The sequence below is a fragment of the Heteronotia binoei genome, chromosome 12 (genome assembly GCF_032191835.1).
Source record: "Heteronotia binoei isolate CCM8104 ecotype False Entrance Well chromosome 12, APGP_CSIRO_Hbin_v1, whole genome shotgun sequence".
NCBI classification, from domain to species: Eukaryota; Metazoa; Chordata; class Lepidosauria; order Squamata; family Gekkonidae; genus Heteronotia; species Heteronotia binoei.
The window spans coordinates 43,691,291-43,797,465 of NC_083234.1; the positions used below are offsets into that span (position 1 = coordinate 43,691,291).

The following is a 106,175-nucleotide window of genomic DNA, read 5'->3' on the forward strand; positions in this document are numbered from 1 at the left end:
CATATTGTGTTGGCTGTCAAACCTAATTCTCCAGTCTCCTATTAGTGATCCCTAATGTAAGAGCCCCATGGCACAGAGTGGTAAAGCTGCAGTACTGCAGTCGGATTCCTCTGCTCACGGCCTGAGTTTGATCCCAGTGGAAGCTGGTTCAGGTAGCCGGCTCCAGGTTGATTCAGCCTTCCATCCTTCCGAGGTTGGTAAAATGAGTACCCAGCTTGCTGGGGGGAAAGTGTAGATATCTGGGGAAGGCAATGGCAAACCATCCCGTAAAAAGTCTGCGGTGAAAAAGTTGTGAAAGCAACATCACCCCAGAGTCGAAAACGACTGGTGCGTGCACAGGGGACTACCTTTTTAATGTATGCATTTCAGGAAATAATTTGTTATGGAAGGTAATGTAACAATAGTAACAATCAGCTTTTTTTGAGCAGGAACACGCAGGAATGCAGTTTCGGCTGGCTTGGTGTCAGGGGGTGTGGCCTAATATGCAAATGAGTTCCTGCTTGGCTTGGAATACTCTCGGTAATATTGATCTGTTCCTCCGGCTAACATCCTGCAAGGAAACTATTATCTTTAGGAAGTGATGGAAAGATGCAAGATTCTGTTTAAGGGCATGATATTCCCCTTTCTGATGTTATCTTTTTTTAAGCATAAATTGCTGGTGTTTAAGCAAGAACAGGCATCAAAACAACTTTTAGATCTCTTGATTCCAGTACCTTTGAATTCAAAGTGTTGTGTTCCTAGTCTTATAATAAATACCCAAATTATGAGAAATCTTACCAGTTTTGAAACCTTTCTTGATAATAAATCAGTCTATGTTAAAGGAGGCATCTCTTCTTTACCCAGGTATATTGGCTTGCTATTTATACATAGAAGTGCATCGTATACCTTAAGCTGATCAAGGTCTTGACATGTAGTCATTTATTTGAAGCTTGAAACCTGTAACATCATGCAAGGATTTTGCAAGATCATAGAATACTCTGGATAAACTTCTTGGCATGAGCCATACCTATTCTAACTAATATTGGAGAAAATATGGTAATTTGTGGGTCTTATTATCAGCATCAGTGGTGGTCTTGTTCCAAGATCCAGAGGTGTCAGGTATATATTATTGGTTACATTAAAAGTGAGTATAATGCAACTTACAGGTCCTGTCTAATGGTGGTGGGGAATCCCTCAATCTAGGTGAGTGTCAGAGATGACCCCAAGATGAAAAATTCTTTGAGCTGGTCATAGTGGGATTCTTCGAGCTCACCTAGAAGCTTTAGGAACTGAATTGTCATCCTGTCCCTTTATGGCTGCAACCAAAGATTGCTCAGCTATGGATAGATATGGATGACCTGAAGGTGGAGGAATGCTAGGAAGACTAATTTGAGCTCTGTAAAAACTTGGGATGATGCAATGTTCCCTCTAGCCCCCCCTCCCTTACTGAGCAGAGCAGTTCACATTCTGAGCAGAATATAATTACTGTAATCTTAAAATGAGCACTAGGCAGTGCAAGACCCTGCGTGGCTCCATGTTGATGCTGAGTGGGGCTTGCTGCAGTTAATAAGTGGCTGCTCATGCCCACAGCTTAGAGGGTACAGGGATGATGAGGAAAGTACAGTTGGTCACACACAAACCAGAGGAACCTTTAGTAGTTTAGGTAGATTAGGGAGATAAAGGTATACCCATTATTGATGGTATGGTTGATATACTCCGTCCTTCCATTACAATAATTTAAAAATTTTAGTTGTTGTAGATTTCTCAGACTGTATGGCTGTGGTCTTGGCATTATGAGACCTGGCATTTTGCCAGCAACTGTGACTGGCATCCTCAGAGGTATAACCCAGAAAATTAGAGTTCTCTCTGGGTCAAAGTGAGAAGAGGATGGTAGGCAGGTAATTTATATCTACTTGCGAAGGTGGGGTAGGGCTGAGTCATTATCTTGTAGGAGCTTCTCAGGCTGTGACAGGCTGTGACATTCTAATGTAGGAGCTTTCCTGAGGAGGTTCCTTTGTATGTGGATTGGCTATTGAAATTCTAATATTATCTGTAGTGCTGTTGTAAGATGTAGAGCATTTTGTGTTTTTCAGGACTGGAAGCCATGCCCTATTCATTTATAAACTCTCTTCCTTCCTGTTGAGATTGTGTTTATGTTTATGGATTTCAATGGCTTCCCTGTGTGATCTAACATGGTAATTGGATGTGTTGTTCTGCATTACAATGTTTTGGAATAAGATACTGTGTCCTGTTTGAGTCAGTCTATGTTCAGCCACTGCTGATTTTACAGGGTGGTCAAGTCTGCAGTGTCTTTCGAGTTCTTTTATTCTTGTCCGGAATGTTATATGGTCCAAATGTAAACCTGTCCACAACAGCAGGGTATGTGGGGCATACTCCTGCAGAAGCAAGGGGATCTGTTCTGTCTTTTGCTGATCGTAGCATCTGTTGTATTTTTCTGTTGGGTCTGAATATTGTTTGTAGGTTGTGTTTCTTCATAAGTTTTCCTTTGCTTAATAAATAGGTTTACTTTTGTACTGCCATTACTTTTTTTGTTGTTGAAAATCTAAAATGTAGAGGAAATTCTCTACTCTTAAAGGGGAACTATCCTTTCTCTCACTAACTACCAAATTCCAAATCAGAAAATTCTGGAAACAATTTGAACCTGTCCTCAGTAAATGGTTGGTACAATAAATCTGGGAACTCATAACAATGGATAAAATGTCTTGGCAAACAAAATCATTGCCATAAGTAATTTTGATGTTTTTTTGGTTAAGTGTGGCTCCTGTTTTCCACATATAATGATTTGTCTAAGAAAGTTTGTATGTATCCAGGAGGGCTCTGTTCTATCATTTATTAATGACGGAAATATTTTATTAGGTCAGTTTACAAACATTTTATTAGAATATTACACAGTGTTTAGAATCCTACACAGAAATCATGTAAATTAATTTCTCTTATATTATTATATCAGTGTAATACACATACATGCTTGGCATTAGTATACCCCAGTATGTTGTTCCTTTTTGATTTGTAGTTGTTCTTAAAAAAAATATCTGTAACAATCTAAAAATGGAAAGTACAGAGGGGCTGAAATTGGGAGCAGAGGACTACAGTGGGCAGGGGATTGCGTAATGCCTTCCCTTCTTGCTGTCTTACTTAAACTCAACTCCTCACATCTACTCTTCTCCCTTGGGGATGACATGAAATGGTGGTCTTGCATCTTAAAGTGATCTTAAAGTGGTTCGGTATCTTAAAGTGATCTGTATCTTAAAGTATCTTAAAGTATCTTAAAAATGATCTTAGATGAAAAACAACACACAGAGCAGGCAGCTATAAATAAAGAGGCCAGTTTTGAATATGAAGTTGTAATGCAGGGAAAGGGACGCTGATTCTAAATGAAATGTTTATTTGTGCACAGGCATCCTGACTGCTGCAGGGCAGGGAAGCCAGCTGTCCCATCAATGCCATTTTGCCTTATCAGATGAAAACACTGTGCAATTAAAAAGGTAGGCGGACACCTGCCTAAGGGCAATTGCAGCTTGTGGAATATGTGACTTTGGTTAAATAATGCCAAATAATTCAGTCAGGGCTTTCCTGTGGAAGCCCTGTTGTTGATGCCCCTGCCAGTGCAGCACAGTAACAAGTCAATGGGGCTTGCAGATCGTGGGTTGCCTAGCATTTTGACAGAACCCATGAAATAGTTTCTTTTCCTCTGTAATTGACATAGGGATCTGTATCAATAGGTCAGTGAGACAAGAAGAAAACAGGGAATTACTATTTAATAAATGTCAAAGCCCTCTTGGTGGTATGGGGGGGGGGAATGGCTGCTACAGGGGACTAAGGAAATTTGCGGCCATGTGAGAGGGACCAGGAAAATATGAAATTTCCCACCCACATGGTAGCTATCCAGGCTTTACTGAAATCTTCCCTAGTAGTTTGCTACAAAGCAGATTTGGGAAAGGTTGGAAAAAAACTAGGGAAAACCTGGGAAAAATACATATTGCACCATGTCGCTGTGGGAAATTAGAGGGGGAGAGAGCCAGTTTGATGTAGTAGTTAAGTGTGTGGACTCTTATCTGGGAGAACCGGGTTTGAATACCCCACTCCTCCACTTACAGCTACTGGAATAGCCTTTGGTTAACCATATCCATCACAGGAGTTGTCCTTGAAAGGGCAGCTGCAGTGAGAGCCCTCTCAGTCGCACCCACCTCACAGGGTGTCTGTTGTGGGGGGAGAAGCTATAGGAGATTGTAAACTGCTCTGAGTCTCAGAGAGAAGGGTGGGGTATAAATCTGCAGTCATCTTCTTCTTCTACTTTCCAGCAACATTGAACCTGGGACAAATAATCTTTGTGGAAAAGACCTCAGTGTGTATAAAGACAGAGGATCCTTCTAATATGTGGGTTCTAGGGCTTTACAGGTCAAAAACAATACCTAAACTACTTAGTTGGAAAAATAAAGGGTGGGGGAAATGCACAGAAGTATGGTAAAAGGCAGTCATATACAAAATCTGGTGAAATTTGTAGACTCCCCCCCGCTTTCCCTTGAATTGACCAGTGCTGATCTGAATTTCAGTTGTCCGATAGTGCTTCCATTCTTCCAGTCATAAAGTGCCACATTAGCTTGATATGTTTTGGTTCCTGAATGTTTATGACACTGCATCATGGGACAGGTAGTCTTACCGTTATAAAAAGAGATGTTTTTGCATATATGCATGATGAAAATGTTTTGGTGCTCAAAAGTTTGAATATGTTGAAAGTACAATTGGTTCTGGTTTGGCTAATGCATGTGCTCACACACACACACATTTTGAACATGAGACTGGCAGTGGCTTGATGTAAAAAGAGTTTGGAACATGCACCACAGATTGTTTGGTGCAGCACAAAGCAAAAAGTCACACCCAAGCTGACCAGAAAAGAATAAATCATTACAAGTGCAAAATGGGATTTATTAAACAGTTGAAAGCTCTGCATATCTTGACCTTACAAAAGATATATATATCAGAGGAAAACTTAGGTCAGGAAAAAAGTCTTTTTAAAGAACATAGCTGTATAGCCCTTGGTACAACTTCAAATGGCAAAGGGAGTCCTCTGCAACTTCCTTTCCAAGATTGCCCTGTTCCTTCTGCCAGTGGTCCAACCTGGTAAAAGATGGCATTAGTGGGGAATTGGTTCTGATGAAAGTCAACTCTTGTGACATTTTGAGAACCCTTCTCAAATTCTGAACATTTGAAACTGCCCTATATCAAGTTGGATCCCTGGTGGAACTAGCATACCTCTGTCTGCTCAGACCTGAAAAGAAGTATCATTAATTTGTTTAGAGCAGCTGGATGGTAAATCCAAAATCTGGGAGGGATGAGAAGGAACAGGGTGGGAAGTTGAAGACTGAATCCAATTTCGCACTAGACCTTTAAACCTGGTTTATCTCTGTCCCCAAGCTGACATTCTACACTAAAATCATAGAATCATAGAGTTGGTTTATCTGGTTCTGTTATTGTAGTGCAGAATGCCAGTTTGGGAACAGGGTAAACCAGGATTAAAGGTCTAGTGCGAAACTGGCCTGAGGTTTGTCTCTGCATAATGTGCAAAACAGCCATGAAATACAGCCTGTTTCTCAATATTAATACTAACCCCTCCCCCCCCCCCACACACACTAAACTTGTCCACTATTAACTTGTGATTCCCCTCCTGGGGAGGGGAAGGTATGACGGTGGGAGCAGGCAGACTTATAAGCGAAGGAGGCTGAGACATTAGAGTGCTCGACCACCTTCCAGCCTGCGTCCCATCCCGATGGTGACAGGTAGTGGGACCAGACGAATTTACCCGCCTCCGACACTGGTGTTATGCAACGCCAGGTCCATCAACAATAAGACCGTTGTCCTTCGGGACTATCTGCTGGAGCAGAACGCAGACCTGGCTTGCGTGACCGAGACCTGGGTGCGAGATGGGGAGACCGTGGCTCTCTCCCAGATGACCCCCCCAGGCTACTCGGTCTTCCACCAGTCCCGGACTAGCGGGCGGGGGGGAGGAGTGGCACTACTCATACGGGAGGCTTACTCCTTTAGGGCTCTCCCGGCCCCGAAGATCCCGGGCATTGAATGTGCCGGCCTGATGTGGGATGTTGGGCAGGGGTTGGCGATCTGGCTGGTGTACCGACCGCCTAATGCACCAGCCGCCGCCTTACCATCCCTGGTGGAGGCCGTGGCGGGCTGGGTGTTAGAACACCCAAGGCTATTGGTCTTGGGTGACTTCAATGTCCATGCCGACGACGCGGCCTCCAGCCAGGCGATGGACCTAGTGTCATCCATGGCGACACTAGGACTCTCCCAGGTTGTTACAACACCCACTCATCAGGCGGGGCACATGTTAGACCTGGTCTTCGCGGCGGGAATACAAGTGAACGATATTGCAATGGAAGCAGTGCCATGGTCGGATCACTTTGCCCTCAAGGCTCATATGGATATGTCACCCCAAACCCGTTTAGGCGGAGAGCGTATTTTGGCTCGCCCGCGGAGCCTGATGGACCCGGAACGGTTCCTGACGGCCCTGCGGGATACCTGGCCCACTGGCGACTCCCTGGATGATCTGGTAGAGTCCTGAAACGATGGACTCTCCAGGGCCATCGAGGAGATCGCACCTAGGCGTCCTCTGTGCCCCCGCCTTAAGCCGTCTCCCTGGTTTAACCAGGAACTGCGGCAACTGAAGCGGGATCTCAGACGACTAGAGAGGCAATGGCGGCGTACTCGAGACGAAGTGACCCGAACATCTTATGGAGAGAGTTTGAATACCTATGAGATGGCAATCAAATCCGCAAAGAAAACATACTTTGCGGCTAAGATTGCGTCCGCAACTTCGCGCCCGGCACAATTGTTTGATATAATTCGGGATCTCACTACGCTGCCCCAGGGCAGACCAAATTCTTTTGAATTGGAGATAGGCTGTGAGGCTTTTGCGAATTATTTTGCGGACAAGATCGCATCACTCCGCCTCGACCTCCCCATCAACTTAGAGACAGTTAACGCAACCGAGGCCCCGAGCATGTCTTCGGATTATACTCTGGATGGTTTCAGCCCCCTCAGCCTGGAGGAAGTTGACAGGATCCTCTTAGCTGCCCGCCCAACAACTTGTAAATTGGACCCATGCCCTTCCTGGCTTATTAAATCTTGCCAAGGGGATCTCAGATATCCTGTACGGGACATCATAAACAGATCCCTGACGGAAGGGCTTTTTCCAGCGCCGCTTAAAGAGGCTGTGGTCCGTCCCCTCCTAAAAAAACCATCTTTAGACCCGGCCCAATTGGCACATTATAGGCCGGTCTCAAATTTGCCCTTCCTGGGCAAACTTATTGAGAGGGCAGTGGCGAGGCAGCTACAGACGCTTCCATCCTTGACCCACTCCAGTCCGGCTTCCGCCCAGGTCATGGGACGGAGACGGTGTTGGTTGCCCTAGTAGATGACCTTCAACGGCATCTGGATCGGGGTGGCTCGGCAGTGCTGATGTTGTTGGACCTATCGGCGGCGTTCGATACGGTCGACCATCGGTTACTGACTTGCCGCCTCGACAACGTGGGGATTCAGGGGCTGGCCTTGCAGTGGCTTTCCTCTTTCCTTGAAGGTTGGGGACAAAGGGTCACGATTGGGGGGGAGCTATCCCGGAGGCACACACTTAATTATGGAGTGCCCCAGGGAGCGGTTCTCTCCCCGATATTATTTAACATCTATATGCGACCTCTTGCCCAGATTGCCCGAAGGTATGGGCTGGGGTGTCACCAGTATGCTGATGATACCCAGCTCTATCTACTCATGGACGGCCGACCGGTCTGCGCCCCAGAAAATCTAGATCGGGCATTGCAGGCCGTGGCTGAGTGGCTCAGACTGAGTGGACTGAGACTGAATCCTGCGAAGACAGAGGTCCTCTGTTTGGGCCGTCGTGGACCGGGGGGGGGGGAAATCCCCCTGCCGACTTTTGACGGTGCGCCGCTGACGGCGGCGGACAGGGTCAAGAGCCTGGGGGTGCTATTGGAGCCGTCCCTAAAGATGGAGGCTCAGATAGCAACCACTGCCAAGTCCGCGTTTTTTCATCTTAGACGGGCAAGGCAGTTGGCCCCCTTCCTGGACCGCGACGACCTAGCAACAGTGATCCATGCTACGGTCACCTCGAGATTGGATTACTGCAATGCCCTCTACATGGGGCTGCCCCTGTGCCGGACCTGGAAATTGCAGCTGGTGCAGAATGCCGTGGCCCGGCTGTTATTGGGCCTCCGAAGGTGGGGGCACATTCGGCCGGGTCTTCAGGCTCTGCACTGGCTTCCAATAACATACCGAGTCCGGTACAAGGTGCTGGTCATTACCTTTAAAGCCCTATATGGCCTGGGACCTGCCTACCTGAAGGACCGTCTCTCCCCACACGTTCCCCAGAGAGTACTGAGGTCTGGGACTCAAAACCTTCTCACCATCCCCGGGCCCAAGGAAGTCCGTCTCAAGACAACCAGAGACAGGGCCTTTTCTACAATGGCCCCCACATGGTGGAACCAGCTGCCGGAAGAGGTGAGGGCCCTGCGGGATCTTACTCAGTTCCGCAGGACCTGTAAGACAACCCTCTTCCGGTTAGCCTACGCCGACTAGATAAATGTAGCTTATCAGATTTTAGTGAAATATACTGGATAGTTTTAATGTCAAGATTTTAAGGTTTTTAGGTTTTTTTAAATGTTTTGACTTTTAAATGTATTAACTTTGTACCTTGTTTATTGTTTTGTCGTTTGCTGTGAGCCGCCCTGAGCCACTTTGTGGGAAGGGCGGGATATAAGTTAGAGAATAAATAAATAAATAAATAAATTTTGTGGGGGGGGGAGGGAGAGAGAATCCTCTGAAGCACATTCCCTACCTCAATTCCTAAAAGCAGAGAGAGATCTGATTTCATGTTAGATGAACAGTGGGGAAAAGGTTCACTTTCTGTCCTTGCAAAGGACTCACAGATCCCACTGAAGTAACTAAGAACATTAAAAAGCCCTGCTGGATCAGACCAATAGTATATCTAATCCAGTATCCTGTCTTACACAGTGGCCAGTCAGTTCCTCTGGATGGCCAACAACAGGGCATAGAGGCTGAGGTGATGTTGCATCAAGACATTTTCATGGCAGACTTCTTACGGGATGGTTTGCCATTGCCTTCCCCAGTCATCTACACTTTACCCCCAGCAAGCTGGGTACTCATTTTACCAACCTTGGAAGGATGGAAGGCTGAGTCAACCTTGAGCCAGCTACCTGAACCCAGTGTCCGCCAGGATTGAACTCAGGTTGTAAGTAGAGCTTGGACTGCAGTACTGCAGCTTTACCACTCTGCGCCATGGGGCTCCAATTAGTCAGAGAAAAATCAGCCCCTTTTAAAGATACTATACCCCCCTAGACTGTTACTTTCCCCCACCATAATCACTTCCATCTTATCTGGGTTCAGCTTCAGTTTGTTCCACCTTTGACACTTGATTTATTATTTAGGGAATGTATACACCCTTTTATGGACCTTCTCATATTATCCAGATGTAGACCTTGGACAGGGATGGCAACTTCTAGAGGCTTAGGTTTTTGAAAAAAGTTAGACAGCTGCATACTATCAATGTATCAGTAATTTTCAGGTCCAGATTATGATCGTATTAAGTAGCTGATATGAAACAACAACAAAAGGGAAAGACCAGAACCTTGACATTTATTTACTTAAGATTCAAATGGAATCCTACAATTTAAAACAATACACATTAGGAGAATATTATATATACAATCAACAATGCAAGAGAAGCAGATTGCAACATTCAGAACAACCCTGGCTGCTTCCACACAGGGATTTTCCTCTGCAGGAATCATAGAAAATGTATCAGTGACTGTTTAAATGGAAGCATGCACAATGTCATGCTCATTGACCTGGGGGCCTTCCAACGGTTTCCTTTTTTTGAGCTGAGAAGGGGAGGAAAAATGGAGGGTTGCTAGGCCACTGGGTGGGAGGGGGGCTATGCGTGATGTCCATTGTGTCTGTGCAAATGCACATGATCAAGGAAAATACGGGTGGCAGTGAGACAGCCTGCTCCCATTGCTGCTGACTGAGTTAGGGATGCATTGTTGAATCCTCATGTGGAAGCAACCCATGACTGTCCAGCAACAACATTTCTGGGGTTGACCAAATAAAACAATGGGGATTTTCCACAAATGTAAACAAAGCCTCATTGGAGTTGATGTTTCTTTCTAAAATTACATTTAATTGTATATAACAACCTTGTACTTTATATATTCCATGGCACTTTGCCCCTGCAGTTGACGCATTTTTGTCTTCCGAACTTTATATGTAGATATTCACCTCCTGAAGCATTTGACGAAATAGGCTCCAATTCACAAATATTTACGTTAGAATAAAAAAAAGAGGCCCGTCTTTAAGGTAGCGCAGACTCCTCTTTATTATCAGAGACGGCTAAACGAAAGACAGAAACTTGTATCACCTTAAAAGGCCAGCCCAGTGTAGCACAAATCCTCATGGGCTGTATCTGATGGTGCGGTCTTAAGCCTATGAAAGCGGATGTTGCAAGAAAATTTCCAAGCCGTCCAGGTTTCTCCAGCCTGAGTTTTGCAGACTAACTCGGCTGCCTCATTCGTATCATAATAGGATAAAACCTTGCCCCGTGGCCAGGATTTTAGGACTTTTTACCGTAAACTGAGCTTTGCGGGCCTGCCCCCGCGCCAGGCGCGCATATCTTCTGTGCAGTCTGCGGCCAGAGCACAGAACCGTGGGCCCACTCGGCGATCTCCCGAACCCGGAATCCGCTCGGCTCTACTATGCCAGTCCCTGGCGCCGGCGGGCGGGGAGGAGACGGCTCCTCCCCGGGGGTGTTCCCGGCACTAGGAGGCCGCGCCGCGCAGGCTCCATAATTGGAGCAACCGCTTGCCCCGAGCCCTGATCTGGGCGCAGGGAGAGGGATGGCTGGGGCCGCGAGTAGCACTTTTTTACTCCTGCTCTTCGGGGCGCTGAGCCTGCAGGCCGATCGGCCAGGTGAGTCCGAGATGGGGGAAGCCTCTTCTCTCCCCAGCGCATCTCTTCCCTTTGCATGGACGTCACCGGGCGTTGGATCTCCCCCTTTCCTTTATTGTTCCCCCACTTTCGCAAACGAACCGCCCCGCCCCCAACGTACCAGTCCTGGATCCAGAGAGACGCGCGCGGCATGATCGGAGCAGCCCGGGCATTGTGCCCGGGAGGAGTAGAGCTGTTGCTACCGAACTCCTCCGGAGAGAGGGGCGCTCGTTAGGTGGACGCCTCTTGAAAGCGACACCTTCCTTTCTTTCCGCTGAGGGGGGGGGGGGGCATCTCAGCCTGTGGACGTCACTGCCACTTGGGGGGGGGGGTCGGCAGATAAGGCTAAGAGTGAGTCATCCGTTTAATCGTAGAGAATAATGTGATCGGGGAGGTGGGGTGTCTGGCTTCGGACTTCCTGTGTAAGTGAGGCGCACACGGGAAAGCTCTGCTCTAAGTTGATCCTAAAGTATCTGAAGATCTAGTGGGAAAACGCGCACTCTGCCTTTTCTCCCCAACGCCTCTTATTAGAGTAGGGAGTTGCTAGCGTTTCTGGTCTTGAAGGCTTTGATGAGATGCTCTGAAAGGTCTTGACCTTTTTAGAACCTTTGCCTTGTTATATATACACCTACCAAGGCTTTGGGTGCCAGTTTAGGATGTTGTAGGTAGATACTAAAACGGTGATGAAGTATCTTTGCCTGAGTCTCTTTGCCAGGAATTGGTGTGAGGTGCTTGGTTGGGAATCTGCACCGCTTGGGGGCAAAGATGGGTTTCTTCTGTGCAGTGTGTGAATGAGGCTTTGGTAGTCAGGAAAAGCCAGCCTCTCTAGCTTGGAGCATACAAAAACAGGTGCATGGGCAATAAATATAACCCCCGCCCCCGCACATAATTGGAGTAGTGGTGAATAGGGAACAGTTTATGAAAGCCCCACAGATTGAATTTGCAAATCCATGCGAACTTCCTGGCTTCTGATCAGATTGGTCTCTTAATTCAGGGGTGTCTAACTCATTTGTTATGAGGGCCGGATCTGACATAAATGAGACCTTCTGGGCCGTGTCGGGCTGGGCCAGGTATGTACCTATTTAAGATTAGGCAGCAGAGATATAAGCTTTTTTAAAGGACACAAACATGACAAAAGTTTTTTTTTAAAATACTTAAAATAAAATATGCTTAAAACATTAGCACTTTTTGGTCCTAAAGGTGTTTTTTTTGTATCTCTCCCATGGGATCCAGGGAACTGGGCAAAGAAAGCTCTGGCTCTTTCTCTCCCTCCCCAGGGGACCAGGAGAGGGAGGAGCCTCAACCAATGGAGGAAACTGAGGTTTTGTTCTGTAGCTTCTGTGCAATTGAGCAAGCTTTGCAAAGCAAGTTGGGATGCAGAAGGAAGCAAGGGAGAGGGAGAAGGAAGCAGACAAGAGCCAGTTGCTTGGGGCCTGATAGGAGCCCTCCGGGGGCCTGATTTGGCCCTCAAGATGCATGTTTGACACCCCTGTCTTAATTAATTCTCAAGCTTATGTTTGGTACTCTTCTAGTTAGCCATGGCATAGGACTTTTTTGCAGGGCCACTGATAGGGGAAGTATTTTGGTGGGCCTGGTTACCCTGAAGCTGGAGTCATACAGCTGATATTCATATGATGCTTGCACTGGGCCATGGTGGTACAAGGGGGACCATAGTGGCTGTTAGTGCATCTGTTTCCTTGCATTAAATATCTAACAATGATCAGACTGCCTTATTGCTCCACAGACCAAACTCTGGTGGGTGGTCTAGGGATGGAGGAAGATATCAGAGTGCCTGTTGAAGAAGACAGTGTAATAATGGGGGGGAGGGGGGCTTCAACTACCCTCATATTGGTTGAGCAAATGTTTGATCAAAGTATGATACATTTCTACAGTTGATCAGTAAATGGTTGTACTCTGTTAGTTATGAAGCCAACTGAGGAGGTGACCCTGAGTTTGAGTCTGCTACCTGGAATCTGTTGTGGAAGGTAAAAGAGGTTGAACCATCATGGAACCATATTATCAAAGTCATCATACATGTGAGCAGTTAGTTGCCTGGAAAGGCCAACTCAGCCACAAGGAATTTGATAAGAAGGGTCAAATCTCTTCAATATGATTGGAGATTATTTGGTGTTGGTTAAAAGTGCCATCAAGTTACAGCTGATGTGGTGACCCTCTAGCATTTTCAAGGCAAGAGATGGTCAGAGGTGGTTTGCCGTTGCCTGCTTCTGCATCATGACCCTGGTATTGCTTGAAGGGCTCCCATTCACTTACTAGCCAGGGCTGACTGTACAGCTTCTGAGACATGACAAGATCCAGCTAGCCTGGGCTATCCACTATTCTGTGACAGAATACTGGAGGATGACTGAGATAACTCATTTTTTAAGGGATACAGGAGCACTTGGAAAATTGTATACTGGTTTCTTTCTTGAGTATATGAGTAGAAGTATTAGTAAGGACAAAATTGTTAAACACAGAAGAATGAATCTTGTTTAAGTCGAATCAGCATGACTTCTGTAAAGGGAAATTCTGTCTCACTACATTTTACAGTTCTTTGAGAGTGTCAACTAGAATGTAGACAAGGGTGACCTGAAAGACAATGTGTACTTGGTTTCACAAACAGCATTTGCCAGGGTGCCTCACCAAAGCCTTCTGAATAAGCTTAGCAATCCTGGGATAAGAGAGGACATGTCCTTTCATGGATTGGTAAGTAGTTAAGAAGAAACAGAGGGTGGGAATAAATGGGCACCTTTCACAGTGAAAGTGTCTAGTGGGGTCCCCTAGGCATTTGAACCACGGCTGTTCAAATGATGTATATATTTACTGGGGGTGATCAGTGGAGCTGCAAAGTAAGTGCATGACACCAAACACAAGTGGATAGTGAGGAACTTCTGAAGGACCTCTCCAAATAGGGTGAATTAGTGATAGAGGGGCAGGTGGAGCTCAGTATTTATGCAAAATGATGCATGTCTGGGCAGACACCCCCGCCCCCCAGTTAATATACGGTGATGAAGTCTGAGCTGGCAATGGCAAATCAAGGCAAAGGCCTTGGAGTTGTGATGGATACCTTACTACAAACGTGAACTCAGTGTGCTGCAGGAAGGAAATTCCATACTAGGAATCTTTGGGAAAGGCACTGAGAAGATAACTGTTGGTATAATAATGCCCTTATACAAATCACTGGTGTGGTTTATTTTTTTTATTTTATTTTTTCCAACATTCATCATTTATTGAGATTAGTATATATAACAGATCCATAGTAATAATAAGTATTTAACAATTAAACAAACAAAAATTACGTAGTTCATAATTATCCACTCATCCAACACCCTGTGACCCGTCACCCTTGTTGCCCATACTTATCTATCACTGCCTATTGTATGCCTAATACTTGATATAGCTCTCTGGACCACCTTGGCCCCCACAGCCTAGAGGGAACTATGTTCAAAATCACATCCCGGACCCTGTAAATTATTGACAGCCGCCAAAAATGGTGCCCAAATGTCCTCGAATTGTTGTTGTTGCATCATTCGTCGGTAGACCAGCCTTTCATCCACCGCCAATCGCAGCATGTCCTCTAACCATTGCGCCACGGTTCCTGAAAAATCCGTTCTTCACATCTGCATGATTATCCTCTTTGCCGTCATCAGTGCCCGAAATCCCCAATATCGCTGTGGGCGAGACAACACCCATGTTGACGGGAAGTGGTTTAAAAGAACTTGCATGGCTGTGAATCTGTGCTGACCTCCCAATACGCGGTTTATCCACCTGAGTATATCGCCCCAGAAATCAAGCAGCACCGGACATGCCCAGATCATGTGGCTTAGCCCCGCTTCACTTCCCTGGCATCGCCAACATGCTGGTGAAGTCAAGAGGTTAAATTTGTGTAGTCGAACAGGTGTCCAGTAAATACGGAAATGAATTTTTTTCTGAATTAATATCAAGCGTTGATCTTTAGAAACTTTTTGGATCGCCCTGTTGATTGTGAACCATTGGAATGGTAGAATATTAAGGTTCAGTTCATCTACCCATTTTACCCGTAATTCTTCAATTAGCTGTTGTTGTTGCGTCCCATATCGAAAGTGCGTGTACAGGGCTTGCACTGGGTTATCTTGTTGCCATGTCCGCCTTAATACAGCTAAAAGGGATGGTGGATCAGGGGCAGCCAAGGCATCCGGACCCAGCAACTGCGTCAGCGCCGTCTTTATTTGGTAATAATGTAGCCATTGGTTAGATTCAAGATTATACTTGTCTTGAAGCTCCTTAAATGTCCAGAATTCTTCTCTGTTTGGGTCTCGTAGATGATCAAGAGTTGTTATCCCTTTTTCGATCCAACCCTTCCAGACCACTTGGCACCCTCCAATCCTCAATTCTGGGTTTCCCCAAAGAGTCATTGATCCATGTAAGAAGGCGTTAAAGCCTTGCTTGGTACCTATTAGCTGCTATAATCGCCTGGTGGCCTGAACTGCTGGAAGCAATACTTCCCCTTGGTGGTGCTTCGAACCCAAAACCTCTAGCGTAGAAAGAGGGGCCACTGTTGAAGCCTCGAGGGCCACCCAGTCTGGAGATTCCTTTCCTACATCTTGCCTCCATTTACTAACACTTGCCAACATATAGGCCCTATGGTATGCACTTAAGTCTGGCATACCAAAGCCACCTTGATCAATTGGGAGCTGGAGCCTAGCCAAGGAAAGTCGCGGTCTTTTCCCTTCCCACAAGAAGTTTGTTATTAGAGTATTGACTCTTTTAAACCACTTCTGTGGAATATACTGATGGAGACCTCGGAGAACATAAAAGAAGCGGGGGAATGTAACCATCTTGAGGGCATTCACTTTACCCCACAATGACAATGTAATGGGTTTCCATCGGGTAAAGTCAGCTTGTGTTTTCTCCAGGAGCTTTCTAAAATTCATCCCCACTAAGTTTTGACTTCGATTGGGAATTTGTATTCCTAAGTATTGAATCGAATCCTCCTGAAATCTAAACCGCCTTCCCACTGCCTCAGGAGTCTTCTTACCGCCCACTTGGAGTACCTCTGTTTTCCCCCAATTCACTTTGTAGCCTGCAAGTTGGCCGAATTCTTCAGTAAGCTTAATAATTGCTGGAAAAGAGGACTCTGGCTCAGTCACCATCAAAAGGGCATCGTCTGCATATAACAGAATTTTAAATTCGCTGAGACCGTGCTTCATACCATATATGTTTGTCCTTTGGCGCACCGCCTGGGCGAGAGGCTCAATACAGATGTTAAACAGGAGTGGGGAAAGCGGACACCCCTGTCTTGTGCCGCATGCCAGATCGACTACTCCAGACTGCTCTCCATTGACTCTAATTCTCGAGGTCGCATCACTGGTGTGGTTTAATTTGGAGTATTGTATCCAGTTCTGGTTGCAGGATCTCAAAAAGGAAATGAAAAAAAAAATGCCAAAAAGGGCAACCAAAATGATCACAGGGTTAAAGTGCTTGTCCTGTGAGGCAAGGCTAAAGCATTTGGTTTACATTATTAAAGCATTTTAGTTAGGAAAAAAGATAACTGAGGAGGTGACATGTCTACAGAATTATGCATGGTTGTAGCGAATAGAGAAAAAGTTTTCTCCCTCTACTGTAGTACTGAAACTTGGGGTTATCCTGTAAAACTTATCAGCATTCAATTCAAAACAGATAGGAGGAAATACTAATTGAACAATGGGTAGTTGATCTGTGGAACTCACTACTACATGATGTGGTGATGGCCAGTAACTCAAATAGATTAAAGAGGGTGTATGGAAGACAAACTTATGGAAGATAGGTCTGTTGTCGATTATTAGCTGAGACAGCCAAATGGGACCTTTGAGATCATTCCACATTGGGTTCTTAGATGCTGAGAATCAGCTGCTAAGTGAGGGCTGTTGGCTGTGGGCCCTGATTGTGAGATTCCCTGTGACATCTGACTGGCTACTGTTGGCACTCAATGGTGGACTAGATGGGCCACTGTTCAGAAGCACCATGGCTGCTCTTATGTTCTTATGATAGCAGAGAAGGGTTTTCTCTCTCTTTTTGTACAACTGTGAGTTTGAGTTGTTAGGTGGCATGGCATGAAAGTGTTGGCAAATAAATACATGTTTGAACTCTTGGGATTACACATTTTGCTCATGCAATGCCTGTTTGTCATGAAAGACTTGGTTGTGAAAATCCTGATGTTTGGCACTCAAAAGGATTGAAGGCTAGCCAATCCTTGTCCACATACACTTGATTTGATAGGCTGATTTTGTGGGCAGCCTAGTAGATCTTGGAACGGCTGCATGAGTTTCTGGATTGGGGTTTGGAACAGAGACCCTAGATGGTGAAGGCTGAATATCATGAAGGATGTTGGAGTAGGGAACAGACAAATTGGATGTGCATGTTCCATTGAAAAGAATGGGAATTGAGCAAGAGTGTGGTGGATTGTGCGTTATATCCACTGACATTATTTATCAGTTGAGAGATATCTGGAAATGTTTATTTGCTGGCAATATTTATTTCTGAACAAAGTTTGAGTCCAGTGGCACCTTTAAGACCAGTAAAGTTTTATTCTGGGCAGAAGCTTTTGTGTGCATGCTGCTTCAGATCGGCATGGCTACCCACCTGAATAGAAATGTTTTCTATTCATTATCTCAATAAGCTACTTAATAAAATGTAAAAGCAATATTTGGCATTCTACAGATATTATAATGAGAACTTTGGGGTGAGTGAGTAGAAGTTCCTGTGGTTAACTTTTGAATATTCTGTGTAGCAGTTTGTTCCTCCCTCTGACTTGCAAATGCAAAAGAAATTGTGTTAATTAAATACATACAGATTTAATTAATTTGAATGATGTATACTGGTTATGGACTGTTTTTCTTGGAATGAATTTGCACGGACTGTGCAGTGTTAGCAACAGAGTATATACCATTATAGGCATATAGATTTGGCTGGTTTCTTTGAATTGGTTGTAAAATCTAGTGCATCCTTCCTAAGAAAATAGACAGCCTTCTGGTTTCTCCTCATTGTCACTTTCCCTATCCTCAGCATTCTTCTTCCCAAGTCTTCTTTCTCTTTAGGACAAAAATGTCCTTTCTGTTCCTTGGCTCCGGGTGAGGTTGTTCCCACAGCCAAACTCCCCAAACTCCCCTTCTGTGAGCTTCAGATCTTGGTGACAGACCGTTCTTAGAGACTGAGATGTTGCAGTAAAAGTGGAAATCAAGGTACAAATGAAAATGAACATTTACTACCAAAACAGAAAGTATGTATTCGGCAAAAAAAAAAAAAAAATTGCAAGTAAACGTGCTTGCACATTGGGAAAAAAATTGATCAGCAATAGTATTTGTCATTTATTTTATTTATTAAAATATTGATATCCTGCTTTTCTTCTTGGCTCCAGATGGTTTACCAATAATCAACAATTAAAGCAGACAAAATAAAATCCCAAATTAATCCTGTCCACCCCCAAAACGATAAGTGCCATTTATACCAAAGAAGAGGAATACTTTTCATTCTGATCAACTCAAGTTCACAGTGTAGTATACAAATTTTCAAACAAAGCATCCCATGCCCATCACAATCTGAGAAGTGAAGCTCGCTCTGTATTGCACTGTTTTCGTTAGTCCTATCAAAAACGTTGTACAATTTTTACTCCACAAATGACAGTACTTGATTTTATTCAATCAAATATTCAGTAATTGATTTTATTCAATCAAAACTTACTTGTGAGTGTGTGCATGAAGGAAAGAAGTTTGCATTCTGTAATGCCAGAGATGATGTAGGTATATCTGAACTCCCATAATGTAGCATTCTAGCCCTCATGTGACTTCGTTTGCGCTTTGCTGGAACATTGCCTTTTATTATGAGTTAAAATGAGAGCCAGGCTGGTATATTGGTTTCAGCTTATTGGCTAGCATAAGGAATGGTTTGGCCATTGAGCTAGTGAGCAAGATCCAGGCATCTTTGCCTTGCACAATTCAAGCACATACTATATACTTGAAGAACAAAGTCATGGCAAATGAGGATCAACAGCAAAACCAAAATCAGAGACTTGGATCCTACAGCCACCACTTCATTGGATCTTAAGCAGAGCTTACAGATCCCTTCTGTCAAGTCTTCCTCCAATGAAGAAAGAATACCTCCCTTAGAAGTCTCTGTTGGAGGAATTTTTTTCCCCATTTCAGAAAGACCTAGCAGAAAAAGATCATAGTTGGTAGGGAGCTATAGGAGCCAACCCAAGTTGCAATCAAGACTTGTTCAGCAGTCTTGATGGGCAAGGGCAATGACTATCATTCAGATGACATATGTGATACTGACAAGTTGTATGGGTATTTTTTTTTGTTTGGACATCCCTGATACATTATAAAGCAATTATACAATACTATTGCAGATAAGTATGTTAGAGTTAGAGCATTATGTGAGAGAACGGAAACTAATTCAAAGGTGCTTTTCTGCATGCTTGCTTTAGAACCTACCTATTATAGCACTAAATATTCCCTTGCACAACAAATGTTTGTGGAAAATTGCTAGTGGCTGTTTTGCTTCTGCTGGTTATTCTTTTGATCTATCCCTATTTGTTTGTTGAGATTGGGATGCTGAAAGTATGTTACAGAGAAATAATTGCATATTACTCACCATTATGATGTGATATATTTCCTTGTGCATTTGTGTAACAATAGCAACCAGGTATATAGACGATATTGCTTTATTGGTTATTACAGTGCTCTGCCTTGCAGGGTACCCTATGTTAAATGGGCAGGTGTCAGGATAAGAATTTATTTAAAAAAAAAAAAACAGAAGAAAGATCAAGGGTGAAAAACTCAAAATCCAGCAACAAAAATAGAGTAAGAAAAAAGAAGAAAAAGGTATATGTAAAGTAGAAAAAAGTATAACAGCGATGGCGGATCTACACAAAAGTTTCTATAAAAGATTTCCAAATATCTAAAAATACGTAAGTCCATGCACAATTGTCATCTATATACCATATGTTCAAATACTGATAGAGCTCTAGGGCCTTCAATCCACTGGATTTATGAGAGGAGTCAGGATAAGAATTTTGAAAGTTTGCCTTGAGAATAGTTGTTCTTCAGAAATTCTGACAATAAAGGTTTTGCTGTGAACAATCAATGCCTGGTTGCACAGTGATTGCTAAGCATCTTTAGCTGAACAACTTCCTCATTCCACTCTGCCCCCCCCCCCAACAGGATTTGTGGGACATTGTGGACCATGGGAAGGAAAAGGTGGGAAAATCATCTTTCATGAATGAACTTGTACCCTGGGCCCAACGCACTGTGTGTGTCTGAGACAGTCTGGAGCCATGTGGGAGCCAGTGACCTGCAAACAATTCCATATACCTGGGAAATGGTTTAAATTACTCAAGCACAAGATCCTGGTTGTGTGGATCTTTCCTCTGGCACACCTTTGCTAGCATGGTGCTGATTCCATGTGAGAGATCCCCATGACCAGGCCCTGTCATCTAAATGTTCTTCAAACCATGCAAAAACTGCTTGTTATTAATCACCTGCCTAATGGCCATAATAACACTTAAATGGCCCTAAGCTTGCACAGGTCTTTGGTAACAGGGTACAAAGCAGGAAATAGGAAAAGCTCCCATGCCAACACCTCTTAGATACTATGTCTGTGCTTGATTAATTGTACAGATTAAAATGTACAAGATATATATACACACCGAGGAAATTAACATCAAGAACAAAGGATTTGTGCCTTGACCTGGATAACCCAGACTAGTCCGAACTCATCTGATCTCTGAAGCTAAGCAGAGTTGACTCTGGCAAGTATGTGGATGGGAAACTGCTTTGAAATACCAGTAGTCAGGAGAACACGGGTGGGCTTTATTCAGCCATCTCTCTGAATATCCTCCAGCCCCCAGTAGGGGTCAGTCACCAGAAGTCTCCATGACATCCAGGTGCGTGTGTGTGCACATGCACATAAAATACATGGGGGGGGTCATATACCCAATGGAGAAGGCGGGGGGCAGGAAATCATCACTGTTACTGCCATATAAATCTGATCAACACATTTTACAGATGAAAACTGTAATGTAGATGTAAAAGACCTATTCTCCCACCTAGTATTCCTGCTAGAACCTACTCTCCTGCTCTGCATTCTAGAGTCCCTTTTCCATCTGTTGTGCATATTTGTACATTACCTCCTGAAGCAGGTATATTAAGCAATAGATTGTAACTGTTTCCTTTCAACCCCCCCCCCCCTAATATTTCAACTTTGCAACTGATACTCCAGTGTAATCTGCAATGTTTACTATATGGATGGATAATCTGGGAGGAGGGTGAGAGTGGAAAGGAGAGCAGTGAATCATTGGGAGGGGGGCGCGTTCATATACATATGCATTAGAATCATGATTCTGCCAACACACACCTGGGTCAGTGGTTTAACTTCCAGAGACCAAATATGTGTACACTGAACAACATTTTAAAATTATTGTAACAAAAAATGTAATAGAATACATACTACACAGCAGAGCTGTCAAACTCCCAGCCCACGGGCCACATCCTGCCTGCTCAGGGCTTCAATCAAGCTGATGGTAATCTTCTCCCCCTCATCCCTTCCTGGCCTCACCCTTTGGAGCTGTGATGTTTTCAGCGCCTTCTGCCTTGTCTTTGCTTGCTTCAGTTGGAAACAATTCTAGGCTTGCAAAGCTGCAAAGAAAACGTGGAATGGATTTTCCATTAAGGTCTCTGTACCCAGAGAACTGTTCTACCTGGGTCCAGGGACCTTAAAAGAAAATCCATTCCATGTTTTCCTTGCAACTTTTTGCTGCAATGTATTTCAGTGGAGTGGAGATGAAGCAGTTTCACTTTTGCATTGTTGAAGTTTCTTGAAAATAAAGGGTTGATGCTTTGAGCTAGCTTGTCTCTGCTGAATTGACCTGAGAACTGGCGCCTTTTGCGTACCAGGCCCGTAACTATGGGGAGGGACCTGTGGAGGCCCTGCCTTCGACTTCCAGCTGCCCCCTCAATTTCTAGGAGGCCCCGCTGGGTACAGCCTGCTTTCCCTCCTTTTTTGCCATGGCTGTTATCAGTGGCAGCAAGAGCTGGGAGAACCAAGGAGGGCACAGTGCACTGCAGCTGGAAAAGTAACAGATGGAGAGGAGGGAGAAGGAGGAGCAGGAGGAAGAATGGGGGAGGGAGATGGTTGGAGCTGCTGGCTGCAAAGTTCTCTAGGGTGGGGGAGAGGGAGGTGGAAGGAAACTCCCCTGCTTGCACGCAAGGTGCAGTCCCTTCTTGACTCCCAACATTTTAGGGCTGGCTGCCTCAACTTCACCACTTTCAGAGCCTCCAGCTTTTACCCCTACCCCAGAAAGGTTCTGAGAAGCGGCAAGTCCCACAGTGGATGAGAAAGGGTGCCTTGGCTCTCTGTAGCTCTGCTGTGTGATTGAGAGAGCCTGGCACAGCTAGAGCTCTCTTAATCAGACCTGGCCTGACAAGGCCTCATTTAAGCACTTCTGACCCTCGTAAGAAATGAGTTTGACAACCTTGAGAACAAATGGGGTGTGGTGGGAAGAAATTTCTCAAATTACAACAACATCAATGTCTACTGTGCCTTTATTGCAAGCAGTTTTCCTAATTATGGGGATTCAATTGCTGTGTTTGCTAACTTGTAAAATTTTAATTGTATATTTCGGTCTTTGAATTAGCTACTGAATGCCTGGTATAGATGCCTGGTATAGATGGTTCTGACATCCAGGAAGGATTTTTGCCTTTGATGCTGGTTGCTTCTCTCAGCAAAATGTGGGTGAAATGGACTATGTATATTTTGTTTGGTTTAGTTTACGGCAATAAAGCACAAGCATCTTTCAGCTTTGTTCCTGTGTTTTTCTGTAGATATGATCGCAGATTCAAGTTTTGTCAAGCTGAATTATTCACTTAAGTTTTCATATGGGTCTAGATCAGCATCATTCAATTAGATTGCTGGATGAAGAATAAGAGATGTAAAATTTCCAGATTTTGAAGCCATGAGGGAAAAAAGTCTCCCCTTCCCTCCAGTGGAAAAATTGAAATTTTGAGAAAAATCAAAATATTCGTAGTACTTGCCAATTAAGCATAACTTTATTTTACTGAATTAACAACATAAAAGTAATCATTTATGACTTAGTATAAAAACAGTACTATTTGGCATATATATGGAATTTAAATGTATAAATGTGTTAGTTTTCAGCAGGAAAGACTGTAGACATATCCAGTACTTGAGAGAGAGCTGACTGACTTCTTTTCTGCCTTCACACATGTATTATTTTTTTATACCTCTCAAGTTGCAAAAAGTTGAAATTAAAAAATAAAGTGTATTATTTGAATAGAAAAAAATCTCATACAGTCAGCAACAGGACTAATAGCATATCGGGATATCAAGTTTAACTTTAAAACTTTGAAAACACTGAATTCTAAAGAAAAACCGATCCTCATTACACATTACAGCAAAGTAATTGGTAGCTAGAGGCTGACAGAGGTTGTTGCCCAAAGTATTCTCATTTAAACACACATTCTTTTACAAATGCTGTGTATGTCTATGTTATATACAGGAATTATATATGTCTACAGTATATACAGGCCTTCATATCTGTGGGGAGAGACAACTCCGCTTTCGCTTCTGTTGGCCACCATGAATGCTGTGCCCTGATGCTGCTTGTGGTTGTTGATGCTAGTTGCCTCCCTCATGTGCCTCTCCCACATGTACAATATTAAATGAAAGAATAGTAAGCAAGGACTCAGTATCTAATGAGGAGCTCGAAGGCAAGGTTGTGCCCTGAGATGTTTCTATGAGAAGCCAAACATTCTCAGACCATACCAAGCTTAGGACTTGCTATTTTGATTTTCAAGTTTTCATGGTCCCCTCAAGCCCTCACTATTTCCTTGTCTGCATACTCCACAGGCTGGACAGCACTCTTTCAGCATTGTCAGGTTGCATATGTCTTGCAGAGACGTCTGTCCTCTTGCATCCTTCAGACCATATAAGAAGCTTGTCAGCTAAACTTTAAAAGCCAGTTAAGATAGAAGAAAAGATTTCTGTATGTGGCCTACCCCACAATATCAAATCTCAGTGGGTAGCTGACTCTGAAGGGCCATAACTCAAAACCCACATTCTAATCAATCTCACTCCTTGATTAGAACGAACTTTGCACTGAAGACAGCAAGAAATGCACTTCTTAGTTTGTAATTGGTAGCTAGAGGCTGACAGAACAAGAGCGGGAAAGGCCTGAAACTTTCAGAGCAGCTCATAGAAATGGCAAACAATCAGCATCACACAAAATGGGAACTTCTAGCATTCAGGTGAAACCCTTTATTATTGTCTGTGATGAACAAAGCGTGTTGTGTCTCTTGTTTATGCTGCAAGCCTTTGCAACTGAAAGCAGAGTGAAAACCAACTCAGTTTTATACGGAGAATAATTAAGATGACTTCATGTATCTCTGGGGTGCCACTCAATCAACTAGAGTTATCTAGGGCTGACCTATTGGTTTCCAATGGCCAATCAGCACGTTTTCTGGCTAGTGTTCTCAGTGAAGTGATCTGGAAGCTAGGTGAAAGCAAATGGGGAACTCTATGGGCTCATACCTTTCCAAATACAAGAAAGCCAATTCTGTCCTCTTCCTGAAGGTGTTGAGTCCCTGTCCCTGAAAAAATGGTTCTGTCTTCAAATTAGCTGGGTGGTTGTGATGAGGTCTCTGTCCTTTCAAAGGACTCCTGAAGTACCCTCATAGACCTCCAAGGAAACTTGGATCCCACTTTGAGAAATGTACTAAAGACAAATAGGGTGAAGAAGGGAGAATGGAACATATGAATCTGCCTTATACTGAGAGTCAGACTGTTAGACCATCCAGCTAAGTATTGACCTCACCGGATCATCTACTTACTCTTGCAGTGGCTTTACAGGATGCCAGGTAGAGAGGGATCTTTCCCAGTACTTGAGGTAATTTATGATGGGCCTGATATTTTCTGTATGAAAACCACGTGCAAGGCCACCATTCCAGCCTTGATCTTCATCCACTGATAAATAAATGCTGGGGTGTGGAGGGAGATAAGATGGTTCAGTTGGGTTCAGTGTGGAGTTGTTATGAAATTTCACACCAGTCTAAAAATTTTCCTGAGTTTGAATTTTCCTGAGTTTTCCTGAGTTTGAATTTAACAGTGCTCTTGAAGTTTGAACTTTTGTTTTTGCTCTTGAAAATCAGTGAATTCATTCTCAGTTGTTGACTGAGAAAACATGTGGCTTACCCACTTGAAGGAAACAGAGGACTCTGTGAAAGGCAAGTGTGTAGAGCTCCCTTTTCTAAGTACTTCACTTGCTTTGCCCTTACAAGAACTCTGTAAGTTAAGCCAGTATTATTATCATCATATTGCAGGGGACACTGAAGCTGAGACAGGGCTTGCTTGGAACCACAAGGTGAGTTCATGCTGAGCTGAGATTCAAATCATAAGAAGAAAATTAAGGCCATGGCAAATTTGGGTTTACCTCTGCATGGTGCAAAATGGCCCTGAAACACAGTCACTAGTGCTGAACATTCTGTTAAACATTTTATTTTTTAGGAGGGAAATCTTTTTGTATATGCTCTAAGGTTTCATTGATGCAAGTAGGGACATGCTTGTAAATATCTCAGTTGACATAACAAGGATCACTGTCTGATTCCTCCTGCTGAAGGCTCTTATTCGTCCATTTACTTGACAATGCTTTGCCCTCCGTTGATCTGAAAACCACAAAGGTGATTTTGGTAAAGCAATATTAGGACAGCAGTCCTACAACATTGTTATCACAATTCAAAATAAACATTGACAGCTGTGGTGTGCAAAATAGAAGTCTCTGCTTAGTGTGATGCCTTAATGCAGGAGTGTCAAACATAAGGCTCCGGGGTCCAAAATCGAACCACCCAGGTCTCTTACCTGGCCCATTAGCAACTGTATGGAAATGTAAGGTGCCATCCCCCCCACCCCACTTTATGGTATCTCTTGGGAAAATCCTAGTCTTGTGTATGATTAAATACATTTATTGGGGCTTTTGTGTGTTCCCCAGTAAATTAATTTCTTTCACTGCTAGGAATCAATTGCTTTTTTTGGGGGGGGGGTATTTTTATGTGCGTGGAAACTTCTGGTGACTGACCCTTACTGGGGACATCAGAGAGATGGTTGAATAAAGCCTGCCTCTGCCTTCCCAGTCCTGGTATTCCAAGGAGTTCTTCCATCTAAGTACTGTCCAGAGTTGACCCTGCTTAACTTCTGAGATCAGGTCAGGGTGGAATCAATTGCTTTTGTTTGTATTTTGTGTAAAAAATAATATTGTTAATTAGTTTTGCCTGTATCCTTTATAGAGTTTACGTCTCTGGTACCTGGCATTTCATTTTATGGCACATATGGTCTGGCCCAGTAAAGTAATATTTATGTCAGATATGCCCCTCATATCAAATGAGTTTGACACTTCTGTCTTAATGTTTATTTTATTTGAAAATATATCCCACAGTGTTTATAACCAGTGGCCCATAGGGATGTTATAAATGGCAGTTACAATTAAAATAATGGTGAAACACAGTAGTAAACAGGAGGTTAGAAGGAGATGAAAGCATTAATTAGTACACTCCCCATCTTTCCTTTCAAGTAGCAGTTGCAATATGCTCACTTTTAAAGAAAAATTGGGGTAAATAGTCGGTCACAAAATTATGCAAAATGTGTGGATCTTCCTTCAGTGTCAGGATCAGCTGTTGATCCCATCGCATCTATTTCCTGTGGGAAAATATAGACCATTTTGGTTACAACAGTGGTTTTCAACCAGTGGTATATGCACTACTAGAGGTATGGAGAAGCAATCTAGGTGGGACAAGGGAGGCCAAAACAGGCAACCTCCTGCCTTGACTTTGATTCCCTGCCTTAATAGGGCAGGGGAGGGGAATGGGGGGAACAGCATCCTGCAATGCTGTGGTGTCACTTCTGGTCTCATGACTGGAAGTGATGTCACCACATTGTGGAAGACTCTAGGATTCCCCCATAGAATTTTTGCTTATGGTTATGCAGCCAGAAGTGACATTGCAACATCATTGGCCACCGCTTGGGTGAATCTCCACTCCATTGCACTTTCCTAGGGGGGTTGTAGCTAAGGGCTGGCCCCCTTTGGTGGGATGCAAATCACTAATAATAATCACTAAGCATTTGCTCTTTCTCAGTCCCCATGTTCACCTGCAAGTGTGATGTGTCATCTCTTTCCAACCCTATCTGCCATAGATTATCCATCTGTGGCCTTTTGGCATGCTGCCTATAACAGAATTTCTGCAAATGTATAAATTCTTATTAGAAAAAGTGGTCTTCTTGTTCTGTCATGGTAGGACAGAGGTTCTTTGATAGAATGATTGGTGAGACATACGATATAAAAAGCTGACAACTGCAGTCTGCAATGTATGCACTGACAGTTGTGTCCATGAAGATATAAACTTGTTGAATATATTTGTATGTGCCTTAGGTAACTATGTTGAAGATAGGCAAATGAGCGATAAATCACTGCAGTTTGGCTCTGAAGGCTTTTGAGCTGCTTTGCTTGTGATGATCGCTATGCATGGTGCAAACCTACTTTGGTGCAACCTATTTAATATTAATTGATTAATGGATTGTATTTAAGGAGGATGTATTCTGAGTGCTCAAGAGTTCAGTAAACCCTAAGGCAACAATCCTTTATGGTAGACAAGCTGAGGCTAAGAGTGGATAAATTGATAGTGAGGAGGAATTAAAATAGGGAGATTTCTAGGCTCAGCGCTCAGCTCTCTTGGTTTCTGGGCCACAACTGCCCATGCTTTACCACACTCAGAGTCACAGACTTATTTTACCTATTGCAATCTGCTGCGTACTTTAAAATATTCTGAAATAGAAAATAATAATGTATAATTTAACAGGGGTGGCCAATGGTAGCTCTCCAGATGTTTTTTGCCTACAACTCCCATCAGCCCCAGCCATTGGCCATGCTGGTTGGGGCTGATGGGAGTTGTAGGCAAAAAGCATCTGGAGAGTTACCATTAGCCACCCCTGAAGTAGATATTAATGAATTAATTAATTTTTCATGGAATTGGGAAAAAGGAGAGGGGAGTGTTACCTAATAAGAACAATTATAAAATCAAAGATGTGCAGTTGCTATATGCTCTTAAGAGTTGCACCCCCCCAATTCACTGTTCTGGCTTTAGCTACAACCTGACATGACAGAATACATTGCATCAGAGGAAGTGAGCAAGTGAGTTTATGATGGAATACAATGCTGTTAGTCTTTAAGGTGCCACTAGACTCTTATTTTTGTTTCAGCAGACTAACATGTTTTTGGCAAAGTATCCCAACAACTGCGAACTAGTCTGAAATGATGGGTGCAGTCTCATTCCTATGCCAGTAGGAGAGATTTTGCTAGAATTGCCTGCCTAAAATCAGTGGGACTTAAACATGCTTCCCTTTGACTGGATCAAAAGTTGAATGGAATTGAAAAGTTGAATGGAATTGAAAAGTTGAATGGAAATTGTTCACCAAAACTCTATAGAATGGGGGGAAGGGTGCACACATAGTGTTGGCTGCTCAATGAATGGTGTATAAATAATAAGATTACAGTTCCTTTTAAATGCATGCCTGTTGTCAGAAGGTTAGCTGGGAATGTCCTGTTTCAACTTGTTTCTGGGCTGAATCTTTCAGAAGAAATCTGGAGTATTTAGGAGTAAAGCATGGTGGGGGTGGGAGTGGGAAATGTGGAAGATCTATTGCAGAATGTGAAAGTTCATGAGAAAAATCTAAGCTGAGCTTCCCCCAGATGCTTACTGTGCTTAGTTGAACAACATTATTTGTTAATTTAGATTTATAGCACCCCCTGTCCCTTGGGTCCTTGGTTTCTAATGTAGTATAGCGGTTTAAGTGAGGCAGGCAACCTATGATCAGATTTCCTGGTTTTATTTTTACTGAAAAACAGCCTTGGGAGATTAACAGTTTGCTTGGGGTGGTGGGGGTATGGAAGTTAGGAAGATAGGAAGTGTTTAATCCTTCTCCCTACCCTGATTTTTTGGAATCTAAATAACCTGCAGATGTTTTCCTGCTGGGGGAAAACAGGCTTTGAAGCAGCTGATGGAGAGAGGTTTGCTGAATCAAACCATCAACCCTGCCTTGCCTGCCCACCCCTCCCCCCGCCCCCAATCCTCTGATGTGTGGTTGTTTTGAAGAAAAATAAAAGCTATGGGAGATTTGATCACTGCTCACTGACACAGCACGTGGCTTGCCCTGTAGCTCTTTTAGTGAGGTGTACATTGCTTGGTGGTTTTGAAGGAGGGGAACGGGTTATTGGGTTTGTTTTTGTTTTTTGCATTTTGCATGTGTTTATAATTGGATTTGTAAGTTACCTTGGGTGCGGCCACACCTCACATTAAAAGCGGGTGTGTAGCACTCAAATTTGAACCGCTGAATATTGATTCAATGCAGGCTGTTCAGACAAGCATCCAAGAATGCGACTCATTCTGTTGTTGAGTGATCACACATCCAAAACTATCACGCTCTTTTCTTGGAGCATGCGTGATCAGATGTTGATTTCTGGGAGGGGGGGGTCCATTGAACATGCGCCCAACTGTTTGGAGGTGGGAAATCAAACAATGCTTCAGAGGCAGGGGGGGAAGGGGGAAAATTTCCGGAATTAACATTGCGGATTTAAACCAGGGAACTGCCAGGAATTAATTTCCTAGAAATTGGAAGTGACAATGATATCTGGAAGTCTTCCACATTGAAAAAAAAAAAGATTTTTTTCCTGTTCTGAAGAGTGGGATAACGTTCCCCCCCCCCCCCTCCGATCCTGTGTAGATTGGAGAAGCAGAAGCATCACCTCACATTCCTGGATGATCTGGCAATGCGCATGTCTGCTGGGGCTTTAAAAAAAAAAAAAAAAGTGGGAGGGGCAGTAAACATTCCAAGGGGCAGTATTGCACATGAGCTGTCCAAACAGGAAAAAGCCGATTTTGTGCCGCTGTTTTGAAAAAGGGCCAGACTTTCTGCACTGTCAAATTAATGCGGCACTGATCCGCAGCAAGTCGGAATGACCCTGGATGATGCTCGATTGTCAGATGCGGATGTCTGAACGAACACATTTAATCCTTCAGTGAGATGGAGCTGTGTCGCCACTAATGGTACGTCTGGCTGCACCTCTTGAGCCACAAAAGAAAATCAGGGTATAAGTATTTTATTACAGAAACTAAAACAAATCCCTGTTTTAGATTTTACCCCAGCCATGTCAGTACTGGCCTAAGGCAAGCCTCTCTACTCTCAGCTCCCCCTTCATAATATGGGGATTAATATTAGTGTCAGCCTATTTTACAGAATTGTTGGAAGGATTAAACAGGTAATCCTCCTTGAGACTTGGCAAGAAACTTGGATTAAAATAAATTGAATAGACAAATTAATACTATGTTTGAATGTTTTAAACACATTTCAAAGTGATTATTAATATTAATATTAATAATAATAATAATCTCAGCAATGGAAGCGCCAGTTTTACACACTCACACAGAGGTTTCAGTGAGAGTGATCTTACAAAGGACTTTTCTTACTAACAGGAAATGTCTAGTCAGTGGTGATGATAATAATGCAATTACACTGCTATTTATGTATATAGCATAAGCAAAGAATCCCCCTATTTCCTGCCCCAAGGAGTCTACAATCTATATTTGGACAGTGAAGGAGATAAAAAAAGGAAGCCTTGGGTGAAAGGGAAGCAACACATGTAATTTATGTGTGGATGCAGTTAAACTTGGCTAAGCTTAGTTTCAGTGCCTAATGAGCACAGAGGGGTTTGTAGAAAAGTGAGAGTCTTGTTTCCATAAAAATTAATAAATGTTTATTCCACAATAAACATTTTTAGGTTATTATCATTTCATTAGATCTTTAAGGCTGAGCCTCACTATGGACACATATCTGTGTACATGTATACACATGAGATTATGAAGGCAGAAAAAAACCCAGGGTCAAATAGCCTAAAATACAGGAAGTACAGAGGTACAATGCAATTATGTGAAAATCAGATGTAATTAAGTAAAGCACGCAGAACGTTTGCAATAGTAATGATGGAAGATCACTTAATTTTGTTAGTTTTGCTAGAGTGATGAACACCTACTGTTAAGGTATATAATGGCTGAGGTATTTCAGGTCCTTATTAAGTCCTTGGGTGAGGGTGTGAATCTTCTTGATGAATTCCATTTCAGCAGTTTAACACTGAAGACTCCCTTTGAAACTCTTTTGCTGGAAATTATGACTTAACTTGTACTGTTTTTGGTTTGCATTGTTTTATAATTTTGTAACCTTAGTCCTATTGCATTGGTTTTGGTTTTGATGTCTTATGCTTCTTGTGTTTCTTGTAAACTGCCTTAAGAACATAAGAAAAGCTATGTTGGATCAGACCATCTAGTCCAACACTCTGTCACACAGTGGCCAAAAAACCAGGTGCCATTAGGAGGTCCACTATCACTCATTATCATCCATTCATTATCAGTGGAGGCCCAGATAACAGCCACTGCCAAGTCAGCATTTTTCCATCTGAGGCGGGTGAGGCAGTTGGCCCCTTTCCTAGAGCGTCAGGACCTAGCAACGGTGATCCATGCGACGGTCACCTCAAGACTGGACTACTGTAACGCCCTCTACATGGGGCTGCCACTGTACCGGACCCGGAGGTTGCAGCTAGTGCAGAATGCGGCGGCCAGGCTGCTGCTTGGTCTCCCAAGATGGGAGCATATATGGCCGGGGCTACGCGGACTGCACTGGCTGCCGATTGTATACCGGATCTAGTACAAAGTGCTGGTTATTACCTTTAAAGCCCTATATGGCCAAGGACCGACCTACCTGAGGGACCGTCTCTCCCCATATGAGCCCCAGAGAGCACTGAGGTCAGTAGGAAAAAACAGATTGACTATCCCTGGGCCAAAAGAAGTTAAACTTCAAAATACCCGCACACGGGCCTTTTCCGTCGCGGCCCCATACCTTTGGAATCAGCTCCCAGAGGAGGTGCGGGCCCTGCGGAACCTAGATCAGTTCCGCAGGGCCTGCAAAACCACCCTCTTTAAACTGGCATTCATCAACGACTGAATTATAGGTGTATAATAAAGGAAACATCAAAATGGTCCGGTTTAGGGATCTACCATCAGTATACCATGTGACAGACATAGCGTCAAATAATAATGTCTACTGCCAGATTTAGTATTGTTAGATTTAGGAATGTTTTAATTAATTATTTTAATTATGTTTTAATGCTAATTTAATGTCTTATTATTGTATTGTTTACTTTTAGATGCTGTTAGCCGCCCTGAGCCTGCTTCGGCGGGGGAGGGCGGGATACAAATAAAATTTTACCTTACCTTACCTTACCTTACCACTAGTGGGGCCAGGACACGAGAAGTCCTCCCACTGTCATCCCTCCCCCAAGCACCAAGAATACAGAGCATCACTTGCCCCAGACAGAGAGTTCCATCTATATCCTGTGGCTAATAGCTACTGATGGACCTCTGCTCCATATGTTTATCCTATCCTCTCTTGAAGCCAGTCCCCTCTTTAGTTTCAGCAAGAAATGTGGGCTATAAATACTGGTTTCAGAATATTGCTATTTTTAACATTAAATTTCTATCAATTTATGCTTTTATATAGAGTATAAATAGGGATGGTGTGGTTTTGAGGGGAGATTTGAAAGGAGGGAAGAGAGGGTGCTCTGCTTAAGTGTTTGGGATGGGAATTTGGTAGAGTATTTTAAGGGACTGGGAGACTTGAGAATCTTCTTGCCTGCAGTCTTTATGAGTCAGTGTTGCTCATCTTTGCAACAGCATTCTTCTAACTTGTATGCCGCCATTTCCAAGAAATATGTAGTATCCAGTGCTGCTGCAGTGTGCTAATTTGAGGTCGTCTTAGAATAGATCTGCCCTGTCAATACACCAGACGCAGGACAGGAGAATGGGGAGATTACAAAGGAACTGAATCAATTCTTTGTGTTGGTTTTCACCATGGAAAATGTGGGTTTGTTATCTATACTGGAGCTGCTGTTTTGGGCAAAGGTTTTGGAAGAACTAAGTCAATCTAGAGTACTAAGGCTGATGGACAAATTAAGTCATTGAGTTCAGATCTAATGAAATTCTGCAACTTGTCGCTAAAATCAGTCTCCCTTCCAGAGGACTGAGAAGGTAGTGAATGTAACACCAGTTTTAAAAAGGAATCCAGAATCTGGGAAGTTACAGGCTGGTAAGACGTAAGAGTGGGGGAGACGGTTATTAAAGATAGAATTATTAATCATGTAAAGGAACAAACCCTGCTGAGGAGCAGTTAGCATGTTCTATAAAGGAAAGTCCTACTTTCATCAACCATTTGGAATTATTTGTCCAAGCTAACAAAGAAGGGAAATCCGCTAGATGTTGTACAACATGAGTATAGCAGCACTTTAGACCCAAAATTTAGCCCAGTATAAGTGTTTGTGAGTAGACAGAACTCATTTTATTAAATGCATGAAATGTTTATTTGTTTGGCCAGTATGTTTATATTAAAGGCTTCAAACAACAGAAAAGAAGGGAGCATGTGAACACTCTCTCTTAGGCAGGCTAATTTGACACATGTATTTGTTTAAGGGGGGGGTACAGTTATTACTTATTCATTATACTTAATCTGTACCATTACTTACTTTGTATCTAATAATTGGAAAATACATTGCAAGACACCTTTTTGAAAGATTTTCCTTTGAGACCAATTCCCAATAGCTTTGCCAGTGAGTATTCTGACTTTGGAAATTCTGGCAATTTTGGAGGAGGTAAATTTGTACGGCAAACTGTAAAATGGATGTGAATCTGACAGTTTTTTTTAGATAAAGTAAATAGGAAACATCTGATTAAGACTGCAGTCATGTGTCTACTTAGGCCCAAGTATATGCCACATATAGCTCTGCATAATTTTACCCTGATTTTTTAAATATGTAAAGTAGCCTACAGAACACTGCATTCACAAGGAGACAGAAAGGCGAGGGATGTGGTCTTGCCATTTTTCTGTTCAAAACTGCCTGTCTCTGTAGCTTTCCCCCATTTGAATGGGAAAGCATTGTGGGTGGTGGAGGGCAGGTGAGGAGAAAAATGCTGCTAGGAAATAAATTAAGAACCTTCTCCCACTTCTGCCCTGTCTTCCAAGATTTTTGCATCTAGTGATCAACTCACATCTGTTCTGGTCCTTATCCAACACAACTACAGAAGAATTTTTATTTGGAAGCAAGTCCTTTGGATTTCAGTGGAACAAAAATGGTTGGGCTCCAAATTACATGGAGTTTCATGTAACTTTTTTAAAAAAATTAAAAGCAGCCAACCATCGATTAGATGTGAAAATCTTCACAGAGTACTAAGAGCACTTCCATTTTCCTCAAAAATGGGTAGCACAGGGAGCAAGTGTCTAATTTTTACACTAAAGGGATGGACAAGAAGGGGAAGATGAATCCTCCTACAACTTACTTGACCACACTCTAGTCTCTAGTAGATTTGTCCCTGCTTAGCTCACTTCTGGTGTTGTAGCCTGGCTCAGAGAAAAAGAGCATGGGTTCATAGAGCAGAGAGAGGTTGGGAGAGGAAGGTCTCCCTCACCTGTGCACCACAGCTGATGTCAAAATTAGACTCCACCCACTTTGTTTATTTGCATACAAATAAATATGGCTGCCATGTCTAGTTTGATCTTCAGGTTTTGAAAAAATTGCAGTAAGAAGAAAGTAATAAGAATCACATAGATTTATTTTCGTTGTCCAGTAGAGCAGCTTTTAGGAGATTGTTTGCTAGTCAATTGACCTGTCATTTATCAACTATGTATTATTTTCTACTTGTTCAGTATTATCAAATATTTGAAGGGATGGAGAAAGGGAGAGCAGAGATTTCTGTGGTGGTCTCCCATCCAAGTACTATCCAGGGCTGGCCCTGCTTAGCTTTCCAGATCTGACAGAATCAGGCTGGCCTGAACTATCCAAGTCAGGGCAGTAGTCCAATAACACTTTAACAAACTAACAATGATTCCAGCATAAACTTTTGTGAGTCAGAGGTCCCTTTGGATGCATAGCAGAATAGTTAGAAATGAGTAGATGTTTTGTTTTCTTCCTCTGTTCTCCTGTGCCGCTGTCAGCTAGTATGAGATGGTGGGTGACCTGTTGAGTAATTTGGAAAGACCTGTAAGCTGCAAGAAAATGTGGAATGAGAGTGTTCAAGGGAATAAAGCGAAGTCCACCCACATCTGAGGCCATGCTGTGTTTAAACCTAGTGCTGGAAGGGGGAGCTTATGCATTCCATTACTGTGAGCCACAAAAATTGGTTTCATTCAAACCTTGTTTCAGTTCCTGTTATGGCAGCGAATACCACTGTCTGGGGAAAGTGGCTCATATGAAATTAGCTCTCACTGTGCCATTCTATTCAATTCTGCCTTTTGTGTTTAATTTTGGGAGTCACTGTCTGCATTTCAGGGTTTAGGACTTAGTAGAAATTCCCTGTATATTTTTGTCACTGACTACAGTGTTTTGCCTTCACTGGGTGCCTTTTGTGTTTATTACAACTAGATGCACAGATGTGAAATATTGTGTATGAATGGCATGCGGTTTGGTAACTGCGCTCAGGATTCACCACAGAGAAAAGCCAGATTTTGTGACTGGAATAAATTCTGCAAATTAAGACTGTTTTTATGATATATTTTCTCTCAGAAATCTCCTTGCTTAATGTGTTTTGTCTTTGCAAGCATAGAAACATGGAACTCAGACATCTGAAACTCCCTCCCCCCCTACTGGAACTCTTGTTTAACTTCCCTTAAGTGACTTTTAAGATTGCTATAGTCATATGTCGATGTTCAGTTCTGTAGTGAGAAGGATGAGAAACTTCTCAGAAAGAAAAAAAGTAGAGATTTGCAGAAGGTAAATTTCATACCAGACGCTAAATGGTACACTTGCTTGATACAGTTGTGAAAACTGGGCTCGCATATGATCCTGCCATATTAACTAATTCAAATGTTTATATCCTGCCATTTTTCATGGCTGAAAAAGCAGCTTAAAATTTAAGAGCAATAAAATAAAATGCCCAAATAACTTTCCTTCTCCTCTCCCTTGAGATACTAAGGCTGGATTCCCACGCAGATCCTGTTCATGGAACTGCTTATCATGTAAGCTGTTTTGAAGATCCCTCCCAGCCAATGCCCCCCCCCAAAAAAAAACAAAAAACAAAAAGAGAACAGAACACCTAGTTTTGCACATCTCAATTGTCTGGGCCCTTCTGAAATAGCTGACTGTGCCTTTTGGTGGAGGTGAGGATATATATCCACATCCAGGCCTATTGTTCATTGCATGTGACTACAACTGAATTGGGCCTTCATATAGTCTGGTTCCCACTGCAAACACATCAAGAAATGTGAACTGTTACATTGTTTTGAGGCACCGGTATAAAATACCTTAAATTTGATTTTTTTTAACATTTCCCTGTCTTTCTTCAGGTTTTCAGCAGCTATCGCATTTATCTTCCTATGACATTATTATCCCTGAGAGATTTACTAGAGAACGGCGAGAAGTATCTGGTTCTTCTTCGGCACAGGTATTTTGAACTGCAAAATCACCAGTGGCTGCATCTCCCAAATCATTTAAAGAATCAGGATAGCTTCTGATTGACGATAGATGTAACGCTGGTAGAACTGTGGGATTGGTTTGTAAACATTCTCAATGAGTTTACTATGTATGTTGACCTTTAGAAGAAAAAGTCCACAACTTTTACTCAGGTTTGTAGCACAACTGGACTGATTATCTAGTGCCAGTGATGTCACTGAGACACCTCTAGTTTGGCAGTTGTTTTTGAACTGTTCCCTTTTAACAATACAATAAAGTATAAACTGATAAATGTACATGGGGAGCTTTCATTTAAAGGAGGGGGAGGCAGCACATCTGAGGTTGGAAAGAGAAGCAAAACTGACAGCAGACCCAATATTTGACTTGGCGGAATGTGGACCTGCTGTGAAAATTGAGAAGTGGGCAAGAAATTGAGCTAACAGTATAAGTCTGGGGTCCCCAACCTTTTTGAGCCTGTGGGCACGTTTGAAATTCTGACAGCATGATTGGCGCAACAAAATGAGTGCCACAGAATGGCTTCCACAGGAGGTGGAGCCAGCCACAAAATGATTGCCACAGCTTAACTTCAGTAATGCTGTGGTGGGAGCTGCTGCCAAAGCAACATTTTTTTAAAAAAAAATCTGCACACCCAATCAAAAGCCTTGCTGAGCAAAACCCTTACCTGCCCCCAGGTGTGGAATTCTAGCAGAAGCTTCTTTGCATATTAGGCCAGCCACCCCTTATGTAGCCACATATTAGGCCATACACCCCTTATGTAGCCAATCCTTCAAGAGCTTACAAGGCTCTTTTTTGTAAGCTCTTGGAGGATTGGCTACATCAGAGGGGTGTGGCCTAATATGCAAAGGAGTTCCTGCTAGAATTCCACCCTGCTTGGCCCCATCCACATCCTGAAAACACTTGGTAGACACCAGAAGAGGTGTTGGCAGATGTGTTTACTATGAGTGCCACGGGCGCCATGTTGAGGACCCCCATAACAAGTGAAGAACATGCTGTGAAAAGTATGTATTTATTTACAGGTATGTCTTCTAGCAAAATCTGTAGGCTGCTAACTTTCAGAGTGTGGTGCCCAGTGGATTCAAAATGCTTTGGAAATCTTGGATTCAATAAAGCCACAGGCACTCAGAGAAGTCTTTTGCTATTGTGTCCATCAAGATATTTCTGCCAGCTTATTGCATCAAGATGTGTGTTTCAAAATGTTTCTGCTGCCTTGTTGCAGTGTGATGGCTAAGCTTGGAAGTTATGAGCTTACTAGGTGGCTCTAGGCAAGCTCTGTTCCCTCAGCTCTATTCTCACAACTGCAGTGTAGAGATGATATTGGTCTGCAGAAGTTTGGTAAGGATTTAATTTAATTTTAATTTTGAATTTATATCCTACCCTATCCCGCAAGTGGGCTCAGGGTGGCTTACAGCAATAAACAATAAAACAGACATATCAAGATTAAAATAACATCATAAAACAATACTATAAAATCAAAGGCAACATATAATAAAAATAGCCAGTATTTCAGACAAAGGCGGCAAACCACACAACAGCATGTAAGCTGATGACTTTCAAAACTATATAAGCACCATGATGGTAAGAAGCTGGGATAATGTACAACAGGCATTATTTTGATGTGTAATTATTATGGGTTGGGGTGTCACCAGTATGCTGATGACACCCAGCTCTATCTACTGATGGATGGCCAGCCTGTCTGCGCCCCGGAAAATCTTGACCAGGCACTACGGGCCGTGGCTGAGTGGCTCAGACTGAGTGGGCTGAAGTTAAATCCTACGAAGACAGAGGTCCTTTGCTTGGGCCGCCGCGGCCCGGGGAGGGGGATCCCCCTGCCGGCTTTTGATGGTGCGCCGCTTACGGCGGCGGACAGGGTCAAGAGCCTGGGGGTGCTATTGGAGCCTTCTTTAAAGATGGAGGCTCAGATAGCAGCCGCTGCCAAGTCCGCATTTTTTCATCTTAGACGGGCAAGGCAGCTGGCCCCCTTTCTGGAGCGCGACGACCTAGCAACAGTGATCCATGCTACGGTCACCTCAAGGTTGGACTACTGCAACGCCCTCTACATGGGGCTGCCCTTGTCTCGGACCCGGAAACTGCAGCTGGTGCAGAATGCCGCAGCCCGGCTGCTGTTGGGTCTCCCAAAGTGGGAACACATCCGGCCGGGTCTCCGGACTCTGCACTGGCTTCCAGTGATATACCGAGTCCGGTACAAGGTGCTGGTTATTACCTTTAAAGCCCTATATGGCCTGGGACCTGCCTACCTGAAGGACCGTCTCTCCCCACATGTACCCCAGAGAGCACTGAGGTCAGGAACACAAAATCTCCTCACTATCCCCGGGCCAAAAGAAGCCCGCCTGAAGGCCACCAGGGAAAGGGCTTTCTCCGTTTCTGCCACAGGAGGTGGTGGCGTCCACAAGCATAGCCACCTTCAAGAAGGGGTTAGATAAAAATATGGAGCAGAGGTCCATCAGTGGCTATTAGCCACAGTGTGTGTGTGTGTGTGTGTGTGTGTATATATATATATATATATATATATATATATATATTTGGCCGCTGTGTGACACAGAATGTTGGACTGGATGGGCCATTGGCCTGATCTAACATGGCTTCTCTTATGTTCTTATGTTCCGTTATGGCCCCCGTATGGTGGAATCAGCTGCCGGAAGAGGTGAGGGCCCTGCGGGACTTGGCGCAGTTCCGCAGGGCCTGTAAGACGACCCTCTTCCGGCTAGCCTATACCTAGCCTATATTTAGCTAGGATAACAACTTGAGGTAACTGGCCAGCCATCTGTTTACAGGAAACTGAATTACTCTGTTTTTAATGTTTTTAACTGTTTAAATATTTAACTGTTTTATATTTGAAATTGTTTAAATTTTAAGTCTGATTAATTGTTGGAAGCCGCCCTGAGCCATTCGTGGGAAGGGCGGGATATAAATCCCAAATAAAATAAATAAATAAATAAATAAATAAATTATTAATATTATGTCCTAATAACACCTTGGAGAGGGAACATTGCTTGATAGTAGAGAGAGTATGTGTAAGGTATTCTGAGTCCAGTGGTTTATAAGAGCAACAAAAGTTGATATTCAAGGTGTGAGCTTTCGTTGTATCTATGTATGTGCCTTTAAATGAATGCTCATACCTTGAATAAACTTTTGTTGGTCTTAAAGGTGCCACTGGACTCAAAATTTGTTCTTCTTGGCAGCTCAGTTTGAATACCATGCTATGTCACAGGTAAGGAAGTCTAACTATGATTGTAAGTGGCTTGTCAGCTCTGGTTTATGGTAACCATGGTCTGACTGAATTGTCAAACTATTGTTATGATCAGAACTCCACCTGCTGAGACCTAATGCTACAGTGGAGACTGAAGCTGCCTTATGAAGGTGAGTAGTGAGAAGTTAGAAACAAAAAACAGATAATTGGCTCTGCGCCAAGGTTTTCCTGTTGAATGTTTGGGAGCTCAAACTGGTTCTGAACAATGTCTGAATTGAGCTCTCAACCCCATTATTTAAATACGTTGGTAGTAGCATGTGGGAGTAATTAATTTATTAAGCTTGGAGCAGAACTGGGTGGCTGACATAGTGTTTCCACTCCTTTTCCTTAGGACAAGTTATCATACTTGGTTGAAGTTGAAGGAAGGAAACATATTATTCACCTAGAAAGAAATAAGTAAGTGGCTTCTTTGCTGTGGGGCTGGGTTTATTTCCTTCCTCCTGGATATTCCAGATTGCCAGGAAATGACATGTTGAGTTCTTTCGCTGGCCCTGTATCTGACCCACAAAATGCTTAGTGAACAGATTTCATTAGAGCTGTCTAAGGAAACAGTCCAGAGGTTTGATGCCGCCCATCCTATCTGCTTCCCTTCCGAATGCTAGCAAAGCTTTTGTGGTTTGTTTGGCCCATGTGAAAAAAAAGTGACATAATTTTGGTAAAGGAAACGTTTCCACAAGGACATTAATATTCGCTTGCTGTGCTCTCATGTGTTCAGTTTGTATTTAGACATTTATTAATTTCAAATTGTATCAAATTTATTTAAATAAATATATAATTTTGCTTCAAAATATACTAGGCGAAGTGCAGTTATATTTTGAATATATATACGTTTTGTGCAATGTGTTGATGCTTCCCCAAGTAAACCGTCTTCCTGGTCCAATTCTTAAAGCCTTTCCTTTCCCTAATCATCCTTTCCTAGTTAATTATGCATGGACTTCATAAAACTGTTACTGGGGTGGGGAATGGGTTTCTCGGACAGGTGAGTAGTCTGTGGGCTTTTCTACTGCTTTTTTTCTTCTTTTCTTGGGGCTGGGTCTATTTTTACTTTTTAAAAAGAGGAGGAAAAAAAACCTCAAAACAAATTCTGTGTTAGAAGCTCTTATAAAGAGCTTGCAAATTTATGTGTGCAGCCTTCCACAATCCCTTGCTGAAGAGATTGTACTGCAATGCATTTAGAAAACAGTGTGTTATTTGCTTGAACTACATTTTAGAATTTTTGTCCCTTTTCACAGTGCCCTGACCTTTACCCTGTGTCTATTTTTACGTGATTAAATTTTTGTATCCTTTGTCTTCCAACCATGCCAGAGGGCTTTTGCCTAAAGACTTCACAGTTTATACATACAATGAGGATGGAACACTGCATTCTGAAATTCCAGATGTTCAGGTACACTTCGTTTTTCACATTTTATACAGGCTCTGTTCAAGAATAATGGCAAATCATGGTTTACTGCTAGGTGAAAGAACCTGCAAGAGCCTTTAGCTCAAACATTCTCTCCCCCCCTCCCTTTTTTTGTTCATGGCCAAGAAATACAGTTTCCATGGCAAATCTTTGCGGATGCATCTGAACCATCAAGTGTACTTTGTTCTTTTCTCAAGAAATAAACCACTATTTGGAATCTTGGATTGCAAGGAAAGCATAAACCCTTGGTTTGCTTGCTGGTTCAGATATAATGGTGACTTGCGATGTGCTATGAATGTGGAAATATGCTAGTCAACAATGTAACCCTAAACAGCAGTCCTAAATTTCTAAGCTCATTGACTTCAATGGATGTAGAAGAACCTGGAAGATCCTTTAGCTCAAACATTCTCTCCCCCCTCCCTTTTTTTGTTCATGGCCAAGAAATACAGTTTCTCTACTTAGGATGGCATTATAGATGCACATAAAGGAATGAGGTGGAGGGAGGGGGAAAGACAGTTAATTAGCCTGAGTATCCCCAAAACCTGTTTATGTAGCAGCGAGGTTCACTGTTATAGCTGAACTAAACCACGGAAACAGATTTCTCAAACGCCCATGTCTCTATAATGCACAGTTAGTGTCTTGAGAGAAAGCCACAGGGTTGTTGTGAGGACAAAATGGAGCAATGGAGAACCATGTATGCTTTCCTGAACTCCTCAGAAGAATAATGGATTAATATAAATACACCAGATAGATTGTACATGCAATAGAAAAAAAATGTAAGGATGTTTTAGTTCATACCATTTTAAGATGTGGAGGTACAAGGGAGATATTCATGTCTGATTATTCATCCATGAGGAAAAAGTCCATATAGGAAACATACGGTATGTTTAAGTACAATTATTGCAGTACAATCTGTAGAGCACGGCATGTTTGTTCTACTCAGTTTGTTGGTATTCTTCCACCTGGAGAGCTCCCCAGTTACTGCTCATATTTGATAGTTCCTCACTGTAGGCTTACCTCATGTTGGCGAGTCTTAATGCCATACCATCTAAAGTTTTGCAAGGGAGATATCTTAAGATACCATAACTCTGACAGAGTATGCAACTGATGCGGGTAGTATAGGTACCCTGTATCACATGACCTTTGAATAAAATCATTTTTCTGAGCCTAGAAATCTTTATTGGGGTATATTTTGTGTGTGTGTGTGTGTGCATGTGTGGACCTGAAGTCATGTTGACCTCTGGAGACTGATCCCTACTGGGGCCCTTTAGAATATTCAGGGAGGTGGCTGAATAAGCTGTCCCCGCCTCCCAGCTGGGTATTTCAATGGGTATTTTGCCCATTCAAGTATTAACCACAGTCAACCCTGCTTAGCTTCCAAGATCTGATGAGATCAGGCTTGCCTGGGTTATCCAGGTCAGGATTTTTTTTTATTTTTCCTTTGCTCCAAGATATAGATCAAGTGGAGACATTACCTCTTTTATTAGAAGATAATAACAGAACTATCACTCTTTTAGCTGCGGAATTGTATGCATCTGTGATAGATTTTTTTCAAATAGGCAGCCGTGTTGGTCTGAAGTAGTAAAACAAAATAGGAGTCAATTGCATCTTTAAGATTAGAGCTATCTTGTCTGGGCTAGATGGTGGCTGTACAGGATCCAATGTCTGGAGTACAGCAGGCAGAAAGTACAGTTCAACTAACCAAGCAAGAGCAGAAGGCTAGCCAACTCATATTTAGCTGCTGTGGTGTAATGGTTAGAGAACAGGATTGGCAGAGACTGAATTCAACTCCCCAGTTAGTCATGAAGGCTCTGGATGACTGTGTGCCAATCAGCCTGACTTGATCTAACCCACCTTACAGGGTCGTTGTGGGGATAAAACAGGATGGAACTACTTAAGTTCTCCTAAGCTCCTTGGAGGAAGAGCAAGATAAAAATAGAATCGATAAGTAGGATTTATATCTGTCTAGCCAGTCAAGGGTGCACATGCCTCTTTCCAGCTGTATTAGCAGAAGGTTGTAGCCCCTGGGTTACCTACATTCCTGGCCAGCTTGTTAGATTAGGTCTCAACCTGGAGGTTTCTGGTTCAGATTCCTGTGCCCAGGTAGCTCTTCTCCTACAATCCTTGCATATATTGATCACATTTCTTAATGGAAATGAAGCAAGGCAGCCTGCTGTTTAGAAACTCAGGGCAGAGTGTACGCAGAGTGGTCTGACAGCTGTAAGATCATACATTCAGCAAATGGCAAAGAGAAGTAGCCTCCTGGCTAGAGACAAAAAAAATTTGGCAACTGGCTCAGACTGAGGAACTGTGGCTGCTCCTGTTCAGAAAGCAACAGTTTCCAGGATACCCCAGAGGGATAGTTCCCTCTGATTTAGGAGGTAATGAAACTGTACCAGGCTTTTAGTCACTCGCCTAAAGTTAGCAGACACAGCTTCTAGGCATCCTGGCAGTGATGCGTATGCAAACTAGATGAGGTGGTTACTTTTAGGGTGTGGGGGTAAATTTCTTTCAGGTCTAAAGCGTGCCAGGAATAAAAGCAAGTATTATTTGGCAAACTGGCAAGTGAAGTTTTGAGGGAGTCTAGTGGCTTTGTGGACCTCTGCACAGGGCTAGATTACTTATATTATTAGGGCTTTTTAAAGGTTTTTTAAATAGTTTTCTTATGCTTAAGTTGTATTCAAGAATGAGGCTTTGTTTTGAATCTGCCCTCTGCATGGCTGTCTGCAACATACATTCATTTTCTATTAACTGCATTAATGGAGTATAAGTAGGCTTTCCCAGTGGAGCAAATAGTGCCCCTCCCAGAGCCATTTCAGGTTGGGAAAATGGAGCAGGGAAGGAAGGCTTAAGCATCTTCTGCCTGAGTGCCACAGTCTGGATCTGAATTTGGCCCCTATGTGCCTGACAATTTAATTCATAGTGAGGATCTCACAGCCTGCATCTAATAAAAGATTTCATGGCAGACATGACACAAGGACTGTTGATCAGATGCTTAGGTCCTTAGGAACATGAATGAAAACTGTCTCAGGTTGGCAGTATGAAGTATGAAGGGTTGCACTATAAGTGATCCATTTTGAGGGTACTCTGTTCCTATCTGCTCCATTCTCCACTGCTGCCTCTGAATAACTTACAACTTTCCTGTGCTGGCAGTCACTGCAGATAGAAAACTGTGTGCTGGCCAAAGGGTTGCCAAACTCCAGGTAAGGCCTGGAGATCTCCTGAAATGACAGTTGATCTCTGGCTGACAGAGATCAGTTCCCCTTAGGGTTGCCAAGTCCAATTCAAGAAATATCTGGGGACTTTGGGGGTACAGCTAGGAGACTTTGGGGGTGGAGCGAGGAGACATTGGGTGCGGAGCCAGGAGCAAGGGTGTGACAAGCATAATTGAACTCCAAGGGAGTTCTGGGCATCACATTTAAAGGGACAGCACACCTTTTTAAATGCCTTCTTTCCATAGGAAATAATGAAGGATAGGGGCACCTTCTTTTGGGGCTCATAGAATTGGACCCTGGTCCAATCGTTTTGAAACTTGGAGGATATTTTGGGGAGATGCACTAGATGCTATACTGAAAATTTGGTGCCTCTACCTCAAAAAACAGCCCTCCCAGAGCCCCCAATACCTCCAGATCAATTTCCCATTATACTCTATGACAATCGATCTCCACATAGGGAATAATGAAGTTCCCAGCAGACATTACCTTCCCTCTCCACTCCCCCGCCCCCGTTTTTGGCAACTCTGAAGCGAGGGATTGGCATCTCTACTCACGAGTTGCTGCCAAGTTCTTCAAAGTAACAGACACACCATCCCAAGAGGAAGCCTTTCTAATCGGAGACTGAAGCCTCCGAAGGTAGAAAGTCACATGGTGGCTTTGGGGGCAGGGCTTCCCTCCATTGGTCAGCTGACTGGGGGCAGTAAGGAGCCTGAGAAAGCGGAAGAATCCCCACTGGGACCTGGGGATTGGCAAGCCTAGATTGGGAACCCTGCAGAAAATGACTGCTTTGCCGAATGGACTCTATGGCATTATGCTGCACTGAGGATTTACACCAGGCCTTTCTCCAAGCATCAGTGTATGGAGGAGAGACTCATATGAGAAGTGTTCCCTAAGAGTTGGCAGTTCCTCAAATAAATGTGTTGGGACAGTTCTTGATTTCAGTGCATCCTACCACTTCTTTTTAAATTAAGTTTAGATTGGTTTTTAACTCATTTTCTCCAGGACAATGTACAAAAATAATTAAAACCATAATTAGAGCAATTTAAAAATGACCAGCTTTTGAAAGTTCTTTGGGAGCATCCCTTTAACAGTCCGCCTTACCAGACACCACTCCAGGTTAGCCAGCTTCACATCTCACCACTGTACCAGGGATGCCAGAAAAAATATTGATCTGAGATACAGCTAGATTCAAGTCTAGTAGTGCCTGAGACCAGTTAAAATTTTCAAGGTAAGAGCTTTTGCGTGGACAGCGAGCAGCGGCAACGATGAATGCAAAAAATAAAATTGGAAGTCAGGAGAGGCTAGGACTCTGGCCTTGATGTTGAAGTAGTGGGGCTGGGACCCTGCCATAGCTATGGGCCTGGTTCAAGAGTCAAAACTCTCTTCATCAGACTAGCATGTCTACCTTCTGAAACTGGCCTAAGAAGGAACTTGCAGTGGATATGACAGCTGTTTGTGGCCAACAACACAAGCATGAGGAAAACTTGACATAGACAAGAATTTTTATTTTAGAAAAGAGAACAATAACAAGGTATATTGGGTACAACAAGAGCTGAGGTAATCACAGGCAATGCAGAGAAATGAGATGAATGCTATGACATGCTTGTAAACTACACAAAGCCAAAAGTAGGAGACTTGGAATATATGATTTATGCTGTAAGAAATTTTCAATTGAGTTCCCCTTAAGAAAGATTCTTCTTTTTGAGTGAAAAAGACTCTTTGGAGTATTGGAATTTTTATTGCCCTTTGATGAAGTTAACCTGTTCAACGAAGGGCTCTGTTCTTGAAACACACAAATATCTGGAAATCATGTTGCATTATATTGCACATTTGGTTTATGGCAGGCATGTCCAACTTCGAACAGGTCATGATCTATTTTTTCCAGACAAAAGTGCTGAAAATTAAGTTTCAAATTAGTTTCGAATTAGATTTTAACCCACCAAAGTTGGGTTCCAACCCCCCCCCCCCCCATTTACAATGCACCTTCTGTCATTTACTGGTAAGCAAAATAAGCAAAAACAAAACAGAGACAAAGATCCAGAAAGAATTGCGAACAGTTTTTCTTAATTTTTTATTGTTATAGCTTTTTTAAACTGTCTTAATAACTTTCTTTAACTTTTATTGAGTAATTTGTGTTAAATGTAGGTCAAGTATTGATCCAGGCTGATCTTGCGCAGTCTTTAAAACTTCGCTCGTGCTTAATTAGTGAGATGTCTGAGCCTGCATTTCATCCACCAGCTTTTTGAAGTTGGGTGAATATTGCGTGAGGGCCAGTCTCAGGGAATCCTGGAGATGTTCATCTGTCATGTTTGGAATGCTGTATATTCTTTGTCATTTTCAGATAGGAAAATGCAGATTCACACAAATAAGTTGAACTGAAACAGAAGTGTACAGTGCATCTTCTCAAGTTGGGAAATTTGTCTCTAGGCACTAGCTTCCAAAATGATTCTCGCTCAGCACGAGTCTTGAGAAAAATGTCATTTTTGAGTCCGGCTTCAGCTCAGCAAGGCGGGGGGAATTGCAACTCTTGCGAACTCCCTGAATTGAGCAGATTGAGGGGGTCTGGGAAGCCCAGATAGCCGAGGGGACCCTTGACAGCATGGGAAACGACATTCCCAGGGATTTTGTCGGCGGGCAAAGCCTGGTTCTTTGTCTATCCTGAAGCCTCACTGCGACAATCACCATTTTGTATGGCACTAGCTGTGTCTACCGGTAACAAAATACTTTCTTATAATCGTCTTCCTACTTCAGCTAACGAACTATACCTTGCAAGTAAGTTTACTTTGGAATATAACCTATCAACTAACGTCCTATTATAAAGCCAAATTTGACTGTTCAAAAGGAGTGGGAGGAAGCTAAAAGGCCCCCCCCCACAAGAGAGGCTTCTAAAATTAAAAGAACAACCTTATAACAATTTTCTTTATTTCTATATTTTCTTTAGTAAAGGAATTGGACTGAGTATATAGTTGTGGATAGATCTGGTTTAAAATTAAATAAGTGACAATTGGACTATACAAAGCTTGATCAAAGGTGGAATGTGACTTTATATGAGAAAAGCTGGATTTCTGGATTTTCAACCTGGCACTCTGAACTTATTCTCTGATTTCTACTATCATACTGAATATAACAGCAGGGAAGAGATGAATAATTCAAAAGATGTTATGGTTACTATACTCTCTATAAGGCAGGGACTTGGTCTTTTAGCAGAATTCGTAAAGGAACAGATGGGAAAATTCCTGGAGAATTGTAAAGAAATGGAAAATATGGAAAATATACAAGAACAGAGGTATCAAGGAGTACAAAATCTGCCTGAGAAGTGAGCAAAAGTGAAACGACAACTGCCTGAGATTGCTTTGCCTGATTTTAAAATGAATGCAGTTTATGCACTTATGCAATAGAAACGAAACCTACAGTTCACTGAGACAAAGAAAGGGGCGAATAACATTGATTTGGCTCCAAAGCTCTTTGTAAAAATGCTCAGCAATGAAAGGGAAAAATCAGTTGACTCAATTAAAATCTACAGCCTCAGAGCAAGTCCAGCAACAAGGATTATGACTTGGAAGGCTTTTAGGAAGAAGAGAATATAAACTCTTACCATACAGTGGCTTGACATGAGCATAATATTATGGATCTAACATAACATCTTGGAATGGATATTCTCATTTTCGAACTAGGGGATCTTCAGTTTTATTCAAACTATAAGAAGAGATTAAGACTATGCTCTAACAGGCACAATATTATGGGACTTAATTTTGAATCCCCCCCTTTTTTGAGGGATTCTTCAAACCTAAAGCAGGATTATTTGGTTTTTTATTTTTCAAATTGAATGGGCAGCTTGTTTTGGTATGGTGTGATTTTCTGCAAAGCTCAAAATCATAATGACGTTTAACAATCTGTTGCTAAAAAAGAGGGGTTTTAATGACTAACAACTTGTAAAACTTTTTAAATTTTAAATATACGCTAATGTAAGGCTAAAAATTATTCTGTTTAATTAGAATTTGGACTACTGTAGCTAGAATTACATACTCACATACATATATATAAGGAAAGTGTGTACATACCTTTAATATTTTTGTTTTTTCTTGAATGGTTGGTGAGGAGGTGCCCTTTGTTCATTCCCATGCATGGAGATGTCTGCCAATGAATTAATCCACTAAGAGCTTCTTTCTTTGCTTTTCAGGGAAGTAAATGAGTACAATTTGATGGGAGTGAGATGAATCTTCCCTATAGATCAAGGTTCCCCTTTCTGTTTAGTGCGAAGTTGTGGGAGCAATTGGGAATGGCTAGCGCCTTCTGAGATGAGGGCTGCTGTAAAAACAGCATTCCGTGGGTTTGTGTGTGTGTTTTTTCTTCTCCTCCCTTGCTTACTTTTTCTCTTTTCTTTTTGAAAACCCATCCTTTTTGTTTATTAAAGAGAGCTAACTGCTCAAGTAGATGCCTAAAGTTATCAACATTTGCTAATGACATGAGTATCATAACTGTACCCATCTAACTCAAGCCTTTCATGGTTAATGAGAAGCTTTTTATTTTTGTTTAGCCTTGAGATTCCTTTGTAAATTAGAGATGCAGCTGCTGTTGCTACATATTGAAACCTCTTGGTTAATAAGCTAGTACTGAAGACCAAAATTTGAACCTTTCTTTCTCTTCTTTTTTTTTTCTTCCTTCTGTTGCTTTATGTAGATTAAAGATACATAGATTTGGTTTTGTATGATCACAGATATGATAGATCAGAATCTGGAATCTGCCACTAAATAGTTGATAAAGCAGGAAGATTTTACAGTAATATCAAAAGATCATAAAATATTTGTACACTTTAATATCTGTGTATTAATTCTGAGTACCTGCAGGTATAATGAATTATATTTTTTCTTTTGTTTTTCTTGATGTAGTAATAACTGTAATCTATTCTTTTATTTTCTGTGTCCTATCTCTTATCCTTCCCCCAATTCCTTAATTTTCCCTGTTAACTTTAATAAAACTTGTTATCATGAAAAATGTCATTTTTAAGGGTTACTATTTCGTTTTCAAGAGATGCCATTCAATGAGTTTTTACTGATAGCAGCTGCAGTTTCCTTAATGTCCATATCTGCTTTGAATGGGTATGACAAGCACTCCACAACTTTTTCAATTCTTCGGAAGTCACAAAATCTTTTTTCGACTTCCTGGATAACAGAGCAGATTTCTGTCACATACGTCTCATTCTGAAAAACAACATTTGGATATTGTCCCAGATGGTCCTGCGTATTAGGAAAATGATCAAAAGTGTTGTTTGCAAGGTCAGTCATCATTAGCTCAAATTTGCTCTTGTAGGATGAAACTGTACTCATCATCTTGCCAATGCATTTGTTTTTATCCTGTAGTTCAATGTTCATATCACTTAGTTCATCTGTAAAGTCAGCAAGAAATGCCAGATCACATAACCACTCCTCATCTTCCAACTCTGCTTTGTCATCTCCCCTCTCCTTCAAAAACCTTATTTCATTCAGCAAATCGTGATATCTTTGCAGAAATTTGTGCCTACTTAGCCACCTTACATCTGTGTGCAAAATGATTTCTGCTGCCCCTTCATCAAGAGTAAGATTGAAATGCCGTCTTTGAAGTGATCTTCCACGAACTGAATTTACAATTTTGAAAGTGATGTCCATGACAGTCTTTGTATTGAGTCCCTTGCTTGCCAAAACTTGCTGGTGAATGATGCAGTGGTAAGAAAGGAAATCTGGAAAGTTTTCATGCTGTCTACACAGGCCTATGAAACCGTTAACCTCACCTGTCTTTGCTCTTGCTCTGTCAGTAGTGATGGAAACAAGTTTATGCAATGTCACAAAAGAATGGAAAGAACTGAATATTTCCTGACCGGTAGCTCTTCTTTTTAAAGAAATCATTCCAAGTAGTTCTTCTTTAACACTGAAGTCTTCAAAAACCATCCGGATAAAGACTATTAACTGGGCTATGTCTCTTATGTCTGTAGATTCATCCAGTTGGAGTGAGAAAGCAACACAAACTGAAACATCCTCCAACAATTGTTCAGTTGTGTCTCCACACATCTTTTCTATTCGCCGCACGATGGTGTTTCTTGACAATTGTACATCTTGAACAGCAGCTATGATCTCTTTCTTATTCTTAAATTCTTCAAAAAGATTGTCTGCTGCTTCAAGAAAACAATCTTTTACAAATTCTCTTTCATTGAAAGGAGAATGTGACCTTGGCTTTGCCATCAACTGTTGCTGTGCAACCAATTTAGATTTAAGTTCTTTGAGCTTCAGTTTACGAATTTCACTTTTGGGTGGAAAATCAGCATCAAACATTGCTATGCAGAGCCTTATAATGACGCTCCAGATTACCCTTTTTGTGCAGGGATACAGCAGCAGTACAAAGTAGACAACAACATTTGTCTTTCACCATGATGAAGAAGTAGTCCATTTCCCATTCATCATGAAAGTGGTGGGTTTTGCTCTTCTTTGGAACACTCATCTTTGTTATACTGGGGTGGCTGGGGTGCTAAGTTAACACTGGCTGAATCTGGTCCAAAACTGTCACTGTCCCAAAGTATTAAAGATCAACAGGAACTGAAGACCTCTGGATGATGCCAAAACCACACATGCAGTTCTAAAAGTAAAAATAAGAATTCATCATACTGGCACCAATAATCAAATACCACCACACCAAACAATCATCAAAAACCGCCAAACACATGTCCAGCAAACCATGAGACCAAATGGGACTGGTGATCTACCTCTGGCCCCTCCATGATCTACTGGTAGATCACAATCTACCTGTTGGACATACCTGATTTATAGCATGTGCACAACAAGTGAGAATGGATCGTTGAGCTACAAAGAGAATTGTGTGCCATCGCTTTAAAGATCTGACCGCTTGGACACTTATTTAATTGATCAACATAATGTCTACAGAGGAATCTGTCTAGCATTGTGTATAACTTATTATATTGTTTATATAACTGTATAGTATTTTCTTGAATATAGTCATTTGCATAACCTAAGGATATGCCTGTAAACTACACATGCCCAGAAATTCTTTGCTACTAAGCCTGAATTTGTTATACAAATATAGTGAACCCTGTCATAATGTTTACATGATGTTCCTGGACAGTATAAGGTGATTAACAAAAACTTTCCTCTACCCTGATCCTCATTCTTCTTTCCAGTCAGGCGAACTCTTTCAATTACCCTCATCTCCAGCAGTCCGACATGGCTCTGCTTCCCAATGCAGCAACTCCTCTTGGATTGTTGGAGCTTGGCTCTCTTTGGCTCCATTGGTGCTGTCCATTACACCACCTGTTGCTAAATTTAAATTAACAATCTATTGTGAAAACAATAATAGCAATAAAAAATTAAGTGAAAGCAACAAGAGCAGACAAATTCCAGGGAGCAGCCATGTTAATTTGCAGTCAGATTAACAAAAGAGTCTTGTGACACCTTAAAACCAAACACATTTATTATGTCAGAAGCTTTTGTGAGCCCATTTCATCTGATTCAGGCAGTTTCATATGTCATGCATAGGTCATACTTTCAGCATATGGTAAAGTTGGCTGTGGCTCATAAAAGCTTCTGCCACAATGCATTTGTTAGCCTTTAAGGTGTCACAAGGGAGTGAAGGCAATCTCATCAGATCTTGGAAGCTACGCAGGGAGCTTCAGCATTTGGCAGGGAGACTTTGCAGAGGAAGGCAATGGCAAATCACCGATGCTGTTCACTTCCCTTGAAATCCCCTTGTTGGGGGAGTCAGCTGTGACTTAAGATCACTTTACACAGTTGGAGTCTAGTAGCACCTTTAAGACCAACAAAGTTTTATTCACAATATAAGCTTTCGTGTGTACGCACTTTACACAAACACATACAAGGAGTCACAAGACTGTTTGATATTTTAGCTGTAAATAAGCAGTTTACGGGAGCAGTAAAACATTAAGGCAGTTTATTAGCCGCAGCAGTAGAAACCAATGACATATTAATGAGCACAAAGTACTCAGCATTATATGAAAGCAACAGTTATAAATAATGAAATGTCAGAGCGTACAGAGATTGTGTTCAAAGGCTGGGGATAGAATTCTACAAAGCTCAAAAAAGGTACTCCATAGCTTCTTCCAGATGGGGGTGCAAAATCTCATCCCTGTCACTGTAGCAGCAGCCAGCAGTGTGGGAGTAGGTGGGGAGAGCCCTCAGACACATACCCATTCCCATGCAGCCCCCAACTCTGCTGTCCCCTCTCTCTGCTTGTTGCAGCTGAACAAAATTGTGGATGTGATAACAGTTGTACCAGTGAGCCATGCAGTAACACTACAGCATGGCTTGGCTGGGAAATAGAAACAAGCTCTTTAAACAGCTAAAACAGGGGGAATAGTATGTGGCAATAAGCTGCCCTGTTCTCTTTTGAAAATGAAACTTAGTTCTGTTTCCCTTCTTGTGGGGGCTACAAGTAGTATGTCCAAATAAATGTTGTCCTTTGGTTCCCTCCCCCCCCCCACCCCCCGCACTCCAGATTAAAGGAGAAAGACCTGAGAAGCCACGAGTCTTGCTTGGAATGACATTCCCCTTAAATCTAGGGACATTTTGTGTTACATGCAGTAAAAATTCCATGTTCATATGTATGAAATCGGGGAAGTGAGGACCTTTTATTTCAGTGGTAGAGTGGCTGCATCTGAGTCTTCTTTGCATCCTAGTAGAAACATCCACACAACTAACAGCTAAACTACACTTGGGCTGCAATCAGAAATCATGGCAAATTTTAATTGTACACAGTTTTGCCAACACCATGCACATATAGAGCTGACTGCCATGCTCCCTTCAGTCCTCCCATCCCTTGTCTTCTTTTGTATATGGAACCTGACTATAACCTTGCTGGATTGATCAAGCTCCAGTTTGCCAGGATATGCAAATGCAGGCACCTGGGCGAGTTTATTGTTTACCAAGTGCCTGCATTCATATCTCATGGCAAATTGAAGCTTGATCCAACAAGAAACTTTCAAACTCTGTCCATGAGATCAGGAGGGAGGTGGAAGGAGCTTGCAAACACAGTAGACAAGCCTGTTTAATTAGTGCTTGCTAGGATTTAACATTTTTTGGTGTTTTTACAAATTGCAGCCAGGAAGGCAGCTCTGGGCAGAAAAGACTGGTGTGGGTGGAGGTGCTTCCAAACCCTTTCCCCTCTGGTGGTTTTTTAATTAAAAAGAAATCCTTGCCATTTTCCATGGGGGCAAAGGGCAGCAAAACAACTGGGGAGGATGGTTTTCAACCCCCCCCAAACCCTGCCAGAGAACAAAGAGGTAACACGTTTCCTCTCCACAATTCATGAGTTAGGTTTCTGCTGCAGATTTATAACCTCTACAGCTGCAGTTCATAACACTGGAAGATACTAGAGAAAAAGTACATGTGAGTCTTATGCCCAGTTTGACACTAAGGTTAGCTGGGAATTAGGCATGTTCTGCAAGTCACACCGATGTGCAGAAGACTGGGCCACAGGCCACTGGGACTTAAAAGGGAGACAGAGATCAACAGATCAGTACTTGCTGGACCATGAAATGCTGGAGATCAAGACTGCAGACCCATTTATTGACTGCATTTTTATTTCAATTTTCTACCTTCATGGAGTCCAAGGGGGCATACTTAGAATTTCTAAGAGCTCTGCTTCCTAGGCCCTGGCCAGACTGAGACTTGCATAGTTCAGCAAGGTTCGGATAGATTTGCCTTCTAATGATGTAATTGCACCAAAGCAAGCCCCACTGTGACTTAGGTGGGCTTACTTCTCAGTAAATACAATCAAGCCTCTGCCTGCAAAACCGAAGCACCCTGCTTCTGATGCCATGGAACAAGACCATGACGCTATGCTGCAATGGTTAAACAAAACATCTGATGTGATAGCTGGTGGACATTCAGGAAAAAAAGGCTTCTTGGTGTATAAAGAAGTTTGTATATCCTTCTTGTTGGCTGTAATTGTGCAAGATGTGTTACCTACTATGAACTGTAACATTCTGAGAATCTTGGCTCCCACAAAGTCATAAGTACTTGGATACCTTGGGGGAACTCTTGATTGTTTAAAGAAGTTTTAACCAAAAAAATGTGCCATGTAGATGTTGTGCCAACAGTGCCGTTCTGTGCGCAGCTACAGCCTTCTAAACCCACTGACTTTAGCGGATGGGTTAGAAGAGTGGGAACTTGGTTAGGGTTGCAAAGCTTTTTTCTTAGTTTCCTGTCTTCCTTTCTCCCTTAGGGCCACTGCCACTATCAGGGATATGTTGAAGGAATATCAGATTCGTTTGTTGCTGTCAGCACTTGCTCTGGACTCAGGTAATGGATGTGTTCTTGTCTCTGGCTGAGCTACAAGTATGCTGTCTGCCTCCTGGAATATATCAGATTGAGTTCATTCAGAAATTACATTTTGCAAATTTAGGATCTGTAGCTGTGGCTACACATGCTGGACTGCTTGATTTGTTATCAAGGGCTTGAGCACCACTTTGATAGTAAGAAATAGTGCGTGGTACAGCCCTTTCTAGACTTTTCCACCTAAGGATACAGGTTAGAGAAATGTCTGGAGTATAGCTGAAATAAATATTTGCAAGTATTCTAGTGATCAAAAAACAAGAACACCACTGTCCAGTTTTACATCATCATGAAATACCCGTGAGCTGGCAAGTATCATTTTACTGGAGACATTTCCTATCTCCTCTCACATGAAGCTGTCTTACATTGAGCTGGTCCTTTGGTCTGTCAAGGTCAGTATTGTCTACTGACTGGCAGAGGTTCTCCAGGGTCTCAGGCCAAGGTCTTTTGCATCATCTACTACCTGATCCTTTTAGCTAGAGATGTCAAGGATTGAGTTTGGGGCCTTCTGAGTGAAAAATAGATGTTCTACCACTGAGCCATGGTCCCCCCCCCCCTTCCTGCTCTGAAAACATTTTAAAAGATTGTGTCTACACTTCTTGGTCATACTTAAAGATACATGCACTTTTTGTAAGGGCTTATCCCATAAAAAGTCTGCTGTGAAAACATCATGATGTGATGTGACCCCAGAGTCAGAAACGACTGGTGCTTGCACAGGGGACTACCTTTACCTTTATACTAAAATTATGCAAATACATTTATAATGTGGAATGTCTTCATCAAGGATTTATATGTAGGTTTTCTGTTGTTCGTTGCAACACATCTCTGATGTAGTTTCTTTCTGATTTTTCCCCCTTGCACTTCTGCAGCAGTTTGACTTGATCACAAGATGAGGTCTGACATTTTATTTGTGTGTTTGTGTCTGTGTGTACACACACACATACACACACATATGTTTAATTGTCTTATCTCTGCTAGCATATTTTAATTCAGATATTTTTTGTGTGCTCTTGTTCCAATCTCTGGATTTTTATTTTACTTTTATCTTGATTTGTTCTGATTTTTCTTGTTTCTTTTTGGTGGCAGCTGCTAGTAAAATTCCTCTAATAAAAGCTTTGCTTGCTTCCCAGATTGTAGCTGAGGACATTCTGTCTGTATTATTTATTTTCAAAAAATGGTGTCTGACATTTCCGAGTTGCTCACAGCTGGCTAAGGGACATGTCTGATGTCATGTAGGGAAGAAAGAATGGCTGGAAATGATTGCAGTCAAGTTGTTTGCTTTACTGCTTGTTGTTATGCTAATATTTTGATTTGCAAAATGCTGTTACTTCAATCCAATTGATTGGTTCCCATCCTCTAGTAGGTCATCAGAGTAGGAGAAATTTCATGGATTATAACTGGCATACTTTCCTTTTTCCTTGCCTTCTGAAAGCTGGTGTGGTGTAGCAGTTACACTGTCAGACTAGGACAGAGGTGACCTAGATTCAGATCCTAGCTCACTAGGTGACCTCACTTTCTGTCCACTTAGCCTACCCCACAGGATAAAGCAGAGGAACATGAAAATGAGGATGAGTAGGATAAAAATTTAATAAGTCAACAAAGATTCTTCTCCAGAGGAGCACAGAATTGTTCTCACCACCTGTCCCACATAGCTGACTCTTCAGAGGCTGGTGGGTAGATGCTCTCCCCATCTCCTCAGGATTCCAAGCAAAAGAAGAGGAAAATTCTACTCTGTGCAATGGAGAAAATGTTTTCTTCAAGACTGTCTCTCCTGATTCCAGATCCCCATTATCATGTGATATGCTTCTGGAGCTAAATTGCCTTTAGTAGCAAACTTGTGCTCTTTAAGGCAGTGGGAGGGGGTGCTTGTGTATTGCTAGGACCCCTGAAGGAGGAGCTGAGCCCATCTTCACATAGAGACCTGTTGTGTCCCTCCATGGGATCCCTCTCAGCAGGAGCCAGTAGTAGGGGAGCAAGTTGGAGAAGTGGCCTAGACTTCCCTCTGAAATGCTGACTTTCTATATTCAGAGAACAAAGTAGGAGTCCAGTAGCACCTTTAAGACCAACAAAGTTTTATTCAGAATGTAAGCTTTTGTATGCATGCATACTTCATCAGACAATGGAATGGGGTACAGTGAGCAGAGCTACATATGGTCTTAAAGGCACTACTGGACTCCTACTTTGTTCTATGACTTCAGACCAGCACAGCTGCCCACCTGGATCTATATTCAGAGGAGTTTGGTTGAATGGTGCATCAAGCAGGCAGTTCTCCATCTGCAGTCTGAAGCGGTCTGTTACCTATGCTACTTTTGCATCCTTAAATCAACCCTTGGTTTTCTCCCTATGATGTCACATAACCTTTGTGGGGAAATGGTTCTATTTTTCCCGCCTCAGAAAATAATAATTTTTAATGTATAAGATAATGTGATTGCTAGGGGATTGCTGCAAGTCGAGAACATTACCTACGGCATTGAACCTATGGAGTCGCCTTCTGGTGTTCAACATATTATCTACCGAATGGAGAACGTGAAGAAAGAGCCCATGGCCTGTGGGGTTGCTGACCCAGGTCAGAAATGGGAAACAACAGAGCATCTATACCCCCACAGTGGGACTCAGCTGCTGAGAGTGAGTACTTTTAGGTTTTTGTTTGGAACTGGGTTTATTCCAACCCCCCTCTATTTTGTTTCATTCTTTTGTTTGACATCCCACTGTTCCATAAAAATTCCCTAAGTGGTTTGTGAATGAATCATAGAAGTGTGCCCAAACATTTTAGGAGTACCTGATGTGTTTGTAGCACCTCATGGTAAACCTCTGGTTGTCAGTGTGGTGGAATAAGGCTTTGGATCTCTCTCAAGCCTGGTCTGTTCTGTCAGTACACTCTGCTCTAGAAGAATTGTTGACTTCTTTTAGTTTCAGCCTCAAGTCATAACATCTATGCATCTCCACGGTTCCCGCTTGACACATAGAGTACCACTGATAATATACTGATTGTTCTTTGAAGAGATGGAGCTAAATCAAAGTTCATGCCTTACTAGATGATAGGGGTTAGGTTTTGTCAGATACATCAGATGCTCATCACAGACCTGGCTGAGAGTTATATTAGCTCCTATGGATGGACAAAGGTCCTTAATGTGTGATTTTGTTCTTGTTCCTTGTTGTTTTGGGCAAACACCTTATGGCAGAAGCAACTAGGATTCATCTTCTATATAGTGCACTTTAATTGGGTATTTGCTTAATGTGATTAGTTCTTTATGCTGCATACTAGAATGTTATAAGTTTCTGCAATATGGTATTACTTTTAATAAATGGTTTTAAATTTGGAAGAGGTTTCTCTCTCTCTCTCAAATTATGGGGTTCTTGCCAGTCATTCCCCCCACCCTTACTGAACTCAGTGGGAATGGGAGTTCTAAGAAAGGTTTCTATACTGCAAAATTCCCTAATAGCCAGCTGGAGCTGTGCCAAACTTTTATGAGGCTCTTTTTGCAGCAAAAGATGAGTGGTGTGTATGTGTGTGAAATTTTCTCTGAAAGAACATCCCTTCCTCCCCACCTGAAAAATAACTTTTAAATGAAAAATATCACAAGCGCACCATCACAGTTAAGTTCTTGCCAAGAATGGGGAAAGGGGCCAAGCTTTGGTTTGCCTCCTTGATAGTAGAAGCTGCCATTTTCAAAGGGGGTGAGTAGTTCCACCCCTGTGTGTGTTCCCTAAAAGAAACAGGAGGGGGCTGTTTTTTGCTGGGGGTATATACAAAAAGTTTTGCACAAAAGCAGCCCTCATATTGGGCTCAGCCCCTAGTTCCAATGGGACTGTATTTTGAATAGAGGGTGGCCTTACAGTGTAAGAATGTCTCTCAAATTTCTCCCCTTGTTAATGTCTGCTGCTAACTCCCCTGTGCTTCAGCTGCTGAGGAAAAAAGTGGTTGAGATGCATGGTGGGGGAGGGAGTTGAGGCTAAGGTTGCCAGGAGAGGGTAGGGGGAGGCATGGAGGTAGCTGAAATTGTCCCTTCAGAAAAAAACTGAAAATGACATGAGTCTTCTCTAGGAATCTTTGAAAACTCTGTGGTTTGGTCAATTCCTACAGAGGCAATTCTAACATCATGCCGACAGCAATTTTTTAATTTTATTTTTCTTCCACCACCTCTCAGAACAGCAGCAGGTATGCCAGCTGGGAATGGGGGATCTCCTGCCTCCACTATTGGCTCCTGTCTTGTTTATAAGAGCCATGGGCTATTTGTGTTATGCTCAAACTTCCTCCCCTTGCTCCAAATTTTGCACTTAAAAGTATGCAAAGTTGTACCTTTCATTTCTATGTATTCAGTATTCAAAGAATTTGGGAATTTGGGGCAAATACTAAGGGATTAACTACATGATACACAGTACTTGCATTATGTCCAAGCCTACCACAAAATCTTTTTTTATTGGCGACTCAGTTCTCAAGAGAGTGGACAAATTCAGGTTGGGCCCATGGTGTGTGAGTAGTGGGTTCTTAAATCTTCCTGCCATGCTGTTTTCTTAAACTAGAGTGGCCCTAGGGAATGCTGTTGGCCTTATTGGTAGGATTGCCATTAGCCCACCCATGATAGGTAAGTCCCCTGCCTTTGATCCTAATCCCCTACCCTCAAGGAATTGAGGAGCAGGAGAGAAAAAAATTGGGTCAAAAATGGCCTCTATAGTGATGCTATTTGGTCTTTATCCATGGCAAAATGAACTTTCCTGTTTCCCCCCTCCCACTGCAGCCCACTGATCTCTACAAAGTGTTGCTCCTAGGGCAGGGGTGGCCAAACTTGCTTAATGCAAGAGCCATATAGAATAATTGTCAGATGTTTGAGAGCTGCAAGACAAGAACATCAGATGTTTGAAACCCGCAAGGCAGGCAGGAAGACAAAAATATTGGGGGGAGGGAGAGGTGGAAAAAAGCAACTTTAAATGTATTCTCCAAACTGCTAGCTGGCTTGGCTTGGAGAAGTGATTTAAAGACACAAGTGCCTTCTCCAAACTGGCTGACAGGGTGATGGGGGCTTCAAGAGGCACACAGTATGTGTGGAAGAGCCACATGTAGCTCCCGAGCCACAGTTTGGCCACCCCTGTCCTAGGGAATAAGGAAACCTGAAGAATGACTTGAAGGGGGTCTACAGCAGGAAGGGGGACATGGCAGAAATGCCAGTTTAGTCTGGATCCAGCTGTCTGTGAGAGCTAGCAGCTTTCTTCTGTGGTTTTAAGAAAGATCAGGAATTAATCTGGACATGGATGATGGTGCTTTAGTGAACATCATGTTACTTCGATTGTGGTTCAATTTAACTGTTCTTTTGGGTTCTTGACAAATGTTGATCTGTGCAAAAAAGAATTGTTAGGAGTGTTTTGGCTCCTTGTGTTTTGGGTGTGTATCTTAATAGTGGTCTCAGTATGAAATGTGAACATGGATTAGGATGACATCATTCTTTGGAATTTAGGCAAGAGATTCAGTTTACTGTAATGTTTTTCTCTCCCCACCCTCACTTTTTGCAGAAAAAAAGAGGTGTCCTTCTACAGACAAGATATGTGGAGCTCTTTATAGTTGTGGACAATGAAAGGGTATGATTCTCCTGCACTTGCTAGCATAAACTGTTGCACTTGTCCCAGTGGGAGGACAGTTTTGTTTGGGTTAGCAGCTTGAAACATACCAGTAGCTGGGCTGAAGTTACGCTTCACTGCTGGAGAGGCTGCTGGATTACCGTAGCTTTCTTCACCCCTTCCCTCTGTGACTGATTACATGTCCTTACATTTATCTTTCCTGTTAATCACAGTCATGCTAGATAATCTGCTTGGAAAAGATAACAGTATGTTATCTTATTTGGAAAAGACTCCAAAGAAGTACCGCAGAAAAGGATGGCTGCTTTGCTCATCAGCGTTTACCTTCTTTTGTAAGGTGGCAGTGATCCCTGGCAGATCCACTGTCTCTTGCACCAAGCCTTGGTGGAAGGAATGCACAGGTTCCCCTTCTCTGCTATCTTACAAAACCAAATCAAAAAGGCACATTCTTTTCCACTCTACCTCCCCACCAGCGGTTCTATATAGCAACAGGCTACAGGTCTTCTGGCCACACTGAGAGGGAAGGAAGTTCCCCAACCCCAACTCCTGCTGATGCTGCACGGTTGAGGAGTTATGTGAGCTACCCAGATTGGGAGAATAGCTATACTAGAACGACCCTTGGCACTTACCGTGAGGGGTCCTTCTCCTAAGAGGACAGGAGGACATCTTGGGTGCTTTCCCACTGTCCAATCAGGGAGGCAGGAATTTTTTCAAACTTCTTCCTCTTCCTGTGGCTGTGGGAACCACCCCTTTCTCAGTTCGGGTGACTCCGAGCAGCAGTAGAAGGAAAAAACTATACCTATGAACAAAAAACACACCCCTAACAGAATAACTAAACAGTTGGTCAGAAGGAAAAGGCGGGTGATAGCCCAACCGACTGACCAAACAGGTCCTTATAGGAAAGGTAATGTGGGGGACACAACAGGTAACAGTTATGTACAAGAAAAAGAAGGAAAAAACTTCAGAAACTAGTTGGCAGACGAGGTAAGGAAATAGGGTACTGCCCAAGGTAGGGCGAAAGAAGGGAGGGCAAGATGTCCTCCTGTCCTCTTAGGAGAAGGACCCCTCACGGTAAGTGCCAAGGGTCGTTCTCCCTAAGAGGCGGAGGACATCTTGGGTGCTCCCAGAGCAGTATGTTAGTCAGGGAGGGATCGCCCTACTCGGGAAGTACATTCTGTAGTATTCGTCGGCCAAAGGCTGCATCCGCCGATGCGTAGGCATTCAACTTGTAGTGGCGAGTAAAGGTGGAAATAGACGACCACGTGGCTGCTTTACACACTTCTTCGACCGAGGCATTCTTGCTAAAGGCGGCATTGGTGGCTGCACTTCTGGTCGAATGAGCAGTGATCCCCGTAGGCACCTTGAGGTGCATTGCCTTGTATGCTTCTGCAATGCACTGTTTAATGGCGTAACTAATGGCCGATTTGGACATCTTCTGGCCCAGTCTGGGGGCTGTTATGTTGATGAACATGGAGTCCGACTTACGAAAAGGCTCGGTTCTAATCAGGAATATCTTGATCGCCCTGCGTACGTCCAGTGTGTGCCATATACGTTCCTGGGGGTGCTTAGGATTCGGGCAAAAGGATGGCAAATTGATTTCCTGGTTCTGGTGGAACCTAGAAGTGACCTTAGGTTGGAAGGTGGGATCTGGATAGAGTACCACCTTGTCCTTATGAAAGACACATAGCTCTCGCTTGACCGACAGGGCTCCGATCTCAGAAACCCTTCTGGCTGAAGTGATGGCCACTAAAAAGATAGTCTTCATGCGCATCATCTTCAGGGGTACTGACATCAAGGGCTCGAATGGTGGATTTGTTAAGGCTGAAAGCACTGGATTCAGACGCCAGGTAGGGAAGCGATGAACTTGAGGTGGAGAGTTCATTGAGGCCCCTCTAAGAAAACGCCGAATATGAGGGTGTGATGCCAGACTGACGCCCTCCACCTGCTGCAGTACTGAAGACAGGGCTGCTATCTGTCGCCTCAGCGTAGCCGGTTTTAAACCAGATTGAAGTCCGTCCTGGAGGAACTGGAGAACCTTAGGAACTGACGGATGGAGGGGATCCACTCCCTTCCTCCGGCACCACCTGTGAAAGGCCTTCCATGACATGTTGTAGATCCGCGTAGTGGATTCCTTTCTGGAGGCCAGGATGGTATCCGTCACTTCGCCGGAGTAGCCCAAACCTAACAGCGATCTCCTCTCAATCTCCATGCGGTCAGTCTCAGCCATTCTGGATGTGGATGCCACACCGGACCCTGTAATAGCATGTCTGGCCAGGTTGGAAGATGAAGGGGCTCCATCACTGACATCTGCTGGATTGATGAGAACCAGGGACGTCGCGGCCACCAGGGTGCAACCAGGATGACCTCTGCTCCTAACAGGCTGATTCTTTTGAGTAGCTTCGGGAGGACTGGGATTGGTGGAAAGGCATACAGAAGCTCTTGTGGCCAGGGAGACGTCAGGGCGTCCGTCGCTGCTGCCTGGCTGTGGAAGTATCTCGTGAAGAACCGAGGTAGCTGGTGGTTTTGGTAGGAGGCGAATAGATCCACCATCGGCTGACCGAAGTGTTCCACAACTAGTTGGAACAGAGCCTTGTTGAGAGACCACTCCCCGGGTTGTATGTTTTCCCGGCTGAGCCAATCTGCTTTGACGTTGTGGGCTCCTTTGATGTGCTCTGCTCTTACCGATCTTAGGTGGAGTTCCGCCCATTCGAACAACCTCGCGGCCTCCTTGTGGAGGGCACTGGACCTGGACCCCCCTTGATTGTTTAGATATGCTTTTGCAGCTACATTGTCCGTCCTCACCAGCACGTGCTGACCTGTCACCTGGTCTTGGAAGTGCAGCAGCGCCAGGCGGATGGCCCGCAGTTCCAGGAGATTGATCGGGAGGCTCGATTCCTTGGTCGACCACTGCCCCTGCGTAGGGACCTCGTTGAGGGTCGCCCCCCAACCCGAGAGACTGGCATCTGAGAACAGCTGGATCTCCTTCTCCATGCAGAAGGACCTTCCTTGGCGAAAGTTGACATCCCTGGTCCACCAGGTGAGACTTTCCTTGACAGCCAAGGGTACTGTCAGAGACATGGGATGTTTCTCCATGATCCGAAACTGGTAAGGACGCAGGAACATCTGCAGTCGTCTGGTATGGATACGTCCCCATTGAAGTGCCTCGAGGTTCGAGATCAGGAGGCCCATCAGTCTTGCCAACGACTGGAGGGTCGACGATGACTCCCGCATCACCTGCTGCACCGCTCTCTTGGTCTTTATTATCTTGTCCTCTGGAAGGAAGATTGAGTTCGAGGTCGTGTCGATGACCATGCCTAGGTGTTCCAATCTCTGAGTTGGGTGTAGCTGGCTCTTGGATAGGTTGATTAGGAAGCCATGCTGCTGGAGACAACTGATGGTGTGGTGAACGTCCTGCTCTGCCTTCTCTCTCGACGGAGATCTTATGAACAGGTCGTCGAGATACGGATGCACGTGTATCCCCCGCTGTCTGAGGTATGCTATCAGATTCACTAGCACTTTGGTGAACACCCGCGGTGCTGTTGCGAGGCCAAATGGCAGGGCCTTGAACTGGAAGTGGGATCCGTCCACGCAAAAGCGAAGGAACTTGCGATGTGCAGGCAGAATTGGGATATGGAGGTAGGCCTCCGTTAAGTCCAGGGATGCCATGTAGTCCTGATGATGGAGGGCCTCCGTTATGGACTTGATGGACTCCATTCTGAAATGGCGTAGCTTGATATTCTTGTTCAGAAATTTTAAATCCAAAATCGCCCTCCAGTCCCCATTCTTTTTGGGAACCGTGAAAAAGATTGAGTAAACACCTTGACATCTCTGCCTGGAAGGAACTTGTTCTATTGCTGAGATATTTAGTAGGTGACGTATGGCTTTGAAGGTGATGTCTCTTCGCTCCGGATTTGAGCGAAGAGGGGATATTATGAAACGGTCTGGAGGTGTCCTTTTGAATTCGATTGAGTAGCCCCGGGACACAATTTCCAGAGTCCAAGAGTCGGCCTGCGAAGCCTTCCAGGCTTGGTGAAAATGTAGCAGGCGACCCCCTACTGGGCTGGAATCCCAGTCATGCCTTATTGGGCTTGGGGCCCTTGTCGAATTTCTCCGACCTGTCGGGCTGATTTCTCTGAAAGCGTGGGTTTGAGAAGTTCTTGCGAAAGTTCTGCTTGGGGGTTCCCCAGGTTGACTTCCTGTACTCCTGCTTTGGTCTGGAGGTGCTTGTGGAGGCACGAAAGGAACTAGACCCAAAACCTCTTCTGTCTGGGCGTCTAAGGTACTTGGGCATGGCCTTTTTCTTATCCCGAGTCTCCACTAGGATCTTATCTAGGGAGTCCCCAAAGAGCTTTTCTCCCTGGAAGGGATAGGCTGTAACTATGGACTTAGAATGAGTGTCTGCTGGCCAGGCCCTGAGCCACACGCCCCTCCTTGCAACGGTGGTTGACGCCATAGCTCTGGCGGAGAAGGTAAGGGCGTCCAGGGAAGCGTCTGCAGAGAACTCAGCTGCCCTAAGAAGCCTGTTAGTGCCCTCCAGGATTCTCTTGTCTGCGTGTGGTAATAGCTGTGTTAGGCGCCTTAGCCAAACAATTGCCGCCCTAGAAACTATGGAGTTTGTAGCGGATGCCTTGATGGCCAAGGCTGTAGCCTCGTGGCTCCTCTTCAAGGCCAAGTCAATCTTTTTGTCCCAGTTATCTCTCACTGACCCATGGCCATCCTCAGCTAGCAATCCATGAGATTGGAGAGCTGCGACTGGGGCATCAACCAGAGGGACCTGCAGCATGTCATTGGCAAAGGGGGGCAAATCATATAACCTCTTAATCGCATTTGGAACCTGTTTGTTAGCCCCTGGTTTAGCCCATTCTGATTTCAATTGGCGTTCAAAAAACTCTGGAAAAGGGAAAACTTTTTCAGAAGACCGAAGGCAAGGAAAGAATTCAGTATTCCCCTTGGGTTTATTCTTTGGATTAGTTAAGGGGCCGTTGGTCTCTTGCTCCTCGGGAGGAGCGTATAGGTCCAATGCGGACAACACCTTAGCCAAGAGTGGCTGGTAGTCGTCTGCCTTGAAGAACCGTGAGGGTGGCTCAGGGGTAGGTACTTCTTCTATCTCCTCATCTGATAGGAATTCGCCCTCCTCCCGGTCTCCCTCAAAAGAGCTCTCGGACTGGTCTCCGTTGAGGGATCTCTCCTCCATGAGGTCACTGACTAGGGGTCTCCTCTGGGGCTCAGATAGCCCAGCACGCTCTCCAGCCCTCTTGGGGGGAGAGAATCTGGGGGAGGAGTAAGAGCTAGATGGCCCTGGTCTGCTCTGGGATGCTGCCCAGACTGCCGCCCCCACAGTCTGTTTAATGGACTCTAAAAACTCAGAAATAAGAGAAGATCCCATGTGGGATACGTTACCCAAGCCCCTCTGGGGCTGGAAGGGTTCTGGAGTGGGCTGGGTCTCCTCCTGGTCGAAGTCTCCTGGCGGGAGGTTGCCATCCGCGGCCTCTTGACGCCCCGCCGTCCATCGCTGCCGCTCTGCTCCGTTTCGCGCCCTTTTGCGCTCCGGAGCATGGCCGCCGTCCTCGGGGGCATTCCCAGCCACACGTGCCTCTTTCCCAGCCGGGGAAGACCAGCGCCTCTTTCTGCCGCTCCTCTGCGGCCCGCCCCTACAGGGCACGTTGCCGGCAGCCGCAGCAAGACCTGGGGTCATGCCGGCTCCGGAAGACATCTCCTCGGCGCTGCGCCGGCCGCCTGCGGGAGCGTCGTCTCCCATAAAGATGTCTCGGAAGCGCCTCTCCATCTCCTCGCGCCGCTCCTCTGACTGTGCCGCGGCTTCGTGCCTGAGCCGCTGCGGCGCTGTTCTTCTCTCCGACGGAGAAAGGAAAGGAGGGGGGGGGCAGTCTCTCCTCGTTAAAGGGGAAGTACAAGAAGAAGGCTCAAGGAGAAAAAAGGGGAAAGGTATTCTTTTTTTTTTTTTTAAAGGTATATAGACGGGAACATAGAAAAGGTATAGAGGAAGGGAAAATAGAGAAAGGTAAAGAGCAAACAACAGAATTCCAGACTAAAGGGATAGGAGCCTATCCTAAATCTTGCTCTCCCTGTCGAGGCAGGAAAGGAACTGAGAAAGGGGTGGTTCCCACAGCCACAGGAAGAGGAAGAAGTTTGAAAAAATTCCTGCCTCCCTGATTGGACAGTGGGAAAGCACCCAAGATGTCCTCCGCCTCTTAGGGAGAACAGAGACCTCCATCTAGATTTTTTGCTTGACTTTCATTTACCCATGCAGGGATCTGCTAAGCCATTTGAAAGCAAGTTGGTTCCAAACTTGAGCAAACCTCAAGTCTCTAGTAGTTGTGAGTGAAAACAGACGGACATGTAACCTGGATGCTGCATGACAGAGTGGCAACCTTGTGGGAATGTTGAGCCCCCAGAATGAAGTTCTGGCTGTTTTCATTTAGACATTTCAAACCATGCCCCACCCCCCAAAATGTGTAAAACAATTGCAGTAATTATACAAAAATTAGATCTGGAACCAACTGAAGAAGCAATTTGAAATAATAGGGGAAAATACTGCCTGTTTCTCTTCTTGAGCAGCCTTGTGGCGCAGAGTGGTAAAGCAGCAGTACTGCAGTACTGTGGTCTGAACTCTCTGTTCACGACCTGAGTTTGATTCCGGTGGAAGCTGGATTCAGGTAGCCGGCCCAAGGTTGACTCAGCCTTCCATCCTTCCGAGGTCGGTAAAATGAGTACCCAGCTTGCTGGGGGGGAAGTGTAAAAGACTGGGGAAGGCAATGGCAAACCACCCCGTAAAAAGTCTGCCGTGAAAATGTTGTGAAAGGAACGTCACCCCAGAGTCGGAAACAACTGGTGCTTGCACAGGGGACCTTTCCTTTCCTTTCCTTTCCTTTCCTTTCCTTTCCTTTCCTTTCCTTTCCTTTCCTTTCCTTTCCTTTCCTTTCCTTTCCTTTCCTTTCCTTTCCTTTCCTTTCCTTTCCTTTCCTTTCCTTTCCTTTCCTTTCCTGTCCTTTCCTGTCCTGTCCTGTCCTGTCCTGTCCTGTCCTGTCCTGTCCTGTCCTGTCCTGTCCTGTCCTGTCCTGTCCTGTCTTCTTGCACTGACTCTTCTGGAATCAACCTCAGTTTGCTACAACCTATAATGTTGTTTCTCAGTCAGACACTTCAGCACAGCTGTCTTGCTGGCAAAGACTCATACCTGAGAAGATCCCAATCCATCTGCCCTTCCTTAAAATAATCTATTAACATACAAATGAAATGTTGGTCTGGTGGCATGTACACAAAGACCTGTTCTGCAGACTGGCAGCTTCTAGAGGCTTGTTAGACATACCGTAGACAGCCTTTAACCATGGTGGCTTGAGGTGTGGCACTTATGCTGTGAATGTGATGTCTTTTGAAATAATCTTGTTTTTCCTTCCATGCATAAGCTTTTCCTTCTTTTGTAGTATGTGCTGCTAGGCAAGAATGAAAGTGCTGTGAGAGAAGAGATGGTGCAGTTGGCCAACTACTTGGACAGTGTAAGTGAAACTATAAGTGATAAAGATAATGTCTTTTTTAAAAAGAAGCATAGCAAGACCTGCACGAATTTTAACTCCTTCACTTTCCCTTTGATTCAAGGTCATGTACTTTAAAAACTTTTAAAAAAAATCTAATTTTTTTCATTGTCAAAAATAAAATTTTGTAGCTTTGAACTTTGGGGGCATGCTGACTGATTCCCTGCTTGATTCTCCCTTTGCTCAGTCACTCAGGGATGGGACTGTGCTTTCTGGAGCATGGTGCTTCTTCTATTTATTTGTTTAAGAATATAAGAGCCCGGCTGGATCAGACCAGTAGCCTGTGTAGCCTAGCATGCTGTCTCACACAGTGGCCTTCCAGTTGCCATGGAGAGCCAAAAGCAGGGTATAGAGGCTAGGACCTTCTGCTTATGTCGCCTCCTAACACTGTATTCAGAGTTTCATTGCCTTTGAATGTGGAGGTTCTTTTTAGTTATTGTGACTAGTAACCACTGATAGACTTATCCTCCATGATTGTCTAACCTCCTTTTAAAGTTGCCTATGCACCTCTGTAGCCAGAATTTTTTTGGGGGGGTGGGGGTGGGGGGGGTGCTACTGGTGGGGCATGACATTACTTTCAATGTAACAAAAATTTTAAAATAAAAATAAATAAAAGGCAACAAGAACCCATCGGGTTAGCTATCTCCCCTGCCTTCTTTCCCTTCCTCAACCTTGGCAAAAGGTTTTTATCCCACCCAGAAAGGCAAAAGACCCAGCCTGTAGCTGCTCGTTCTCCCCCAACCCCCTGCCAGCCCAAACAGCATAAGAAACTTTGTCCCACTGCTGAAATGCATCTCCTCTTTGGCTGCAGCAGCAGTGTTGTTGGAGGAACATGCAGACGATGGCCTGCCCCGGTGCTGCCCTTTCAGTCAGCAGCAAGCAGTGCACAAGGATTGACTTAGCTTGGCGGTGGTGGCCTCACTGCAGCTGTGCCAGTGAGCCTGGCCACCCTGAGTCACATGATGCTGGGTCACATGGCTGTGCTGGCACTGATGCACTGAGGGCACTGCCACCAAACTGAGTCAGTCCTTGTGAACTGCTGCTTGTGGGGGGGAGAAGCACTGTGGTGACCCATTCAACTTGCCAGTCATCCCAGGTTCCCAGGGGCAGTGAACAGCAAGTCAGTCCAAAATTCATCTGACAGGGAAGATTTGGGTGGGGAGCATTGTAGAGTTGGGAGAGGGCACCAACTCAAGGCTACCCCCATGGTTATGGGGGGGGGGGGGTGTCTATGCTTGTAGAAGAAGAAGATGACTGCCGATTTATACCCTGCCCTTCTCTCTGAATCAGAGACTCAGAGTGGCTTACAATCTCCTATATCTTCTCCCCCCACAACAGACACCCTGTGAGGTGTGTGGGGCTGAGAGGGCTCTCACAGCAGCTGCCCTTTCAGGGACAACTCCTGCGATAGCTATGGCTAACCCAAGGCCATTCCAGCAGCTACAAGTGGGGAATCAAACATGGTTCTCCCAGATAAGAGTCCGCACACTTAACCACTACACCAAACTGACTCTCTACATACTACATCCTCTGTTAATAATTTCTACATTTAAATTACTCCTTGGGTAATATTTCTGGCCAATCAAAGCCACCGAAGCAACTAACAATTAAAACAATATAATTAAAAATACATAAGACCAATTAAAAACAGAGCTATTAATGCATATATAAAACATAGTACAGCAAATTAAAACAAAAGGCATGATGTGAGACAAAACAAAAAAGTCTTCACCCACTGGCAAAAGACTGTGATGGAAGGGGGACTCTGGAGAAACCCTCTCCCCTCTGAGTTTTAGAAGTGTGTGCTTTGTTCCCTCCCACCCCCTCTGGAAGTGGCAGGGAGCTATTTCAATTGACTGCTAGATTACAGCTATATGTATTTGAATGGCCCTGGTAGGAAAACACACTAAGGAGTTTGGTGCTAGGAAGTTTCCAGGTGATTCCTGGAGATTTCCCAGAATACCTTCCAGGAGGGCTTCTAGGATGCACCTGTGACTTGGGTGGACTGGGTCAGGAGAGTGGAGGGAGTGATGTAAAGGGGATGGAGACACAGGTTTGATAAAAGCCCTTCTTCCAAGGAGGCAGGCTGTCTTGGTGCTGATTCTTCAAAGGGAACAGACTTCCGAGAAGTGGTCAGTTCTGGAAGCCATCTTTTGCTGGCCATTTAGTCTCCCAGGTAATGGAGTGTAGAACCTTGTAACTTTTTATGATCACTAGTGCCTGCCCTATGTTAACATCAGTTAGGTTAGGGTATGTCTAGAAAAGGGAAAGAGGATTGTGTTTTTGAGCAATTTGAAATCTGTTTGCTTATCTAGTGCTGTGTTTAAGGATGCTCGTAAATATTTCTTTTCTTTTTTGACTTTGGAGGCCAGATCTCAGTCTCTGTACCACCAAGATTCCCCCACCGTCTTGGACACACTAGTGCAGGAGAGGCCCCCAGTGTCACGGCTCGAGTCTCAGATAAGGAACGACGGCTGCCAACGTCCCGGCAGCTGGCCAGAACTCTCGCAGCCGGCTGGGGAGTAACGCAGGCGTGATCGTAAACAGTCCAATTACTCAACACCGTAAATCAGTCCGGCCGAAGGATGAAACAGAGAGCGTAGTCACAGGAATGCAGAGGGTCGGAAGCCAGAGAAAGCAAAGCCAAATACAGTCCAAATACCTAAGCCAGTCCACAAAGCAGAGTCAAAGTCCAGAGTTTCAAGTCCAAGGTTCAAGCCGGGTCAGGAGTACACGGGTTCTCTCAGCAAGCAAGAGGGTGCAGAGCGTGGTCACGTCCCAGTAGGATCGTTCGTTGCCAGCACAGTTTGCCCTAGGGCCAAGATTACAGATATACTGTGCTGGCTTGTTAGCTCATTAGTATGCCGGGCTTAGATCTCTTCTCCCCCGCATGCGTGCCTCACTTCTTCTGCTTCGTATCTCTTGTCGTCTCCTTTCACGGAGCCGGCTAACAGGTGGTGGTGATTCCGGAGGGGATGAGCTGGGGCCTGTCGTGGCCTGATCAGTTCCAGGTGGCTCCTGCTGCCGGCTTGCTTCTTCGGGACTTACGTCCAGGGCTGTTAAAGGCGCCTGCTCTGAGCTAGCAGGGGCTGGGTCAGGGGCAGGCATGACACCCAGGTTGGGAGGAAAGCAGTCAGTGTGCACATGGCTATTTCTTTAGGGGAGCCCCAAAGTTATATTCATTCCCCGTGGTAACCAGTCACTGGCTAGCAGGAGGCATTGAGGTCAGGCCTCAGAACTAGGCAAAGGAGCTGGGAGTACTGTTCCTCCTAGTGGGAAATCCCAAAAACAAGCAGGTGGTGGCAGTGAGTACCATAGTGGAAGGAATAAACCCCACCAGGAGTTGGCAGCTTCAAGGAGGGATAGGCAGAACAGGGTCTGCAGGTCAAAGCAGGCCTGTTCCCAGGGCTGGTGCGTGGGAGTTGGCGAACTAGGTGACGGCCTAGGGTGCCGGCTCCCACAGGGCACCTCCACCGCTGCCCTCCCTCCCTTCACGGTGCTGGAAGCCAGCACTGCGCTCCATTCGGCCCACCCGCCTCCCTCCCTTCGCGGTGCTGGAAGCCAGCGCCACACTCCACTCGCCCCCCCCCCCCCCCGAGCCTAGGCTGGTCCTTACCAGCTTCAGTGGCTGTGTGCAACTTCTAAGCCTTTGAAGATCCCATGAGAGGAGAGTTCTCTCCCCCTCACTTCCAGTTCCAGGAAGGAGGGGGAGTGTACTCTCCTCCCGTGGGCCCTTCAAAGGCTTAGAAGCTGCGGCACAGCCATTGAAGCTGGTAAGGACCAATGGAGGGTAGGGGGTGGGGGTGGGGAGAGTGCGTCCATGACAGAGGGAGGGCGGGGGGTGTGACAGAGCAACATCAGCCTGGGGTGGGTGGGCGACAGTGCGCGGCACTGCTTTGCAGTGCTACGAAGGGAAGGGGGGAAGGTGCTTGCAAGCCTCGGCAAGGTGGGGGGTGGGGTGCCTGGCTCTCTCCCACCCCTGCACACAGCCTGATGACGTCATCATGATGTTGTCAGGCAGTGCGTGTAGTGCCCGGAAATTTTTTTTTAAAAAGGAGGGGGCAGGGGGCAAATTTTAGCCTGGGGCTCTGGAAACATCAGCGCCGGGCCTGCCTGTTCCATCACAGGAACAGATGAATATTCCTGAGGAGGAAATTTCATAATTTTGGTGCTGTGACTGAGAAGGCCCAAGGATTCCCCTGTGTGGTCAGCTGTTGCTTAAACTGTGTCAGGAAATCTCAGTGCATGCTTACTCCCTTTCTCAGGATGATGTCATTACCCAGATACCAGTGGAAAGAGGAGGAGTCAATAGCTTGTAGGGTCCCACCCTTCTAAAGGATATAGAATGGTGGATGCATCCAACATGCAGGCTTAATTTTTCACAACAGCCTTCAGCTCCTCTCGGAATACATAGTTTCCTGCCGTGCAGTTTAGGAATAACAGATAATAATTTAGGAATAACTGAAATAACCCCATCATGGTGAATCCCATATTAATTCCTGTTTCTGCTCTGCATTTTATTTTGCTTTTACAGATGTATAGTATGCTGAATATCCGTGTCGTCTTGGTGGGCTTGGAGATCTGGACAAAAGTGAATAAGATCATCATTGAAGGAGGTGCAGGGGATGTTCTTTCTAACTTTGTCCAGTGGCGAGAACAGAACCTTGTCTTGCGCCGAAGACATGACAGCGCACAGCTTGTTCTGTAAGTTCCCTTTGCCTAGCCACTGTGTCACTACTTAAAGGCCTGTAGCCAGAAATAAGGGCTAAGCTTAAGAGGAGCCAGGGGAACATACTACACTTTTAAAAATATTTTAAAGTGCTGGTTTGGATCCCCGGAGGCCTGGGAGAGGATGAAATTGCTGGGGAAGAGTCTGTTTTTACTATCCTAGACCTCTCCAAAATTGCACTGGATTCTTATAAGGAAATATGCCAAGTCCAGATATCCAAATCCATGCTTTCTCCCTGAAATTGTTGGAGCTTTCCCTTGGAAGAGACTAATTGCAAGGAGCCTTTTAATATGTTAGTTACCTTTTTAGAAACCTTTTAATATGTTAGATAGTTAGATTTATCATGAATACTCTTGAGTCGCTCATGCCCTTACATTCAGAGAATGACTCTAAGCACTGCGTCGTACTTGCTCTCACTTTAAGGCACTTCAAAGCAGTCCTTCCCAACCTTTTTGATTATAAGGACCTCTTTTTAACATCCCAAAACTCTGTAGACCCTCACATGATAGCAGTTGTACTATTAGTATCTATTGATGGAGAAAATACATAATGACAAAAAGCTGCTATGAATTAAGTAATACTTTTAAATGAATTAGTATTTTATTCATCACAGCAGTATCTACATACATTTGAGAAACAGTGATACCTACCTGTGCGAGTCATATTATTTATTTGATCTACAGAAGGTGTTTTTTGCTTATTTCTTTTACTGATCTGTTTAATGGAATAGCTGCTGCTGTTTTACAGCTTTCAGAGACTGGAAACCTGGTTGAAGCGATGAAAGTTTCAGCCTTAAATCTGGTTCTGCATCCAGGTTGTTTTGGTATTTAGGTTTCAAGGCAACAAGTACAGAAAATCCATTTTCACAAACCTCAGTTATTCAGGTACTTCACAGCCTTATCAGACAGTTCTAGCTACTCAGAATGAACATGTAGCCAGACACCAGCAGATGTAGCTGCCTAGAATGACCCTTTGCTAATACAGTGAGCAATCAGTTGGTGATTCTGGATACCCTATGAGCTTTCACACTTTGACAGAACTATGATGACTACTTATTTTAACCCAGCTTTTAACCCAGCTTTTCAGCGGTAGGTTGGCTCCCAAAGGATCAGAATCTAACACAAATAATGATTAAAGTGTAATACAAAATATCCGCCAGGGAAAGAATTCTCACTCGTGCTGGATCCCAGGCATGATCACAGAATTTCTGTCCTCCCCCCCCCCCTGGTCTTAGTGATGGCATTTTGACTTATTTACATAATAACACATCTTAAAAACCATTCAAACACAACAAAAACAACCATTAAATCAATTAAAAAACAATGTTCAAACATGCATATAAAACATAAATAAAATGAAACCCAGGGAAGGAAGGAGAGAACACTGAAGGAGCAGCAGGGACATGGGTATGTAATATGCTTAGGAAGGAAATGCACTTTGGAAACGTTCTTTACTGCATCATGTATATCAAGTCTGAGCTCTGGTTACTAGTTTGTTATTCCAAAGGCATTTAATATTGATTCCTGAAAACCCTGCTTGCTCTTCATCGAAAAACACCGCTTTAGGACAAATGAAAAACTAGACATATGATAATGTCTTCATTAAACTGTTATTGTAGAAATAGCCAATAATGGATGGGAAAGCTGCTCACTGTAAAGGTGAAGTGACCGTGGATGGGTGTGACCCCTGCTTCTTTGCATTTACCAGGCTGCCCAGGGATGGCTAAAGTGGGAGATCTCTCTTCCCTGTGAAGGTCCTGGCCCCTGATGGCTGCCTGATGCAAACAGCTGCTTGTGTTCATGCGCCACTCTCAGTATTACCTTATAAGGACTACTGATGAAACTTGTGCCAGTTTCCTTCCTGCATAATAAAATATCCAATTTGACTCTTTTACTCAGACGTAGTTTCAAGCCAGACTACATTATGGTGGGCTAATTCACACCTGGATCTTTTCTTTTGAATTAATCTAAGAACTGCAATAAGAGTAGTCGCACTTTGAAGTTCTATGAAACCAGGAACGTGAGTCTCTGTTTAGCTAGTTCCCGGATTCCTGAAGCATGTTGCTTGCCAGTGTTTGGTTGTAATACAGCGCATCGTTATGAATGTGTGAAGTATGTTTTATCTTCAGCAATAACTAATCAGGCTTTTGCTTGCTTTTTATTTTGATATATTTCAGGAAAAGACCATTTGGTGGAACAGCAGGAATGGCCTATGTGGGAACTGTGTGTTCCAAGAGTCACGCTGGAGGGATTAATGTGGTAGGACATCATTTAAAATGAAAAACCATTTAAAGCTAAAATCAGAAATTGAGGTTCTGATGCCTGTGCTAGAAACTGTGGGTTGAAATAGCCCTTTTTCATATATTTATTTAGACCTTCACTGCCTCCTTCTTTTTAGCCTTAAAAAATGATGTGCACAACAGCTCTTAACATAAGATGAAAATATTATCAAATTATAATGCAAGTTGCAGAACATCTATTAAAAAATCTACAATTTGCTACGTAAGAAAAGCAATCCTAACATTAGTAAAAATTCTAAAATAATCAAAACAGCAAAGTTAGTAAAAAAAACAGTAATGAGATCAACAATTAGCTGTCAAACCCACAGGTTAAAACCATTTGGAGAATGAGCACACCAGCTGCCCTTTAAATAGGTTGCTGACAAGGCCTGGAGGCAAATGTTCTGTTACTTTACCAGAGGTTTAACATCTGGTTGTATAACAGATGATGTTATTTACCTCCATAAAAAGCTCTGAAAATCTTAGACTGCTTATTTCCACACATTATGCTTTTATAAAAGTGATAGAGGTTTTTTTCTCCCAGATCTCTTGGCAGCACTGCCTCCAGGATAAAACAATGTTTGCATGTGTATGGAAGGCCATGATAGTAGGGGCCTGAGAGACCTGTAGGAATGGGAATTTCACAGTCTTCAAGCAATGACTAAAAAAGTCCTGTTCCAGCTGATCTAGCGTAGGCCACAGTAGCTGTCAGGCACTTTCAGAGGGTTTTGTTCTTTGTTTGCAGTGGTATTGCAGCAATTGTCTGTGGTTTTTATTTACACTGAGTGATCTTATGTACTACTGTTTATATTGCATGATGCCTTGCAGTGCATAGCAAGAGCATGTCATGATTCATTATGAGGGATAGATTTTGAACACGTATATAAGAAACAAATCTCTACAATTACATGCCAGACAAAGCAAAAGGAGAAGAGCAAAGACAAGGCCACCCAGAGTCCTGACCTGGATAGCCTAGGAAAATCCAGTCTTGTCAAATCTTGATAGCTAAGCAGAATTGACTGTGGTTAGTACTTGGATGGGAGACCTTCTTGGAATACCAGCATTCGGGAGGACAGTGGCAGGCTCTGTTCAGCCATCTCCCTGAATATCCTTCAGGCTCCCAGTAGGGGTCAGTCATCCATGAGTTCCAGGTGCAGACAGACAGACACACACAAATATATTAAAAAAACAGAGAGAGAGAGAGAAAGAGAAGTCAACCTGGTGGTAGCAAAACCAAACTTCATTTGAATAGTTCATTTGGAGCAAATAAACAGTAACCTGAAGCTTCCATAGGGTCTAAGTATCACCTTCTGTGGTACCTATCAATACAAATACTACATGTGCATCCTCTACCACACTGGGGCAAATACGGCCCCTGGAGCCATTTTGAATTGGGAAAATGGCAGTGGGGGGATGAAACCCCTTCTTCACCTATGCTGTGTTCCCAATCTGAATTCAGGCCTTGAGTGCTTGGAAAATGAGTCCCCTCATACCTCACTGTCTCAGATACTTTACAATACAAATTATTACATAGTTTGACCCTAAGATGTGTGAGTAGTGTCTTTCTGCCATTTATACTGCCAAAAATAATCCATCTCTCTTCAAGATAATAACTGGACAAAAGCAGATATTAAAAACAGAAATGCTTGGAAACCAGTGAAGGAGCATTTCAGTCTCCTTAAACATGCAGTGACAAGCTTAAGGTTTTCTTAATACTGCATAAGTGTTTCAAAGGGAGAATCCAGTATATAAGTGTTCAGTTGGAATTCTATACTCACAGGAGTTTTTCAGGCTTGGTCTCAGTAGGGACAGGGAATAGTTAGCTTAGTAGAAAAGTAATTGTCCTTCCACATGAGCTTATGTACACCGTTTCATCTTACCTGGCAAGTTCTTTAGCAGGTTGGAGCTGCTCCATTCCCATTCTGATGGGGGCTGTTTACATTTTTATTGCCTGTTTTTTCATCTGTGCTCTGCAGTTTTTTCACAGCATGCTCTATGCCTTCTGCCCTCCTTTTGTAAGAACATCTCTTGCCTCCTACCGTGCTGCTTAGGCTTTTACCCATCTCTTTATATGTGGTGCTCTGGCTCAAGAAGCTTGAGGCATAACAGCATTTAGTAGTTCTGGTCATTAAGACTCCACAAGGCACTGTGGAAAAGCTGCTGATCTTACCCTGAGAAATCCATCCTTAGGGTCAAACTATATGTTATGTTTTTGATGAGATGGATCTGGGTTCCCAGGGTTCACCTTACTTTCCCTGCAGTCACACAGCAGCTATGGGGAAAGGCATTTTTAAAGTTCCCAGAATCCTGATTGGGCTTGGGATGCTGGCGCAGGTGCAGGCAGGGCTCCTGCTCTTCCCTCACACCATTTTCACAAGTCAAAATGGCAGAGAAGGAGGCAACCTGGACCAAATTCATCAAAAAACATGACATGTAGATTGATCCTTAGTTAATTATACTCGTTTGCTGGCTTGTTTGTTTTCACTTTACCTTTCAGTTTGGACAGATGAGCGTGCAGATGTTCGCTTCCATTGTTGCTCATGAACTTGGCCATAACCTGGGAATGAACCACGATGATGAGAGAACCTGTACCTGTGAAGTCAAGAACTGCATTATGAGCTCTGGAGCATCGTAAGTAATACTTGTGTTCCTGGACGGTTTTTGGGTAAAAGAATGAAACTGCAGCCCATTGGGGAGAGAGCTGTAGCTGTGTGAGACCCAGGAATTCTAAACCCTAAACATGGCAGTCTTTTGTAGATGCAGCTTGGGTGTTTTTGAAACATGGTTGTCAGGCCAACGCTTATACAGAAGTAACCTGACAAATAATTGCAAAAAGTCCATGCTCACCATATCATCCTCTATTTAGCTGTGCTTTGATTGGGGTGTGCACATTTCTCTGGACCTGTTTTCTGAAATGCTGTCATGTTTCATGGGCACAACTGTGCTACAAACCTTCAACAGGTTTGATAGTCATTGTCTCTCCCTTGGGCATTGCAGTTGTGTGATGGGCTCCTAGAGGATTTTCTATAGAATTCTCAGCACACTATATTGCCAGGTTCACTGGGGCAGAAGACGCCATGGTGATAAAACTGATTTAACTGTTTTTGCTTTAGAGATTGAGTGTGCCCAGATTAAGGACTGTTCTTATGTTCTGTGTTATAGAGGTGCCCTGAACTTCAGCAGCTGCAGTGCAGATGACTTTGAAAAGCTAACTCTGAACAAAGGCGGAAGTTGCCTTCTTAATATTCCTAGGCCAGAAGAAACCTATAGTCCCCCATACTGTGGCAACAAGTTAGTGGATGCTGGAGAGGACTGCGATTGTGGATCACAAGAGGTTTGGACTGGGATTGCAAAGAGGCAACTCTTATTGGGGCTAAAGTGAACTTTTGATGGGATTCCAGTTTTTAGATGCAATCTGGCATTTCAAGCATAGGGAAATGGCCCTCAGAGTGCTTAAGTTTGCCAGGATGTTCTGTGACCTTTTCATTGATGTGAATGGGAGCTGTATATGAGCATCATTATGCCCTTGCATAGGTCCTGTTGATTTCTAGTGCAGGAGAACTTTTTGGTGGATCATATCCAATGTCTGGCCCACTTATTGAAATGTTAGAACAGAAGCTTTTAAAGTGCTATTTTGTATGTTACTAGCAGTTCATGCTTAATTTTCGCTTGGTGATTCTGTTCTCCAATCCGTACTTTGCTAGCCATATATAAAGCTGTTTTCTATAATGAAACCCTCCCCCCCACAAGGCCAGTAAATGCCTCTAAATACAAAATGCTGGGAAGAGATAAACAAGAGGCCTTCATACCCTATTTGTAAGCTTCTCAAAAGCATCTGGATGGTGGCTGTTGGACTAAACAGGTGCTTTTCCTAATCCAGTAAGAATTGTACGTAATTCCAGTAAGAATTCTGTATTCTTCTGTTCACAGAAAAACATTTAAAAATCAGTGGTCCTTTTTCAAGGTGAAAAATTGCTGAAACAGTGGCTCTGCATAGAGATAATGTTTAACCCTGTTTACCTTTTGACACCCCAAACATACAGAAAAACCATGCTTGGGCTTCCCAAGGTTGCAGTGAGCTTATGCAGCGAAACATCTGTGAGAGTTGCTTGTCACTTGGCAAAGAAGAGAAGTTGAAGAAGCAGGGAAACTGCCTTTGCCAAGCTTTGTTCAACATGGTTGAATCATATAACCATGGTTGACACAAACCAGGGTTTCCAGATCCAAACCAGGGTTTCGTGTCCTGGTTTGTGGCCATTTTTAACAAGAGCAGTGCGATTCTATACAGAGTTAACACCCTTCTAAGCCTGTTGACTTCTGTGAATTTCGTAGGGCGTGGCTCTGCTTAGAATGGCTCCGTAGGTGTTTAGACAAAACCTTTAACCATGGCTGAGTGTTGCATCTGCTTTAGCACTGGTCTGAGATGAGTTTGAGTTAATATATTCAATTAAGAGCTTGCAGTTGCAGACAGTGTTGGAAACTGCTGAGAAAGACCACTTTTTCATCTCTGTTCTCCCCCCCCCCCCAATTTTTGAAGGAGTGTAAATCTGATCCTTGCTGTGAAGCAGGAACTTGCAAACTGCGCTCAGGAGCTGATTGTGCTTATGGAGACTGCTGTCTGAACTGTCATGTAAGTCCTTCCTATCCTAAAATATTGTAAGAAAACACTAAGATTGAGGGGACATTTTCCTAAGTCTTTAAGGCTTTAAGAAGTGGTAAAGATGACCTGGTCTGCATTAGAGCTACTGTGGTGTACTGGACCAAGGCCAGGGAAGCCTGGGTTCATATCTATTCTCTGGATGACATTAAGTCAGTTGCTCTTTCTTTCCCTCTTGATTTACCTCACAGGATTGTTGAGGAGGTAGAAAGGGTGGGATAAAAATGTGACAGGTTTTGGAAGGTGCTCTGGAGGGTTGATTTGTCTGATCTCAGTAATTCTCAAAATCAGGGTTATTGAGTAACCTAATAGACCTCCCTACACGATGGCATTATTCCTGGTCTTTATGGAATTTTCTATAATTCTTGTGAATATCTATCTCCCACCATATATCTATAAATTTAAAATATCCCAGTGCTCGACCCAGTTAGAGGACTACTTGGAATCTTTGGCCAGGATTCTAATGGCCAGAGATTTGAATGATGAACTTGGAGAGACAAATGAGGACTCTTTTTTTTTTGTGTGAAAAGCTATAAAACTCAAAGAATTTTCCAATTATGAAGAATGTAAGGTTTTGTGTGCTAGAAGCAAACTTCATCAGACATTCTGATAAAACTTACATTCTGAATAAAACTTTGTGGGTCTTAAAGGCGCAACTTGACTCCTACTTTGTTCTATTGCTTCAGACCAACACAGCTGCCCACTTGGATCTGTTTCCAATTATGAGTTACAGAAGATCTAAAGATCAGAAAATTAATGGATCTGGCAGACATTTTGCATCCTTACTACTAAAAAATGATCTGATAATATTAAATTGATGCACACAGTTTAATGGAAAAGGATATTTTACCTGAATAAATCATCTAGGGGCAAGTGTAGTAGCCTATTTTGTTACTTCTGTGTCTTACTCAGAAGAGTGGAATCTCTAGAAGTGAAGGATTATTTGGGGGATGATCATTGTCCTGTACAATTATTATTTCATCTAGATGTTTACCTACCTCTCATCTAAGGTAATGAGCTTAGCACTAACCCAGACACATAACACCTTAAAATAATTGAGATGATGTGAAGCCATTGAAGCAAACATGAAAACACACATGGACTTGATGAAAAACAGATATATACAGGTTTCCAAATAATTGAGAACATGGGCAATATGGATTTTTAATGGATTTAATTGACTCTTTCAAGCCTTTCTTGGTGACAGCAAAGCCCATAGGACAGGGTATAAAAGACAGAAATAATTAGTATGATTCTGATTATAAGGTGTGCAAAAGATAAATCAGGTGTTTATATAGACAATTTAAGAACTTAAATAGAGCAGAGATATTGCTGAATATTTTGAAATTGAAGAAAGACTATAAAAGCAGATTGGGAACTCAGTATTTTCTCCACTGGGTGACAGTGGCTCAGTCTTTTAAATGAAGATGTCAGTGACTGAACTTGGGAGCACCCTAGTGCTAAGCTGGTGCTCTCTGACCCATAATTCTTCAGGTGTTAGAGTTCAGGAAAAGTTTTACTACCTGATTCTGTGGACTACATAAGCTGTCCTTCAGACTTATTACTATATGTTTTATATTTTGTTTTATACAGTACAGTTTAAAATTTAGATATGTTATCATTGCTTGCTATGGAAGTGTGGCAGCTGCTGCTGCAGCAGGTTTATTTTTCATTATTATTGTTGTTTTCAATAAAAACCATTCACAAAGTATACTTGAGAGAATAGCACACATCTTTAAAAAGCACAGCAAAATTATCCCAAATAAGATATTAACTATTATTTGTATCATCAGCATTTTAACATGCTTTTTGGGAAACACAGTAACTAGTATTTATTTATGTACAACCTTTCTATGCTGTCTTTTCCATATAAATAGGGTCCCCAAGGTGGCAAATTTGAACATTAAGGCAATATTTTAAATAAAATATCATAATTCAGTCACAACATAAAATAAATGTAACATCAAAACCAGAGAGGAGGCCAATGACTGTTATTGAGGGGTAAGTCAAACTAAACAAAATACTTCACCCGGTGATGGAAGACAACAGTAGACAACATATCTGGAGGGTGGAGTTCCAAAGAAGGCCCTTGTTCAGGTTGCCACCTTTCCAAGCTCAGATGGCAAGTACACCCAAAGCAAGATCTCTGAAGATGACTGGACTGGATAGGTAGATTCATATGGGAGAGGTCAGTCCTTAAATTATGCTGGCCCCAATTATATAGGGCTTGAAAGGTCAATACCAGCACAATGAACTGGCCTGGAAGCAAATTGTGACCCCCTCCGGCAGATGTCAGCATCTTGGAGAAGCAGGGGTTGTACAAGTAGGTGGTACGTCTTAAACTTTCAAGATTTATGTGGACATCCATTCTGAATAAAACTTAGTTGGTCTTAAAGGTGCACTTGTCTACTTCTTTGTTCTGTTGCTTCAGACCAACACGGCTGCCTACTGGGATCTGCTATATTATCCATACATTGTTTATAATACAGTAGCACATCAATCCATCTAAAAGCTTGAATAAATGAAAAATTTATTCTTCGCCTCCAGAGACTAACCTATGCATTAGTAAATCCCTGATTCACATCTTGCTTGTCACTAACTGTCGTAGGCAAAACAGTCTTTCGCAGTTTGAGCCCCACCCTCAGGTAAATAAAATTATTATCTTGTAGAGCTGTTGTAAAGGTGACAACAAATTGTGAATGCCAGGTGGTTTGAGGTTCCCCCCCCCTTTTTTTTACACTGTTGTTACTGGACACTTGAGCCTGTATTTGCTGGATATTTTGGGGTTTATTTCTGCATGGCCACTGATGATGGCCCCTGTGTTTTTGATCCCCTGCTAGTACCTTTCCCAAGGCACTGAGTGCCGAGAGAGTGCCAATGAGTGTGACCTTCCTGAGTACTGCAATGGGACATCACCGTTCTGTCCACAAGATGTCACTGTTCAGAATGGGCACTCATGCCAGAACGATGGAGCTTATTGCTACAATGGGATGTGCCAGTATTATGATGCACAATGCAAGGCCATCTTTGGCGCAAGTAAGTAGGATGGTTCTCTATCATTTTGTTCTGATTTGAGGAAAACACCTAAATGCTTTGACTTCAGATTGTTTTTAAATGAGGAAAGGCTGGCAAATGTTATCAAGGGATTAGCATCTCTTTCTGGATTTTATACTAACATAAAAATTTACAAGTTTAACTAGGTAACTTTTCTTGATGAACCCTGGGAATTGTAGTTTGGTGAATGTGAAGACTGCATTAGAGATCTTTCAGCTCCTCGACACAGTTATAATTCCCAGGGTTCTTAAAGACATCTTCAGCACTGAATTTGCAGTCTCCACTGTATAATTTGTGTAGAATCCCAGGAGATTAGCAATCTTAAACGTTATGCTTAACCTGGAATTAGTTTGTTAGTAAGTTTGGCTTGTCTTGGTGACTCAGGCAGAAAATTTCAACACCGCACTAATCCTTTTACTAATTAATGCAAGGCACATTTCAGTTCCAGCACTGCTCATGTTCTGCGTGTTTCAGTAAGGTTTTTTTGTGCAGGGCAACATCTTGCTGGCTCTTTGGGCTAATTCAGTCTCCCATACTGCTGTCCTTAATACATTTAAAATCCAGCACCTAAAGAAGATGCCTTTCCATACCTCATGGGAAAGCCACCTGTGGTTTGGATGTAGCATTTGGCCCCCATTGAAAGAGATGCAGATGCTGGGTAAACTCACGTACATTGTGTGTGTGTGTGTGTGAGAGAGAGAGAGAAGAAAATATTGCTATTTTCTAAACTGGAGCCTTTGAGGAACTCTAATTGTTGAGCAGTCTGAAACTTGCAGTGTGTATGTATGGTTTGTTTGTTCAGACAGCAGCCATCCCTGCTTGCTCAGTTACATTTGTTTGTTTGTTTCACTTGCCCTATTCTATTGTTTGTTATATCTTGCCCTATCCTATGGTGGGTTCAAGGTGGTTCACAACATATGTAATATACGACTATGAATATGTCATTAAAAACACTTGAATAAAGCAGGATGGCAGCTAAGAAACATTTCTAGAGCAGTTCAGTATGTCTCCTGTTAGGCATATGCCTCCTGTTAGATGTTAGAGCATAGTATGCATCTGTAGGCTTACTATAGGAAGGGGAGGCTGAGATTATGGGAGCTTCTGCTGCCACAACCAAAACCCCATCAGAACAGCTCCATTGGCGGGCCTTGCTGAACTGTAACAAGTCCTGCTGGGCCCTGATCTCAATTGGGAGCATGTTCCACCAGGCTGGGGCCAGGACAGAAAAGGCCCTGGTTGAGGCTAAGCAAACATCTTTTGGGCCAGGGACTACCAGTAGATGTTGGTCTGCAGAGCACAAGAACTTTGTGTTGCTGTTCTTGCTATAATATTTTAAAACAGGGATCCCCAACCATGCTAATTCTGTGACCATTTTCAGAAATCCTGAGAAAGATAGTGAGCATCATCACAAAATGGCTCCTTTGAGAGGCAGGACCAGGTACAAAATGGTTGCCATGAGCAGCAATCACAGAATGTTGAGAGATTCCAAGCCAAGCGTCTTGCAATGATGAGGGAAGCTATTTCTGAGTGGGTGCTCCCTGCAGACCTCAGTCTTCTGAAGCACCTGTTGCTGTAGTGAGGGAGAGGAAATCCAGGACTGACTGTTTGATGAAGAAGCTGGTGGGCCCCATGGCACCCATGGGCACCATATTGTGGGTCACTGCACTATAGGAGCAAACTCATGTGCTACATGTGTGAGCGATGCACAGATTACTAACTTGTTTTCCAAATCTGCTTTACAGAGGCAAAGGCCGCTCCTGAGGTTTGCTTTTCTGAAGTGAACTCCAAAGGTGACAGGTTTGGAAACTGTGGTTATCATGGCCATGACTACAAAAAGTGCTCAAGCTGGTAGGTTGATGTGGTTTTACATATAAGTGAATTTTGTACAGCTGCTTTGTGTGGTGTGTGTGTGTTCAGCTGAAGGGTGTGTAAAGGCTAGATGGCCAAGGGGCAAACCAGAAGGTGTGTGGGAGTTGTGTACTGTAAGGTCCACCAGAGGGCAGAGAATGCTTGCATTTGTTTAATAATGAGTGTTCCCTAGGCACATATAAACCAGCGAGTGGGTAAGTAGGCCATTATTTTTGTATTAAAACATGCATGCAGAGAAGGGGAGGTTAATCTTCCCTGCACCTACATCCCCTTCAGTCCATTCCTCCAGTCACTTTTTCTCCTGACCAAGCTCTGATACCAGACTCTGATAAAATAAGGCAGGGAAACCTTTTCCCCATTATCATGCACTTTTGATGCAAAAACAAGATGCTCCATCCTATACCTTGTATGAGTCAGGAATGGGCCACATATAAACAATAGGACTGGGCATGGACTGAAAAAAATGGAGGTCCATTGTTCATGGAGTTTATGAACCACAAACTTCCATGGACTGGGTTGTGATTCATTGGGTTAGTGAAGAGAAGGAATTCAAAATGCCATCCTTCACTTGCTGAGGCACACAATGGCAGCATGCTTCTGGAAGTGAAGGTGCTGGAAGCATGCTGCCAGTGTGGTGCAACTGGGGAAGGGGAGGCATTTAAACATGCCTCCCCTCAATCTTCAAAGTCGTGCTACAGTGACAGCATGCTTCCACAAGTTCAGGGAGGGCAAATTGCTGTGGCTCAACTGGGGAAGGAGAGGCATTTGAATTTACCTCCTTAACTCTCTGAAGTTGTGCTGCTACTGCATGCATGTTTTAATTAAAAAATAATGGCCCACCTACACGTTTATTCACTTCCATGAGTGCAGGGAAGGCAATTTGTGTCTCAGGGAGGGAAGGGAAGGCAATTCCCCACTGCCTTAGCAATCCTTGGCATCAGCATGTCTGGCTCATAGACCACTCCCACGGACTGCACAAACCTCCATGGGAAACATGGCAGTCTGTGGGAGGCTTGTGAGTGGTGTGATTGCATGGACCGGGCTTGTGGATCACAAACTGGGCCCCAGTCCACAACAAAATTTGGTCTGTGAGTGGGTCTGTGCCCATCCCTAATAAAATGTGGGTGCCTCAGACACAGCTTGGTCTGCAGAATGATATGAGATGGGCAGGTTGCTGCAGAAATGGGCAGGTAAGAGAGGCACCATTAGCCAATAATGAATAGCCAGTTCAGCATTTAGAACGTATGAAGAGCTCTGCTGGATCAGATGAAACACGATTGGCAATCCTAGTGATCTGAAAGCCTACAAATAGAGTACAGAGGCCAAAGAATCCCTTACATTTGCCCCCCCCCAAAAAAACAAATGGTATTCTGTTTGTTCTATGGGAAGGGGAGTAATGATAATGTATTTTGGTTTTGGTGCACATTTAAAAACAAAGAAATTGCTGTTCATTTTTTATTTACTGCTGTTTTAGTACTACTGTTGTTTGTGGTTTGCTTTAGTTTTTAGCTGGTCCAGTTGGTTTCTGCATTTGATTATATTGCTATATGGGTTGTTTAAGTGGATTATACTCTTGTGACCCACCTTGAGCATTTGTAGCAGAGGTGGCTTGCAGCTATGAATGTTAAAAATAAACACATTGCCTCTGCCAATGGACTTGCCTCTTAGTCTCTGTGCTTGCTGCAGTTAAACAAATAGCAATGTTCTGTGGATAAGGCTCATGTGCCTTTATCTCATTTTCTTTGAGGATTAAAGTATTCTTGCCGGTGGCATACATAAATCCACGTTCTCATTATGCTATTATCATGCCAGAAATCATAACGGTAATTTAAAATATCATGCCACAGGAACGCCATGTGTGGGAAGCTGCAGTGTGAGAATGTGGAAACTCTCCCAGTCTTTGGGATTGAGCCTGCTATTATTCAGTCTCGCATCAAAGGCAGCACCTGCTGGGGAGTGGACTTCCAGCTGGGGTCAGATGTACCAGATCCAGGGATGGTGAATGAAGGCACAAAATGTGCCCCTGGAAAGGTAAACCAGGAGATTTCTCTACATATAACCCCTGTTGCACTCTGCAACATTGTGTGGGCTATTCAGTAGCCCCTGAATTTTGATTTTCAAGCTCACCAGTTCACTGTGGGGCAACATTTAATCTCTGAGGAAAGCTTTTAGGAACTAAAGTTTAATTTAATTGTGAGTTGATTTTAAAGCTTGTAGCCCTAGTCATCATGAATTTGAGGTTTTGTTTGTTTATTTTTCCAGATCTGTAAGCACTACCAGTGCGTAGATGTAGCTGTTCTGAATTATGACTGTGACATAGATAATAAATGCAATGGACATGGGGTAAGTAAATTAAAAACTACATGCAAATTCATACGCTTTCACCTGGAATGTAACACTGAGATTTATTTTGTCTGGCAGTTTGTAATAGCTGTCTTACAGACCAGAAGAATCACTTGGCTTGACTTTTTTTGTTTTGGCTGAGCTGCCTTGGAATAGTCAGACATTTTGAGTTCCAGGAGAACAGGACAGGTAGCATAGAATGTTCACAAATAGACTTCTTCAGGGAAAGTGACAGGTCAATTTCACTGGGATTAGTGCTTCAAACTGGCTATATGGAAATATATAGTTATATGGGCAAAGCAGGGAAGCCAAAAGCTGGACTACAAATAATGCAATCCTTTCAGTGTGTTCAGGTCCACCCTGAAGATTTTCAATCAGATGTATGCTGTGAGCTACACACTAGAAACTCACATGAAACCAACACTGATGAGGATCGCAGCACATAAGTGGAGAATGCCTAAGCCTCTCACTGTGTGCCATGTTCTTGACTGAAATAAGCCCGAAGGAATGGTGTTTCCCATGCTGGAGAAACATGTATGTCCCATCAGTAAAAGTAGAGTCTTCAACAGAGCAAGTGGTGTCCTTGGGGCCATTTCAGCTCACAAAAATGGTGTGCATGGGGGAAGACTTAAGTAACTGCTCCCCACATGCTATGGTCTGATCCAAAATGGGCCCTCACATGTCTTGGGATTGAGTTTCCAGTGGGGAGCTCACAGACCATGTCTGATTGAAAGTCCACTCTTTGTGGTAGATCTGGAAACACTGCAAGGACTATGTAACATGTGGTTAGCCTCTAGGTATTCCCAGGAAGTAAACAGGGAATCCAAAGCCAGAGGGGCCAAAAGAAATGGGTACTAGTGGAGTGAATTACAGAGAAAAGTAGGTGAAGTGTGCAGAGACTTGAGGAAAAGATAGGCAGAGATAGGCATGTGCACACTCATGCCTGGAAGTCATGTTGACGTCTTGTGACTCCTATTAGGACAGGGAGGGCATTCAGAGAAGTGGCTTCACTTCTGCCCTTGCCTCCTGACCCTGGCATTCTCTGGAGGTCTGCCATCCAAGTACTTGCCAGGTCGGCCCTGCTTAGCTTCCAAGATCTGATGGGATCCAAGCCAGGGCAATAAGGCTGTATTATTGTCACAAAGCTGTGGAGGGAGAAACAAGGCTGTCAGGCCATCCAAAGAAATACAGTAAGTGAGGCTTTCTCATCAGTGTACTTCTTGCTGAGAAAAGCAGCACATTTTCCATTTTTGCTAAAGACACAGAGATTCTGCCAGAAGCAAATGATTGGGAAAGTCTTCTCACTGTTTCCATAGGAAAAATATGTTAGTAGAAACTTCTGTCCTCTACATCTGTCCATAGTGCCTTTGTAGCACTTGGGGAATTATACTTCCTTCTAGTTTACTGCAGTGATAGCAAATGAAAGAACGTTCAATTAAATGATGTTCTGGAATATGATAATTATTAATTGAGAGTCTGGAGATCACAGGCAAGTAGAGATGGGAAATTTTCAGCATGTTGAAGAGATCGAGGTGCTAGTTTAGAAGTAGGAGTGTTGTAGGATCAAATGAAACTGGGTTGGCATTTTGTGTCCTCACTCTTTCTGGCAGCTGCAATATCACTCTCTGCAGTGTTGGCATGAAAAAGCAGTGGAGAGTAGGCAAGCAGCTCCTTCCTCTTACAAGCTAGAGTTAAGTTGGCTAGGTCCCATTGCTATAGTTCTTGATTTGAGATCCGTGGTCCTTCACAAAATTAGGCTAATAATATTACCTTTTAAACATACAAACAGGTGTGCAACAGCAATAAGAATTGTCACTGTCATCCAGGATGGGCGCCCCCCTACTGTGATTCCAAAGGCTATGGGGGCAGTCTGGATAGTGGACCGACATATAATGGCAAGTATTCTAAGGAGAACTCTCTTGTGTCCTATCCTCCTGCAGTTGGTGGCATGTGAAGGAAGTGCAGGTGCAGGACCTAGCTGTTCCCAAGTAGCTAAGTCCAAATTGGCTAACATGGTGGTGGCTGACTCTGTCTGTTAGGTTTCACCTTCTAGGGGAAAAGGAGCTTGGGTTTTGCCTTTGGAAACTTCTGGCCACTAGACTTTAGGTGGAAGGTGAATCTTGCTAATTCTAGAGCTCTTGGACCAGTTTCTGCTAAAGCATCTGTATCCCAGTTGAAATAAGCTTATTTCCAAATGTGTGCGCTTATTCAAAATATGCATTCCACCCTGGTCTTGATAGTCAGACTGACTTACAGTTTAAAATAAACTGATCTAGGAAGTATACCCATACATGTTGCTACAAAGTCACTTTTAAATCAGTCTGGTAAATAAGTCCAAAAAGGCACTAATCCACAGACATTTTTACTAGTTTGCCTGTTTACACATGCCTTTGCAGTCATGTAGGGCAACAAAGACTTGAAAGAGGGTGGGGTCTCTTTCTGGTCACCTAGCATCATTCTTTACTTGCCACATGTGACCAGGCCAGAAGCTGCTTGCAAGCCTGTTCAGTATGCTTGCCCAGAGAAAAATGGATTGCGTCATTGCTGAAGGAGTCAATGTAGAACATAAGCCAATAGAAGAAGCACTTTTTTGGACTGATAGATTATGAATTTTAGAATTTGGAAAGATTATTATATTAATGTTATATTTTTGTAACATTATTTTATATTTATATTTTTTATATTTGATTAAGTTTAGCGCATACTAGTCAGCCAATACAATTACTTTTAAACCACTGTTCTTCAGGTTTCTTTCAACATTCCCAACCTGCCCCATTTCTTTCCCTTAAACACAGTTGTCAAAATTTAAATCCTTTCTAAAGTTCCCTTTGACTTAATAGTAATCTGTTGGTTTGTGGGTTTTTTTACAAACCTTTTACACTTTCCATCACTTTCCACTGCTCTTACCGACCTACATACACAGAGAGGTTTTCAAATAAGCAGGAAGGCCCAAATGAGAAAGAAGGGAAGAGAAGAGGAACAGGAAGGGGGGGAGACAAGAAAGATGAAGAATGACTTATGAAGAAAAACAGGTGATAAAAGTCGCTTTTTGCTTTTCATGTATTTCCACAAAGTTTTCCCATTTATCTTTATATCTCTCCTGCACATCTTGATTTTTATATCCTTCTTCCTCCTTGGCTGTGGTTCCTTAAGTAAAGGCAATAACTCTTTGGATCTTTTATAAAAAGCCCAAAGATAAACATTGCCTGAACAACAAGCAACTTCTTGCAAGTTGTATGCACTTGTTGTCTCATGGAGGTGTGACTGGTGAAGGAGGGCTTAGGGTCGTGGTTCCAGCCTCTGGTGATACTGCAACATTGCCGACTAATATATTTATTATTTGAGAACAGACACTGCACTGCATGTTGCACTAAATGCAGACATTAAGGCAACCCCTGTCCCAAAGGCTGTACGTTATCGAAGATGGTACCTGAATCAACAGCAGACAGATAATACCTACCCGAATCAACAGCAGACAGATAATACCTACCCGAATCAACAGCAGTCAGATAACATGTACCCGAAACAACAGCAGTCAGATAATATGTACCCGCCTTATAAACAAGGTTGGTGACTATTTAGTATGTTTTTCAAGTCATGCTATGGAATCTAAAGTCTGTCTTGGAGGTGGTGGCAGCTACAAGCATAGACAGCTTCAAGAGGGGATTGGATAAACTCGATTGTGTGACTGAACAACAAAAATTATGGAATCTGTCTGGGGCACTGATGCTCTGTATTCTTGGTGCTTTGTGGGGGGGACAGTGGGAGGGCTTCTGGTGTTCTGGCCCCACTGATGGACCTCCAGTTGGCACCTGGTTTTTTTGGCCATTGTATGACACAGAGTGTTGGGCTGGATGGGCCATTGGCCTGATCCAACATGGCTTCTCTTATGCTCTTAAGATGTTAGATTGATGGGTTACTTCACTTGTTTGTTTTTTAAAAATAGATTTTGCAGGAGCATAATACACATGAGGAAAAGAGGGGTGAAACTAGTGGAATAACATTATTTTGGGAAAGTTATTGAAATGCCAAGGCACATAAAACAAAGGTGGGGAAAGTCATCTAAGCATATCTGAACTCCTGGGAGGAAAGTTAGAAAAAAATGTGATAACAGAGTTAGCAGTTGAGGAATTAGTAAGGTGAGGTGACATGGTTTGTGGAAGAGCTGTAGCCATTATGAGGGCATGGAGACTGTGGAGAGCTGATTTTTGTACTTATCCCCATCCCTACTTTTGAATTCTGCCAAAGTCATTGTCTAGCCCTCCAGCTGAGATCTGCCTCGCAAGTCCTGCTGTCCATGCCCTCGCTTTCAGAGGTGAGGTGGTTGGTGATTAGAGACAGCACTTCACTTCTGGAACGCCTTCCCCATTGAGACTTGCCTGGCACCTACATCGTTCTCTTTTGGGCACCAGGCCAAAACACTTTTGTTTACATGGGCTATTAAGTAAGGGATTGATGGTTTAAAATCATTTTATAGTGTGCTTTTAGTTTGGAAAAACTACTCAGTGTTTTTTTTTTTACTCTCTTCCTGTTTTTTTTAATGCTAGATTTAATTTATAACATCTAATGTTACGTTTTGATATATTATTTTGTAGGCTGCGATGGGTAGCTTTCCAGGGAAGGTAGCATACTCTTAATAATAATGCTAAAAAACAAATATATTATGAATAATGATACGGGAAGCTTTCCCTGACTTTCTCTCTTTTCACTCTGAAAATGATTATTCCCAGTCACAAGATGTGAGTAGCAGCTTGGCACATGTGATACATTTGCATTCTTCTTTTTTAAAAACTTAGATCCATATATAATAGGACTGTGCCCCTCCCTTTAAGTGTATTGGAAACCCCTTCCCTAAATGTTTAGCTTTCATTACAGAAAGATAAAAAGATGACTTCAGCCTTTTCACTTTCAAAGTACAAATAGAAATGTATTGGCTGTATTCAAATTGTGCTCATTAAAATGTTGCCTTGCTCCTGCCTTCTTGGGTTCTGGCCATGAGTGTAAAGGTATGGAGACTACGAGCAAGTATTTAGGCACTTCATTTTTTAAAGACATAGTATATTTATACATGTATAAATATAGTTTATAAGATTTATAAAAATTGTCTAGTAAAATTATTTAATATGTCAAATAACATTAAATTAAGCATTTTAGTCTACCTGTATTCAAAGATTTGCTGCTTTGTGTTGAACTATGATGTCCTCATCTTTGAAGAGCATCGTTAGAGCGCCACCCCCATACGAAATCTTCAGTTAGGATCCTGCTTGTGAGATTTGCAGGTGACTCTTATGCAGCCTGTAGACGCTTCTTAGAATTTATCAGTATATGATAGGTTTTTTAAAAAAACAATAAATTTTCCAAATCTTCAGAAGTAGATTACCATTATTGAGGCTGCTGTACCACTCCAGGCTAACCAATAGTAACTGAGTTAGTATATCAGTCCAGAGTTACTTGCAAGAGCTGGTCTGAAAATTTTGTTTTTAAAGTTTGAGTCTTGTGGCACCTTTAAGACCAACAAAGTTTTATCCAAGGTATAAGCTTTTGTGTGCATGCACAATTCTTCAGTGAACAGGATAAGCTTCTACAGGTGAGTTCCTGAAAATAGAAGATCAGTCGTATACCACGTGTAGAGTGATTCTTCAGTAAGCTCCATTTGGGATCTGGGCCTTTCAGGCTGGTTTCATCCTGGGATTTGCTCCCACATGTACAGATGTACACATGCTACACTGCATGTAGCAGTTACCGGATGCTTGTACTAACCATCAGATCCAAATAAATCTTGTTGTTTAGGACTTACCCACTAGCTAAGGATTTACGCACTAGCTATGGAAATCAGCATCTGCTTGACCATCTTAATGTTATTAGCATTCTAGAAATTTCTTAGTACCCCTTGCAATAAACCTATAACAATACTCTTCCTCTTCCTCCTCTTCCTAATTATTAGCATCATTACCATCATCATCATTGATTACCCAGGGCAGGGGTCTATGAAAGGGAGTAGGTGTTGTTGTGTAAATTATTAATGTATTTTAATTCTTAATTTTATTGTTAGAATTTTTATGTTGTGAGCTGCCCTGAGCCCGCTTCGGTGGGGTAGGGCGGGATATAAATCGAATGGAAAGAAAGAGAGAGAGAGAGAGAGAGAGAGAGAGAGAGAGATAGATAGATAGATAGATAGATAGATAGATAGATAGATAGATAGTTGGCCAAGATTTTAACCAAGCATCTCTCAAGTTACAGCTCAGGCTATTAACTTGATGCCAGCTCCCTGTAAAATAAGCTGGTATTACTGTCCTCATGCAACAGATGGATGGGGGATGAGGCAGAGAGGGATTTATTTACCCAAGGCCATTTGAACGAGTTCATGGCAGAGGAGAGATCTGAAGATTGACTCCATAACTGCATCAATCTTTTTCCTTATCGAATGAATTGCTCACCGTTTTGACTGAAGTGACCGTGGAAGGGATTTAACATCATGCTTCCTAGAAACATAAATGAGGATGTGGCATGCATGTATGTGTATGCATGCATCCAGAATGATAGAGCTTATACATTGTTTGGGAAGAAAAAAGGAATGGCTAGTACAGATAACCAGAGAGAGCCTTCTACCCTTTGCAGAGGCACTACTGCTTGTCTGTTCCTCCTTTGCAGTGCCAGAGTTTTTTTTGTTAATCTCTGATACCCAAATGAATGAGGCAGAAAAGGTAGGTGGCCAACGATTGGGCAAGACTTTCCAGTGGTGTTTAAAGCAGCTCTCAGAAATAGTAGCTGCTACTGGCAGCTAAAAGCTTCTGTACATGTCCAGTATGGTTCACAGATTCCTGTGTGACCCAGTCCTTTCTTTCATGAGTTGACTGAAGTTTTAGACCATGATGCTAAGCTGTAGCTTAATAATTAGTATTTATGTAGTACTTTCAGCATTCAAAGAGGCTCATATATATTTTGTAATTTTTACCACACTCACTTATAGCTGGGCCACTATTTATTATTTATATCCATCTTGAAAGAGTGCAGCTTTCCTGAATAATTAATTCATTACCGAAGAGAGATCTGAACCAGCAACTTCCTGGAGCAGAGCTCAGTCTCTGAATTATACCAGCAACCAGTTTAGGATGCAGCAAAGTAACTTGCGCTGCTGAAGCTGGTGTACACTCCTCTGCCTACCTAATTGTGTTCCATTCCCCTCTCCCCTGTCACCTCTTACTTCAGTTATCACAAATTCAATTTTATTCCACCTTCAGATGCTGAATGAAGGGTCAGAGAGGATCCTGTCCCCTCCACTGCAAACCATCACCATGGCCATTGGGTAGGAGCCATGGCTCAGGTGGCAACATGTGCTCTGCATGTAGAAGAACTTCAGGCATCCAGACTTATAAGGATCTCTGATAGCAGATACTAGGGAAAGACCCTGTCTGCTTGAGACTCTGGATGTCTTTTGGAGTAGGCAGTAGTACTGTGCTAAAATGGCCTGAGTAAAGGCGCTTCATGTGTTCATCATGTAAGAAAAGGCCTTGGGTTAGGTCCAGGCACTGGCCCACAAGGCGGTATTATAGATCCAGAGGAGTTAGCCATGTCAGTCTGTTGCTGAAAAATAGTAAAAGAGTCCAGTAGCCCCTTTAAGATTTAACACATTTTATTGTAGGATAAGCTTTTGAGAAACACAGTTCTCTTCATCGGATGGGAGGAATTATGCCAGTGAGAGAGCCAGTGTGCCCAGTTCTGCTTGCTACTGCATTGTAAAGATTGACAGGATCATTCAGTCAGTGGACACTGAGCTGGTCCATGCTTGCCAGTTACCCTTATACAGGTGCTGCCTGAATCCTAAGGACCTCTGCAAGCCTCCCAGTCAGTGCTGTTGTGTGCAGGGGCTGCAGGGGCTGCCTGCCAGAATGAGCCAGCCCATTGTGTGCTATGACAACTCCATTTCTGTTCCTCTTTCTTGAAAGAACCTGAGAAAGCCTTGCAGGTACAGTTTGTAGCATGTTATCCAAAGCTGCTTCTGACTTTTTTCTTTTCCTCCAGGAATGGACCCCATAACTAAAAAGTGGCTGCTAGCATTCTTCTTCGTGGTCGTTCCCATATTGCTAGTTTTGCTGTTCTGCCATTTAACAAAAGATAGTTGGGTCCGTTCCCTGATGCCACTGGTAGATCACTGTAGGTGAGTATGTCCTGCACCATCCCTCTCCTCCTCTCCAATTCTAGATATTAATGATACTTCGTATTTGTATAACACCCTCAAGTGTTCCAAGAACTCCTGTACTTTATCTTATTGCTGTCCTTACAGCAATCTTGTAACATATGAGACTAATTTATCTTCCCCAAACTGCAGATGAAAGGCCTGCATTTGAGAGAAGCCACTTAGATTTGAACTAAGGACTCTTTGATTTGTAGCTCCCAGTGTCACCCTAAGCAGAGTAGCATATTCTAAGTCTGCTGAAATTAGTGATCTTAGAAGGAGGGGACTTTACATAGGATTGCACTGTCACTCTCTTAAGCCACTGTGCTAGAACCAACTCTCCAGCACTTGCTCTTTAATAGTATAATCCTAGGCAGCATAGCATTTTATTCTCCTGAACTCATTAATTTCAATGGATTTAGATGGGTGTAACTTTGTTTAGGATTGCATTGTGAGGACACCAAAAATTACGTTACACAAAACAAGGCTTTCGAACAGAATTGCAGGTACTACTGAAAATGCTGTTCATATCCCATTTTTCTGTAGTAGTCCTGCGTGGAATCTGGAAGCTCTGATTCCTCAAAATACCAGTTTAGCATTAGCTGCTCAATTTGATAGACTGTGTTTAATTTCTGACCATCGTGCAAGAAGGCTGGTGTGTACTTGAATCCCCCATTTGGTGTTTGCAGAAGGCAGCAACTGTAAAGTGTTGCATGTATCTCCTGCAAAAGACCAATGCATGGCACATTTTCTGAATTCTGTAAACATACTTTATTCTAGTCACTTCAAACTTTTGAAAGGAGTTACTGGTGTAATTTAATATTTTTGTATTTCTGTTTATTGAGATGTTGGGGCAGGCCACCGATGAGTGTAAGTGAAGAGCCTGTGCACACAGAATACCCACCAAGCGTGCCACGTTCTTCAAGGCATCTATCAACTCAAATGGTAGGAGGAGGTGGAATATGATCTTGGCATGCAGTTATTAAAAGAGCTGGGTGGGAGAGGGGAGAGCTCAGAGCTCAATCACAATGAATGCGAACAGTGTAAGCAGACTCCATGTATGACAGTTGTACTGCACTAGACATGTTTCTACCCACCAATTACTGGGAATTGTATCTTGGTGAGAGTGCAGCTGGCAAGCTTCCATTCCCTCACAGAACTACAGTTCCCAGCCTATTAAACGTGTTTAAGTTGGTGGCTAGGTAAGCATCGCCTACTCTTTTTTTTAAAATGGGAGTATATGAACACTTGCAGCTGCCTTATACAGTGACAATCCATTTGTCCAGTCAGCCTATGACTGCCTACTTTGACCTGCAGCAGCTCTCCAGGGTCTCAGGAAAGGATATCTTTCCAGTCACCTGCTACTTCCTTCTTTAACTGGAGAGTCCATCTGAAATGTTCTGCATGAAAACGTTTGAAAGGCACAACGTGCATTGGCTCCTGATCCTGTACTCATATGGCAATATAGACATCTATGTGATTTTCAAACATGAGCACTATCTTGGCTGTAATCAAAATGTCACAGTTGAAACAGTTTTAACTCATTCCCATATTTGAGGTCAAGAAGTAATTTTATTCCAGGGCAAGGAAAGGGGGTGGGGCTAGGCTTGCTGTGGAATGAGGCTTTGGATTACAAAAAAAAATAGATATATGTGGTCAGACAACTAGAGAGGGTCATTGCATAGTCTGCAGAGTGGAGGGAGATATGAGAAAATGACAAGATCTGAAAATGATATGGGTGTTTGGGGAGGGATTTGTTGGTGTGCCTGAATGATGCCCTCAACATTAAAGCAACAATCTTTTATGAGTCATTTTTTAATAATAATGGTTTCCTCACAGAACGTGCATCCGTATAAGTACCCAGTGCCATCATACACGGTTAATCAGCAACATAGCTCTGAACCTGACTATTACACTTCTCCTCTTCCTTCTCCACAGCCCATGGAGCAGCAGTGCATTCCACAAAGGTCAGTATAATGGCAAAATGGAGAAAGATTCAGTTGTAATGTGAAACTTCCCCCTCCCTGTTTTCCATATAAAAGTCAGCGTGGTGCAGCCCTACAAGCATTATTGTTGGGTTCAGATTCCAAAATCAGCCATGAAACTCAAGTTGATAATCTTGGGTCAGCCGGTATCTTCAGAGTTGTTGTGAGTTAAAGTGGAACAGCCATATGCTTGCCAACCTGAGCTCCTTGAAAGATTAACGTGATTGTAATGTTGAGACACACATGTATATAATGTATAATTTGTGTGTATCCCAGGAAATGGTCTGCAGGCACACAGTTCCACAACCTTGGTGATGCTAAGCAGATCTAGATTCAGTCAGTACCAAGATGGGAATCCCATGTAGATTTACTTGAGTTCCATGGAAGAAATATACAAGCATAACATGTCAAATTTATAAAACTTGTGACCTACCAAGATGAAGGCTAGCCACCATCCATCCATAGCTTAGTGGTGTTCCAGGTGCTTGACAACTTGCTCTGTTTCTGCAGTGCCACCCAGGCAGCAGAAACTGGAAACTGATTGAACCCTATATAGGGCTTATGGGCTATGCATGAATGGTCTCTAAAACATTTATCTCAAGGACTTGCAAAAGAGGAGAAATCTCATTTCCCCACCTGTCGTTGCTTCTGTTACTGTGGATACTGCTCTATTTTAAGTTCCTTTACCACAGCGGCTTTGTTTCTCCTCAGCTATCTCCTGCTTTTCTCTAGTCTATCTCTGCTTCCCCAGTGCTTTTCCTTTGCTTTCCATCCCTCACTTATTTCCATCTAGCTGTATTTTTTCTTCCTTGGCCTTACCTATTCGTTCTTCTCTCAGCTGTTACTCACTCACCTCAGTTTCTAGTCATGCACCTAGTCTTCCTGCATACCCCCTCACCTCTCCTTTCCTTCCGGCATGATAAGAAGAGGTGAAGCGTGTGAACACTAGAGGGAAGCAGGAGTTGGAGGTAACCTTGGCTTTTCCTGGTGACCATTGCCACCATATTTTCACATGGCATCTTCAGTTGTTACAACACCCCAAGGTGCTGTCCAAATTCCTTTTGTTCTTTCGCAGTGTCTGCACATTATGTTTTAATGTTGCACATCATATATCTAATTTTGAACCTGACCTTCGGAGTGTAGACTGAAAAACCCACACACTGGGACCAGGTACAGATGTAAGGAAATTGTAAAAATCTGGGACAGCTCCCAGGTTTGCACAGAAGTCCAGAAATAAAAAAAAAGAATGGGAATTAAAAAAAAACTTTTATAAGGTAGCTTACAGGAAGCAAAAACTAAGATCTCATGAGGCTTAAGTGCAAGATCTTGGCTACCACTTTAAGGGCTGATTAGCAACCCTATAAACTTTGCAAGATAGTATCATTCAGTAGCTGGAAGGCATCACAGCCAGCCATGCCAGTTGAAGGAGCCATTGTGATGTAGAGGTGATGGGAGAAGTGAGGAGATGGTAACAAGAGGAACCACCAGGTGACCCAGGCAGGTGGAGAAATAGGTGACACTGCAAGCAGGTGAGCCTGTAGGTATATATACAGTTCCTTTATGTAATTTTTTGGGCACACTTTTGTATTATTTTGAGGCAATTTTTAAATGCATTATTTATTTCTGTTCTGGTTTGCAACTATAATAGGATATGAAAAAGAAGAAAAAGGCCATTTTTTCTAACAGTGAGTGGTAGTATTTATAAGCTAACCATAATTGTTTCCTTTCTCAAAGACTTGAGAATGTTTAATCTCGTATGGATCTTGTACTTGTTACAGAACATATTCAGCACTGTTATGAGATGGTGGTGGTAGTGATCAGGATCTATGCTTATGTTAACCATTAGCAAGGCCCAGCGCAGGGCCCACTATCAATCAGAGCCTTTTGCTGCTGCTCTTCTGAGCCATAGCTTCTCGCTTTCTGAGAGAAAGAGGACGTGGGTAGTGACGAGGACAATAAGGAAGCACAACAGCAGCCATCCACTTGCTTGTTACTTTGTAATGGGCGCATGGTGGAGGTAGTTTAAGCGGTGGTCACTTCTGAGGGAAGCTTGTGTGAAGGTCCTCAGACAAAACCAACACTGGTGGTGGTGGTGGTAGTGGTGTGGTGGAGAAGCTAGGGCACTGGCATTTTCAGACAACTTCAGCTACAATCAAATCACATGACTGAAAAGCTAAAAGAATGTTGTCCTAGGCAACATTTTTGTCTTAGGCACTGTATTTATTATATATAGATATTCAGATCTCACCAGCTGCAGCAGTTCAAATGACAGCCCATGCACTAGATTTTATTTTTGCAATTTTAAGAAATGCATACTATTTCAGACTTGCCTTTTGGTACAATTGGTACCCTCAGGTGCTTTACAGTGTCGAAAACTGCAATGCGATGTAAAGATGGTGCCCTAGCGTTCATGCATGTCAAGATCCTACAGTCAAGATCCATCTACACCTCACCTCAACCTTCTTTCAAAACTTGGGGAAAAAACATGATATTCCTAAAATCACAATTATTGTGCATGTATGTTTGGATCAACAACATTTTGAAAAGGCATTCTCAACCTCTTCTTGGAAGGGAAAATAGGCTGTAGTGGGTTTACCAGGGATGAATAACAGAGCATATGGGCTATCCTTGGTAATTATTTATTTTAACGTAATTGATTTGATTAATCATTTAAAAGGCAGATGATTAATCAGTGGAAATGTTTTAATTGAGTGACAGATGCTTGATAGTAAAACAACTCTCTATCGTCCTTGCAGGCCTCCACCCCCAGTGCTGAAGAAGGCACCTCAGGAACACTTCTACCCTTCTCGACCAGCACCATTGCCACCTGTATAACTTTAAGTTTTTTTCCACATGCTGCCCTGTTTGCCAAGATGGAGCTTTATCTGTCTTGCATCAAGTGGCCCTTGTAACTCTTCCTTTTCCCTTGGCACTGGATAAGGAAAAAAAAAAAGTAAAACCAAGGAATGTAAACTTATCAAGCAAATACCTCTACCAAAGCTGCAGAAACTGAAACGAGCAATCCTGTGAAGACTGTCTGTACAAACTGTGGTGGGCTGGACCACTTGAAAGTGGATCAGTCTGAAAAATTTTGGGTGTAACTATCTTTTCCCTTTTATGATAAAATTTATACACAGAATACTCATATGGTTCCCCCCCAAGTCAGTTCACAAAGAATAACAATTTGGTGCAGAAGAGCACATTTTTGGAGCCACAATTTGGAAGCACCCTCACTGCATTTAATCCAAATTTACTTTTGTTGAAAGGGTCAAGCTCTGGAATAAACAGTTCTGCAGACCTGAAGCAGAAACTGCCTGTAGACAGTGCTTATTGGCTGGTGCTCATTATGCCACCAAGATATGTACCCTCGATATTTCCAGAGATGTTTTGCACTTTTAAGAAAACAGTTTCATTTTTAAATTAATAATTTGAATAAATAAAATAGTGAGCAGTCCAGCTGAAGTATGGGGAGGAAGCACAAGACTGATAGGGTTGCCAACCTCTAGGTCTGGCCTGGGGATCTCCTGCTTTTACAACTGATCTCCAGCTGGCAGAAATCAGCTCCCCTGGAGAAAATGGCTGCTTAGAAGGGTGGACTCTATGGCATTGTACCATTGTACCTCCCCAAATCCTGCCTTCTCCTGGATCCACCCCCAAAGTCTCCAGGTATTTTGCAACACAGATCTGGCAACCCTAAAGAGTGATGGTGGAGCCAGCATTTGATTTGTTGAAATGTGTGTCATTCTGATTGGAAGTCAGGTTTGCACTGTAGCTGAGGGACCTGCTATTACTTCTCTTTTAATGTAACGTGTCTTCACCCATAGTTACTGTAGAGGCCTGCATTAAAAACAGCAAATCAAAGGGGGCCAGTTCATTTCCAAAGGCAATATAAAATTTCCTCAAATGTTTCTGTTTTGTGGCAACCAGATTTTGTTATTTCTGTGCATATGGGTAAAAGGCACATGTTGAAGTGCTAAGAAAAATAAGTCTGCTTCTCAAAAGAAGATGAAATGTGTTGTTTAATGTGCGTGCACAGGTTTTAATGATGTGTGAGACAGTATGCATCTTTATAGTATTAACATACTTTTAAAAACGAAGACAATTTTAACTGTATGCTGGCTGACACTAAACTGTAGATAATAAAGGACGTTAGGGAAATTTAACTTAATGTTTTTGTTAACAAATAGAAGCACAACAAATTCTTCTAATTTACCACTAATCATTTATCAAAATTAAGGTACGAGAAAGTCACATTCTGTAGGTCTAGGTAGGGGATGGGGTAGGCACTTATATTCAGCTTCCATGAACTTGCTAGAATCTGAAGTGTTCTGGCTTTAAAATTGTTAAATAGGTATCTATCTCTCGTGATTGCAGAGGAATGCTTGAAAATGTGATGACAACCAGTGCTGAAGACCTGGAAATGACAGAACAAATAAAAAGAAGCACAAGTTCATTGCAAGTCAGTCCCCATGACTTCAGTGTCTGTGTATCAAGGCTTTTTCCAGGGCTGTTTTCTGTTTTTCATTTTTGAGGATAGCACCTTCAGAATGAGACTACTGTAGGTCTGTCATGTGTCTCCCAACTACAGTTTAGCATTGATCAGGTTCACAAAAATGCTATGCAGATAGTGCTAATGACATGAAACTGAAGTATGCAAATTAGCAGCAGCCTTTCAGCTTACCATAGATTTTCCATGTGGCCTTCAGCAGTCCATGCCAAGATAACCAGATAATACTGTTAAATGTTTAGCTATATTACAGTAAATGTGTGGTGTGGATGTAACAGCTGATGTCTGACTACATTAAGCTGGTAAGTACCATGAACAGTCTCTGGCTATCCACATTCTCTAATGGCACACTTACTGTAATGTATGAGAGCATCAGTATTGGTGCAAAATCCACTTTTATGTAATGCCCTTGAAAATGTTATGAGCACTTTAACCTCTAGCAGCCTGCTGAAGTATCCGGTATACATATCTTTTGAAAAGTGTTGCTTTTTTGTGTCAGTCAGGATGTTTACATTGGCTAAATCTTTTGGATTGAATTGCAATCAATCTTTGCACCATTGATTAAGCCAGATTTTTAAATTATATCTGCTAAAAAGATTTCTTTAGACCAGGAGGGATAGATTGATATTTGCTGAGGTGGTGGGATATCCTGGTGGCTATACGTATATTGTTTGTTCATATCAGGTAATGACTGTTATGAAAGACGTCTGCTGCACTAGCTTCAGTGAGTAAAAAAAAATTACTAAATTATGTTAAGACATTCCCATTTAGTAGTAGCTGTTTGGCATAAAGTAATTCAGTAATTTTCTCCATAATTCTTGCCAAAAAGTCTTTAATGGTGTTTGTATATATTCATATATAAATGTTTGCATTTGCAATAATAAAATACTTGAACTATGGTGCCAGAATCCTATTGCTGTTCATTTTAAATAATTATACAAACTTGCATCTCCCTGTCAGTCTCGACATGCGAATCACTTGTCTCTCTTTATTCTCTTTTCCACTTTGCAGCCTTCTCTTTCTTTTGGTCTTCTCACTGTTCTGGAATATTCCCTCTTCTTAGATCTGTACTTTCTTTACTCCACAGAGTCTTAATCTTTAAACCATAACTGCCCTCCATGTATGAAACATTACCATAATGTTCCCAAAGCCAAAAGTTCAAAAGGAAATAAAAACAACACTCCAGAGAGCAAATTTGTTGTAGTGGTTAAGTGTACAGACTCTAATCTGGGAGAACTGGATTTGATTCCCCAGTCCTCCATATTGTACCCTCCTGGTGTGACCTTGGCTCAGTCACAAGTTCTCTCAGAGCTGTTCTCTCAAGAGTAGTTCTTGAAAGAGCTGTCTCAGCCCCACCTACCTCATAGGTGTATGTTGTGGGTAGAGGAAGGGAAGGAGATTGTAAACTGCTCTGAGACTCCGAGTAAAGGGCAGGGGATAAATCCAGTTTCCTCTTCATTTGTAGAGGAGTATTTAAGATATACACATATGAGACACAGATCTTCGGAATACATTCAATGAAATTCTTGTGTCTAATGGAAAGGAAAGGTACCCTGTGCAAGCACCAGTTGTTTCCAACTCTGGGGTGACGTTGCTGTCACAATGTTTTCACGGCAGACTTTTTATGGGGTGGTTTGCCATTGCCTTCCCCAGCAAGCTGGGTACTCATTTTACCGACCTTGGAAGGATGGAAGGCTGAGTCAACCTTGAGCTGGCTACCTGACAACCCAGCTTCCGCCAGAGATCAAACTCGGATCGTGAGCAGAGCTTAGAACTGCGGTACTACAGAGCTTTAACACTCTGCGCCACAGGGCTCTGTTTGTGTCTAATGACCATTAGTTAATTCATGCCAAATTCTGTTTCTCATTTATTCTGTGCCTTTTTTAAGGGCATAGAAAGCTAGGATATGGAATTTCTGTCCTCAGGTGAAAGAGTAAAATATAACACCGCTGTTTGTCAGAAGTGATAGCAAGGAGGGAGGAAGAAGGTGCTGCCTAAAATCCCAAATCCCTCCCCCAGATTTGTCAGTTGTCCCATATGGCCCCTTCCAAGAATCACTAAGGCCTTCTTCAGGTACCATCAATTCAGCCAAGGGCAGAGGGAGACTTAGGTTTTGATCACATAACCCAGAACCACTAACCTTAAAATTAATCCCTACCAGAGACTTAATCATTATCTTATAGCCTTACGCAGCCTGTGTCCAACATACCTGCAGGACTGTCCCTTTCCATATATGCCCAGGAGGTCGTTTTCGTTCAGCCTCCCAACATCTGTTGGCCATCCCTGGCCCGAGACCCCCTCCTCGCCTCAACTAGGGCCAGGGCTTTTTCAGTCCTGGCCCCGACCTGGTGGAATCAGCTCCCTATTGAGATCCAGGCCTTACCTGGCTATCAGCCTTCCATAGGGCCTGTAAAATGGAGCTGTTCCACCAGGCTTTTAGCTGAGGCTGTGGGCGTCTATTCTTGATCTGGTTGGCCACCCCGGCCAGCACTGTCAGCTGTTCTATGAAATGGAATAAAAACTGCCATCCCTATATCATGATATGTGATGTCATGGTAATCTGAGTGCTGTTGAGTTGTCTGTTTATAAAATGTTTTTATTGTATTTTATTATATGTTGTACTCCGCCCTGAGCCCTACAGGGAATGGGTGGAATAGAAATTTACTAAAATAATAAATAAAATAATGAATTGCTTTCTTTCCCCAAATTAGCTGTCAGGAATTACTATGATACATGCTGCAGGAAAGATAGGCTGCCGTGTCCCTATAAATAAATTTGGTTGGTCTTAAAGGTACCACTGGACTCAACCTTTGGTCTACTGCTTCAGACTAACAGGGTTAACCACCAAAATATATTCTAGTTAAAATTTCTGTGACTCTGATGAAGTGAGTTCTGACTCAGAAAGGTTTATGCTGGAATAATTTTTTTTAGTCTTAAAGTGCAATTTGACTCATTTTATTTTATAACCATGAACAAATCCCTAAATCATGTTATGAAGGAAACTCTGTTCTACCAAGTATTTCTTATTCTGAAGTTTGGCTGATTGGTATTTTTGGGAATGGCTTTTGAATAAAGAGCCACACAGAATAAATGTCAGTTGTTTGAGAGCCGCAAGACATGAATGTCAGATGTTTGAGAGCTGCAAAAAAGGAAGGAAGGCAAACAGATGGAGGAGGGAGGAAAAGGTGGAAAGAAAGCAACTTTAAACGCATTCTCTAAGCCACTGGCTGGTTTGGCTTGGAGAAGTGATTTAAAAAGACATGCCTTCTCCAAGCCAGCCCAAGGGGGTGGGGGGCGGGGCTTCGAGAGCCATACAATATGCGTGAAAGAGCCATATATGGCTCCTGAGCCACAGTTTGTCCACCCCTGGTTTATGCTTGAGAGGAAACCAATGGAGCATGATGACTCTAAATTTATTACTCTTTACAATTAAAAAGCCTAATGACAGACGCTCATTGAACACTGGCTACTTCTAAGTTTGTACTTTCAGACAGACTCTCACAATCAAGGACATATCGAGCTCCAATGCCTCCCCAGACAGTTGAACCCTAGCAGGTGATAGTGTGACAGCAGAGTCAGATGATTGGTCTTAACACTCCATAATTAAGATGTATACATTCACACATCTGTCACCATTTGTCATCTTTATTTGCCTCACTGTTTTCCCCTAGAATTAAATATAAACAATGATGACCTTATAAACTTATTTATTACTTTAAATTTCTATCCTGCCCTCTCCGCAAGCGGACTCAGCTTAACTTAGCTTGTTATTGCTCTTTGCATTTGTTAAAACATTTCATTACACTATATGTTTGTATGCTATTTGCTGTTCAACCTCTGCCTTATATGTATAGACTAATAAATTTCATTTCAGTTTGTCTGAGGAAGTGTGCCTGCACACCAAAGCGCACACCCTGAATAAAACTTTGTTGGTCTTAAAAGTGCCTTTGGACTCTTAACTTTGGTCTAATAACCTCCAAAACACCTTTACAAAATTATTAATAACAAAAATAACCTCACAAATGGCAGTTGGGTTATGTGTGATAGGAGGAAGTTCCTGCTGCTGGAGACTTGTGACTCCTGTTAGCATTTACACACAAGAGTTTTGGGTGTTCCAAACACGCTGTCAGCGTTAGTGTGGCAAATTGCGACCACTGAGCTCAGTGGGATTTACTTAAGAGTAAATTATGTAAAGGCTGTTAAATCAGAACGCAGTCACTCGGGCCTGCGTTGTAGCCATGGTGGGGCCCGCCCTTCCACCTGCGTGGCCCCTCCTTTCCCCGCTGCTCTCCCTGTTGCCCTGTTTTTGCCCCGCTCCCCGTGGGCTCTTCCCACCCTGTTCCTGCCCCCCCCCCGTCTCCCCGCAGCCCTGTTTTCGCCACAGCCGCTCTCCCCTGCCTCGCAAGCTGTCCCCGCAGCCCTGTTTTTGCTGCTACCGCTCCCCCCAGGCTCTTCCCTGCTCTCTATGCAGCCCCGTTTTCACTGCCGCTGCTCTCCTTGGGCTCTTCCCTGCCTCCCAAGCTCTCCCCGCAGCCCCGTTTCCACTGCCGCTGCTCTCCTTGGGCTCTTCCCTGCCTCCCAAGCTCTCCCCGCAGCCCCGTTTTTGCTGCTGCTGCTCCTCCTAGACTTTTCCCTGCCT

General features: G+C 43.1%; 1 protein-coding gene across 1 annotated transcript; it reads left to right on the plus strand.

The window, feature by feature from the left end:
• Positions 1-10,781: 10,781 nt before the first annotated feature.
• ADAM9 (ADAM metallopeptidase domain 9) lies at positions 10,782-100,165 on the plus strand. Its single transcript, XM_060251731.1, has 23 exons — positions 10,782-11,007; positions 36,478-36,575; positions 40,204-40,268; positions 41,178-41,256; positions 54,711-54,787; positions 57,256-57,445; positions 60,329-60,394; positions 67,831-67,902; positions 72,473-72,642; positions 74,844-74,925; positions 77,443-77,576; positions 78,108-78,279; positions 79,483-79,575; positions 82,443-82,638; positions 84,399-84,504; positions 86,373-86,556; positions 86,788-86,868; positions 88,658-88,763; positions 90,219-90,434; positions 94,891-95,026; positions 95,890-95,989; positions 96,884-97,011; positions 99,786-100,165. Exons 1-23 carry the CDS (start codon positions 10,935-10,937, stop codon positions 99,862-99,864), a joined length of 2,703 nt encoding a protein of 900 aa, XP_060107714.1. The 5' UTR covers positions 10,782-10,934; the 3' UTR covers positions 99,865-100,165.
• The last annotated feature ends 6,010 nt before the right edge of the window (positions 100,166-106,175 follow it).

Excerpts from the sequence above, each read along its gene's own strand:
- ADAM9 (XM_060251731.1), top strand. The coding sequence starts at position 10,935 with ATGGCTGGGGCCGCGAGTAGCACTTTTTTACTCCTGCTCTTCGGGGCG. Across the intron at positions 78,280-79,482 it reads GCGATTGTGGATCACAAGAG|GAGTGTAAATCTGATCCTTG; the intron begins GTTTGGACTGGG and ends CAATTTTTGAAG. Across the intron at positions 82,639-84,398 it reads CAAGGCCATCTTTGGCGCAA|AGGCAAAGGCCGCTCCTGAG; the intron begins GTAAGTAGGATG and ends TCTGCTTTACAG.